General features: G+C 38.1%; 2 protein-coding genes across 7 annotated transcripts; both read left to right on the top strand.

Moving 5' to 3' along the window:
* Positions 1–19264: 19264 nt before the first annotated feature.
* On the top strand, positions 19265–42954 carry EXOC1L (exocyst complex component 1 like). Its single transcript, XM_049886252.1, has 3 exons — positions 19265–19385; positions 32088–32218; positions 42688–42954. Exons 1-3 carry the CDS (start codon positions 19265–19267, stop codon positions 42952–42954), a joined length of 519 nt encoding a protein of 172 aa, XP_049742209.1.
* A 34350-nt stretch (positions 42955–77304) lies between these two features.
* EXOC1 (exocyst complex component 1) lies at positions 77305–141402 on the top strand. Of its 6 annotated transcripts, XM_049886241.1 has the most exons (20): positions 77305–77394; positions 84263–84396; positions 88944–89074; positions 92916–93075; positions 98269–98456; positions 100924–101151; positions 101355–101487; positions 102364–102473; positions 103452–103505; positions 114669–114818; positions 119940–120045; positions 125049–125093; positions 126402–126565; positions 127124–127231; positions 128686–128762; positions 129295–129523; positions 132957–133140; positions 135624–135823; positions 138553–138747; positions 140727–141402. In XM_049886241.1, the coding sequence occupies exons 2-20, from the start codon at positions 84273–84275 to the stop codon at positions 140877–140879; spliced, it is 2739 nt and encodes a 912-aa protein (XP_049742198.1). In that variant the 5' UTR covers positions 77305–77394; positions 84263–84272; the 3' UTR covers positions 140880–141402. The 6 variants fall into 6 exon arrangements, with proteins under 6 accessions (XP_049742198.1, XP_049742200.1, XP_049742199.1 ...); XM_049886243.1 differs by lacking the exon at positions 103452–103505; XM_049886242.1 differs by lacking the exon at positions 125049–125093.
* Positions 141403–144179: the final 2777 nt, after the last annotated feature.

Raw genomic sequence — 144179 nt, 5'->3', positions numbered from 1 at the left:
CTCTTCATTTTCAGCAAGCAAGGTTGTGTCATCTGCATAACACAGGTTGTTAATGAGTCTTCCTCCAATCCTGATGCCCTGTTCTTCTTCACATAGTCCAGCTTCTCGGATTATTTGTCCAGCATACAGATTAAATAGGTGTGGTGAAAGAATACAACCCTGACGCAAACCTTTCTGACTTTAAACCACTCAGTATCCCCTGTCCTGTCCGAACAACGGCCTCTTGATCTATGCAAAGGTTCCTCATGAGCACAATTAAGTGTTCTGGAATTCCCATTCTTCGCAATGTTATCCATAGTTTGTTATGATCCACACAGTCAAATGCCTTTGCATAGTCAATAAAACACAGGTAAACATCCTTCTGGTATTCTCTGCTTTCAGCCAGGATCCATCTGACATCAGCAATGATGTCCCTGGTTCCACGATCTCTTCTGAAACTGCCCTGAATTTCTGGTAGTTCCCTGTCGATATACTGCTGCAGCCATTTTTGAATGATCTTCAGCAAAATTTTGCTTGCGTGTGATATTAATGATATTGTTCTATAATTTCCACATTCAGTTGGATCACCTTTCTTGGGAATGGGCATAAATATGGATCTTTTCCAGTCAGTTCATTTTACATGGATCCGCAATCAACAGCCATGGAAGCAGCAGACAAGAAATCAAAAGACGCATTGCATTGGGCAAATCTGCTGCAAAGGACCTCTTCAAAGTGTTGAAGAGCAAAGATGTCACCTTGAAGACTAAGGTGCTCCTGACCCAAACCATGGTATTTTCAATCACATCATATGCATGTGAAAGCTGGACAATGAATAAGGAAGACCGAAGAAGAGTTGACGCCATTGAATTGTGGTGTTGGCGAAGAATATTGACTATACCACGGACTGCCAAAAGAAAGAACAAATCTGTCTTGGAAGAAGTGCGGCCAGAATGCTCCTTAGAGGCAAGGATGGCGAGACTGTGTCTTACATACTTTGGACATGTCGTCAGGAGGGATCAGTCCCTGGAGAAGGACGTCATGCTTGGCAGAGTAGATGGTCAGCAGAAAAGAGGAAGACCCTCAACGAGGTGGATTGACACAGTGGCTGCAACAATGAGCTCGAGCATAACAATGATTGTAAGGATGGCGCAGGACCGGGCAGTGCTTCGTTCTGTTGTGCATAGGGCCGCTATGAGTCTGAACCCACTCGACGGCGCCTGACAACAATAAACCAATAACAATAATAATAATAAATTTGAGATAAGTTTGTTTAAATCCCTCAATCTTGTAGGTAGCCAAACCATGGAAAGGGTAGGACCTTTGACCAAAATAACCTAAATTAAGGACTTAAATCAACATTCTCTAAATCCAAATTCAGTGTCCTTACCAACACCACACATCATTCCCCATAATAACATCCTCCTCAATGACCTAAAATAAACTTTTTTGGGGAGTCCTGCTTTATGCCTTCTTAAATCACTTCATATTTTATTGAACACCTAATAACACTACAGATTTTTTCCATTTTGCCTAGCATAATTTGTAAATAATGATTTTTTTTCTGGTTCAAAACATATTGGAAATAACATATCTTCCCAAATTTTCTTCTCTGTCTGCATAATTCAGATTGACTGGGATTTTTGATTTCTTCATTGCTCTCTAAATGGTTGGTGAGTCTTTGCTATTGATGAATAAGATACTATCCTTTATCTCTTGTGTGAAGTATTTTGCACTGAGTCCAAAAACCTAGCAATGGTCATCTTCATGGCAGCAAAAAGCATTTCAATTAAACTCAAGTGACCAGTCTGATATGAATTTTAATGTTTACTTTTTTCCATTAGAAATATAGTATAGTATGATTATAAAGAGCAGTTAGATTGAGCCATGATGTATAATTTACCACCCTTCGGATTTAGAATAAAATCCTTATGTTCACAGGGCTTCCAACAATATCCCATTAGTTATCAGTTGAACGTATACTAATGGGCATCTATAAAATAATTTTTAGAGAATTATAAGGACCTGTCATAAGCATATTCTCCAACACTGACAAGATACCTTTTCCCAGAAGAATGTGCTTGATAAGTCATCACTCTCAGGACTCTAAGTAAGATTTATTATGCTTTTAAGATGCCACTCCTTATTGCAATAGAATAGACTACTGTGCATGCATTTCCAATCTTTTCCTATGTGACTGTCTCAACCTGTTTGTGTGCTTCTTGAGGTCAAAGTAGTACAGAGCTACACACATAATATGTTCTTGTTAAATACTTGTAGTAATTAAATGTAATAATTATAAATATTTACAGTGTGAAATGTTTGGATTGCAGTTAAGTTCAATGATGAGGGCCAGGAGCTCTCTCCCCTTTTAAAGCTAGAGTTTTGTTACCTCTCTGATCCTGGAGGAGAGAAGGGACTTAACTGATAGAAAGAAAGGCTCAGGAGAGCTACGGGCAGCGTTGAGCCAGGAGGCTAGTGGCAGAGACAGGAGCATGTGGCTGTGGCTATCTAGCTCTGCAGGGCACCTCGAAAGAACTTAGGCAACGGGGCACCTGGTGTGGGCACTCCTGGGGAGATGAGATAATAGCTGCTAATATTTACTGGGCTCTTCCTGTCTGACAAGCATTACTCCAAATGTTTTACAAAAGTTAACTTACTGAATCTTCATCACAACCCTGTTGTTGTTGTTGTTAGCTGCTGTCGAGTCAACCCCTGACTCATGGTGACCCCATGCACAACAGAATGAAATGCTACCTGGTTCTGTGCCATCCCCCAATCAGTCGCAAATCTGACCATTGCGATTCATAGGGTTTTTATTGGCTAGTTTTCAGAAATAGATTGCCAGGCCTTTCTTCCTATTCCTAGCATAATAGCTTAGTCTGGAAGCTCTGCAGAAGCCTGCTCAGCATCATAGCAGTATGCAAGCTACACTGACAGACAGGTGGTGGCTGTGCTAGAGGTGCATTGGCAAGGAATTGAACCCCGGTCTCCCATATGGAAGGAAAGAATTCTACCACTGCTCTGCATCACAACCCTATTAGGTAGGTAATGTTATTACCCATACTTTATATATAAGGAAATTGACAGGAAACTGAGATAAGGAAGCATGGAGAGATTCAGTAACTTGCCCAAGTTCACTCAGCTAGAAAGAGGCAAAGCTGGGATTTAAATACAGCCAAACTGACTCCAGAATCTAATCTCTTAACCACTGTGATACCGTCTGTCAGACAAGCTGCAGAACCACCACCTTCACCCCAGCCCCATCCCCAGCATATGGAGGGGACAGAACAAAATCTCTGTCTGTGGCAATTAAGCTATTGTCTCTAAGCTTTAAACCCATCCTTCTATATAGGGCTTTGTGATGCTGGGGCTGGGACTCTGCAAACCACATTTTGGCTTTGCCAACTGACCCCTTATCAGGCTTGCCAATAGGGGGCACTGAGGGAGACTTGTAAGACTGGAAGAGAAGGAAGGGGCCTGCTCCTTCCTGTCTTCTTCCTGTGGGCTTCTTGCTTTTCTTTAGCTTCCTGTTCAGTGAGAGTAACCCCAGAAATACCTTTCCACCCTGTCAGGGGAAGCAGGGGAAGTTCCTTTCCATAGCAGCAGCTAAATCCAGCCTGTAGTTTTTCTAGCACTGATAGAACCAGCCTCATCACACCCTCATTAGAGACTCCAGCACCAATCCTCTGAAGGACCTTTCTAGGAGGTCAGAAGCCCAGTCCTTAGGGCCCTCATTTGAACTCAGTAACCTAGCCCAGCTGAACAGCCCCCTCCTCAGATGCCTGAGTTTCATCTCCCTGGGGCCCCTCCTCTGTTTCTACGTTTTAATAATTTCAACCTCTTTCTTTTGTTTCCCCAGTCCAAGCGATGGTGGCTGCTTCCTGAGGTTGCTTCTTCCATGATACAGAGTTCTTTTATCTTTCCAGTTAACAGTTCTTTAAACCTAGTTAACAATTTTTCTTATTAAATTTTTTTTATCAAACAACTGTTGTATCTTCTGTCTTTTGACTGGACCCTACCTAATACACCATCTTATGGTTCATCCTGGCACTCGGATTTGCATCAGAGTTTAATAATTTTATCAATAGCTCATGAGATATTGCCAAGTTTGGGGGTAGGGTAGGTATTGAAATAAACCTACCTAGTAAACATTCTGGGAAAACAAAGAAATTCACATCAACTTGCAGTGTGTTATTCTCAAGAAAATAATGCTAAATTCCTCATATCTGCCAATTCTTCATCACACGCATCAAGAATATTCTAAATCTTCACTTTTTATTAAATCAATATTGGAGACATATCCAAGCATCTGTTGTCAATAAAGGTCATGACACATTTCTAATCTTATGAAAATTGAGAGCATTCCAAATATATATATATATATACATATTACATATAATGGAGAGTAAGATTTTTCTTTTTTTTAAGAGCTTGTGCTGTGAAAGACTTCTCAACAACACCTTTATCTTCCTAGCACAGAGGAATAACTTGGATATGTTAGCTATTATTGTGATGGTGGGTGGTGGAAAATACTCTGGAGTAGGTGGGTGGCAAAGTGTGTTCTAACCTCAGCTATGCCACTTCATTCTAGCATTGACTTCTTTGAGCCTCAGTTTCTATATTTGTCAAATGGTGTTATTAATACTTATTGTACCCATGGAAACCCTGGTAGCATAGTGGTTAAGAGCTATGGCTGCTAACCAAGAGGTCGGCAGTTCGAATCCACCAGGCGCTCCTTGGAAACTCTATGGGACAGTTCTACTCGGTCCTATAGGGTTGCTTCGAGTCGGAATCGACTCTACGGCAGCGGGTTTGGTTTGGTTTATTGTACCTATCTTGCAGGCTTATTGTATTCACTAAATATTTACAGATTATCTATAATCTATAGATTTGATGAACTCACTGATGAGGGTAAAGGACTACAGCCTTCAGTATGGATTACATCTGAACATAAAGAAAATAAAAGTTCTTACAACTGGACCAGTTAACAATATGATGAATGGCAAAGAAATTGAAATTGTCAAGGATTTCATTCTTCTTGGATCAACAATCAATGCCCATGGAAACAGCAGTCAAGAAATCAAACGATATATTGCTTTGGGCAAATCTTCTACAAAAGGCCTCTTTAAGATGTTAAAAAGTAAAGATATCACTTTGATGACTAAGGTGCACCTGACTCAAGTCATGGTCTTTTCCATCACCTCATATGCGTGCAAAAGCTGAACAATAAAAAAGGAATACCAAAGAAAAATCTATACATTCAAATTGTGGCATTGGCAAAGAATACAGAATATTCCATGGAAGACTGTAAGAACAAACAAATCTGTCCTGCAGGAAGAACAGCCAGAACACTCCTTGGAAGCAAGCATGGCAAGACTTCATCTCATTTACTTTGGACATGTCATCAGGAGGAACGAACCACTGGAGGACATCATGCTTATTAAAATAGGGGGTTAGAGGAAGAGGGAGACCCTCAATGAGATGGGTTGACACAGAGGCTGCAACAATGGGCTCAAACATAGCAACAATTGTGAGAATGGTGTAGGACCACACAATGTTTAATTATGTTATACGTTAGGTACCATTAGTCAGAGCCAACTCAAAGTTACCTAACAACATCTATAGGCAAGGACTTGTGATAGATATTTCAGTATATACAAAGAAGCAAAATACAGTCCCTGCCCTTAAGGGGTTTATTATCTAGTATTTATATTTATTCATTCAACAAACAGTTATAGAACACCACCTACCGAGCAGTGTGCCAGGAGCTAAGAATACAAGGATGGCTAAGATACAGTACCATCCCTCAAGGAGCTTAAAATTTAATTGAAAAATAAGACAAGAACACAGATAATAAGAAGAAGGGGCAAACGGTGCAATGAGAGGTTGAGATAAATCAGTTGACGATTAAAGAAACAGAAACCTGCACATAGTTGGAGATCAGGAGAGGATTCCTGAATCTGGTGTTTGAACTGGCTATTATGAATTGAATCATGTCATCCAAAAAGATATGTAGTCCTGACCCCTGTACCTATCTATGAATGTGACCTGTCTGGAAATTGGGGTTCTCTTTTATTATGTTAATTAGGTTACACTGGAGGAGGGTGGGTCTTAAACCTAATCCCACTTGAGTGGTGTCTTATAAAGGAGAGTACAGACACAACAACACACAAGCACACGCACAAACAAGCACACACACGGAGGAGACAGACGCCCTATGACAGTGGAGACAGATGCAGCTACAAGCCCAAGAATGCCAAGGATTGCCAGTAGCTACCAGAGCTAAAAGAGTCAAAGAAGGCTGATCCCCTGAATTTGAACTTCTACCCTTCTGAACTGTGAGAAAATAAATCTCTGTTCTGGCAGCACTAGCAAACTAGACATTGACCATGAACAAAGACCTAAAGAAGGAAAGAAGGAAGTGACCAGAAAAAGTGAGCCTGGTGAAGATGTCACTGAGAGTCTGAATTGTAGTGGAGTAGGTAGAAATTAGAAAAAGGAATGAATGTAAGCAGTGTTAGATGTATGTAGCTTGGAAATCCATGGTGGGGAGGGGTGAGGATTACAATAGTAACTGAAAGCTACTGCTGAAAACAATGTTGGAGAGGCTTCGGGGAGATTGGAACACTTATGCACTGCTGGTGGGAATGCAAAATGGTACAACGACTTTGAAAATAATATGACGCTTCCTTAGAAAGCAAGAAATAGAAATACCATATGATCCAGCATTCCCATTCCTAAGAATACAAACTAGAGAAATAAGAGCCGTCACACGAATAGACATACGCACACCCTTGTTTATTGCAGCATTGTTCACAATAGCAAAAAGATGGTAACAACATAAGTGCCCATAACAAACGAATGGATAAACTATGTTACATACACACAACCGAGTACTACGCAACAATAAAGAACAATGATGAATCTGTGAAGCATCTCACAACTTGGATGAATCCGAAGAGCATTATGCTGAGCGAAATAAGTCAATTACGAAAGGACAAATATTGTATGAGACCACCACTGTAAAAACTCGTGAAAAGGTTTACACACAAAAAGAAACAATCCTTGATGGTTAGGAGGGAGGGAAAGGGTGGGAATGGAAAAACACTAAATAGACAATAGGTAAGTGGTAACTTTAGTGAAGGGTAAGACAGTACACAATACTGGGGAAGCCCCCACAACTAGTACAAGGCAAGGTCATGGAAGCTCCAGAGACTTATACAAACTCCGAGGGACCGAATTACTGGGCTGAGGGCTGTGGGGACCATGGTCTAGGGGAACATCTAGCTCAACTGGCATAACATAGTTTATAAAGAAAATGTTCTACATTCTACTTTGGTGAGTAGCGTCTGAGATCTTAAAACTTTGTGAGCGGCCGTCTAAGACACTCCACTGGTCTCACCCCTTCTGGAGCAAGGGAGAATGAAGAAAACCAAAGATACAAGGGAAAGATTAGTCCAAAGGACTAATGGACCACAACTACCACAGCCTCCACCAGACTGAGTCCAGCACAACCTACATGGTGCCTGACTACTACCACCACCGATTGCTCTGTCAGGGATCATAATAGAGGGTCCCGGACAGAGCTGGAGAAAAATGTAGAACAAAATTCTAACTCACAAAAAAAGACCAGGCTTACTGGCCTGACAGAGACTGGAGAAACCCGGAGAGTGTGGTCCCCAGACAACCTTTTAGCTCAGTAATGATGTTACTCCTGAGGTTTACCCTTCAGCCAAAGATTAGACAGGCCTGTAAAACAAGATGAGACTAAAGGGGCATACCAGCCCAGGGGCAAGACCTAGAAGGCAGGAGGGGACAGGAAAGTTGGTGATTGGGAATGCAAGGTTGAGTAAGGAGAGTGTTGACATGTCATGGGGTTGGTAACCAATACCACAAAACAATATGTGTACTAATTGTTTAATGAGAAGCTAGCTTGTTCTGTAAACCTTAGTCTAAAGTACAATAATAAATAATAAAAGAAATCATTTTGATGAGTTAAATAAAATATACTTTAAGGAAAACAAAAAAGAATTCTCTCTCCATCTTCCTCTTATACCTATTTATTTCTCTGTGCATGATGATTTCATTCTTTTTTCGTTTTAACTGAAAGTAGCCTCCTTGTGATTTGGGAAAATGGCCTCAAGCAGCTCCAATCAACAACCAACCCACTGCCTCCCAGTCAATTCCGACTCATAGCGACCCTGTAGGACAGAGTAGAACTGCCAGATAGAGTTTCCAAGGAGCACCTGGCGGATTCAAACTGCCGACCTCTTGGTTAGCAGCCATAGCACTTAACCACTATGCCACCAGGGCTTCCCAAGCAGCTTCAGCTTACCTTATCCTTACAGCTCTTGGTCCAGTAAGAAGAAAGAAACCATCTTTTTTTCAGAATCCTTATGAAAATTTTCACAAAGGAAATGAATGGCTCCTTATATCATTCAAGGTCTAGTCTGGAGACAGAAACCACACTGTTTACTTGAATGGTGTCTCGGTGTCTTAGTTACCTAGTGCTGCTATAACAGAAATACCACAAGTAGATGGCTTTAACAAAGATAAATTTATTCTGTCACAGCCTATTAGGCTGGAAAGCCAAATTCACGGCGCCAACTTCAGGAAAGGCTTTCTGTCTCTGTCGGCTCTGAGGCATGGTCCTTGTCATCAATCTTCCCCTGTTCTAGAAGGTTCCCCTGGTCTAGAAGCAGGGACCTTGGGTCCAAAGGACATGTTCTGTTTCCTGTGCTGCTTTCTTGGTGATTTGAGGGTCCCCCTGTTTCTCTACTGGACCCCTGATAGCACAGTGGTCAAGCATTCAACTACTAACCAAAAGGTTGGCAGTTCAAATCTACCAGCCACTCCATGGAAACCCTATGGGGCCAGTTCTACTCTGTCCTATAGGGTCATTATGAGACAGAATCTACTCAACAGCAACAGGTTTTGTCTCTCTGCTTACTTCTCTCCTTTATATCTCAAAATAGAGTGACTTTAGACACAACGTAATCTTGTAGATTGAGTTCCACCTCATTAACATAACTGCTGCTAATTCCACCTCATTAATGTCATAGGGATAGGATTTACAACACAGGAAAATCACATCAGATGACAAAATGGCAGACAATCACACAATACTGGGAATCATGGCCTAGTCAAGTTGACACATATTTTTGAAAGACACAATTCAATCCCTGAGAAACAGGGAAATTTTAACATAAGTAGAACAGTAAAAGGTAGTTAACCATTAAAAGTTAACCCTCCTCCCCCCCTTTTTTTAAACTAAAAAGGATTTTAAAAAATAATAATAATAAGGACTTACCCATCCCAAACCCAATGCCGTCGAGTCGAAATAAGGACTTAATGGGTCCTAAAGCAGCAGGTGCAGAAGAGCAGCTACTAACTCTAGGCTAAGGACAAGGAAACAAACAAACAACAACAACAAAAAAAAACCCACTGCCTTTGAGTTGATTCTGATTCATATTGACCCTACAGCACAGAGTAGAACTGCCCACAGGGTTTCCAAGGCTGTAAATCTTTGTGGAAGCAGACTGCCACGTCTTTCTCCCATGGAGCAGCTGGTAGGTTGGTCCTTTAACCACTGTACCACCAGGGCTTCAAGTGAACAATAAGGGAATTAAATGCTCCCTTTCTCCCCGCCAAGGCTAAGATTCAGACATCTTTGAAAAGAGCGTGGCTACCACAGGAATTGGTGGTTCAGTGGTAAAATTCTCACCTTTCATGCAGGAGATCCTGGTTCTATTCCTAGTCAATGTACTTCGTGTGCACACACCACCCACCTGTCAGTAGAGGCTTGCATGTCGCTATGATGCTCAGCAGGTTTCAGCAGATCTTTCAGACTAAGGTGGACCAGGAAGAGGGACCTGGCAATCATCTTCTGAAAACCCTATGGACCACAGTGGAACTAATGATCATGGGCATGGTGGAGGACCCTGGGCAGCATTTTGTTCTACTGTGCATGGGGCTGTCATGAGGCACTCAACAACCACAACAACAGAATTCTGTGAGAGAGTGTTGACAGGCTACAACTGTTATGTAGAAGCAGCCTGCTGTTGCCAGCGGGTATGAGTGAGCTGCAACTGCTTTGAAGTGGCTGTTAATAGGACACATATGTCCTAAGGGTACAGCTGGGGCTCCCCTGTATAAAAAAAAACAGAGGACCAGACCTGGAAGGGAAATGTCTTCTTGCTGCCATTGTCTTGCAGGGTCACTCCGTTGCCCTCTATTGAGGAAGTTTAATAGAATGAGAAATGTTTACTGGGCACAGCTCCAAGATCACAAAGCCAAGCAAAGAAGTATGGGTTTGGCACTAAGATGTAATAAGTTAATAACTGGCACAATTCTGCTTGAGTCATGTGCACAGCCCCGAACCAATCACTGTGGCCAGGGAAAAGAGGACTCTGATTAGCCAAGGCCAGGCTAGGATCCTGTACTCACTTCTGTGGTCAAGGGTAGGGGGAGCAGCTCCACCCCCACCACATGGAATGGCTCCCCCACAGAAAAGATGGTGTCTTCTACCAGAAGAAAGGGGAGGAATGCTAGGCAAAGAAAACAATATTCTCTTTATATCTTGAGCTTAAAATGTCTAGTTCCATTTGGGATTGTCACTACAGAGAAAGAAAAAGTAAGCCCTTTCTTTAAGCCTAGTAAAACTGTATTTGCTCATTTATTTAAAAAAGGTTTATTAAGTGAGGAACTGGTGATGCAGTGGTTAAGTGCTCTGCTGCTAACTAAAAGGCTGGTGATTCGAACTTACCAGTCACTCGGCAGGAGAAAGATGTGGCAGTCTGTTTTCATAAAGGTTATAGTCTTGGAAACCCTATGGGGAAGTTCTACTCTGTCCTATGGAGTTCACTGTGAGTCAGAATCAACTCGACACCGACAGGTTTTTGGGCTTTTTTGGTTTATGGAAGAGTTCATTCCTATCAGTTGTTTTTGGTCCTAGGTCTGACTTAACAAAATACCACAAACTGAGTGGCTTAAAACAACAAAAATTTATTCTCTTACAGCTCTGGAGACTAGAAGTCAGAAATCAAAGTATTATCAGGGTTGTACTCTCTGAAGGCTCTAGGAGAGGAATCTTTCCGTGTTTCTTCTAGCTTCCAGTGGTCCCAGCTTACCTTGGCTTGTGGCGGCATCACTCCAATCTCTGCCTTCTCTTCACACGGTTTTCTTCCCTCTGTCTCTGTGTTTCTTCCCTTTATGAGGACACCATTTCATATTGGATTAGGGCCCACCTGACTCCAATACAACCTAATGTTTACTGATTACATCTGCAAAGACTATTTCCAAATAAGGTCACATCCAGAGGTACTGAGGGTGAACATATATTTGGCGGGGGGGCGGGGGGAACAAATCAAGCCAGAACAGCAGTACTGAACTACTGGCATCTTTATAGACACAGGCAGAATTCAAAGTTCTAAGAATAAAAAGAGAATTGAATAAAATAGTTGAGACAGGAAAATAGTACCTTTAATTACAGATTCAACATCCTAAAAAATATGTCTACCATTTTGTAAAAAAGTTTTTTGGTTTTTTTTTTGCTACTATTCATGGTCAAATTAGACCAAAGCAATACAGCTCAGTGGCTAAGAGCACAAATTATGTAACGAGACTGTTGTTAGTTACCGTTGACATCAATTCCAAATCATGGTGACCCCATATGTGCACACTAGAACTGCTCCATGTGGCTTTCAAGGCTGTGGGCTTTTGGAAGCCGATTTCCAGGTCTGTCTTCCAAGTCTCCTCTGGGGGCACAGTAGTCAGTGCTCAACCATTTATGCCACCCATGGATTCCTCCAGCACCACCTCACTGTGACACTGGGCAAGTAATTACTAACTTGTGCCTAAGATATCATGACCTGTAAAATTTGAATAACACTGATACCTACCTTAAAGGATTAAATAAATTAACATCTGTAAAGCTGTTAAAACAGCACCTGATTCATAGTAAGCCCTATACAATTGTTAGCTGTTATAATGAATCGGTCATTGCTATTTGGATGTCACATAATATGACTCTGTTAATGAATATGAAATCCCCTCCTTTCCAAAATAAGAGAGAATCTTGTATGAAAACATGTAGTTGCTATACGTATTTTAGCACCCTCAAAAGAGGGCATCCTATGGAAATAATTTTATTATTTTAATTACCTTATGACATTGAAGAAGCCTCTTAAGGAACATAGATCACGTATTCCATGGAACTAAACACACACACAGAAACTTTTTATGATATAAAACGAAAGATAGTTATAAAATTATATGAAAAGATTTTAAAACTTTCCTAAAAATAAATTCATGTTTATATTTAGTCATAGAAGAAAAAAATTCTTTTTAAAGGAAAATTGCCTCTGTAAATCTAGTGTTTTAAAATGACACTGGGACATTCTGAGCAAGAGATGTACTCCATCTCCGTCTGAGTCAGAGAAACCCTTTCTTAATGAGGACTCTTGCACTGGTTGCGAGTCACTTTAGCAACAGAATAGAACTGCCCATAGAGTTTCCAAGGAGCGCCTGGTGGATTTGAACTGCTGACCTTTTGGTTAGCAGCCATAACTCTCAGCTGAAGTTGAGATCTCAGCTGAACTCTGGGATAGCAGATATCTCAGGAAGTTCTCATCAGTGAATGCTGGAACATCAGGGAACAGTGATCACAAAAAGAAAACAGCATTTCTTTTCCTTTCAGGGATAGGGCTGTATCTCTAATATTTCTTAAAATAGTTAGAGTATGGAATTCTATGGAGTATCTGTAACATATGGAAGAAGGTACCTCACCGAGTACCTCCATTTAGAATTTGACTTAAGTCATCAAAGTACGCGCATGTGCGTGCACGTGCGCACACACACAGAAATACACACACGCACACACAGAAACACACACACAATGTTCCTAAACTGGAATAACCAAGGAAATGCTTTTATTAAAGAACAAGTATTTCCTAGATTAAGTAAAATTAGGATATGATACAATAATAGAACATTTTGTGTGTATAGAAAATTAAATATTTAGATAATAACATCGTCCTAATTCCTACAAACAAAAATTTTAGAAATATAACCTAGAATTGGCATTTTTCAATCTGGTATATAATCATACAAGGAGTTCTGGTGGTGCAGTGGTTAAGCGCTCAGCTGCTAATAGAAATGTCGGTGGTTCGAACCCAACAGCCACTCTACAGGAAAAAGATGTGGCAGTCTGCATCAGTAAAGATTAAAAAAAAAAAAAAAAACCTTGGAAACCCTATGGGGCAGTTTATTCTGTCCTTTAGGGTCGTTATGAGTCCAAATCAACTAGACAGCAACGAGTTTTTGGTTTTGGCCATATAAACCAAAAAACCAAACCCGTTGCTGTTGAGCCAATTCCAACTCATAGCAACCCTATAAGACAGAGTAGAACTGCTGCACAGGGTTTCCACGGAATGGCTGGTGGATTCAAACTGATGACCTTTCGGTTAGCAGCCGAACTCTTAACCACTGCACCACCAGAGCTCCTTTGGTCGTATAATCATACATAAAAACGTATCAAGTCCAGGACTTTGCTAAAAAGATTTCCTTACAATAACATTTTATTACTAAAAACATTATCAAAGGTAGAAGTGATAAATGTGGGACAGAAATGCATTCTCATTGTCAAGCCTTAGGGAGGCCTACCATGCTTCCATAGGGTACTCAGTTTCCTCAGAGGTAAATCCGGGCCAATGAGATCTACCTCTTATCTTTGTTGAAAGATTAGATGAATAATGTGCCTGGTATTGATTAGTGCTGGCAAACAGTGTTTTCCCTCCTCTACTGGACGGCACTGGGTTTGGTTTTACTGGAGGCCATTCCCTGACTCAGTGACTCAAGGCCATATAAGACCACAACCTTTTGCTTAGGCAAAAGGGCTTTTGGGTGTGGGTCTTAAAAAAGAAAACGAAGTTAGGGCCCAAACTCTATATGCACAGTGTCCACTGCCTCCTCAAGCACCCATAGACCAGCCCTGAGAAGAGCAGAACTTTGGTACAGCAAACTCAAAACTTCCCCCATTGCCATTGAGTCAATTCCAACTCATAGGCAGAGGACCAGATAACTGCCTTAGCCTAGAACTCTGTAAACTCATTGTTTCTGTAATTTGTGAAATAAGTTATGTACAAGTAGGATTCTCACTCACAAATTTCTTAAACATAATTCTATGGCTTCAAAACAATGGAAAATTTTGAAGAATAGGTTGGAAAGTGATTAAAGCAAGACTCAAAAACTTAAAAGGAAAATAGTTTCTTGGTCTCCGAAAAAAATCAGAATAAAATCTATCTAAACTGTTTATAGACTTAGAAATTATAGCTCACTCCTCTAGTTGTAGGCCTTTCAAGACACAGGCTTTAGTTTCTCAATGAATACAAAAGTTAACGTATAAGTCTTACGTGCAAGGTCTTTTCTTCTGAGTAATTTCTCTCCGCGTACACCAGCTGAGCTCTATCTACACAGACATCAGCTTCTCTTCCTTACTCAGGAGAGTGGACTAGGTGTGCCTCATTAGTGAAACAGGAAGTATTAAAATCAAATGCAATTACCTCCAGAAAATAAATTTTGGGAGTTTAAGTTTCTAAATCTTTCTAGAAAAAAAAAATGCCATTTTTTGGAGAGCTTCCTCCTCATCCCTACTGACAACCTATAGCATTCCAGAAAATAAATTTGCAGACCAGAATAATAATATGAGGAAAGAACATTTTAAGAGCTCTATTAAATATCTTTTTTTTTTTTTTTTAATATCTTAATGAAATCCTTCTGGAGCATTGTCATTTTCGTATAACCTATTTTGGTGTCATTAGTTTCCAAAAGTTTAATTCCATATTCCTCTTAACTAACGACGAAATTAGTATCTATAATGATCTATATTTCCACTCTTAATGAATTGTCATTTCCATTTCTTTCCAGACTGAATCCTATTAATTCTTTACCTTAGATAAGGTCTTCATAGGTTGTTCTTGTAGAAATATTTTGAACTTTTTAGAAAAACATTTGCTAGCATTTGACCATAGCTTTTCCCCTATGGCTTTCAATCAAATTGATGCTATAAGGATATTCAAAACAATTGGCAAATATTCTAAGTATGCTTGTTTGATAGCAAACATTTCATTTTTAAACTAAAATATCACTATGTCTGTCAATTCCTGGTGGCGCGATCGTTACAGCAACCGCTAAACAAAAGGTTGATGGTTCCAACCCACTAGCCACTCTCTGGGAGACAGATGTGGCAGTCGCTTCTGTAAAGATTACAGCCTTGGAAACCCTATGGGGCAGTTCTACTCTGTCCTACAGAATTGCTATCAGTTGGATTCCACTCTTTACGTCACTAGGTTTTGTTTTTTAGTATCAGTTCAGGAGCCTCGAATTTAAAAGTTGCCCTAGACCATATTGAAATACATAGCCACTCTTTCCTTAAAGACTTTCAATGAAAGTTGCAGTATTTCCTCCAGAAATGCATTTGAGATTCTCACAACTCAAGACCATGTATTCATAGCAATAAAAAAACAACGGATACTGAAAGAAGATATCTGATTGCTAAGACTAACAACTGGCTACTCTGTCAGTATATATCACTGCTAAGCCAGCTACAGAAACTAAAAACAGTTATTACAAGACTTACTGATTCAGTTATTTTAGTAAATATTTATGAATAAATTAATGAGTGAATAAATGAGCACAAGAATGTCTGTCACTTGCCAGGCATTGACATCATGTATTTTGATGTTTGGCAAGTGGGGAAAACATGGTTCCTGCTCTCATGAAGCCTACAGTCTAGCAAAAGAAGAAAACCATGAAACAAAAAAAATCAGTGAATAGGTATCTAATTACAATTTCAATGACACTATTATTGATCAGCTGCTCTATCATACCAGTCTTTTTTTTTTTTTTTTCTCCATATAAAGATTGAAACTAACATCAAGTGTAAAAGCTGGAAACCGTTTCTTCTAAGAAAGCCTACCTCCAGTGATGTGAGCCCATTTATTCATTCCCTAGGTCGAAGTGGCAAGCAATTGTCATATTGACTCCCTCCTTCTTCTTTCCGGAAACTCTGGTAGCGTAGTGGTTAAGTGCTATGGCTGCTAACCAAAAGGTAGGCAGTTCAAATCCACCAGGAACTCCTTGGAAAACCTATGGGACAGTTCTACTCTGAGTGGACTTGTGAGTCAGAATCGACTTGATGGCAATGGGTTTTGTTTTTTTTGTTTTGTTTTTTCACCTTTCACATCCAATTAGGCACCATGGCTTATTGAGCCTAAAATTCAGATATACTTTGTATTTATCTCCTTTCTCCATTGCCATAGCCAAAAACAGTACCAATTCTCTGGCCCTCTTATTCAAATTATTTTAATAGCCTCCGAGAATCACAGATAGAATAGGAAAATATTAAAGTTGGAAAGGACCCTAGAGATCACTCTTCAGATGAGGAAACTGAGACTTGGAAAGACAAAATGTCTCACCCACAGCCCCACAACTCAGGCTAGCCCGAGTATGTCACTAATTTTTCTTTGGAGCTGCCATGGGAGACACTATTGGTTGTCTGCTCATGGTCATTCCCATCCTCTTCCTTGTTAACAAATCTTCCCTCCCATAAATAAAACCAGTGATCGATGAGTCAATTCCGACTCATGGAGATCCCATGTGTGTCAGAGTAGAACTGTGCTCCATTGGGTTTTCAATGGCTGATTTTTCCCAGAAGTAGAGTTCCAGGCCTTTCTTCTGAGACACCTTGAGTGTACTCAAACCTCCAACTTTTCTGTTAACAGCTGAATGAGTTAACCATTTGCACCACCCAGGGACTTCCCCCACCACCCCTGGTAGGAGCTAAAAATGGCAAATGCTTGTTTTCCTAGGGATGGTCTTGTGACTCAATTTTGGCCACTGAGTATAAAGGAAAGTCTGTTGGCTGGTTCCTGAAAAAGATTTTGCTTCCTGATACAAAGAGAAATAAAGAACCCTACTCCCTAGTTTTCTTCAGTCTTTGGATCTGAACTAGATGAGCCTGAGAAGAAACCGCCAATATCTGAGGACAGTGCATCACAACAATGGAAAGAGTTTGGGATCCTCCTCTATGAGCCCTGAGCTAACCCTGTTACCACCTACCTGCAGACCACTTGCTTATTATGTGAGATTGTTTAAAGTCTTTCCTATCCTATGTACCCCATATGTCATATATTCTGTTACTTGTAGCTGAATGTACTGCTGCTTTGCTTATTTCTTTATTTTTGTCTACCCCACCAAACTCCACGTGGACAAAGACTTGGCCTATTTTTTTCATTGCCATAACCCCAGTTCCTAGAACAGTGCCTGACACATAGTCAGCTCTTGATAAATATTTGTTGAATTAATGCTCGAAAACATTCATTGACTATCAGCTTCTATAGGATAAAGTCCAACGGATTAACCTAGAATTCAAGGCCCCCCATGATCTAGCCCCAATCTCTTTCCAGTCTTGTCTTCTACCTTCACATACCCTACCAAACCAAAACAAACCCATTGCCATTGTCTTAGTCATCTAGTGCTGCTATAACAAAAGTACCACAAGTGCATGACATTAACAAAGAGAAATTTATTTTCTCACAGTCTAGTAGGTTACAAGTCCAAATTCAGGGCGTCAGTTCCAGGGCAACTTTCTCTCTCTGTCGGCTGTGGACGAAGGTCCTTGTCCTCAATCTTCCCCTGGTCAAGGAGCTTCTCAGGCACAGGGACTCTGTGTCCAAAGGACACCAGGAGCGCTCTGCTCCTGGTGCTGCTTTCTCAGTGGTATGAGGCCTCCAACTCTCTGCTTGCTTCTCCTTCCTTTTATCTTCTAAGAGATAAAAGATCATGCAGGCCATAACCCAGAGAAACTTCCTTTATATTGGATAGGGAGGTGACCTGAGTAAGGGTGGTGTTATAATCCCACCCTAATCCTCTTAATATAAAATTAAAATCACAAAATGGAGGACAGCCACACAACACTGGGAATCATGGCCTAACCAAGTTGCTACATACATTTGGGGGGGGACATACTTCAATCCATGACAGCCATGAAGTCAATTCCAATTCACGTCTGCCCTATGTGTTACAGAAGTGCTCCATGGGGTTTTCTCGGCTTCAGTTCTTCAAGAAAACAAATCACTAAGCCTTTCTTCCGTGGTGCCACTGGGTGGATTCAAACCACCAACCTGTAGGCTAATAAAAAAAAAAAAAGGCTAATAGGCGAGTGTAAACTGTCAGGAAAACAAGGCTGTTCCCTGTCCTTCCAAACACTCCTTGTGCTCTATTGATACAGCGATTTGGCCCACGATGTTCCTTCCATGGAATATGTTCCTCCTCTTCCGTCTTTATACTTCTCTCTCATTCTTCAAGCCCCAGCTCATCTTCCATAGCACTTTCTCTGACACCTTCCAGGAGTAAATATCTTTTCTATCCTTTGTTCCCTTTTCTCCTCTGGCACATACCACTTTTAAAAATTTATGATAATTTTTTGGTGCCCTCATCACTACTGGACCATAAGCTCCTTAAGGATAGAAAATTTACCACCCCAAAGAACCCATACAATGCTTTGCCCCTGTAGGTACCTAGTAATTTTTTTTTTTTATGGAGGAATAAATAATATCAAAGTGAGCACATTTAAAAATTCTGTTTTAAAAAGTGGTTTGGACCCAGGAATTGCTGCAGACTCTTATGGAAGCAAAGGTTTGAATGCATGGCAGGAGAGGAAAGGAAGGTAGGGAAAGAGACTTGGGAAGTGTCAGTAGAAAGCACGGATGCTTTTTCTCTTGCGGATGATAGCAAAGTTCTTAATGGAAGATGATCCCAATCAATAGAGCGAGACAGCTGATTTATGTCATGGAATCAAGCTGAAGTCGTGGTCCTTCTCTGCATAATGATGTGAAAGGGAAAAAGGCTACTAGACTGGACTCCACAAGTATACCTGCTGGTGTTCGTAAGTATGTTTTCCCATCCACAAACTGCAGGAGAGCTCCAGAGAGCAGCCTGCTTGAGTCTGGATGCTGAGGAGTGAGAGTGGGGCTAGTGCCGCTGCTGTTATTTTGGCTGCTGCTGCCGCTGCTGCCACTGGGCTGATACCGCAGGAGGGGTCTGAGCACTCTGAGCATGCTCTTGGAAGCCTCAGTTCTGGAGTGGAATGAGAAGTTAAGAGAGAGGGCTGTGAGGTGGGCAGGACTCACCAAGGAGCTGCAAACCCAAACAAGAAATCCAGTCAGCAAAAGGAGAGAAAGAGTGAACTTGAGCCAAGATATCGATCCAAGTGGAACTGAAGGAAATGTCATCGTTGGTAAAGGAGGACTTGGAGAAGAAACTGTTTAAGCCCCTCTCACAGAATCTGTATGAGTTTATCGAAATAGAGTTCTCCGTCCAGGACAGGTATTACCTCTGTGTGTCAGGTAATCTTTCTGTTATTTCAAAGAGCAAGTGACTCAGAAATGGCTTGGATGATAGAGGGAAATTTCTGTGTTTGTTTTTCCATACACTAACAGCACGTGTGTCTTCATGTGATAAAGTTTAACTACCTAAGTTTAAGAATTTCGGTTGTACAGAATGATTTAAAAAAAAAAAAAATGAAAGAAAGAAAAAACATTGTATTAAGAATATTTCAGTTAGTTGTTCAGCCATGAAACTGGGTATGTACTTTCTCTAATGTGATTATCTTGTCTCTAATCTTTTCTTAATTCCCTTTTGTGGTATGCAATTTTATTGTGTAAGAGCTCATTTTAAAAAATTTAACACAAAGCTCTCTGTATATTTTTAATTCATTGGAGAATTGAATTATACAGCTCTCTTTCCATCCAATCTGGACAACTAGGGTTCTCTCATTCCGTGTTAGGAAAGAAACAAGACCTTAGGTTTTCTTCTGAGAGCTCATTTAGACTTCCTGGAGGTTTTGTTTTGGAAAGAGAAATGGTCTTTTAAAAATCCCTACTCTTACAGAAAACCTGGTCACAGAAATAATACTTGCATAGCAGAAATTAGAAATTAACTTCTATGGCCTCAGTGCTGACATCTCTGAAGTAGAAATAATAACACCTACATTTGTGCACAAGGTTTTCTTGTTAGGTCCTCAATAGAAAAAAATATCATAACTTATATTCAAAATAAAGACAATAAGATAGTTATATTTTAAAATATACATAAAATGAAGAATGAGTATATTACATTAAACATATTATGTTTGGAGCTTTAAGGATAAGGGAAAGTCTGCTAAACTCTTCTAACTAAAGATTTTCCCTCATATTTCTAAAAATTCAAGAAAATTGTCCAAAAGTAGGAGTATGCTTCTGATTTAATTATGATTTGCCTAACCTGTGATTTTTCTGCTGAATTTAGATTGCAAGGCTTGGGCCATTACTGAATTTAGCATACAGTGCTTCCCTTCCCCACTCCATGCCTTTCAATACTTTTCAGGGGCCCCTTTTTCAGGCACACAACTAAGCATTTTCAGAAAACAACTTGTTATAATTCCCTTCCCGATAATTGGCTTAGAAGGACTTTCTAAAGGTATAAAGAGGGAATACTATCAGGGAAGTAGAGCATCTTTACAGAATGTGCAAAAAAAAAAAAAAAAAATTAGAATTCTATCATTCCTGATAAGAATAACAACACCCAATAATAAAAGTAGTTCCAGTATTTATTTATTTAATACTTTACCTAGCACATTTTGCTATCTGAATGCAAAGTGTGGGGACTTGGCATACTAGCAATGTAAAAAACTTAATGGGTCCAGAAAAACTAAAGAAGTTAAATTACAGAAGAAGGTCAATAAGAACAATTTAAGTAAGAAAACTGTACTGTATCCAATTTATCAATTCATTATACCTTAAAGTACTTTCATATATTAGAAAACATTCTTATTCTAATGTTAAAGTTTAGTAATTCTCTATTTGTTGGAGATTCTCACTTTACAAATTTAATTTCTCATTGTAATGTGAGTTTGTAAGTATTTTTAAAAACTTATGAAAAAATCATCATAATGATGTTTATAACCAATTCATCAAATATGTTTTAGAGTCACCCTTCAACTTACATAATTAACTTTTTTTTTTATCTGACATTAAAAAAAAAAAAAAAGCATCCTAGAATTAAATTTTTCAAACCGAATGTGATTTATTCTCCTGTACCCCCTGAGTTCAGAGAAAGGTTATCTGCTGTCTTTTTCATAAATGACATGAATCCTTTTAATTAGGATTGGAAAGTCAAGGGCTTGGCTTGGTATTGTTAACATGTGCAAAAGCAGCTTCTTTAGGCTTCAATTTTCTCATCTGAAAAATGACACAGTAAAGCAGGTGATTACTTAAGGGCACTTTCATTAGTAAAATTCTATAATTCTATCACATACAAGCAAGGAGAAAAGATCCTCATAGAAACAGGAAGAGAAAACAATTTTGTGGTATTCGAGATAAACGTGGACATTATGGAGTGATTTCAGTTCGCTAGCTTTCTACAACTCCCTCTATTTTCCAATCATCAATTTGAGAGCACATGCCCTAAATATGTAAAAATAAGGCCCTAAATATAACACCTGTTTATGACAACTACAAATACATTATGACAGAAGCATAATTTAAAATAAGGTAAATGTGACCCTTGACAGTCCTAAATCTTTGACCGTGTTTACTCAGGAAAATTTCATTGATATGACTCAAACAGATCACATCTTAATGGTTGAGGCAGGTAACTCCATGCTCGGAATGTTGACCACCATTGGGAAGGAGAGTTGAATAACTATGGTTTCCTCTATGCCCAGCGATCCAGCAGCTCTAACTTGCTGTAGATTGTTAGGTCCAGAGTAGTCAAAATTCTATCATGCATTTTTCAAATTTAACAAGCAATATTTAAATATGGTCATGCCTTCTATTTATTTGACCAGAATCTGTCTTTTGCAGACTCTCACACCCAGAGGACTGTGATTTACATTAAATCTTCAAGATTCACCTGGTCAATGTAAAAATCAGAGATCATAAACACAATCTCCCTCTCTGTAGTTTGCTAGGTCTCACACTGGGGATTTCCTAGGATTTCACTCTCCTCCCACCTCAGGCTTTGCATGGTAATTTCTCCCTGAAATTAGCTTCCCCTAGCGGTTAAACGCAATGTTTTCTTATAAAGAAGGGAAAGAGTTCTATTATGTGGAGGCCCTAAGAAGTGATAAGTCATTTGTGCAATGATTGGAGTGCAAATGAATTAAAGAAATTCTGGATGACTTGAAAATAAAGGATTAGCCAAAATTGAATGGGAAGTTGTAGAGCATGGTGGAACGGACCTTGGAGTCAGACAAATTTGATATGAATCTGCTTTGCTTTGCTTTGCCTACCTGTTGTTCTTGGGTGCCATCTAGTCAATCTGACCCAGTGACCCCATGTGACAGAGTAGAGCTGCCTCATAGAGTTTTCTAGGCTGTAATCTTTATGGAAGCAGACAGCTAGGTCTTTTTCCTCACAGAGCCACTGGGTAGGTTTGAACAGCCAACCTTTTGGTTAGTAGGCAAGTGCTTAACCCTTGCAGTACAAAAAAAAAAAAAAAAAATTTTTTTTTTTTAACAGCTAAGAAATTTGGGCAAGTTAATCAGCCTCTATGATCTCATTGTTGACATCTCTGAAGTGGCAATTATAACACCTACATTTATGTGTAATGTTCCCCTGTTAAATCCTTACTAGGAAAAAAACAAATATGGTAACTTATATTCCGAAAAAGTAAAAGGTAGAGTTATACTTTTAAAATATACAGTAATATATATTGAATATATGTATAATGAAGAATGAATTTATTATGTTAAATATATTATATATAAACAAAACTCTAAGTATATTCAGACTCAGATTATTTTACATCTTTTGAAAAACATTTTCCATTCATAGATGCTAATTTGAAAATAAATGACGTGCTAGAATTATGAAAACAGCCTATGTAAGTTCTCTACATATTTTATTTTTGATTGTTGAACAGAACTTCTCTGTGAACCAGAGACTCTAACAATTTTGTCAAATTATTTAAAATAATGGTAATCGTGCCAAATGCGAATAAGTTAACTATAAGAAGGAGCCAGCTAAAAGCCATTTAAAAAGCTTCATTTAGAACCACCGTTGCTAAATTTGTGAACTCCTAACGTCTTAATGACAGAGATCATAAGCTAAAGAGTTTTTTCTGAAAGTTTTTATTTCATCAGATAATATATTGTCTGGGAAGAGGTTCCTTTAATCTTTGCCCTCTCTAAATTGAGTACAGATTATCCTACTCACCTATTGTGTTTTGTAAGAAGAAAAACATGAGATGATGCTTTGAGACGTTTCCATACAATTAAAGATGTTATTAATAGCAGTGGAATAGCAACTGCTTAGCTCCGAATATATCTGAGCATAGTGTATATGCACATTCTTTTTTATGTTCTAAATGGTGGATTAACTCAAGGCTGTCTTGATATATAATCATTTAACATATTCACTTTCATAGCCTATAATATTTCCTTGGTAAATATTCATATGACTTGGTTCTGCTACAACGTAGAAATGCTGTGCTCAGAAAGAATACACACTGGGAAGAAATTCTAATGCGACTGCATTTGTCATTCTCTATTTTTAAAAATTAACATCAGATGAAATACAGAATTGATTTACAAAAGGTATATTTTATTAAAAATAAAATACATGTCTCATAAAATTTACTGCAAAACTTAGCTTTAAAGGAAGAGAAAACCCACTTGATTATTTTCACTCAAGCCTCTCTCTCTCGATTTCACACACACGTACACATAAACACACACTCACACACTAGCTAAATACATTTGTGGAATATTCCTAAACATCTCCATGGACGGACTTTAAATAAAATGTTCTGACTCTCCAGATCAGAATAATTGTAGGTGGGGACTACAATATGAAATGATGAAGTGCCCGTTTGGGTCCTTTTGTTAGCTTGCCTTTTTTATGACTTCATTTTTAGTTCTTGAAGAGGGGGCTTGGATTTGGAATTGAACATTATCATTACCTCTAACGTCAGCAACCCACAACATCATCATTAATTAGTTATTCATGAACCAGACATTCCCAGTGACTAATCTACTACTTTGGAGCCCTGGAAGCACAGTTGTTAAGAACTCAGCTGCTAACCAAAAGGGCAGCAGTTCAAATCCACCAGCCACTCCTTGGAAACCCTGTGGGGCTGTTCTGCTCTGTCCTATAGGGTCTCTATGAGTTGGAATCAACTCTACGGCAATGGGTTTAATCTACTATTTTGGACATATAAATGTGGAAATCATGATGATTTGCCAATTTTAAACTCCAAGCCAGATTATTTCTAGAGTGAATGGGAACTTTATAGCAAAGCTCTGATGGGGGGGCGGGGGGAGGTAAACATTTTTCTTTATTAGAATGATATTTTGATAGTGGGATGGAAGGGATAGTTTACGGCATGCCTACTGAGTCCCAGGCACGAGTCTATTTTATCCTGATTCCACTCTTTATCCCTTTTAATCTTCATGGTGACCTGATAAGATAGATAAAACTTCTGTTTTACAGATGAAGAATCCGTGGTTCACAGAAGTAACTAGCCCATGGTCACAGGTAGTAAGGTCTGATTCTAAAATCCAAGTTCTTTGTACTTTGCCACACTCTTTCTAATCAGTAAGAAAAGCCAGAGTTTTTTTAACACAAGAACCAGGCACTATGTTAATAACGTCACATATATCACCTTTTACTGCTTCTTATTGATGACAAAACTGAGGCTTAGAGTGGCTAAATAACTTGACCAAGATCACCAACTAAGTGATAAATCAAGCTTCTAAATGCAGGCCGTCTTGAACCTCTGTGCCCAATCACTGGGTTATGTTGCTCTCAGCAGGTGTACTGAGAATGTGCTAGATGGGAGCTCATGAAACCAAACCTTGCAGAATACTCATTGGATGTCCCTCCTTATTACTTTGGTACTTCTGTTCCCACAAAATTGCTTTCCTTCTTTTCTATTCTATTTTTTATTCCTGTAAGTACATTAATAATTCATGTCCGAATTCACAGCCAATCATTTTCATTTTGAAGACTATAGAATCACTATGAGTTGGAATCGGCTTGACAGCAATGGGTTAGAATAGCCCAAAACTTGATTTTATAAAAATATTTTCAGAAAAAAAATCATTTATAAATAATTTTATTTGATGAAATCGATTATGGTATTCTCAAAGATCCCAAGATATTATCAGTGCAACTGTAATATTTTTATTGAGGCTTCTTATCTTGAATACCTTGTGGTGATTTTCCCCTATTATTTGATTTAAATGATAAGAACAATTACATAACATCAAAATTTTAAAACAACAGTTGTTCATTTTTTAAAGCATTTCTGTTCTACTTGCTAATGAGCTACTGTATTTCCTTTATTCTGCCAAAGTATATTGGTTCAATTGACCCATCTTCTTTCCATTAGCCTGGTGAATAATATTGGCTATGATAATCAAGGCATTTATTCTTTAGAAATTTTATTTAAAAATTAAAAGTGAAAACAAATAATTGGCATGAAGTTAAAAGAAGATTGTAATTCTGAAAACGCTGACTAAAGTATTAAAGCTGGCACAGATGAATTCTAAAATTCCCTGAGTCTGTAGATGTGCTAAAGCATAATTATATAATGGTGCCTCTGATGTTAGTGAAACCAACCCTCTAACATTCTGACTATATAAACACGTGTCTGTTTTAAGACAATGTGATAAGTTTCCTCTTTGCCGCTGCATTAATGTGGATATGGCCATTTAATTTTAGCTGGCAGCAGAACTCAAGCATGGAAATTAGGGATTGGGTTGACTCCAGCCTGACTAGACTTCTTTGGCTCTTGGCTAAGGACAATTCTTGGAGCCTCCTTGGCTCCAAAGTAGACTATCTGGCCAAATTAAGGAGGCTGTACTATCTCTGGAAACCCTGGTGGCGTAGTGGTTTAGTGCTACAGCTGCTAACCAAAGGGTCAGCAGTTTGAATCTGCCAGGTGCTCCTTGGAAACTCTATGGGGCAGTTCTACCCTGGCCTTTAGGGTCACTATGAGTTGGAATCAACTCGACAGCACTGGGTTTGGTTTGGTTTTGTTTGGTACTGTCTCTATGCGACATCATTTTATCAAAAGTTTAGCTTTTAAAGCATATGCTTTTCTTAGTTTGGCGTTAGTGGAACAGTGACCACCAATGTAAGAAAATGTGATGACTGGTGCCAGTACCAGTTGCCATTGAGTTGGCTCCAACTCAGGGCGACCCTAGGAGTGTCGGAGTAGAACTGTGCTCCATAGGGTTTTCAATGGCTGACTTTTCAACTATAGAAGTAGATCACCAGGTCTTGCTTTCCAGACACCTTTAGATGAACTCAAACCATCAACCTTTCAGTTAGCTGAGCACATTAATGGATTTCACCACCCAAGGACTCTTAATGGCTGGTAGATCCTACTTTCTTAATGTGTCTCTTTGCCACACACCTCCCCCACCGCACCTCCCAGCCCATCCTTATGGAATTGTCTAAATTTTTGGACAATTTAAAGCTTAGCTTGTCTGTTCACTTAAAACTCTTCAGTGACCCCTCCCCAGTAGCATTCAGGATAATGTCTGACCTCCATAGCCTAGTATTCCAGGCCCTTCAGGAAGAGTCCCTGCCTCACCTCCTATCATGTGTCCACACTCATCCTTCATGTCAATAATACAGAATGGTTTAATGACTCAAAAGTGTCTAGTATATCATGCCTTTGAATACATGCTGCCCCATAACTCCCTTTACCCTTTCTTCTTTCTGCTGGCTCCTAACAATAACAACAAAAACCCCAAACCCATTGCTGTCGACTCATGATGACACTGGTGCCACCGGGTGCATTCAATCCTCCAACCTTTAGATTAGTAGTTGAAGGCAAACTGTTTGCACCACTCAGAGGCCTAGCTTCTACAATCCTTTGCAATTCAGATTACCTCATTCAGAAAGCTCCCCTGTCCCCTAGTCAGATGAAGATGCCTCTCCTTCATGTTCACAAAGCTGTGATCAAATATTTTCTTTCTGAAGCTCCCACTCACTGTGATCTCAGTGAGAGCAGAAAGGGTGTCTTGGGTATCATTTTTTTCAATGCCTAGTACAGTGCTGATCCATAAAGGACACTCAATACATATATATCAAATTGATGAAATGAATGAGTGGGCTTTATAGTCAATTACCTGATTATCATAATATGTAGATGAGGCTAATATAGTCACTAGCAGACAGTGGGTTTTTGCTTCAAATTACATTTTTATACAGGATCCAGTTACACTTCCATATCTCTTAGGTAGCCAGTGAGATAGTTAGCCACAATAAGAATATAGTGTTTGGGTTCTGAGGTAGAACTTTTGTCTAGGCAAACACAACTGTCTCCTAGAGAAATTAAATCCAAGCTCTTGTCCTCATGAGTAAGTATGACAATCAGCTGTGCCTCCACTTCAACATACCAACTTTATAACCTCTAATCCCTCTTCTGAAGGCAACATCTAGATCAACGGAGATGGACCTTTTTTTTTAAGGATAGAGAAGTGTACATGAGAGAAACCCATCAACTTTTGCACACAATTTTAGAAGGATCACAGACTCTGAGTCCGTTCATTGATCCCAGGTTAAGATCTGCTCCAGGTCCCCTCCAGGACATTCCCCTCAATCATTCCCTCTGTCCCCAAAATATGCAAATTTTCTTCCTCCAAACTCCTGGAATTTTTCATCTAAATCATAGCCTTTAGTCTTTCTCTATTGCATTTTTTACTCCTACCTAATCCAGAAACTGGAGAGCTGGTTGAGCAGTGGTTAAGAGCTCAGTTGCAAACCATCAGGTCGGCAGTTCGAATCCACCAGCAGCTCCTGGGAAACCCTATGGGGCAGCTCTACTCTGTCCTGTAGGGTCACTGTGAGTCAGAATCAACTGAACAGCAATGGATTTGGGTTCATTCCTTTGTTTAACCCAGGAACTGGCACACACCGTACACTCAATATGTATTTGTTATACACATGAAGGAGCCCTCTGCAAGGTATCTTCTGCCGTCTCCGTTCTACTGAAACTGCCCTCAGGCAAAAAAATCAGTATCTTTCCCAAGCTAGGATCAGTGACAGAAAGAAACTCTGTTTTACCCAACAAGGTAACTTCATGAGATATCCCCCAAATTTTTGAGATTCTCTGTCCTCTTGATTTTCAAAACATTGCACAGTTGGGGAAACCCTGGTGGTGTAGTGGTTAAGTGCTACGGCTGCTAACCAAAGGGTCACCAGTTTGAATCTGCCAGGCGCTCCTTGGAAACTCTATGGGGCAGTTCTACTCTGTCCTATAGGGTCGTTATGAGTCAGAATCGACTCGACGGCCCTGGGTTTTGTTTTGTTTTGTTTTGTTTTTTGGTTTTGCACAGTCCGGCTCGTCTCATTTCTGATAGTCCCTTCTTAGTCCTTTTTTTTTTTTTTTTTTAGTTTTTATTGTGCTCTAAGTGAAAATTTACAAATCAAGTCAGCCTCTCATACAAAAACTTATATACACCTTGCTATATACTCCTATTCGTCCTCCCCCTGATTAGACCGTACACTCCTTCTCTCTACCCCTATTTCCGTGTGCATTTAGCCAGCTTCTGTCCCCCTCCACCTCCTTCTCTCTACCCATATTTCCGTGTGCATTTAGCCAGCTTCTGTCCCCCTCGGCCTTCACATCTCCCCTCCAGACAGGAGCTGCCCACATAGTCTCATGTGTCTACTTGATCCAAGAGGCTCACTCCTCACCAGTTTCATTTTCTATCTTACCTTCTTAGTCCTTTTGGCTGGCCATTCTTTCTTCACCACTCTGTCTACCCTCTTGCTCTGCTCTTTTCCCTATCAACTCAGTCTAGGAAATCCACCTGCACACAAAAATCCCAAGTCTGTATCTCCAGTCCTAAACTCTAATCTTCTCTCTCATTCTCTTCTCAGATGGTTTGCAGGTACTGTATGTCAACAACTGAATTCATTATTCTACTCAACCAGCTCAATTTCTGTGCTTTCCCATTCTGGTTAACATTCAGTCTCTCCAGGGCTGTCAATGCCTTGTTTGAAATCTTACTTGGATTTGCCACTTCTATGTCTATTACCCACATCCTATGCCTAGGTCAGGAGTCCCTGGGTGGTACAAATAGTAAACACACTTGGCTGTTTACCAAAATGTTGGAGGTTTGAGTCTGCCCAGAGACACCTTGGAAGAAAGACCTGGTGATCTACTTCCAAAAAATCATCCATTGAAAACCCTGTGGAGCACGGTTCTATTATGACACACATAGGGTCACCACATGCCAGGGGCAGCTCAATGGTAACTGGTGTGCTTAGGTTACAACAGCAACCTCTCAAAACAAACAGAACAAAACACATTAGCACTTACTATAAATCAGGCACTATCTTAAGTCCTTTATAGACTTTATCTATTTTAATCCTTACACTCTGTGAGCTTGTATCACTCTGAAGTCCTTTACAACATTTACTCTCTAGAGAGACTAAATTGAGCTTTAATTCTCTAGAGAGTAAGTGATTTATTCAGACCACTCTATGAGTGGCAGTGTCATGATTTGAATCTGGAACATCCAGTGCCAGAGCACACTAAGCCACACTGCCTCTTCCAGGGTGCCCTAGTTCCTCTTTCCTCCTTCAGTGTATCCTGTGCATCATTACTGCCAGAAAAGTACCAGTTTAGCAGGCCACCATTTTATCAGTCTCTAGCTCAAGAAAGGAAACTTACTGAAAATGTATTATTGCATGAGCTTTCACTAAACAGCTGCCATAGTGCCCTCTTCTTAGATGGGTCAATCTGCTCAGACTTTTTCTTCAGGGACTGAATTCAGCTCTATCATTAACTCTGAGCTCAGCCCTTGATTCAGTATCACCTGAACCTTCAGGTAAGAGCTGCTGTCTTCACTGTACCCAGTTATGGAGCCCTTGCCCACTAATCCAGCTTCCCACTCCTCCTGCCAGAGAAGGAATTCACAGTGGTTTCTTTCAAAATATTTTCACAGCCTTCTCAATCTAGGTAATTCTATTGCCTACCATGTCCTAACACCAACCAATCTATACAATCCATTTTCATTCATTCTACCTGATGAAGTGTAGCTTCTATTGTCTCTTTGTTTCCTCATGCTATCCCTCACCTAGGAATGCCTTCAGTATCAACTCCACCTTTCCAAATTGGACCAATCATAAAGCCCTGTCTCAAATTCTATTTCTTCCATAATTCTTTCCTTAACTATTTCAATAATCCCCTCTCTTTCTGGGACTCCTATTGAACATATAGTCTGCTCCACACCATTTACCTATCACTACAATTTTTTTTTTATGATTATATCTACATAAATAGGAGGGCATGCCAAAGTGGTGTTTTCTAGAACTGAGAGAGAGTTTTTCCCAAAGACAAATTCCAGCCTCTCTCTTAGAAGACAGAACCAACCTGCAGTTCTCAATGGCATTATTCATCTTGAAAAACAATTTAAGATATTTGATCCCCACCTGCTAACCAAAAGGTCGGCAGTTCAAATCCACCAATCACTCCTTGGAAATCCTATGGGGCAATTCTACTCTGTCCTATAAGGTTGCTATGAGTCAGGTTGACTCGACAGTAATGGGTTGGGGCTTTTTTGGGTTGATGCCACCTATTAGTAATATGCTATTTTATGTGACTCATGTGCTTTAGCTTTGTCTCCCTCCCAAAAAATAAATAAATAAACATGAATTTGTAGAGCGCAGAGACCATGTCTCGTACTTGTACCCCTCTGGCGTCTGTAATAGTTCTCTCAGGCAAACAGTGGATACTCAGTAAATGTTCCTTTATTAACACATTGTTGATTTTCAAATTCAGGAGCTCTAAGCTCAAATGTTGATTCTTCTGATGTGTTTATATAAGACCAAAGACAAATGATTTTAAGGTCAGGAAATGATTTCCCTCATTTTGTTCACATAAAACAAGCAGTTATTTTCCCACTACCCCGAAAGTATAATACTAAAGCTTTTTGTGCAAGTGGCACATTGTGAAGACAAGCTTGAGAGGATTAAAAATCTCAAACAATACCACAGAGGTCGACAGTAGCTGTGATGCAAAAGCTCTACATCAAAAGTCTCACAATGACTTTAAAAGGAAGGATTCACAATTACTGTGGTATTTGGTTCGTTACTCTTCAGCACTGTTGCTATTTGAGCAGGACTGTTGGCTTTCCTGACCTCATTTTTTAATATTGTCATAAAGCAAAATTCCAACTTGTTCTGGTAGACACTTAGGCACTGATCACACGCTAACGCTAAACCTCTTACTCCCTGTCCCCAGTCTAACCCAATTCTCCACCACAAAGCTCAGTGTTCTAGCTGACAGTCATTACTGTGGCAATACGTAATCACAATTGAAGCAAAAATTAAAGTTACTGTGTTGACCAAATTTGATGGCTGTCTTAGTCACCTAGTGTTGCTATAACAGGAATACCACAAGTGGATGGCTTTAACAAAGAGAAATTTATTTCTTCACAGTAAAGTAGGCTAAAAGTCCAAATTCAGAGTGTCAGCTCCAGGGGAAGGCTTTCTCTCTCTGTCAGCCTTCCCATCAATCTTCCCCCAGACTAGGAGCTTCTCCTTGAAGGGACCCTGGGTGCAAAGGACTCACTCTGCTCCCAGCCCTGCTTTTTTGGTGGTATGAGGTCCCCATATCTCTCTGCTCACTTCTCTGTTTTGTAACTTAAAAGAGATTGCCTCAAGACACAATCCAATCTCATAGATTGAGTCCTGCCTCACTAACACAACTGCCGCCCATCCTCCCTCATTAACATCATACAGGCAGGATTCACAATGCATAAGAAAATCACACAATACCAGGAATCATGGCCCAGCCAAATTGATACACATATTCTGGAGGGGGGACATAATTCTTCCATGATAGTGGCATACTGTGTGAGGGTTCAGATGCATCAAGATTGAGAATTGGAGTGCAGATATAATGGTCAAGGTCATTATATGAGTGGATTCAAGGCCATTATATGAAAAGGGGAATCATAAATACCGAAGTGTGATCTGATGAATAATTTACTATCTTCTAAGAGTTTATACAAACTAATTGCTGTTTTTTTTTCTTTCATACAGTGACCAAAAATGAAGAAGTAAAAATAATTATGGTGAAACACTACAGAATAGGTTTAGATGAAAAATATGAAGTAACAAAAAAGTGGTCTTTGAATGATCTGCAGATGATTGATGGAAAAGAAGCAGATACTGTAAGTGGTACATTTTGTAAAGAAAATGTGGAACCAGTTTACTGGAGATCTTTATGTTCAATACCTTACTTCATATATTCTTGGCATACACTAAGTGTTAAGGTGATATTATATTGCTCTTAAGTGGTATGGTTTAGTTTACTGATCTAGTGGTATTTTTGTTTCATTTTTATGAGCTTGAATCTGAATTTTGTCTATTAAACTTAAAAGCATCTTTCCCAAGGGCTTCTTAAATTAAAGATAATCCAGCACTCAATCCTGAAACCATTTTTGCAAATATATGATGCTTCCACCACCGCTTCACCCGTCAGCACTAGCTTTGCCATCCTGAGCGATACAGAACCAATATAATCCTCCCACCACATAAAAAAAATTATAGTTACTGCTTTTCCACTATTTGAAGACAATTATAATGTTCCCTTAAGTTTTCTCTTTTCTAGGCTAATTGAACCCATCCCATTCTTTAATTTTCATATGAAAATCAAATAAGATAACACATATGACAGGCCTGTATAAACAGGAAGGGGTTCTTGTATTGTTGTTGTTGGTTTTTTCGAAGACATTGCTTGTACATCCTTCACCGAATTATTTTCTCTACTTTGAAATGCTTCAGCTTTTCGAAAATTAAATATAATATTCTAGAAGTAGTGTGGGTAGTTCATATTTCCTTTGATCTGGATTCTTTAATTCTAGTAAAGACTTAGCCGAAACCCTAAGTCTTCCATGCATGAATTGCCATTTATCCTGACCTGCTATATACTCCACTTACGTAGACTACAACCTAAATAAGCCCCTTGATGTACTAGCTTCTTTATCTGTAGTCGTCTCTCCCCAAAACTTTATACATCTACAATGCTTAACTACTAATTCTTGAGGCTTAGAATGTCCCATCACCCCAACGTAGATGCCATTAATGGGTTTCCCTTTGGGTAGAGTCCTAATCCTGACTCCCCACCTTTCTACATCCAGTATATTGTGGATATAAATTTGTCGTAGCCATAGTACTACCAACTACAATTGTTGGCTTACTCTGTCTCCTCTATGGATGAAAAGCCCCTTAAAAACTGGGACTACGACTTTTCATCTTTTATCAGCTTATTGCCTGAGATAAGCACTCAAGTATCTTGCATGAATATCAAAATTATCTAATGTGAATATTGAAATTTGGCCCCCAAAGTCTTTACTGATATCAATATACGCTATCTGCTATTACATTGCCTTATCACTTAGTAATCCTATTTTAAATTTTTGGTGAGTTTGGCATGTGTTTTTGGTGAATGAATGCCAACTTTCACTGCTTTCATTCCCAAGTATTAACATTTTTCTGACAATATATTCTACCTGACTGTCCAGTACTTAGAAAATGGTTAAATATATTGCAGAATATTATGAAGCCATTGTAAATCACATTTCCAAAAGAATATCTAATAATACAATTGTTTACCATTTAATATATTTTTAAAATCAACCAAATAGAAAACTTTTCTAAAATATTATCTCAATTTTCCATAATTAGTAAATGGAAATCTTATTTTTTAATACAAAAACATTATTTTAAATGGAAATCTGATTTTTTAATACAAAAATTATACAGGCATATGTGTGTGTGTATGTACATATATAGGAAAGAAATACATACTTTAACCACAATTATCCTGCATAATGGGATTGAATTTTTTTAATTATTGTTTTTTTCTTTACGTTTTTCTGTATTTGTGTAAATGATTTTATCAATGTCAAGCTCATTAATCTCAACTTCAGGACTTTATCCTCCCCATCTCTTTTTTGGGCCCATTTTTTTTTTTTCCTTGAGTTCTCAAATATTACTAACAAATTTATTTTCTACAAGTTTGGTCAGTGCCTGAGGATATATTCAGCAGACCTGGAAACTTAAACTCATTGAAACAGCTAGCTATGCTCTCTTTTGTACTTACCTTTTTTGGCGTTTAATTCCATTCTAACATTGTTAGTTCTCCCATTTCCAATACGAAGATCATTCTCTTTGATAGTGAACTAAACACAAAAAAAACACAAAAGGGACGCTAAATGTTTCTATTTTTCTCATCACTTTAGGAACTAAAATATTGAATTGCCCAAACAAAAATGGTGATATACTAAGAGTAGTTCTGGTTAAGAGCTCAGCTGCAGCCAGAAAGATCAGCAGTTAGAATCCACCAGCCGCTTCTTGGAAACCCTATGGGGCAATTCTACTCTCTCCTATAGGGTCACTACAAGTCGGAATCAACCTGATGGCAATGGGGTTTTTTTTGGTATGGGTAAAGTAAAAATATCCTGGCTATTCTGGGAATTTCCACCATTTCTCTCTCTTAAAATTGATTCCTCTAGAGTCAGCATGTATTATATTCTTCTCAACAATAATGATGCAATTTTAAATAGAGCAGTTTAGAGCCAGAAAGCTGTCAAATTAAAATGGAATGGAATTGAAATTGAAATCAATTTATACAGCAGAAATCAAAATGACTGGGGATTAAGAGACTGTTATGATGCAACAGGGAGGAGAGAAGATGATGTAGCAAAAAACAGAGTTGAGCTGATTGTGATCTCATTTGAGCTGACTGTAACCCTGGCTCTGCCAATAACTACACGTGTGACCAGAAAATTATTATCTCGCCTATATACAAGGGATTATGAAATGATTTGTGAGATTCTTTTAAGCTATAAAAATCTATTGGTATAGGAAGGCACATGTGAGTATATGAGTGTGCATGTGTAGGTGTATCTGTAGGCATATGTATATATAAATTTGTGTGTGCTGCATGTATCTTCATATATATATATATATATAATAAACTACATAGGAGGCACAGTTACAGACACTTCCTAGACATAACCAAACACCTCACAGGATTACATTTACTGGGTTTGAAGGCTTGGAACCATAGTCTTGTGGAACAACTCGGTCAATTGGCATAACATAGCTCATAACAATAATGTTCTGCGCCTTAGTTTGGTGAGTGGCATCTGGAGTCTTAAAAGCTTGCAAGTGGCCATCTAAATACAACTGTTGATCTCTATTCATCTGAAACAAAAGAGAATAAAGGAAACTAGACTGAAAAAACTAGTCCACAGGACTAATAGCCCATGTGAACTGTGACTTCACCTAGCCTGAGACCAGAAGAACTAGAAGGTGCCTGGCTACCACTACTGACCATTCTGACCAGGGGCACAACAGAAAATCCCAGGTAGAAGGGGAGAAAAATGTAGAACAGAACTCAAATTCCTAAAAAAAGGCCATACTTACTGGCCGGACAAAGACTAGAGGAAGCCCTGAGACTATTGGCCTAAAATAGCCTTTGAATTTGGAACCGAAGCCACTGCTAGCGGTTACTGCTCTGCCAGATTATAGATTGGCGTATAAAGTAATACTGTGCTTCCTTAAATAATCAACTATGTGAAACAAAATGTCGACATTTACCCTAAAACAAAGATGAGAAGCTAAGGAGGGGCAGGCAAGCTGGATTAATGGAAACAGAACAGAGTGGAAACAATGAGAATGTTGACACATTGTGAAAAATGTAACCAATGTCATGGAACAAGTTGTATAAATTGTTAAATGGGGACCTAATTTGCTATGTAAACTTTCACTTAAAACACAGAAATAAATAAATATATATTTGTAAAGTCTGTTGGAAGAAAGGAAGGGAGGGAGTGAGGAGGGGCAGAGAACAGGAAAGGGAGGGGGGAGGGACTCTAGATGCTTGCATGCTCAGACTGCAATTATTAAGCTAGAGGGAAAGACTAATCCTTTCCAAGTATCTCAAAGCCATGAAGGGTATTTTCTAAATTATGAGGAGCAAATACTTGGGAGAGAAAACTACGTAAGGACCATGATCAGTATCTGATGATAGAATAAGTGTGATTTCCTTTTACTGACATTCTCTGCAGAATTGTCTTTCAAGCTACAATATGCTAGCTAGGAAAAATTTGCAAACTGTGACTAGGGAGCGTTTCATTTAAAATCACATTACCCTAAACAAAACATGGTATATGCATACAATGAAATATTATTCAACTATAAAAAATAAATGCAGTACTGATGCATGGCACAACATGGGTGAACCCAGAAAATATGCTAAGTGAAAGAATTCAGACACAATAGGCTATATATTGTATGAAATGTCCAGGACAGGCAAATTCATAAAGACAAAAAGTAGATTAGTTGTAACCTAGCACTGGGGGAATAGGAGGGGTATAGTTTAGGGTGCAGATTTCTTTTTGATGTAATGAAAATGTTCAAAAATTGACTGTTGTGATGGTTGCACAACTCTGATTATATGAAAAAACTGAATGGTACACTTTAAACTTGTGAATTATATCTCAATAAAGATGTTACATTCAATTGATATTCAGTTCCTGGAGCTTTGTTTTTTGCCAATGCCTTCAGTCCACCTTGGATTTTTCCCTTCAGTACCACCGGTTCCTGATCATATGTTATTTCCTGAAATGGTTGAATGTTGACCAATCCTTTTTGGTGTAGTGACTCCATGTATTCCTTTCATCTTCTTTTGATGCTTCCTGCATTGTTTAATATTTTCCCTGTAGAATCCTTCAGTATTGCAACTAAAGGCTTGAATTTTTTCTTCAGTTCTTTCAGCTTGAGAAATGCTGAGTTTGCTCTTCCCTTTTGGTTTTCTACCTCCAGGTCTCTGCACAGGTCATCATAATATTTTACCTTGTCTTCTAGAGCCACCTTTTGAAATCTTCCGTTCAGCTCTTTTACTTCATCATTTTTTCCTTTTACTTTAGCTACTTGACATTCAAGAGCAAGTTTCAGAGCCTCTTCTGACATCCATTTAGGTCTTTTCTTTCTCTCCTGTCTTTTTAATGACCTCTTGCTTTCTTCACGTATGATGTTCTTGATGTCATTCCACAACACATCTGGTCTTCAGTCATTAGTGTTCAATGCGTCAAATCTATTCTTGAGGCAGTCTCTAAATTCAGGTGGGATATGCTCAAGGTTGTACTTTGGCTCTCATGGACTTGTTCTAATTTTCTTCAGTTTCAACTTGAACTTGCATATGAGCAATTGATGATCTGTTCCACAGTTGGCCCCTGGGCTTGTTCTGACTGATGATGTTGAGCTTTTCTATCATCTCTTTCCACAGATGCAGTCAATTCAATTCCTGTGTATTCCATCTGGCAAGATCTATGTGTATAGTTGGCATTTATGTTGGTGAAAAAAAGATATTTGCAGTGAAGAAGGCTTTCGTCTTGCAAAATTCAATCACACAATCTCCAGCATAGTTTCTATCACCAAAGCCATATTTTCCAACTATTGATCCTTCTTCTTTGTTTCCAAATTTCACATTCCAACTACCAGTAACTATTGGTGAATCCTGATTGCATGTTTGATCAATTTCAGACTGCAGAAGTTGGTAAAAGTGTTCAGTTTCTTCATCTTTTGGCCTTAGTGATTGGTGCATGAATTTGAGTAATAGTGATATTAACTGGACTTCCTTGTAGGTACATGGATGTTATCCTATTACTGACAGCATTGTACTTCAGGATAGATCTTGAAACGTTCTTTTTGACGATGAATGCAACTCCATTCCTCTTCAAGTTATCATTCCCCGGATAGTAGACCATATAACTGTCCAATTCAAAATGACCAATACCAGTCCATTTCAGCTCACTAATGCCTAGGATATCAGTCTTTATGTGTTCCATTTTATTTTTGATGATTTCTGATTTTCCTAAATTCACACTTTGTACATACCAGATTTCGATTATTAATGAATGTTTGCAGCTGTTTCTTCTCATTTTGAGTCATGCCACAGCAACAAATGAAGGTCCCGAAAGCTTGACTCCATCCACGTCATTAAAGTTGACTGTAATTTGAGGAAGCAGCTCCTCCCCAGTCTTATTTTGAGTGCCTTCCAACCTGAGGGGCTCATCTTCTGGCACTATATCAGACAATGTTCTGGTGTTATTTATAAGGTTTTCACTGGCTAATGCTTTTTATAAGTAGACTGCCAGTTCTTCTTCCTAGTCTGTCTTAGTCTGGACACTCAGCTGAAACCCCTCTGACATGGGTCACCCTGCTGGTATTTGAATACCGGTGGCAAGGAATACACAGAGTTACTATACCAAAAAGAATTGGTTGATGTTCAACCATTTCAGGAGGTACCATGTGAGCAGGAACTGATGGTACTGAAGGAAGAAGTCCAAGCTGCGCTGAAGGCATTGGTGTAAAACAAGGCTCCAGGGAACTGACGAAATACCAATTGAGATGTTGAACAAACAGATGCAGCACTGGAAGTACTCACTCATCTAAGCCAAGAACTTTGGAAGACAGCAACCCAGCCGACTGACTGAAAGAGATTCATATTTATGCCTATTCCCAAGAAAGGAGGTCCCACCAAATGTGGAAATTATCAAACAATATCATTAATATCATATATAAGTAAAAGTTCGCTGAAGATCATTCAAAAGGGGCTGCAGCAATGTATCAACAGGGAACTGCCAGAAATTCAAGCCAGATTTAGAAGAGGACGTGGAACCAGGGATATCATTGCTGAAGTCAGAGGGATTCTGGCTGAAAGTAGAGAATACCAGAAAGATGTTTACCTGTGTTTTATTGACTATGCTAAGGCATTCGACTGTGTGGATCATAACAAACTATAGATAATATTGCTAAGAATAGGAATTCCAGGACACTTAATTGTGCTCATGAGGAATATGTACATGGATTAAGAGGCAGTTGTTTCAACAGAACAAGGAGATACTCTATGGTTTAAAGTCAGGAAAGGTGTGTGTCAGGGTTGTATCCTTTCACCATACCTATTCAATCTGTATGCTGAGCAAATAATCCAAGAAGCTGGATTTTTTGAAGAAGAACAGGCATCAGGATTGGAGGAAGACTCATTAACAACCTGCATTGTGCATTCTTGCTGAAAGTGAAGAAGACTTGAAGCACTTACTGATGAAGATCAAAGACCACAGCCTTCAGTGTAGATTACACTTCAACATAAAGAAAACAAAAATCTGCAGGATGGGCCAATAAGCGACATCATGATAAACGGAGAAGAGGTTGAAGTTGTCAAGGGTTTCATTTTACTTGGATCTACAATCAACACCCAGGGAAACAGCAGTCAAGAAATCAAAAGACAAATTGCACCTGGCAAATCAACTTCAAAAGACCTCTTTAAAGTGTTGAAATGCAAGGATATCACCGTGAGGACTAAGGTGCACCTGAACCAAGCCATGGTATTTTTAACCTCCTCATATGCATGCGAAAGCTGAACGATGAATAAGAAAGACCAAAGAAGAATTGATAGTTTTGAATTGTGGTGTTGGTGAAGAATATTGAATACATCATGGACTGCCAAAAGAATGAATAAACCTGTCTTAGAAGAAGTACAACCAGAATGCTCCTTAGAAGCAAGGATGGCGAGACTATGTCTTACATACTTTAGACTTGTTATCAGGAGGGATCAGTCCCTGGAGAAGAACATCATGCTTGGTAGAGTAGAGGGTCAGTGAAAAAGAGGAAGACTCTCAATGAGGTCAATTGACACAGTGGCTGCAACAATGGGTTCAAGCATAGCACAATTGTGAGGGTGGTCCAGGACCGGGCAGTGTTTCATTCTGTAGTGCATAGGGTCACTCTGAGTCAGAAACGACTTGACAGCACCTAACAACAGCAGCAAAGATGTTACAAAAGAAAGCAGGAGGAAGAGAAAAATCACATCACCGTTGCGCACTTTTTTAAAAACATTGTTTTTTTCATTTTTTATTTTTTAATATTATAAAGCAAGGTGGTTTTAACACCAGAATCAGAATCTTCAAGTACAGATTTAAGAAACAGAAATACCATTTATTAAGTTCCAAACATTTCGGAGATAGCATATGATTTCCTTCTTCAGGAAGAAGTCCAAGCTGCATGGAAGGGATAGTAAAAAACAAGGTTCCGGGAACTGACAGAATACCAAGTGAGACGTTTCAACAAATGCATGCAACGCTAGAAGTGCTAACTCATCTACGGCAAGAAATTTGAAAGATAGCTGCCTGGCCAGTCAAGGAAGAGATTCACATTTGTGCCCATTCCAAAGAAAGGTAATCCAACAGAATGCAGTAATTATCAAACAACATCATTAATATCACATACGAGTAAAATTTTGTTGAAGATCATTCAAACAGGGTTGCAGCAGTACTTTGACAGTGAACTGCCAGAAGTTCAAGCCAGGTTCAGAAGAGGACTGGAACCAGGGATATCATTGCTGACGTCAGATGGATCCTGGCGGAAAGCAGAGGATACCAGAAAGATGTTTACTTGTGTTTTATTGACTATGAAAAGGCATTAGACTGTGTTGGTCATAACAAATTATGGATAACATTGTGAAGAATGGGAATTTCAGAATAGTTAGTTGTGCTCGTAAGGAACCTATACAAAGACCAAGAGGCAGTCATTCTAACAGAAAAAGGAGATACTACATGGTTGAAAGTCAGGAAAGGTATGTGTCAGGGTTATATCTTGCTTGCTGAAAGTGAAGAGGACTTGAAGCACTTGCTGATGAAGACCAATGACCACAACCTTCGGTATGAATTTTACCTCAACATAAAGAAAACAAAAATCTTCACAACTGGACCAATAAGCAGCATCATGATAAATGGAGAAAAGATTGAAGTTGTCAAGGATTGCATTTTACTTGGATCCACAATCAACAACCATGTAAACAGCAGCCAAGAAATCAAATGACGTATTGCATAGGGCAAATCTGCTGCAAAAGACCTAGTTAAAGTGTTAAAAAGCAAAGATGTCACTTTGGGGACTAAGGTACACCTGGCCCAAGCCATGGTATTTTCAATGGCCTCATATGTATGCCAGAGCTGGACAACGAATAAGGAAGAACGAAGAAGAATTGATGCCTTTTAATTATGGTGTTGGCAAAGAATATTGAATATACCATGGACTGCCAGAAGAACAAACAAACCTGTCTTGGAAGAAGTACAGCTGGAATGCTCCTTAGAAGAAAGGATGGCAAGACTTCATCTCACATACTTTGGACATGTTATCAGGAGGAACCAGTCCCTGGACAAGGACATCATGCTTGGTAAATCAGAGTGTCAGCAAAAAAGAGGAAGACATGCAACAAGATGGATTGACACAGTGGCTGCAACAATGGGCTCAAGCATAGCAATGATTGTGAGGATGGTGCAGGACCAGGCAGCGTTTTGTTCTGTTGTACATAGGGTCGATGGGAGTCAGAACTGACTCGATGACACCTAATGAAGACAACAAGAAGCTCTATACTAGGCAGTTTATATGGCTAGGTTCAGGTAAACTTCACAACAACTGTATCTAGTATGAGGAGAAAAATGAGGGCAGATCAGACAAGTCCTTTGCCCATGATTACATGAGAGAGTCAAAATGGTTGCTTAAGTTCAAACCTCATATCCTTTGTCCTGCCTCCTGCAAAAATTTTCCTATTTAAAAATAAATCACAAATACTTAGATTGTTTGTATATATTATTTACACAATACATGCTAACAAATTATTAATACCCTTGTTTGATTTGTTCCTTCTCTGTCTCTTTGTCATTTAGGGGACTTTTTACCTCCACTTCTCCTTCAGATCAATTCAGTACACATTTGTGGAGAACTTAGTAGTTGCCATGGACAAACACTAGAGATGCAAAGATAAATAATGCAAAATCTCTGCCTTCAAGGAGAGTTAGGAGTTAGGCAGAGAGTGAATGTGAAAGCATTTTATAAACTGAAAAGACTCTTTATGAATAAATGTAAGGCATGATTGTTACTGGTATTAATAGCACTAGCAGTTACTATTATTTGAACAGGTAGGAACTTGATCAGGCTTGATGTCCATTTTTTCTTAAAACATCTCCACTAGAAGTGTAGCAAGAGCCTAGAGCAATCCACTAAGAGGCAGCCTTCCGTCATTTGTCAGTTCCAGTCAAATGATTTAATGGTCCTTGCTATTACCTTCAAAGGCAATTCCTTATTATTAACTTCAAAGTCAGCAAGTTGATGATCTATAGTACACCAGAGGCTAATGAGCCATCTTGCATTTCCCCTGTGTATGTTCGGAATGACACAGGAAGCCAACTTCCTACTAAAGAAAGGAAGAACCTTTTCTCCCTTCCAGAAGCCTGTAACTGGGTTTATTCTCTTCTTCCATCCCTACTCATCCTCTCAAATCACTACATGGGAAAGACTTGAAAACTGCACATTCCAAGACATATTTTATTTGAACAGCTGAAAAAACACAAATGCTCCAAAAATCATCTTTCTTATTGCTGATATTTTTTAGAGGCAATTATATTTGAAGCAGGTAGCTTCAGAAAGCTCTTTTGTAGACTTTAGGAATCATGGTTGATACTGATACTTTTACAATCAATAACTATATTTGAGAGAATGTGGGTGAATCCAGGAAATCTAGCTACTTCACTGGCTACAAACTAAATTGTGTCTCTTTTTTCCTTTCCAGGATAATCCGTTTTTTGATCTGCACTTCAAGAAAGTGTACAGTTTGGAAGCCTATAGCTGTGCTTCTAAATATGCCTTTGCTCGAACTGTAAATAAGCTGAATCATACATATCTCAAGAAGGACTTACAGATCGTGAACTTTGATTCTACTTATATTAATGATGATTCCATTTGGGCCTCCAACAACAAGGATTGCTTGGTCCTTATGAGAATATGCTTTTATGCTTTCAATCTTGTGTGCTTGTCCCTGTGTCCCCTGCCCCTTTGAAAATCTCTTCATCAGTACTGTATGACAATGGTTCCCAAAGTATATATTGAGAGTTGCGATTTTGTTTTTTTCCCTTCATCAATGACTATTATTTATATGAAAATAAAATGATGCTTTGTGAATTGCAGTGATCAGTGTTTGAATGCAATCATTCAGCATTTAAAACTTTTTTTGCCTAAGTGTTCCTTGGTAACTTTGAAAGGAGTTGAATGGTTTTGACTATATTAGCATTTTACTAAAGAGTACCAAAAAGTATTTTAAGTCTACTAGAAGAAAACATGGATGATTTTTTTTTTAATTGTGCTTCAGGTGAAAGTTTACAGCTCAGTTAATTTCTCATACAAAAATTTATACATATATTGTTATGCGATACTAGTTGCCATCTCTATAATGTGACAGCACACTCCCCCTTTCCACCCTGGGTTTTCCATATCTGTGCAATCAGCTCCTGTCCCTTCCTGCCTTCTCATTCTTCCTCTGGACAGGAGCCACCCATTTGGTCTTGTGTATCTGCTTGAACTAAGAAACACACTCTTCATGAGTATTATACTATGTTTTAAATTTCGGTCTAATCTCTGTCTGAAGCGTTGACTTCAGGAATGGTTTTAGTTCCAGGTTAACAGAGCATCTGGGGACTATGGCTTCAGGGGTTTCTCCAGTCTCAGACCATTAAGTCTGGTCTTTTTACGTGAATTTGAGTTCTTCTTCACACTTTTCTCTCTCTCCGTCAGGGACTCTCTGTTATGTTCCCTGTCAGGGCAGTCATTGGTGGTAACCACGCACTATCAAGTTCTTCTGGTCTCAGGCTGATGGAGTCTCTGGTTTATGTGGCCCTTTTATCCATTGGGCTGGGTGAATTCTTTATAAACTAAAAGTGGGGAAAGCTTTCCTACCTATGACTCAAAATCCAAAAACCATAAAAGAAAAAAATTAATTTGGCTCATAAAAATAAAAAGTCTTTGCATAAAAAAAACGAACAGTAAATGACAAACTGGAAAAATAATCATAACTTATATGACAAAGTGCCAGTATACTTCATATATAGAGTGCTCCTGAAATTAAGAAAAATTGCTGAAAAATTGGTGAAATGTATGAACAGAGAGTACATAGAAAAAGAAATGCAAATGACACTAAGATGATCAGTGTAACCCATAATAAGTGAAATGGAAATTAAATCTATAGTGTGATCCTGTTTCTCACCTATCAGATTGGTGAAAATCCAAAATTTGATAATATTCCATTAGTTAGGCAATGGGAAAACAGGTCCTGGCATTCATTGCTATTAGAATGCAAAATCGTGTAAATCCTATGGGCACTATCTCAGAAAGCGATATATACATTTACCCTTTGACCCAGCAATCTCACTTCTAGACTTCCATCTCAAAGATAAATTAGCAAAGATATGGGATGACACATCCATTGTGGCATTATTTACGAGAGTAAAATATTAAAACAGCTCAAATATCCATCACTAGAGGAATAATTGAATAAAATATGGTGCATACATACAGCCATCCAGCAGTAAAATGAAATGAGATCCAATAAGATACTATTGCATACCTCTTAGAATGGCTAAGTTATTTTTAATGGACAGTACCAACTGCTGGCAAGAAAACAACAACTGCACTTCCCATACCACTTTGGAAAAGAGTTTGGCAGTCTCTTAGAAAGTTAAATGCACACTTGGAATATAAACCAGCACCTCCCTCCTAGGTATTTACCCAAGATAAAAGAAAACACAAAGGCCTATATATGAATGTTTAGATTATCTTTATTCATAAACAGTCAAAACTGGAAACAACCCAAACATCCACAAATAGATAAATTAGTCATGAAATATCCTTACAATGGGATGCTACCCAGCAAACAAATGACTGATAAATACAGTGATGTAGCTGAATCTCAAAAGCATTAGGCTAAGAGAAGACAGAAACAAAAGGGCACATACTGCACGATTCCATTTATATGATATTCTGGAAAAGGCCAATTTTTATCAGCAATTTTGAACAAAAATCAGATTAGTGGTTGCCAGAGACTGGGCACATGGGGAGGAAACTGGCCATGAGAGGTCATGGGGAAAACTTCTTAGAGTGATGAAAATATTCTGTATCTTAATTATGGTGTTGATTACACCACCATGTACACTTGCCATAATCTACCAAACTATATACTTAAAAAGAGTGAATCTTGCTGCATATAAATTAAGTCTCAATAAACATCAGTATAACAAGAATAAGACAAAAATTCGGAAAATCTCTATGGTGTGCTCTACAGAATAAATGATTAAGTAAGAAAAGCCAAGTGCACAACAATATTAAAACACACTACGTTTTGTATAAGAAGGAGGAGAAATGTGTTTTCTCATATTTTCAAAAAGAATATAATAAAAAGACAAACCAAAATTAAATGGCTGTCTGTGTGAGAAGGGAAAGAAAAGCTTGGTGAGAATAGGAATAGAAGTGAGATTTCTGTGAATGTTATTTGTTTTTAGAGTTTTAACTCTGGTATCCTGTAATACAAGGAGCCCTGAAGGTAAGTAGGTCAAACTTTTGCATGATAACCGAAAGGTCAGCAGCTTAAACCCTCCAGCCACTCCGCAGGAGAAAGATGTGGCAGTCGGCTTCCATAAAGATTTACAGCCTTGGAAACCCTATAGGGCAGTTCTACTCTGTCCTGGAGGGTCTGTATGAGTCAGAGTTGACTTGATGGCAACAAGTTATCACATAAATAGTTATAAATAATGAATAATTAAAAACGAAACTAAATAAAAGGGGGGAATTTCCCTAAAAATTGAAAATGAAACAAATGACCAATTGTATACCAAGTTAGTGGCATAACTGTTACCAAAGGAGGGCTCTTGTCCTGTCCTATTAGCCAATCGAAATAAGACTGACGCCACACCACCAGTTGCAAGGGAAACAGAAAGTCGGGATTTATTGTCTGCACAGACAAGGAGCAATGTGGGGTCTAGTGACCATAAGGCCACGTGCTCACTGTTTAGGGGCTGGGGAGCTTTTTGTTTCCAGTAGTGTCAGGGGTTGGGTTTGGTACCCGGAACTCTCTGCCCTTAGCCTCCCCTGCCCATACTTGGAGGTCCAGATAGTAAATCATCTTCCATCGGATGTGCGTGCTGGGGGACCCCTCGCTTCTAAAATGGAATCGGGTGAAATCATGGGTTGGGAAATAGCGTTCTTTCTGGTGACAGCCAGGTCCGGGGTGGGTTGAAGGAAGTGATCTCTTCAATCTGCGCATGCTTCAAGGTGTAGCTTGGCTAGTCTGGCGGATGGAGCCACTACCTGTTGCGACTTCCTAAAAAATGTTGCTCAAAACAAGCTTGCGGTTAGCAAGACAAAGAAGGGGGGGAGGGGTGTCGATTGGGGTTTTCATAACCACACAGAGAAAAGAATTACTTCAACTGACTTTAAAACATAGGATGCTGACTATTTTCTCAGTGAGATATGTCATCTAAGGCAAAAGGAACTAGAAACAAATTTAAAATAATATTCAAAATATTATTGTTAGTAGTAATATTGGTTGAGTTATTTTGAAACTATTGCAGGAATATTGTAAGATAAAACGTGTCATCGTGTATAAGTCATTAGTAGTCAAGATAAAGCATAAGACAGACAGCATACAAGTACAAAATCAAAAAAGTTAAAACCCTGTAACACTAAATTTGAACTGAAGATATTAGTATAGACTCATTATAAACTCCTCTTATAAAAAATAAGCATTCGTTTCCTAGATTTGTCCACTGAGACATTGAAGCAAAGATATCTAGGAGCAACGAGCATTCTTACAGTGCAGATGTGGCCTCTAAATACTATTTTCCACTGAAAGAAATGAGAATTGCTTGAAGAAATTGTTGATTCCAAGTCTGGGACAGAAAATGTTCAAGATGAACATAGGATATCTTGATGCTTCAGGAAGTAAGGAAGCTATCAAAGTCTACCGTGGTGGGTCAAAAAAAAAACACAGGAGCCAATTTGAAGTAGCTTCCTCTGGCCTCCAAAAAAGAGGGGACCATTTGTGCATCACAAAGAAAAACAACTATAATAGATGAAATGTAACAAATATATATAAGTTCATGAATCTCATAATTATACTAAAAAAAATCTAATTTGTCACCATTGGAGGAGCCCTAAGGGTTTAATGGTTAGGAGCTCGGCTGCTAACCAAAAGGTCAGCAGTTTGGATCCACTAGCTGCTCCTGGGAAACCCTATGGGGCAGTTCTCTCTCCTACAAGGTTGCTATGAGTAGGAATCACCTTGACGGCAATGAATTTGTTTCTGTTTTGTTTTTTTATCACTATTAGAACATTTAAAAATTGGCAAATAGAGAATCAAGCATGTATCTTTCCTTTTCTGTATAAGCTGTATTTCAGGTAACAGATGAGGAAAGTTTTAAAGAAGAGTTCCAACTAATAAACCCAGGAGGAATGATCCCAACCCAGTGCTGTCGAGGAGTGATAGAACTAGTAAATTCTCATTTTGCAATCTCTGATGAAATGATGGATGTAGGCAACAATTATCAATGAATGCTGAAACTACTAGGTGAAAAATCATGGGAACTTGATGATGTAGAGACCAGACTGACACCACCTGAATTCAATGATCAATCTTGGCACCATTAGAAGTGATGCCTTAAGTATTCACGTCATGCACTAAGAAGTACCACCAATGAAAGATTCTTACCTAAAAACTGAACCTGAAGGTAAAAGCTACTGGTCTACCTGCTGGTTTTTTCAGGAAATATGGAAAATGAAGCAATAAGTTAACAAGCTAATGAATGAAAATAATAAAGGAATAAGCTACATGACTCCCTGAAGAAACAATTAGCCAAATACCCAAACAACAAAACCCAGTGCCATCGAGATAGCCAAATACAGAGTATGTGAAATTCAACAGGACCAGTGACTCAGTTTTTCTAACAAATCAATGACATAAAAAAGAGGGAATAAGCACTGTTTAGGATAAAAGAGAATTAAGAAATAATAACAACCAAATACTACACGTGGACCTTGTTTAAAACCTGATTTGAACATAATGAATACTAAAAGACAGTTTTTAGACAGTCAAGGAAATGTGAATTTGGAGGATATTAGATGATAATGTTTAGGAATGACTTAATTAAGTGTGACAATGGCACATGGGTATGGTTTTTTTGTTTTGTTTTTCAAGTTCTTGTAAGTTATGTAAGATAGTTATATACTGAGACATTTACTGGTGAGATGGCATGAAGACTAGGGTTTGTTTTAAATTCTCCACAAAGAAAAAAGGGTGCAATAAAAATAAAATTGGCAAAATATCAATCATCATTGAAGACTTGGTGATGAATCCACAGGAGATTATTGTATTAGTCTCTCTGCTTTTGTGTATGTTTGAAATCTTTCATAATAAAGAGTTTTAAAATACCTAGTTCTATCATTATAAAACAAAATGAAGGTTGAAGGTCATTTTGAAGTACCATTCTCATGTGAGAGGAGCCAGAGCTCCTTGAGAAGGGTTGGGGGAGGAAAAATACTAGATGACCCCAGAACATGTTGTGGTGACAGAAGATAAGGAAGTGCTCAAAAAAAGGAAGAAAGAAAGAAAAACAAACAAAAACACAGGCATATCAAAAGGACACAGGAGGCAACCTGAATAGTTCCAGTTCTCAATCGCCAGGGCTGGAACAATTTGAGCAACAAAATAAATATACCTTCTCTTCACTCTCTGGCAATGGGATTGATTCACTTATCGACTATCTTCTTACCCGACATTTTGCACTTACAACGATAGTAAATCTACTGACTATTTTGCACATTAACGACGTAGGTCTGGCAGTAATGAACACTGAGATGTGAGGCGAGAGTAATGCTGGCTGTGATGATTAAGGTTATGTGTCAGCTTGGCTGGGCCATGATTCCCAGTGGTTTGGCAGTTATGTAATGATGTACTCAGGATGATTTTGTGATCTGATGTGGTCATCCTCCATTTTTGCATAACAGTTCCACACAATGACCTGGTCTTTGGAACCTAACCATGTCAATAAGTGAGGAGAGGGTATAATGAACAAAGTAAATATCCCTGATAGCCACTGATAGAAATAAAATGGGAAAGAAGGAACAACTTTTCCTTACAGTAGAATTCCAAATAATAAATGTAGAGAGAATGAGGGAAACTAATAAATGCAGAAAAAACTAAGGAAAATAGAAAATGCTACAGTAACAACTGCTTCAGGCAAGATCAACAAAAAAAATACTAAAATTAATGGGTGAAAGTTTAAGGAGAAACAAGATACTTGCATAGTCTCAAAATCTCTCTCTAAAAATATTTGTTGACTTTTATAAATGGAAAAATAGTGACTTTACAGTGGCAGGCATCTGGTAGACACCACCATATCCAAGGGATCAAGATTAACATCACCAGTAATAGGACATAACAATGCCACATGCTCCCAGATACCGTGATCTGAGAAGGGCACATCGCCTCTGTAGTATTCTTCCCCAAAATCCATAACTTTAGAGTAACTGTGGGGAAGCATTAGACAAACAATAACAGAGGGATATTCTACAAGTACCATGCTTCAAAAGTGTCAGTGTCATGAAAGACAGTGTGGCACAAAGAACTAATTTTGGCTTATTGTCTCTGGTTTCTGAAAACAGCCTGAGCAATTAAGGTGTTCTTTGCTTTCTAAAATAGCCAGGTAAGTAGGGGCTATACATGCCTCATGCCTGGCAAACTAACTTCAGGTAAGGAGGGGCATGATGCAGTCAATCATGCATATTCTTTGAGTCATGCATATTCATTGAGGTCCCAGTTACTAGGGGACCCTCTTTTTGGAGGTTTCTTTCTTTGGAGGCTTCTCTCTTTGGAGGCTTCTAGGATTAATGAGAACATCCACACACAGGAGAGGGAGCAGTAAGTTAATGGAAACCTCCTGCCAGGACCTCTCCCAGATCTTGCCTTATGCTTCTCTTTGCTTTTATCCTTTCTGATAAATCATAAATGGGTAACTGTAAGTATAGGTAATATAGGAGCCCTGGTGGCACAGTGGTCAAAGCACTCAACTGCTAACTGAAAGGTCAGTGGTTTGAAACCACCTGCAGCTCTGTGGGAGAAAGATGTGACGGTCTGCTTCAGTAAAGACTTAGAGCCTTGGAAACCCTATGGGGTAGTATGAGTTGGAGTTGACTCAACCTCAGTGGGTTTTAAGTATAGGTAATAAATTTCTGTGAGTTCTATGAGTCATTCTAGCTAATTATCGAACACACTGGGGGCAGTGAGAATTACCAGAGAGGCTAGTTGTCTTAGGCTAGGTTCTCTAGAGAAACAAAACAAATAAAGTGTATAAATATATAGAGATTTATATCAAGGAAACGACTCACACAATTGTAGAGACTGGAACGTTCCAAGTCCATGGATCACGATAGAGGCTTCTCTCGGTTCACATAGCCACAGGTGCTGGCAAACCCAAGATCTGCAGGTCAGAGAGCAGGCCTCCTGCTCACTGGCTATGAAGATGGACAGATTCCAAGATCGGCAGCTAAGCTGATAGCTCATGTCCCAAGAACTGAACAGAAGACAGCTGCAGGATCCAGAGCAAGCAAAAAGCCAGAATGTCTGAGAATATTCTGATGCAGGCCATACCCCCAAGGAAACTCCGTTACAGCTGATTGACTACTCACAGTAGATTCTATCTTCGGAGGGATCACCTATAAACAGTAAGAATCATGGCCCAGCGAAGTTGACACACAATCTTAACCATCACACTAAACCAAAAAAAAAAAAAAAAAAACCCAAACCCACCGCCATCTAGTAGATTCCGACTCATAGCAACCCTATAGGACAGAGTAGAACTGCTCCATACAGTTTCCAAAGAGTACCTGATGGATTCAAACTGCCGGCCTTTTGGTTAGCAGCCATAGCACTTAACCACTATGCCACCATCACACTAGTGCTTGCCTATTTGGCAGGGGCTTGGAAGGACAGAGTCCTAACTTGTGTTCGGGTCAGAGAGAAAGAGAGTGCCGTGGGAATAGCTGGTGTTAGAATGATGAAGTGGAAAAGTGGGGTATGAGTTAACTTTACATTTTTGGCCCTGTGGTGAATTTTATTTATGTACAAAGGAAGACCAAGAACTGTCACAGATTGGAACAGGCTAAGGAGACACGACAACTAATTGCAATGTGGGATCCTAGATGGAATCCTGAAACAGAAAATGGACATTGGTGGCAAATCTGGTTAAATCTGAATAAGGTCTGAAATTTAGTTAGTGATATTACACCAAGGTTAAGTTCTTAGTTTTGACAGTTGTACTAGGTTAGCATCGGGGGAAGCTGAGCAAGGAGTGTGTGGGAGCTCTCTGTACTGTTTTTGCAATTTAATAAAAAATTATTAAAAAATAAACTTATTCAAGTAGATTTCCTATGAGGTAGCTAAAAGATAGAGAAGGCCACGTTTGCCTCAAAATGTGAAAAAGATAGGAGTTAATTGAGTCTCACCCCCGAAACCAAGATGTGTAGTTGTGTTGAAAATTTTTGCTGTTGTTGAGAATTGGCAAGAGCAACAAATAATAACACATTTTTCTCAAAGTAGCCAGTACAAATGATGATATGCCAGAAGAATCTTACATACCATATGCCAAGCCTTGCATTACCCTCTCCAATAAAAACCTATCCATTTGCTCATGTGTCTAGTTCTTGGGTAAAAACTTTAGACTGTGGTTAACAAAAATGAACACTTTATATATTGGAGTGACTTTATTGTTAGGTGCCTTGAGTCGGTTCCAACTCATAGCGACCCTATGTACCACAGAATGAAACACTGCCCGGTCCTGTGCCATGGTCACAATCGTTGTTATGCTTGAGCCCATTGATGCAGCCACTGTGTCCGTCCATCTTGTTGAGGGTCTTTCTCTTTTCCACTGACCCTGTACTTTACCAAGCATCATGTCCTTCTCCAGGGACTGATCCCTCCTGACAACACGCCCAAAGTATATAAGACACAGTCTCGACATCCTTGCTTCTAAGGAGCGTTCTGGTTGTACTTCTTCCAAGACAGATTTGTTCATTCTTTTGGCAGTTATGGTATAGTCAATATTCTTCTCCAATACCACAATTCAAAGGCATTAATTCTTCTTCAGTCGTCCTTATTCATTGTCCAGCTTTCACACGCAGATGATGTGATTGAAAATACCATGGCTTAGGTCAGGTGTACCTTAGTCTTCAAGGTGATATCTTTGCTTTTCAACACTTCAAAGAGATCCTTTGCAGCAGATTTGCCCAATACAACGTCTTTTGATTTCTTGACTGCTGCTGCCATGGGTGTTGTTTGTGGATCCAAGTAAAATGAAATCTTTGACAACCTCAATCTTATCTCCATTTATCATGATGTTGCCTACTGGTTCTGATCTGAGGATTTTTGTTTTCTTTATGTTGAGGTACAATCCATACTGAAGGCTGTAGACTTTGATCTTCATCAGTAAGTCATTCAAGCCCTCTTCACTTACAGCAATAAAGCTTGTGTCATCTGCGTAACACCGCAGGTTGTTAATGATTCTCCCTCCAATCCTGATGCCCCATTCTTCTTAATGTATTGGAGTGATATCTCTACAGAAAAAAGTAGAGTATCTTACTCATCTTTGGAATACACACAACAGACACTCAAGATATATGCGTTTAATTTTTTTTTTTTTTTTGGCATGCATTCTTATAAAGGAAATCTGACTTTTTAGATACTTGTTGAAAACCTGGTCACATTAGCATTATTTTCTCTGCTCTCCTTTTGCCTTCCTCTCCGTTTTCCTCCCCTCTTCCCACTCTTTTTAAGTTTAATTCTTCTGTAAGCCAAAATGTCTTTACTTCTTTTTAATAGTCAGTTGCCATAGAGTCAATTCTGGCTCATGACGACTCCATGTGTGTGAGTAGAACTGTGCTCCACAGAGTTTTCAGGAGCTGATTTTTTTGGAAGTAGAGTACCAGGTACTTCTTCCAGGGTTCCTCTGGATGGACTCAAACTGCCAACCCTTTGGTTAGCAGCCGAGCCTGTTAACCCTTTACACCACCCAGGGACTCCCTTATTTCTCTTTACTCTTTCCTTTTTTTTCTCTTCAACTTTTCCCTTATCCCCTGCAATGGTTTGAAATACCTAGGGCCTAGGAGGCAACACTGGCAGAATCAGCCACATACACATTCAGAGTATACACTACACAAGAGCATCACATCTAAAGGAGAATCATTACTGTCATAGACACCAACTGACTTAGATGAGAATGTACAGAAGATCACAATTCCAGGCCACCTGATTGAGTTCTGGGGCAGTGGGGGAGAACTTCCTCTTTAATGAGCCCTCACCTGCACTCATGGAAAGCACCTATGAACATACTCCAGCAATTGTCTGTACCCTCTCTTGACCACATCCTGAGCATCCTCTTGTATCAGCTAGCCATTTTCACAATAATGCCATGTAACAAACAACCACAAAATCTGATTGGCTTAAAAACAATAAGCTTTTAGTTTTTGCCCAAGCGTGTGTAGATTGACTGGGATATGACCGATCTAGGCTGGGCTCAGCTGGGCTGGACTCCAAGCTGCAGCAGGTAGAATCTAGATTTACTCCACATCACATTTCCTCCTTAGACCAATGATTACTCAAGACTTGTTCTTCTCATGGTCGAAGACAGGAACATAAAAGGGCAAATCCAACTATGCAATCACATTTCAAGCTTCTGTTTACAACATGTCCACTAACAATCCATTGGTCAATGCAAGTCACTAGGCCAAACCCAAAGTCAAAGAGTAGGAAAGTATGAGGTTGTGACAAAAATGTAGACATATATTCAGGCAGCTAACAGACACATGAGGAAACACTCGATACTGCTAGCCATTAGAGAAATGCAAATCAAAACTACAATGAGATAACCATCTGACCCCAATATTACTGACAAGAATCAAAAAAACAGAAAATGAATGTTGGAGAGGCTGCAGGGAGATTGGAACTCTTATGCACTGCTGGTGGGAATGTAAAAGGTATAGCCATTTTGAAAAATGATATGGCACTTCCTTAAAAATCTGGAAATAGAAATACCATATAATCCAGCAATCTTACTGCTAGGTATATATCCTGGAGAACCGTCACAGAAATAGACATATGCACACCTATATTCATTGCAGCATTGTTCACAATAGCAAAAAGGTGGAAACAACCTAAGTGCCCATCAACAGATGAATTGATAAACAATGGTAAATACACATAATGGAATACTACCCAATAATAAAGAACAACGATGAATCTGTGAAGTATCTCACAACATGGATGAATCTGGAGGGCTTTATGCTGAAATAAGTCAATCGTGAAAGGACAAATATTATATGAGACCACTATTATAAAAACTCATGAAAAGGCTTACACACAAAAAGAAACAATCTTTGATGGTTATGAAGGAGGGGAAGGTTGGGGAGGGAAAAATACTAAATAGACAGTAGATAAGTGGACACTTTGGTGAAGGGTAAGACAGTATACAATACTGGAACAGCCAGCACAGCTTGTCCAAGGCAAGGTCATGGAAGCTCATAGACACATCCAAACTCCCTGAAGGACTGAATTACTGGGCTGAGGGCTGTGGGGACCATGTTCTTGGGGGACATCTAACTCAACCGGCATAACATAGTTAATAAAGACAATGTTCTACATCTTACTTTGGTGAGTAGCATCTGAGGTCTTAAAAGGTTGTGAGCAGCCATCTAAGATACTCCACTGGTCTCACCCTTTCGGGAGCAAGGGAAAATGAAGGAAACACAAAGGAAAGATTAGTCCAAAGGACTAATGGACCAAAACTACCACAGCTTCCACCAGACTAAGCCCAGCACAACTAGACTGTGCCTAGCTACCACCACTGATTTCTCTGACAAGGATCACAATAGAGGGTCTCAGACAGAGCTGGAGAAAAACGTAAAAAAAAAAAAATTCTAACTCACAAAAAAAGACCAGACTTACTGGCCTGACAGAGACTGAAGAAACCCCAACAGTACGGCCCCCGGACTTCCCTTCAACTCAGTACTGAAGTCACTTCTGAGGTTCACCCTTCAGCCAAAGATTAGACAGCCCCATAAAACAAAATGAGACTAAATGGGCACGCCAACCCAGGGGCAAGGAGGAGAAAGCAGGAGGTGACAGGAAAGCTGATAATGGGGAACCCAAGGTTTAGAAGAGGAGAGTGTTGACACTGCAAGGGGTTGACAACCAATGTCACAGAACAATATGTGTATTAATTGTTTAATAAGAAACTAATTTGCTCTGTAAACCTTCATCTAAACCACAACGAAAAAATGTGTATGTATAATATGAATTCAGGGGAATAGTGTTGTTAGCTGCTGTTGAGTTGGCCCCTGACTCTTGGTGACCCCAAGCACAATGGAACAAAATGCTGTCCAGTCCTGCACCACCCTCATGATAGTTCATAGATCAGTCCATTGTGATCCATAGGGTTTTCACTGGCTGATTTTCAGAAATAAATCACCAAGACTTTCTTCCTAGTCTTTCTTAGTCTGGAAGCTCTGCTGAAACATGTTCAGCATCGTAGTAAACATGCAAGCCTCCGCTGACAGACAGGTGGTGTCTGCACCTGAGGTACATTGGTGGAGAATTGACCCTGGATCTGCCAAACGGAAGGCAAGAATTCTACCACTAAATCTCTCATGTTGCTTCTTTTGCTTACTTGCCACTCTCCGAAGCCTGAGTTGTACCTAATTTTGTGTCTTCACCTGGTTGTGCATTGAGAGAATGGCTGGCAGCACAGAACACATTCTGCCTGCCTGGGCTCTGGAGAACTCCCACAGGCACAGTTATTCAGGTTGTGCTGTAATGTACTATTCAAAATTTTATTTTTTTACTTTTAAAAAATGAAAGGATATGCTTCATTCAAATTCATACCAACATATTGCATGGGCAAGTGAGTGGTAGTTCCAAAAAAAAAAAAAGGGTGGATATATCCAATGGTCCTCAGTTTTTATTTCAAGGTCTTTGAAGACGTGGCTATAGCCAGTTCATCTTTGGGTTCCTCATGACACATAGTATGGTTTCCCGCCCCAATAAGTTTTATAAATACTTGAGTTGCTTGAGATAAGTGAGACTTTATTTGGAAGACCAGGTTTTTTTTTTTTTTTTTGTAACAAAAACACTTAAAATTTAAGGTATATCTTTGATTGATATTTACCACTCATCCCATTTGCAAAATACATACCTTTTTTTTTTTTTTTTAATCCTTAAACAAGTAGCAAGTAAGCCCATGATTCTGCAAGTACATTGGCTGAATTTTTTTATTTTAAAAACTATTACCCTTAAAGGTTGGTTGTGGGAAAACCTTGAAGACTTTCAGTTCTTGAGTAAGTGGAGCCAAGTCCTGATAAGGGAGAACTGATGGACACTTTGGTCACTTGTTTCCACAGTTTCTGAGAGCAGTTTGTTCACTATTTAAGACCAGCCTTTTTTTCCTTGTTGGGGAGTTTGAGCCAGGAAATTATGAAGTAACATAATTGTTTCACAGATGCTACAGGGTGCTTAAAAAGACAAATATTTATCTTATGCGATATTTTAACACCATCTAATTTTCTACCAAAATATATTTCTTTTAAGAAAATATTTCTAAAAATAATAAAGAAATGATCTGTGTTTTCAAAGTTTTTTCCACTCTTAAATAACTAGGTAGTATAAACACTGTAAGTTGTCCTGTAAATTAACCCTGTAGAAATACTAACCCAAGAAAAAATACTTCTAAGTCGCTACCAAAGCAGGATTAAAATAGTTTCATTTATGTTTCACTGTCAAAGAAACATAAAGTGAATTTTCTAGATATCTGTTGCTTTCAGAGATGAACCTTTTATTTTAATCATGCTGATGGACATTTGTTCCAGGTGCCAAGAAAACCTATGGAGCAGTTCTACTCTATAACATACAGGGTCACCTTGAGTCAGAATTGACTCCGTGGCAACGGGTTTGGCTTTGGTTTACACTAACGTACCAAATAAAACCTAACTTTTTATTGACAACTAGTTCCGAATATCAGTTATTTTAATGGTTGTATTACGACCATTTCAGAGCAGAAGACTTAATGCTAACGCTGATACAGCAGTTCTTCAGAGAAACAGAGCCAACTATACATATATATATAACATGTATATATATAAAGAGATTTATTTTAAGGAATTAGATCTCACGATGGTGTGGGCTGGTAAGCCTGAAATCTATAGGCAAGCCTACAGGCTAGAAACTCAGCAGGAGTTGACATTGCTGTATTGAGGAAGAATTTTTTCTTCTCCAGGAAACCTGTTTTTGCTCTTAAGGTCTTCCAACTGATTGGATGAGGCCCACGCTCATTATTGAGGGTAATCTCCTTTACTTAAAGTCAATTAATTTTAGATGCTAACTACATCTATAAAATAACCTTCAGAGCAACGCTTAGCTTTGTGTTTGACTAAATAAATGGCCTACTCAAGTTGAGACATGAAACTAATCATCATAACCACTTTTACTCAATTTCTCCTAACAATTGTGTTTTCCTATTTCATAATTTGGCTCTCCCTTTTTTGTTCACTGCCAACTTTAAATATATTTCCTGGAAGACTGAAAGCTCTATAGAAAAATGAATTACAAGCTTTTTACAACAGTACCAGATTTTATATAAAATTCTAAGGCAACAACAGTCTTAGGGACTCATTGTAACTGCTCGAGGATCTTCCCATGCCTCTCCTATGAATCCTTTGTCCTCAAGCACCTTCATTAATGGTAAAAATGAATTACAGACACTTGTTAGCTGCTGCTGAATGGCCTCTGACTGATGACTACCCATGCACAATGGAATACAACACTCCTTGGTCCTGTACCATCCTCATGATCAGTTTCGGATCAGACTATGTAATCCACAGGGTTTTCATTGGTTGATTTTTGGTAGTAGATCTCCAGAACTCTACCACTGAACCACCAATGCACTGTAAGTTTATATACTACCTGCCACTGTTTATAACAACGATAGCCTTATCTTTGTACAGTTTAAGTGCTACTTACCAAAAAGTTACGGACTGTTGTTCAAACACATATGTAAAATATATCTTTCCATTAAATTTTACACATACAAAGGGTAAACAATTTAATAACTCGTTGGGATAAAGGAAAAGTATAATTTTAGAGCAGTTGGAGCATTCATCATTAAATCTGATTTTTATTTAAAAAGAATAAGGTCAAGTCTGAGTTCATTTATATTTTTCTTGGTTTGCTTACACTTCTAGGGTGCAAGTTGAGACTTGCCAGTGGCAGTCGCTCTGGCATTCCGCAAGTGCAAAGAGGGAAAAAAGCTGTGTCTTGTGGTTGGCCCAGGCTTATTAAGGAGGTCATCCTGAGACTCACTGACCTCCACTTAAAGCCAAAACATTCATTTAATATCCATGGTGGCCAGTTCCCAGGAGGGATTCAGAATTACTTGAGAGATGATCTCTGCACACCTGAAAGAATCTCCCACGGTGGGTATAGGAGCTCAACACTGCATTATGGCTGCTTCCTCTGCCTGGAACATTCCTCCCCTGGGTCCTCCAGTGGCTGGCTCTAGTTCATCATTTAGGTCACGCCCCAAATGTCAGCTGCTCAGTGAGTTGCTCCTCTCCCTTCCCACCGCTTTGCTCCATTTTATTTTCTTCACAGCACTTATCACAGGTTGAAAACATTTATTTATTCATTTGTTTACTGATTTATATTTTGTCTCCTTCCACCCTAGAAGTAAGCATCATAAAAATAGGAACTTTGTTTTGTTCGCTGCTGCATGCTATATCTTCTAGTACCTAGAAGAGTCCCCAATATATAGCAGATAGGTTCTCCGTCCGTTTTTGTTGAATAAATGAATATGAATAATGTGGAGAACTTTCCTGTAGAAAAAGAGCGAGAAGGACAGGGAAAAGGAGGAAAAGACAGCACGTTCCTATACAAAAAAAAAAAATATATATATATATGCAAATTCACCAGAATTAAGAGGAAGAGTAGAAGTCATAGCCCCACAGCCCTTCCAGAATAGGGGCCCTGCCCTGTTAAAAAGTAGATAGAAATCTGAGGTTACAACCTCAAGTAGGCAAGAAATGGGACTTTCTTTATTTCTTTAGTTTCTGTATTTGATTTCCTTTTTGGCTTCTATTCTCCTGGGTGGTAGACTCTTACTTAATATCAGCTAATTCAGGGTATCCCTCTCCTTTCCCTGAGAAAGCTATTGAGGGCCAATATAGTGATATGAAACAGCAGAAAAGGCATCTGATCCTTAATGTTCTCTCCTATCCTTGATGCTGTCACCAATCTCATCGGTATCAGCTGAGGCCCCTGTTCCTCTCTGGCCCAGAATCATCTGTCCATGCAGGTTACTGCTATGTTCTACTTGCTCTGGCCACCAAACCAATTGCCATCAAGTCAATCTCAACTTATGGTAAACCCATGTGTGTCAGAGTAGAACTGTGCTCCTTAGGGTTTTCAATGGCTTCTTTGTTGGAAGTAGATCACCAGGTCTTTCTTCCAAGGCACCTTGGGTAGACTCAAGCTTCCAACCTTTTGGTTAGTAGCTGAATACGTTAATCATTTGCACCACCCAGGGACTCCCTGCTCTGGCCACAAGCCCTTTGGAACCTGGGGCTTTCTGAGCCACATCCATAGAGGTCTCAGGAGATGGGGAAGTTCTTTACTGTGACTCCATCACCCGGAGCATGCAGGAACTCAGGAGAGACTGCCCTAAACCGATTTGCCTGAAGTTATTTGGCCATTTCCTCCCTGTTCTTCCAGCCCATGGAGAATGTGCGGAACTCTGTGGTCCTGAGATCTTTCAGAGCTCTAATTACGGGCTGTTGTAGTTCAAACAGTTAAGCATTCAACTGCTAAGGGATGGTTGATGGTTCAAACCTACCCAGTGGCTTCAAGGGAGAAAGACCTGGCAATCTGCTTCCAGCCAAGAAAACCATATGTGGCAGTTCTACTCTGTCATATGGGATCAGGATGAGACAAAATAAACTCAATGACACCCAACTACAGGCCAGGGGCTAGGACCCAAGATCCCTCATCTGCTTACTCTTAGACCCACCTAGACACAAGGGCAAGGCGGAATGGGGGCACCTTCTCAAGGACCCTCCATCATCAAAGATCTTCTCTAGTCTCAGGAGCAGGAAAACCTGAATGTTCCAGAATGATTTTCTTTGCCTTAAGTATTCTAGAGCCCTACCTCTTGATTCTCAAAAGTGGCCATCTGCTATAACAACCCTTCCCCAATCTAAAGGGCAACTGCAGGCCTAGTTTGAATGGTGGAAGGTTCCAAGTGTAAAAAAATGAATTGCTGGAATGAAAAACATTGGTGAATATATCAAAATATGCATTTACTAATTAAATATTAATACCCAAGATGAGAGAATCAATTCTCCACAAAAACAAGAGTCCAGGGAAGAACATGCTCTGATGGTTGAGAGACAGAGAGAGGCTAACTTCTATTGTAATTTTACCCAACAATATGTGTATTGAATAAAGCAGACAGCTGCATTAAAAAAAAAAGGTTTGAGATGCAATGTGATTCTGCAAGCCTACCTATGCTTCCCTCATATTTGTACATATGTACATCTCGTGCTACTTTTCCATGTTGTTCAAAATATGCATAAATATCTATGCAATATTTATTTTAATATTAACTTAATTAATATCGATGCAAGCAACTGTCATCTTCCCTTAGTGGCTAGAGATCCCTGACTTTCCCCTGAAAAGCTACAAAGAAATATAAAGTATTATGCAGGCATATTTACTCTGTTTCTAACAATACCTTAAATAAACACCAATTGCTTTATGTGTGTGACAGTAGAGGCTCTTTTTCCTGCTGTGACTAATTAAAGCCATTTATAAATAAAGAATCTGGGAAGTGGAGCACTGTGAGTCTCATTGTTCCCCCCAAAATGACTTGGTGTTCTTTGTGTGGATACTTACGGTGTCACTTCTCTGAAAAGACGGTCTTCCTTCCTCAAAGAGGAATGTGCATAATTGAATCATAAAAAAACATTGCTACGTGCCACCACCTCAAGTTGCTGTGGAGTCGATTCCAACTCATGGCAACCCCATGTACGTCCGGGTAGAATTGTGCTCTATAGGGTTTTCACTGGCTGATTTTTGGACATGGATCACCAGGTCTTTCTTCCTAGTCACTGTTAGTCTAGAAGCTCTGCTGAAACCTGTTCAGCATCACAGCAACATGCAAGCCTCCACTGACAGACAGGTGGCGACTACACATGAGGTGCATTAGCCAGAGTTGAACCACGGTCTCCCACATGGAAGGCAAGAATTCTACCATTGAATCACCAATGCCTCACAAAGACCCCTTAGCCCCATAAACCAAAAACCCACTGCCGTTGAGTCAATTCCGACTCATAGCGACCCTATAGGACAGAGTAGAACTGCCCTATAGAATTTCCAAGGAGCGCCTGGTAGATTCGAACCGCCGACCTTTTGGTTAGCAGCCATAGCACTTAACCACTACGCCACTAGGGTTTCCCTTAGCCCCGTATTCAAATTAAAATCAATTAGATTTAAATTAAGGTCCACTGTGGCCCCTAGTAAAAATGGGCCATGTGAAAGCCCACTAAAGATACGGGTTTTCTCACTAAAAGACTTCCATAAAGTCAGCTGAGCTACCGCCCATCATCACTTCATCAGGCAGAGCCCTGGAGGCAGCGGGACACTCTGTCCTTCCTCCCTCAGGGCTTTCAAGCTGAGGGAAGGGGTATCTCCTCCTCCAAAAGGTGCTAAAATAGGGCAGGTTACTCTGAGTGCTCTGTGAAGATCATGAAGTCACCGCCACCTTCATGCCTCTGCCTCACCGATGCACAGTAAGGAAAGCAATTTCTCTGAGGAAAGGATTAACTTCCGTAATTCTGCCACTATTGTAAAGTCATCCATATTCACTAGTGTTGGCCATTCAGAAGAGGCTCTTTTCACTTGGAGTTTGCTAATAATGGAAAAATTACTTTATGCTATCTAAATATATGAGGTTATCTTAGGCATAATTTATGTTAATATATGCCTACTTCCTTGCTATGAAACGGAAGCAGGACCTAAAGGGCGGGAAACTGAGTGACTGTTGCACGTTTTTCAAAAACACAATCTACCTAATTTGATCTTCTAAACCAATCTGGTGACATAGTGGTTAAGAACTCAGCTGCTAACCAAAAAGTCAGCAGTTCAAATAAAAAAGCTGCTCCTTGGAAATCCTATGGGGCAGTTCTACTCTGTCCTATAGGGTCACTATGAGTGGGAACTGACTAGATGGCACCTAACAACAACAACAACAACAAACCAACCTGCATGTAATAATAACCAAAACAGTTGCCATTCGGTCAATTCTGACTCATGGAGGCCCCATTTGTGCAGAGTAGAACTGCTCCACAGGGTTTTCAAGGCTGTGACCTTTCAGAAGCAGATCACCAGGCCTTTCTTTCAAGGCGCCTCTGGATAGATTAATTATCATTTATTGAGTGCTTACTCTGTGCCAAGCAATGTGCGCAAGTGCTTTACAAGAAATATCTCAGCTAATCTGCAGGAGTCCCAAAAGATAGGGATTGTTATTTTTAATTTACAGATAAGGAGGAAACTGAGATTCAGACGGTTAAGCAACTTGCCCTGTAGTCACTGAGTTACTAAAGGGTATCTTTTTTAGAGACATTATCTAAACCCAGATCTGTGTGACTCCAATGACTGTGCACTTTCTGCTGTTATATGTTGCTTGTAAACACAAAACATTAACGTAGTTTGTCTGTTATGCAGAGGATTGTGGTGACATAAAAAGACATCCATTGAAAGAACACTATGTGCCTATCATGCATCCTTGAGCTGAGTAGTTAATTAATCTGGGCCTCAGTTTTCTAACATGTAAAATGGGGGTAATAATGCCTACCTCATAGGCTTGTTATGAGGATTAAATTAGTTAATAATGTAAAGTGCTTAAAAAGATGGAAACGACCTAGATGCCCATCAGCAATGAATTGATAAGCAAACTATGGTACATACACGCAATGGAGTACTACACAATGATAAAGAACAGTGATGAATCTGTGAAACATCTCACAACATGGATAAATTTGGAGAGCGTTATGCCGAGTGAAATAAGTCAATCACAAAAGGACAAATATTGCATGAGACCACTATTATAAACACTCATGAAAAGGTTTACACACAAAAAGAAACAACCTTTGATGGTTAGGAAGGAGGGGAGGAGTGGGAATGGAAAAACACTAAAAAGACAATAGATAAGTAGTAGCTTTGGTGAGGATAAAACAGTACACAATATTGGAAAAGCCAGCACAACTTGTCCAAGACAAGGTCATGGAAGCTCCACAGACACATCCAAACTCCTTGAGGGACCAAATTACTGGACTGAGGGCTGTGGAGACCATGGCCTAGGGTAACATCTAATTCAATGGGCATAACATAGTTTAGAAAGAAAATATTCTACATTCTACTGTGGTAAGTAGTGTCTGGGTCTTAAACTCTTGTTAGCGGCCATCTAACATACTCCACTGGTCTCACCCTTTCGGGAGCAAGGAATAATGAAGAAAACCAAAGACACAAGGGAAAAATTAGTCCAAAGAACTAACGGACCACAACTACCACAGCCTGCACCAGACTGAGTCCAGTACAACTAGATGGTGCCCCACTACCACCACTGACTGCTCTGACAGAGATCACAGTAGAGGGTCCCAGGCAGAGCTGGAGAAAAATATAGAACAAAATTCTAACTCATAAAAAAAGACCAAGTTCACTGGCCTGACAGAGACTGAAGAAACCCTGAGAGTATGGCCCCTGGGTGCCTTTTTAGCTCAGTACTGAAGACACTCCTGAGGTTCATCACTCTTAAGCCAAAAATTAGACAGGCCCATAAAACAAAATGAGACTAAAGGGGCACACCAGCCCAGGGGCAAGGACTAGAAGGCAGGAGGGGACAGGATAGCTGGTAATAGGGAACCCAACGTCAAGAAGGAGGGTGTTGGCATGTCATGGGATTGGTAACTAACGTCACAAAACAGTATGTGTACTGATTATTCAATAAGAAGCTAGTTCTGTAAAACTTCATCTGAAGTACAATAAAAAAATTAAGTGTTTAAACAGTGTATGGCACACGATAAGTGCTATATAAGTGTTACCTGCTACCCTAGTGATGCAATGGTTAAGCGCTTGGCTTCTAACCAAAAGGTTGGCAATTCAAACCCACCAGCTGCTCCAAGGGACAAAAGACCCGGCAATCTGCTCCTGTAAAGATGACAGCCTAGAAACCCTATGGGACAGTTCTACTCTGTCATATAGGGTCACTATGAGTTGGAATAGACTCGACAGCACACAACAACAATGACATGTGTTCTAGGAACTAAAGATAAATCTCTGGGGAAAAAAAAAGATAAAAATCCCACCCTCATAAAACTTCCAGAGGAAGAAAGAGAGTAAGTAAATAAACAAGCAAACAACATATATAGTATATCCAAACGTAATAAGAGCCATGACAAAAAACAAAGTAAAATAAAGAATGCCAGGAGGAGGGGCATTCATCAGGGAAGACCTCATTGAGGTAATATTTGAGCAAAGATCTGAAGGGCGTGCAGTGGTTAGCCATGTAGATACTTGATGAAAAATCATTTCAGTCATTGGGAACAGCAAGCACAAAGGTCCTGGGGCACTTCCCTGACATTTTCAAGGAACATCAAGAAGGCCAAAGTAACTTAGTAGAGTGCTCAGTGGGGAACAGTAGATGAAACCCTGTAAGGTGGAAGGGGCAGATTGTGTAGGGTCTTGTAAGGATTTAGACTATTACTCCGAGCTATTGGAGGGTTCTGAGCACAGGGCAAAATAATTTGTCTCATATTTTTAAAAGGGTCACTTTGGGAGCTGTGTTAAGAATAGACTGTTCATCAAAAACTTAAACATAGAATACCATTAAAAAAAAAATCCCATTGCCATCAAGTCAATTCCAACTTATAGCAACCCTATGATCCAGCAATTTCAGTCTTAGGTATACGCCCCAAAGACTTGAAAGCAGGGGCTCGAACAGAGATACCTTGTATACCAATGTTCATTGCAATTACTCACAATAGCCAAAAAATGGAAATAACCCAAGTGTCCATCGATACATGAATAGATAAACAAAATGTGGTATACACACACGCAATAGAAAATTTCTCAGCTATAAAGAGAAATTAAGTTCTGATATATGCTATGACATGGATGAACCTTGAAAACATTATGCTAAGTGACAGCTACCTGGTCAACCGACTGGAAGAGACCCATATTTATGCCTATTCCCAAGAAAGGTAAAACCGAAAGTACATCGACAGGTAACTGACAGAAATTCAAGCAGGATTCAGAAAAGGACATGAAACCAAGAATATCATTGCTGATATCAGATGGATCCTGGCTGAAAGCAGAGAATAACAGAAAGATGTTTATCTGTGTTTTATTGACTATGCAAAGGCATTCCACTGTGTGGATCATAACAAATTATGGATAACATTGGGAAGAATGGGGGTTCCAGAACACTTAATTGTGTTATGAGGAATCTGTACATAGACCAAGAGGCAGTCATTCAAACAGAAGGGTGGTTTAATATCAGGAAAGGCATGCGTCAGGGTTGTATCATTTTACCATACCTATTCAATCTGTATGCTGAGCAAATAATCCAAGAAGTTGGACTATATAAAGAAGAACAGGGCATCAAAATTGGAGGAAGGTTCATTAACAACCTGCATTATGCAGATGATACAACCTTGCTTGCTGAGAGTGAAGAGGACTTGAAACACTCACTGATAAAGATCAAAGAGCACAGCCTTCAGTATGGATTGTACCTCAACATAAAGAAAACAAAAATCCTCACAACTGGACCAATGAGCAACATCATGATAAACGGAGATAAGTTTGCAGTTGTCAAGGATTTCACTTTCCTTGGATCCACAATGAACAGCCATGGAAGCAGCAGTCAAGAAATCAAAAGGTGCATTGCATTGAGCAAATCAGCTGCAAGGGACTTCTTTGAAGTGTTGAAAAGCAAAGATGTCTCCTAGAGGATTTAGGTGCATCTGACCCAAGCCATGGTGTTTTCGATCACCTCACATGCATGTGAAAGCTGGACGATGAATAAGGAAGCCTGAAGAAGAATTGATGCCTTTGAACTGTGGTGTTGGTGAAGAATATTGAATATACCATGGACTGCCCAAAAAAACGAACAAATCTGTCTTGAAAAAAGTACAACCAGAATGCTCCTTAGAAGCAAGGATGGCGAGACTACATCTCACATACTTTGGACATGTTGTCAGGAGGAATCAGTCCCTGGAGAAGGACATCATGCTTGGTAAAACAGAGGGCAGCAAAAAAGGGGAAGACCCTCAACTAGATGGATTCACACAGTGGCTGCAACAATGGACTCAAGCATAGCAATGATTGCGAAGACAGTGCAGGACAGGGCAGTGGTTTGTTCTGCTGTGCATAGGGTCGCTATAAGTCGGAATTGACTCAACGGCACCTAACAAGTGACATTAGTGAGACCCAAAATGACAAATATTACATGATCGCACTTACATGAAATACCTAGAATAGGCAAATGCATATTGTGATGGTTGATTTTATGTATCATCTGGGCTAGGCTATGATTCCCAGTAGTTTTGCCAAACACTAGACTAGTTGCTATTCCATGATGTAATTGAATGCAATATAATACAATCACCCTCCATCATGTAATCTAACGCAATGTGATCAATCAGTTGAAAGAAGGGTTCCTTAGGGTGTGGTCTGCCTTCAGACTCTAAGTAGGTATTTTGGTAGATCTTTTTCTCTCTCTCTCTCTCTCTGGCCAGTTCTACACTCTTCCCATCACCCGACCTACAGATCTTGGGACACAACCCTGCAGAAGTCTCCAGCTTGCCACCTGACCTACAGGTTTTGGACTTGCAAATCCCTTCCCACCCCCCAATCCCACGAGTTAGCAGGAGTCTCCAGATTGCTTCCAGACTTACAAATTCTGAAACTTCCACCATCACAATTTCACAAGCCAATACCTTCAATGTTGTCTCTTTTTCTCTCTCTTTCTCTTCGTGTGTGTGTGTGTGTGTGTGTGTGTATCTCACTGGTTCTGTTTCTCTCGTGAACACTAACAAAGACACACAGAAACAAAAATTTATTCTTGGTTACCCGGGGCTGGGGAAAGAGGAGATTGGGGAGTTACTGCTTAAGTGATACTGAATTTCTTTTTGGGTTGATAAAAAAAGATTTGGAAATAGTGATGATGGTTGCAGAGCATGGTGAATGCAATTAATGTCACTGAACAGTATACTCAAAATGGTTAAAGTGGCAAAAATTTTTGTTTTATATATATGTATATGAATATATATATATGACCACAATAAAACTTGGGAAAAAAAAAGAATAGACTAGACAGGGATTGGGGGAAAAATGAAGAGTAGCAGGAGCCTTATGCAACAATTCAGAAAAGGGATGATGTCGGCATTAATTCAGGATAGGGTGCAATGAGAAGTGGCCAGATTCTGGATACAACTTGAAGGTAAAACCAAGAGAATTTCTCAAAATATTGGATGTGGACTGTGAAAGAAACAGAAGAGTCAGGACTGACCTGAGCAATTGGGAAAATGGGGGAAGAGTAGTGTTTGGACATCTTTGTCATGTTATTTTATTATTATTATTCTAAGTGCTGCCACAATGACCAATTCTGTGCAGGTATTGACCTTCTTTTCTCAGGGCCAATATAACAGCACCTTGCCTCTCTTGCTCCCTGCCCATAGCATGGGATACCTGTAGAAACCAGCTCTACACACACGTGCAACTAGAAGTATGTAGTGCGATCTTGACCAATAGTAGACAGGAGCCAATGAATAAATGCTTTCCTCTTTCTTCCCTCCAGAGCAGAGTTATGAGACATGTTCCATAAGGCTTAGCAGAAGGTCTCATAGGATCAATCAAGCAATCATCCCCGCACACCTAAAATACCCATTGCCATCAAGTCAATTTACACTCATGGCGATCTCATGTGTTATAGAGTAGAACTGCTCCATAGGGTTTTCTTAGCTGTAATCTTTACAGAAACAAATTGCCATGGCTTTCTTCCACAGTGATGCTGGGTGGGTTTGAACAACCAACCTTAAGGTTAGGAGTCAAGCAAAAACCATTTGTGCCACCCAGGGGCCTGGCATAGCAAGGATGAACTTAATAATGCATCCTCGTATTGGCTTTTCCTTCTGTTTTATTACCCTGAATACCAATCTTATTCCCTGAAATAATATTCCCAAATAAACTACCAGCACATAAGCCTTTGTCTTGGGCTCTGCGCTTAGGGGACTCCAGGCACCAGAAGTGGCTCTGGAAACAAATCCTCAGTATAGGATTTTGGAGCCTGATTCTAGGACACAGACAACAGTACAATGAGGCAACCTGCTGCTGATAAGGAGCCCTGATGGAACAGTGGTTAAGAGCTTGTCTGCTAACCAAAAAGTCAGCAGTTTGAATCCAGCAGCCACTCCTTGGAAATCCTATGGGCCACCTGTTCTACTCTGTCCTAGAGGGTCATTACCAGTTGGAATCGACTAGACAGCAACAGGTTAACGGGCTACTGATAAGTGGTTGGTGGTAAATTGTAAGTGGTGGTAACACTTCGAAAGCAGTAGCAACACAATTACTAAGACTCTCACCTACCCAAACCAAATCAAAGCAAACCCATCGCCGTCAAGTCAATTCTGACTAATAATGATCTTATAGGACAGAGTAGAACTGCCCCATAGGATTTCCAAGGAGCAGCAGGTGCATTCAAACAGCTGACCTTTTGCTTTGCAGCTACAGCTCTTAACCACTGTACAACCAGGGCTCCACTCTCACCTACAGTGGGTTGAAATGAGGTGCATACAGAAGTTTAAGCATTGGATTATGTGATGGCTACTGTACTTGAACATTATGGAAGCCATGAGAATTGTAACAAGGGCTGACTTTAACTGCTTTAGAGATCTTAGTAAAAGAAAATGACAGGCTCAGTTCAGCCAACTATCAAGAAAGCCAGAGAACTTCTAGGAAAGTGAAGCCGCTGAGCAGACTGTGGTAAATATCAACCGTAGCATCTAATTGTTAGGGTGGCAGAGTTGCAAAGGAGTTCTAATGCACAGCCTTGAAAATTCACCATGTCAAAGCCAGGGTTCTAATAAGAAAATAATGGAACTTGGTGATCTAGAATGGGGACATTTGTGTGGACATTCCTTATAATCTTAAATCCCTAGATTTTTTTTCATCCTCTGCACCAACAGTTTCCTTCCTCTTGATAAAGGATAGCAGCCTCCCCTTGTCCGGAAATGCTGCAAAGAATATATGTGAGGCAATTGCCCCACGTTATGCCATATGTTCCTCAATAGTCACCCCTTCATCACCCTCTATTGCCTCTAGCCCATAACAAAGGTCAGATCTGAACCCAACCTATGTGGGGAATTACACTCCCTGCTCTAGGAAGAACTGTTGTTGTTAGGTGCCATCAAGTCAGCTCTGACTCATAGTGACCTTGTGTATAACAGAACAAAATGCTGCCTGTTTATGGATAGGGAGAACAAGATCAGGGGTTTTCAACATCAGTACTGATAGTTTGTGCTGAATAATTCTTTGTTGCATGAGGGTATCCTGTGCATTTTGGGTTGTTAAGCATCATTCCTAGCATCTAGATGCCAACTAGATGCCGGTACTACCCTTCTAGTTATGACAAATAATAATGTCTCCAGACATTCTACTGATGTCCCCTTGGGGTCAAAATTGCTCAGTTGAGAAACACTGAATTAGATCAACTCAAAAGGAATTGCAGAACTGAGTCACATGTACCACCATGAACCAGGGGAATATGTGGAGGAGTGAGTATTTAGAGGGTTGGGCCAGAAGAATCAGATTATTGGGCTAGTTAACATTGCAAAGAACGGGAATGCCACAACGCTTAATTGAGCTCATGAGGAACCTGTACATAGACCAACAGCCAGTCATTCAAACAGAACAAGAGGATATTGAGGGGTTTAAAATCTGGAAAGTTGTGTTTCAGGGTTGTATCCTTTTACCATACTTAATCTAGATGTCGAGTGAATAATCAGAGAAATTAGATTATATGAAAAAGAATGCAGCATTGGGATTGGAGGAAAACTCATTAGCAACCTGCAATATGCAGATGACACACCTTGCTTGCTGAAAGCAAAGAGGACTTGAAGTACTTACTGATGAAGATCAAAGACTATAGCCTTCGGTATGGATTACACCTCAACATAAAAAAATCCTGACAACTTGACCAATAAGCAACATCATGATAAATGCAGAAAATATTGAAGTTGTCAAGGATTTCATTTTACTTAGAGCTACAATTAATGCTCATGGAAGCAGCAGTCATGAAATCTGCTGCAAAAGAACTCTTTAAAGTGTTAAAAAGCAAAGGTGTCACTTTGAGGACTAATGCATACCTGGCGCAAGCCATGGTATTTTCAATCATCTCATATGCGATTGAAAGCTAGGCAATGAATGAGGAAGACCAAAGAAGAACTGATGCCTTTGAATTATGGTGTTGATGAAGAGTATTGAATATACCACAGACTGACAGAAGAATGAACCAATCAATCTTAGAAGAAGTACATCTAGAATGCATCTTACAAGCAAGGATGGCGAGACTTTGTCTCACATACTTTGGACATGTTATCAGAGGGACCAGTCCCTGGAGAAGGACATCATATTTGATAAAGTAGAGAGTCAGTGAAAAAGAAGAAGACCTTCAATGAGATAGATTGACACAGTGGCTGCAACAATTGACTCAAACATAGCAACGATTCTGAGGATGGCACAGGTCCAAACACTGTTTCGTTCTGTTGTACATAGGGTCACTATAAGTAGGAATTAACTCAACAGCACCTAACAACAACAACATAGGGCAGAACTTATGAAATGGGCCTATTTACCTGTGATTCTGGATTTAATGCTTTGGTGAGGGCACCTGAAGTCAGTCCTAATACACAGCCTTGATGACTCCTTAAAGCTTGGATATGATGATAAGGCTTAATAAATGGGGTTAAGATGCTAGAACTACTTCAGCTGAGTATTGAGAAAGGGATCCGGAGGCTCAAGGAATGTTAGAATGTTAGAATAAATTTATTATGTGAAACTGAAGAACCCACCACTAGAATATATTCCCAGAAGTAAGGCAGTTAAAATTATTGTGGGACTGAAGTACACACCACTTGGAAATGTTTCAGCTATTGATCTGAGGATTATACTCTTCTCAATCCATGACAATAAAGAATAAAAAGCAGTTGACTTATACATGAAAAGATGAACAGTACACATTCACTGCATTCCCCCCCCCACCGAAAACCCAATGGCATTGAGTCGATTTCAACTCATAGCAACTATATAGGACATAGTAGAACTGCCCCATAGAGTTTACAAGGAGCAGCTGGTGGGTCTGAACTGCCGACCTTTTGGTTGTTCTTTGTCACAACAGAGTCCACAGGGACCTTAATTGTTTTGACATTTCCTCAGAATATCATGGTAGGCTATTCCACTGATGATGTCATACTAACTGGACCCAGTGAGCAGAAAATGGCAAATACTCTAGATGCCAAAGGGTGGGAAATAAACGTCATGAAGATTCAGGGTCTGCACATCAATGGAACTCTTAGGGGGCATCCTCTTTAAGGTAATGGACATAGTACATACTATGTACCTAGTACCTACTACCACTAAGAAAGAGGCACAGAACTTAGTGGGCCTCTTTGGGTTTTGGCAGTAGCATATATCATGCCTGGGAATATTGCTCTCACCTGTGTAACAGGTACCAGTTTTGAGTGTGGCCTAGAGAAAGAGAGTGCTCTACAGTAGAACCAGGCTGTGGTGCAAGTTGCTGTAGTGTTCAGACCATTTGTCCCAATAGATCTGATGGTGCTAAAGAAATCTGTGGTGGATAAAAGTGTTTGTAAAATCCTTGGAAAGCCACAGTAAGGGTGTTTTAGCACAGATCCCTAGTGTTCCACAAGGCCAGGCCTTCTGAGGCAGAGAACTATTCTCCATTAGGAAGACCAGAGCTATCTATCTATCATGAGCTAGATATGATCAGATCCACAAGTCATAAGTCCATGGGCCCAGCAGTGATCTCTTGAAGTAGGGAAATGGTATAGCATGGAGCCTAAGCATGTTCAGAAAACACAAGTAAATGACATAAATGGGTGGCTCAGACTCACACGGCACTTATTTCTATAGCATGGGCATCCCTTCCTCAACTAACTCCTATGGCTCCTTGGGAGTTCCTTATAACCATCTATTAGAGAATGGGAAAAAAAATTAAGCCATGTTGACAACAGGTTGGCACATTACGTTGGTTGGTAGCTAAAACTGGACTGCTGCCACACTATAGCCCCACTCAGGCCCAGCTCTAAAGAACAATAATGAAGGATAATCTTCCCAGTTGGTACAACTGAAAGCAGTGCATTTCGTTGTTCATTTTATGTAGAGGGTGAGGTGGTCTGAGGTAAAAATATTTACCGACTCCTGGGTTTGCCTTTCTTGACTGCAGTGCATCTGCCAACATTCACAATTACAGGAATTATAGCATTCCTGATCAACATTATCTCACTGTTGATATTGTTGTATCAAGTTCATTCCAACCCATGTTGACACCAAGTGTGCAGAGTAGGACTGTGCTCTCTGGGTTTCCAAGGCTGTGATATTTTGGAAGCAGATGACCAGGCCTGTCTCTGAGCGTCTGGGTAGGTTCAAACTGCCAGCCTTTCAGCTAATAGGATAGCACTTAGCCATTTGTACCACATAGGAACTTATTTTATCTCAACTAAGGAACCCATTTTCAGGGAAAAATAAAAAAGTATGACAATATATACATGATCATGGAATCCATAGAAACTGCCATATCCCTCATCACCCAGAAGTATCCAGCCTTATAAAATGGTGGGATGGTCTGTTACTGGCTTAGCTAATGTGCCTGCCTGCTTAGGACAACACCCTGTAGAAATGGAGTGTTGTCTTACAGGATGTGGTAAATGTACTGAACCAGCCAATAAAGAGTGCCCTCAACAGCTAGAAGACATGGCTCCAGAAACCCAGAGGTGGAAGCAGAATTGGCCCATCTTACCATCACCGTCAAGTGACCCACTCATAGAATTTGTTTCCGGCCTCTCAAATTTGGGCTTTACTAAATCAGAATAACTGGTTCCTCAGGGATAGTATAGGGAATGCTTCTACCATGATACACAATATGGATTTCCCTGAACTTGAAATTCTCACTAACACATGGTTACTTTGGGCTTTTTTTGGTGGTAAACTAGCTAGCAAAGAAAGGAATTACTATAATGATGGGAGTAATCAACTGAGATCAGCAAAAGGAGCCTAGGATTTTTGCTACACAGTAACAGTAGACAGTACCGTATCTGGTATCCAAGAAATTCACTGGGGCTTATCTTGGTGTTTTGTACTCAAGGATAAGTTGAAGGCAACTGCAGCAACCATGGCCCAACCAGAGTAAGGAAAATAAAGATAAAGGTCTGGATTACCTCACCAGGGAAGCAACCTAGATTAGTTGATATGCTGGCCAAGGGTGAGGGGAAGTTAGGATGGATAGAGGAGGAGAGAGTTAAAAAATGTACATCTGCCCTTGGCATCAGCATAGCAGCAGGGACTGAAGCCTGTATTAACTCTCTTGTATTAAGTCCTTGCAGGAATCGTGGCTGGCCACCACTCTGAAGTAGCCTCTGTGAGAGAATAGACTTAATGGAGGGCACAAGCAGATCTGAATGGTGTAAGAAATGGCCTGAAATGGACACCCTCTGTGCACTACTTCAAATCTCTTCAGTCTCTTATTTCAACCACTGCTCCAGCTACCTGTTCTGAGCAAGGTTTGATGAGCTTTCAGCAAGTGTAACGTGACAGCACCTCTCCTCTCGCTTCCTGCCCTAGGACTTCTCTGATGTGGAAGCCAGTGTGACATTCACAATTGTGCATTTTGGAAGTGTGGTGTAGTTGATGACCAGGAGCATTATCCTTTGATAAAGGAGTACCAGAGCCAACAGGTAAAACCTTCTTCTATTTTTTCCCCCATTTGGACAGTTCAGAGACTCATTTCACAAGACTTCATAGAAGGTCATACAGGATCAAGAAAACATTCCAACATGCTGTTAGCCAACTCAATAACACATCCTTATGTTGACTTTACTCATTCTTGTTTCACGTACCCTCCTCCTTCCCTCATTCGTGCTCTCTGGGTTCATACCCCCAAATAAACTACTAACACATAAGTTCTTGTTTTGGCCTCTACTTTTGGAGGAAGAGGAGATACAAGGCTTTCATTTTTGTACACATTAAGTGTCAGATTTTATTAGTCCAAAAAAACAAACTCATTGCTGTCAAGTCAATTCCAACTCATGGTGACCCCATGTGTTACACAAGAGAACTGTTCCACAGGGTCTTCTTGGCTGTAATCTTTACAGAAGCAGATCACCAGGCCTTTCTTCTCAGGTGCAACCCTTAGGTTAGCAGCTGATTGCAAGCCACTTGTACCACCCAGGTATGCAGTGAGCCTGAGGCACTTACTGGATATCTAAATGGAAATGTCAGGGGGGCAGTTGGATATACAAATCCGGAATTCAGGAAAGAAGTTCAGACTACATAAATAAATGTGAAATACAATTCATTTCCCTGCTTTGAGAGGGCTGTAACCATACAGGTAAACAAAAGATAGAAAATAGAACGAAGTAACACATGCAATTGTCACATAAAGAGTGTCCACAGTAAGTGTTTGGAGATTGACTAAGCAGGGACAGAGGCGTTTTTATACAGAAAGGACTCGATAGAGATCACACTCTTGAAACGGAAGTCATTCCATGAAAGTGAAAAGATTCCAAGCAGCATTGATTAGACCATATTATTTTCAATAACAAACGGATCTCTACAATTTCTGTGGTTTTTCCCACCAAATAGTATCTTCGGATAAATAATGAAAGACATTTTGCACAGCTGATTTGTCACTTTCTCAGTGAATCCGTCCCTGGCAGAATGAATTACTACCTCTTTTGCATATCTACAATGTTATGAATTGAATCGTGTCCCCCAAAATTGTGTTATAAACCCTAATTCCAGAACACTTAATTGTGCTCATGAGCAACCTGTACATAGACCAAGAGGCAGTCATTCCAACAGAACAAGGGGATAGAGTGTGGTTTAAAGCCAGGAAAACTGTGTATCAGGGTTGTATCCTTTCACCATACTATTTAATCTGTATGCTGGGCAAATAATCTGAGAAACTGGACTATATGAAGAACTTGGCATCAGGATTGGAGGAAGACTCATTAACAACCTGCAATATGCAGATGACACAACCTTGTTTGCTGAAAGTGAGGAAAACTGAAGCACTTACTGGTGAAGATCAAAGACCACAGCCTTCAGCATGGATTACACCTCAACATAAAACAAAAATTTTCACAACTGAACCAATAAGCAACATCAAGATAAATGCAGAAAAGATTGAAGCTGGCAAGGATTTCATTTTACTTGGATCCACAATCAATGCCCATGGAAGCAGCAGTCAAGAAATCAAACAATGCATTGCATTGGGCAAATCTGCTGTAAAAGATTTCTTTAAAGTGCTATAAAGCAAAGATGTCACTTTGAGGACTAAGGTGCACCTGACCCAAGCCATGGTATTTTCAATTGCCTCATGTGGAAGACGGGAGAAAAATTGATGCCTTTGAATTATGGCATTAGTGAAGAATACTGAATATACCATGAACTGCCAGAAGAATGAACAAAATCTGTCTTAGAAGTACAGCCAGAATGCTCCTTAGAAAGGAGGATGGCAAGCCTTCTTCTCGTGTACTTTGGACATGTTATCAGGAGGGTCTAGTCCCTTGAGAAAGACATCATATTTGGTAAAGCAGAAGGTCTGCAAAAAAACAGGAAGACCTTCAATGAGATGGATTGACACAGTGGCTGCAACAATGGTCTCAAACATAGCAAAGATTGGAGGGTGTCACAGAACTGGGCACTGTTTCCTCCTGTTGTGCATGGGGTCGCTAGGCATTGGAACCAGCTCAAAATCACCTAACAGCAAGAAACTAAGACACACGGTATTTCATCTCTTTTTTCTTCCTTTGTTGTTGGGTTTATCTCACTAGGGTACAATTTATGCATCTATTTGATAGGGTCACTATAAGTCAGAATCGAATCAACGGCAACGGGTTTTTAAGGGTTTTTCTCCAATGATAGTATGACCCCCTTGTGGGTGGGATCCCTATCTTTGTGTCTCTAGCACCTAACACAGTGCCGAAGATTGATTATTAAATAAACGAACACATGCATGAATGGATTTCTACAGCAACTTGCAACGACATGCTCCTTTGAACTTCCAGCACACTTATCTGACCTGTACCTCTCTTCAGTCACTTATTTTGTATCCTCTTTTTTATATTTATTTATATCTACATCTTGTCTGTCCTACCATACTCTGAACTCCTTCAGGGCAGGATTCATGTCCGAATCACCTCTGTACCTGGTATCAACCTGTCTGGTTTAAAACAGGTGCCAGGGATATGGAATCAATGAATCATTTGCCTTCCCACCAGCAACACTGGCAACACCCGTGCTTCTCAAATGTAAATGTGCGTAGGAGTCATCCCCTTAAGATGAAGATTCCGATTCAGTACATTTGAAGTGGGCCAAAGAGGCTGCTTTTTCTAAAAAGTTCCCAAATGGTACCCATGCAGCAGGTCCGCGGACCGTACTTTGAGTAGCAAAGTCATCGAAGCAATGATTCTCGCCCTTAAAGGTGTATTTAGAATAATCTGGGAGCTATCGAAAGTGCTAGTATCTGGGTCGCATCTCCAGAGTTTTAACTCATTTAAACTCTCCACGCTTTTAAGTAGCCAGGAACAAGACTTAAGCATCACAAACGCAAAAAATAAAACACTTCAGCTGATACCCTCTTAAACGAATTGCTGAAACATCTGAGTAAATAATTCTTCTCAAAAGTAATACATCGGGCGGCACCAAAGCCTGCCGTTTCAAGTCAGCGCGCGGTAGCGGCCGGGTCCCTGACCCTCCTTGGCGCAACTCCTCCGGCGAAGCCCCGCCCCGCCGCGCCCTGCCCCGCCGCGCCCCACCCCACCGGTGGCGCCACGCCCCTGCGTCTATTGGCCACTCCCTTTTTCCCTCCGTTTTTTCCTCCTCTACAGGGTTGACTTCCGGCTCGGAGCTTTGTCACGTGCCCGGATATGGGAAGTGGTAGGGAAACGGCTGCTTCCCGTTCACCGCTTAATTGAGGGGAGCTTTCCAGTACTGGTCGCCGCCTTGCCGCGTGCTGTCTCGGTCTTGGAGGGCCCGCCTCGGCGCAGCCGGGCTCGGTACTGTCCTGCGGTAAGCCTTCGGTCGCGGCTGCCCCGTAGTCCCGGCGGCAGGCAGACGATCGGGCGGGCGCCAGGGCCTGAGGCGGCACCTCTTTCCCACTGCTGGTTCGGCGACCGGGGTCAGGGCACAGCTCCCTCCGACGACAGTCCCTCCTTCTTTTCCCGGCGTCGCTGTGTAGGGCGCAAAGTCTGGGCCGAGCTTCCCCCACTTGGCCTGGGGTCTGGGAGAAAGTGGAGCAGAGAAGGCAATCTTCACACATCCGTTTCCGGCTCCGCCTTTGGGGACCAGATTTCATTTTTATCCTTGATTGTTCGAGCTTTGGAGTGGACGGGAAAGGAGGGTGTGGCAGTGTCTCCCCGCTCTCTCTTTTTTTTTTTCTCCCTAAGTCTATATTTTCTTCTAAGTTTCTTAAGTACATTCCTGTCTTGGTATGCCGTTCTCTTCACTGCATGACGGCACTCCACGCGCTAAAGTGTGTCGACAGCATGCGGGGCTCCACCCACATGGACGCTCACTGACAAGCTGTCACCACAAGCCCACCACAGAGTGGAATGGTCCAACTGAATTTAAGGAAACAAGAACGAAAACACAGAGTATGCAGTGGCTGGCTGCCTCTGGAACATAGTCAGACACAGGTTCTTAGAGCTGGAAAATAATTTTAGAGAACCTGTAATGATTTATTTACTGCCTTCCAGAAAGTATTGTAAAGTGGAGAGTAGGTTACTTAGCTCTTAGAATGTAAATGCCACGAAGACAGGGGCGTCTTCGTGTCTTCATGAACGTGTTTATCACGTTCAATAGAGAGATACCTGGCCCTTCATAGGCATCAGTATTTGCTGACCGAATGAGGGGCCCCACAGTGCTTTTCATTTATGTCTAACATCTTTATGAGGTATACCCAATCCTCTCTTGTTTTACCATTTACCATGCATTGAGTCCTTGCTTTTGGCCAAAGAGGGATCATGTGGTAAATGTTGGCCACTATTAGTCATTCATTTGACCAGTTTTTACTAATCAATTTAGATGGCTCAAGAGGTGTTTGTCGAGTACCTACTATGAATTCAAAACACTTTGATAGAGTGTGTGTTTGTCTCCCTCTCTCTCCCCCTCCTTTTTTTTATTTTTTCTTTAAAAGAGTTCTCCAGATCCAGGAGCGTATGATGTCATGAACCAATTAGACAGCCAGTGCTTGGTTGTTTATTAAGTGCAACTGAAATTGAGAGTAGAGATCAATTTGTACTTAAGATCCTTACTGAGTCAACATCATAAAAACCCTGAAGTGTAATTACATTCCCTGTATGGAAAAGCACCTAAGTGAAGATTTAAAGCCTGAAACTTGGAGTAGGAGGTTCGGATATAGAAGCATTAGGAAAATCTTGAATGAGGGCATGGTGTGATGAAGCTGTGTTTTAACATTATCTGCTTATTGGAGTTTTGGGGGGTTATGGAAGTTTGCAAAGAGATGGCCTGATGCTATAGTATTTAAATATCATGGATGATGTGAGTCTGGTTTAGTGTGGTGAGAATGGGAACAGAAAGGAAGGCATGAATTATGTGTGTCGGGGGGGGGAGGTAACAAAATGTGGTGACAGATGTTGAGAGTGGAGGAGAGGAATCAAATAGGGCAGATTTTAAACCTGGGCATTTGCGTACAGGTGTGAGAGTTGGAAAGAGGGAACTTTTTGGAAGCCGTAGTTGTTAAATTATTTAGTGCTATCATTTTAGTTGATTTAAGTATTTCTTAAATGCTTACTAAGTGCCCTTTGCCAAGTTCTAGGAATACAGAGACGAATATGACATGATCCTTACCTATAAAGAGCTACTTTTAATGGAGAAGAGAAGAGAATGTAGCTAGCTGGAAAATACAGTTGGTAAGTGCTGTGCTAGTGTAGTAGAGAGTTAGGGAAGTAGAAGAGGAATTTTTTTGGGGTGGTGGTGGTGGTAATAGTCTAGCATGATCTTAAGAGGGGAGTTAGAATTTCCTAAGGAGAAAAGAAAAAGATATTGCATGAGCATAAGCCCAGATATAGAAAAGTAAACTGGCCAGTGTTCGACGTGGTGTAGGGTGGAGTAGAGCTTGTGAGCAAGTGTTTAGGCCCTGGAACATATTAAGGGATTAGTAATGGGCATTTTGTAATAGGCGAAAAAGAGGTTAGGATGGGTGAAGATGTAGAAAGATGGAGACAAAAGCAATTGGGGAGAATTATACTTCATGGCCTCTATATTATCTGCAAGTCAGTGATACAGTCATCTGTGGAGAGTGAGGGGGCCCACACCATTTGGGGTCTAAATCAGAAATAGTAAAGATTTGTGACAACAGTGATGGCAGATGGGAAAAGGAAGCATTAAAGGAAGTGTAAGTGTTAAAGAATTGCCGAGCAGCATTGAAAGTCCAGGTTTGGATGAATTTCGATATTTAAAATGCAGTCAGTGAGCACAGATATGTGGCTTTCTTAAGTGGCCTATATTGTTGTTGTTAGGTGCCATTGAGTCGATTCCAACTCACGGCAACCCTGTGTACAACAGAATGAAACCCTGCCAGGTCCTGTGCTATCCTGACTGTTGTTGCTATGCTTGTGCCCATTGTTGCAACCACTGTGTCAGTCCATCTTGTTGAGGGTCTTCCTCTTTTTCACTGACCCCCTACTTTACCAAGCATGATGCCCTTCTCCAGTGACTGATCTGTCCTGATAACATGTCTGAAGTATGTGAGATGTGGTCTCGCCATCCTTACTTCTAAGGAGCATTCTGGTTGTACTTCTTCCAAGACAGATTTGTTTGTTCTTTTGGCAGCCCATGGTGTATTCAGTATTCTTCGCCAACAGCACAATTCAAAGGTGCCAGTTTTTCTTCGGTCTTCCTTATTCATTGTCCAGCATTATGCGTATGAAGCAATTGAAAACACCATGGCTTGGGTCAGGCATACCTTAGTCCTAAAGGTGACATCTTTGCTCTTCAACGCTTTAAAGAAACCTGTTGCAGACAATTTGCCCAATGCAATGTGTCTTTTGATTTCTTGACTGCTGCTTTCATAGGTGTTGATTGTGGATTCAAGTGAAATGAAATCCTTGACAACTTCAATCCTTTCTCCGTTCATTATGGTGTTGCTTATTGGGCCAATTGTGAGGATTTTTGTTTTCTTTATGTTCAGGTGTAATCCATACTAAAGGCTGTGGTCTTTCATCTTCAGTAAGTGCTTCAAGTCCTCTTCACTTTCAGCAAGCAAGGTTGTGTCAATCTGCATATCAGTTGTTAGTGAGTTTTCCTCCAACGCTGATGCCCCGTTCTTCTTCATATAGTCCAGCTTCTTGGATTATTTGCCCAGCATACAGATTGAATAGGTATGGTGAAAGGATACAACTCTGATGCACACCTTTCCTGACTTTAAACCATGTAGTATCCCCTTGTTCTCTTGATCCATGTACAGATTCCTCATGAGCACAATTAAGTGTTCTGAAATTCCCATTCTTTGCAATGTTATGCATAATTTGTTATGATCCACATGGTTGAATGCCTTAGCATAGTCAATAAAACACAGGTAAACATCTTTATGGTGTTCTCTGCTTTCATCCAGGATCCATCTGACATCAACAGTGATATCCCTGGTTCCATGTCCTCTTTTGAATCCACCTCGAATTTCTGGCAGTTCCCTGTTGATATACTGCTGCAGCTGCTTTTGAATGATCTTCAGCAAAACTTTGCTTGCATGTGATACTAATGATACTGTTTGATAATATCAGTGACCTATGGTAACCCAATAAAAGTAGAGAAAAAATATGGTTTACGGAGATGGGTTAACTAGGGCGAACTGGTCAACAGAGTAGGATAATTGAAGGGGATAGTGTGGGTGTAGGAAATGACCACTGCCTCCAGGCTAGGTGGGAAAAGAAATTAAGCTAGAAGGGGCTAGACAGACTAAGAGAACAGGGAGGAAGGGGAAGTTAAAAGAGGTCGAAATAGGTTAAAGAGGGATGGAAGAGGAAGAATGAGTGATTTTTGTGAGGAGCGATTTTTGTAATAAGCGCAGAGATAAACATTTCACAGATTGAGTAAAATATAGCAAAGATGTTACAAAAGTATCAAATGTGTTATAAAAATTCATTGTAAGTCATTTTTAAAAAACTCACGATTCATTTTCCAGTAGAAACATTGTTACATTGTTATATGTTGAAATTAGTTTCCTAGGCAAGCTCACTTATGAAATACTGCACATTGGCATTGAAAAATAATTATATGTACACATATACAGATATATACCACAAAAGTAAAATTAAAGAGTTTTTTTTTTTTTTATGTTGGTGTTTGAAAAAAGCTTTTGAGTTGGAGGAGAAAAAAAGATTAAAAAAAATTTTCTAACAGCTTTATTGAGACGTAATTCACATATCATAAAATTTACCGTTTTAAAAAAGTATACAATTCATTGATTTTTTTAGTCTATTCACAAGGTTGTACAACTATCTATAATTCGAGGACATTCTTATAACCCCCAAAAGGAATCTGATATATTAGCAGCCACTCCCCCTCCCCTCCTTTTCCAGTCCCCTGGCAAGCACTAATTTATTTTCTGTCCTAATGGATTTACCTATTCTGGACATTTCATGTAAATGGAATCGTACAGTGCCTGGTCTTTGTGACTGGCTTTTTTCAATTAGTCTAATGTTTTCAGGATTCATCCATGTCGTAGCATGTGTCAGTACTTCATTTCTTTGTTTATGGCTGAATAATATTCCATTATATGGACATCACAGGAGAAAGATGTGACAGTCTACTTCTGTAAAGATTTACAGCTTTGGAAACCCTATTGGGCAGTTCTACTCTGTCATATAGAGTCGCTGTAAGTAGGAACCGACTCGATGGGTATGAGTATATGGATATATCACATTTTGTTTATCTCTTCATCAGCTGATGGACATTTGGGTTGCTTTCACCTTTGGACTGTTGTGAATGATGGTTCTATGGACATTCATGTACAAATTTTTGTATGAACATATATTTTTAACTCTCTTGGGTATATACCTAGGAATGGAATTGCTAGGTCATATAGTAAATCTGTGTTTAACTTTTTGAGGGATCATCAAACTGTTTTCCAAAGTGGTTTCATCATTTTACAATCCCACCAGCAGTGTATGAGCATTCCAGTTTCTCCACATCCTCAATAACACATATTATTGTCTGTCCGTATCTTAGCCATCCTGGTAGATGTGAAGTGGTGTCTCATTTTGGTTTTGATTTGCATTTCCCTAATGACCAATGAATAGAGGTCCCTGAGTGACACAAACGGTTTGTACTCAACTGCTAACCTAAAGCTTTGCAGTTTGAACCCAGTCAGTGGTACTGCAGAAGAAAAGCCTTGCAATCAGCTTTCATTAAGGTTACCAGCAAGAAAACCTATAGAGCAGTGCTACTCTGTAACACGTGGAGTTGCCATGAGACAGAATCAGAATCAGCTAGTGTCAGATTAGTCACTGGGAATGACTAATGATGTTGAACATTTTTTCATGTGCTTTTTGGCCATTTGTGCATCTTCTTTGGAGAAATCTCCATTCAAATCCTTTGCTTGTTTTTTAACTGGTTTATTTGTTTTTTTATTGTTGGGCTGTATATAGGGTAGCTATAAGTTGGAATTGACTCAGCGACAAGGATTTTTAAGAGTTCTTTATCCCTTTCATTACTACATGTTTTCTTATTTTTTTTTTTTTTTGACGGCGTATGTTTTCAGTATTGGAATGCATGCTTACTAATTGAGTGTGTTTAAATTTTTGGTTAGTAATGTGGATTTTGAGAAATATCTGGTAATACAAGCCACCAGTAAGATGAGTGGCACTCTGATGCCACCAATCTGTGATATACTAATGAGAACTAGATAAGTAATTTATTGCAGGTGCCTTTCCATTAGGTTTGGAGCCCTGGTGGCACTGTGGTTAAGTGGTTGGCTGCTAACCAAAGGTCAGCAGTTTGAACCCATCATCATCTCCTTGGAAACCCTATGGGAGCAATTCTTCTCTGTCCTGTAGGATAGCTATGAGTCGGAATCAATGGCAGTGGGCTTGGGATTCCATTAGGTTACATGGCGAACCTCTAGTTTTCCAAGTATGACACAGAAAAACCAAAACAGACCCATCAGGGTTCCCTAGCGGGAAAGCCATAATTATGCTCGCAAGCCTTATCTCACAGAAATAAAGGGAAAAAAGGCAAAAGTTTACAAAACTAACACATTCAGGAAGCATCACCTAATGGAATGCTCAACAGGCAGAACAGTGAGGCTCCGACTCTGTTCTGCTGAGCTTCATGCATTTCAAAAGGGACTCATCTACAGTCTGGATTAATTCCTTACTTCCGAGGTCCTGGGAGCCATGCCAGCGCAGTGGTTAAGAGCTACTGCTGCAAACCAAAAGGTCAGCAGTTTGAATCCATCAGGCGCTCCTTGGAAACCCTACGGGGCAGTTCTCCTCAGTCCTCTAGAGTCGCTATGAGTCAAAATCAACTTAACAGCAATAGGTTTGGAGTTTTTGTTGTGTCTGAGGTCCAGAGGCATAAAAAGTGACTAGCATACCATTTATGCCAATGGTAATGAAAAGGTTAAATAGGATTCTTGTTTTTAAAGATTGAGCATGGGTTTAAAATTTTTTTAATCTTTTTTTCGTATTATAGTACTCATTAAGCACTTCAGATTTTGAAGTTTGGTAACACTGGTTCTTCTGTAAACTTATTTTTAAACTTACAGCTTTTGATTTTTATGATGCAGCCCTGTTAATGTATTAAACATTTTCCCTAAGCTTGTTATTCATAAATAAGATCATTTTAATCATAAATGGAAGATGTAAAGTAGCACGATTTTCAGAATGAGCTTAATATTTATACCCTGAATTTTTTTCAGCTGAGAAAAGATGACAGCAATCAAGCACGCGTTACAAAGAGACATTTTTACACCAAACGATGAACGCCTGCTGAGCATTGTGAATGTCTGCAAAGCAGGAAAAAAGAAAAAGAACTGTTTTTTGTGTGCCACAGGTGGGTATTTAGTAAGAACGAGTATTTGCTTAGCATTCTTTTGTTACTTAGGGAACTTTCTTATTTTAAATGTTCTCGTCTCTATAATTGGAAAATTTGGGGAGGGGGGTCAACAAATTCATTTTTTAAATTGTTCTTTTAAAATACTGAGTAGATAAAAAAAGAATTTCCGTAATATACAGCAGTATATCAACAGGGAACTGCCAGAAATTCAGGCTAGTTTCAGAAGAGGACGTGGAACCAGGGATATCATTGCTGATGTCAGATGGATCCTGGCTGAAAGCAGAGAATAACAGAAGGATGTTTACCTGTGTTTTATTGACTATGCAAAGGCATTCGACTGTGGATCATACCAAACTATGGATAACACTGAGAAGAATGGGAATTCCCGAACAATTAATTGTGCTCGTGAGGAACCTTTACATAGATCAAGAGGCAGTTGTTCGGACAGAACAAGAGGATACTGATTGGTTTAAAGTCAGGAAAGGTGTGCGTCAGGGCTGTGTTCTTTCACCATATCTATTTAATCTGTATGCTGAACAAATAATACGAGAAGCTGGACTCTATGAAGAAGAACGGGGCATCAGGATTGGAGGAAGACTCATTAACAACCTGCGTTATGCAGATGACACAACCTTGCTTGCTGAAAGTGAAGAGGACTTGAAGCCCTTACTAATGAAGATCAAAGACCACAGCCTTCAGTATGGATTACACCTCAACATAAAGAAAACTAAAATCCTCACAGCTGGACCGATGAGCAACATCATGATAAACAGAGAAAAGATTGAAGTTGTCAAGGATTTAATTTTACTTGGATCCACAATCAACAGCCATGGAAGCAGCAGTCAAGAAATCAAAAGACACATTGCATTGGGCAAATCTGCTGCAAAGGACCTCTTCAAAGTGTTGAAGAGCAAAGATGTCACCCTGAAGACTAAGGTGCACCTGATCCAAGCCATGGTATTTTCAATCACATCATATGCATGTGAAAGCTGGACAGTGAATAAGGAAGACCGAAGAAAAGTTGATGCCTTTGAATTGTGTTGGCGAAGAATATTGACTATACCATGGACTGCCAAAAGAACGGACAAATCTGTCTTGGAAGAAGTGCAGCCAGAATGCTCCTTAGAGGCAAGGATGGCGAGACTGTGTCTTACATACTTAGGACATGTCGTCAGGAGGGATGAGTCCCTGGAGAAGGACATCATGCTTGGCAGAGTACAGGGTCAGCGGAAAAGAGGAAGACCGTCAACAAGGTGGATTGACACAGTGGCTGCAACAATGAGCTCAAGCATAACAACGATTGTAAGGGTGGCGCAGGACCAGGCAGTGTTTCGTTCTGTTGTGCATAGTGTCACTATGAGTCAGAACCGACTGGTCGGCACCTAACAACAATAACATGTAAGGTATAAAGGCTAACCATACCTCAGACACTTTTGTACCTACCACCAAGTGTAAGAAGATTACTGTTACCTTTGAAGTCTCCTCTGTGCCCTTCCGTGATTCCCTTCCCTTCCCTCATCCGTTGAGATAGCTAGTATCCTGAATTTTGGTTCACTGTTTTCTTGGTTTTTTTAATCATCTTACCCTGTGTGTAATCACAAACAATATGTTGTTCAGTTTTGCATGTTTTTGAAGTTTACATAAATTGAATCATAATGCATTTATATATTTGTGACTTTTTCCGCTCAATGTTATGTTTGTCTTCATGAGTTTTATCCATGTTTTTTCATATACCCATAATCCTTCTTCTTTTCACTGCTGTGTAGTATTCCACTCTATGAGCGTTCACAGTTTACTTACCATTCTACTAGTGATGAACGTTAGGTTTGCTTCCAGTTTTTGCTATTTCAGACATCACTTCTGTGAACCATGTTTGTCCTTCTCTCCTGATAAACACAGGCAAGGGTATGTACCTCGATGGGGAGTTGCTAGGTGTCTTAGTTTCTTAGTGCTGCTGTAACAGCAATACCACAAGTGAATGGCGTCAACAAACAGAAGTTTATTTTCTCATGGTTTAGGAGGCTAGAATCCCCTCCGTTTGTGCTTCCTGGCTTCTGTGCCCACGTTGCTCTTTTTTTATCAAAAGTGACTGGCTTAAGACGTACCCTATGCTGCTTATTCTCATTAACAAAGAAAACCCTTTTCCCAAATGGGATTATATCCACATATATAGGGGTTAGGATTTATAACATTTATTTTTGGGGGGGACACACTTTAGTCCGTAACACTGGGTCATGAGTACGTGAATGTCCAACTTTACCATAACACCAAATAGTTTTCCAAAGCTGATGTACTAACAGTAGATGTGTTTTGGGTTCTCTACATCCCGGTCAGCACTTGGTTGTTGCCAATCTGGTGGGAGTGAAATGGTACCTTATTACGGTTTTAAGTTGCATTCCCCTGATTAATCACGAGATTGAGCACCTTTTCATGAGTTTGTCAGCCTTTTGGTTTCCTCGTGTATAAAATTTGCCTGTTCAAGTCTTCTGCTCGTTTTTCTATTGTTTTGGTTGTCCTTTTACTGATTGATTCAAGCTCTTCATATAATACGTGTGTTAATCCTTTGTGGATTATATACATCCCAATTTGTAGACTGCTTTTTTATGGTGTATTCTTTATCTTGGTTTTTTTTTTTTTTTTCCCTTGGCTTTTTATTCTTTATCTAATTTTTGAATGAGCTTGTCAGTTCCAGATTTTGTTGAGATTTTGATTGGTATTGTTTTGACTCTGTAGATCAATTTGGAGAAAATGTACATTTTTATGATATTGAGTCCTAGCCACAAACATGGTACAGTTCTCCATGTATCTATGTTTTTAATGCTTTTCAATAAGCTTTATAGTCTTCTCTAATGGCTTTGCACATAGGTTGTTAGATTTAGTCCTAGGTATTTATTTATTCCTAGGTTTTTAGAGATTATTGTAAATAAAAACTTATTGGTATTAATATGTTTTTAATCACGTATTGCTTGGAAATAGAAATGCCGTTCGTTCTTAATCCTGGTTTGTGTTATCTGTCGGTCTTGCTAAACATTCTTAATTCTAATAATTTATCTATAGGCTCTTTTGAAGTAGTGATATTTTTCTTCTTTAAAACCTTCATACCTGTTTATTTTTCTTGCTTTACTGTGCTATTTAGGGCCACCAATCAATGTTGATCTCAAAGGGGATGGTTTTACCTTTAAGTATGGTATTTACTGTAGGTTTTTTGTAGCCATCCTTTACAGTGTTAAGGAAGTTTCTTCCTATTCATATCTTCTCATACTTTTTTGTTGCTATTTTTTAAATCACAAATACATATTGAATTTTATCAAATGCTTTTTCATCTCTTGAGATTATCATATAATTTTTCTCCCTCAATTTGTTAGTGTGGTGAATAATCAACTATACTTGGTTTTTCTAATAATAAATTATTTTCTAGAATAAACCCAATTCACTTGTGATGTACCATACCTACGGTATGCTAGCAATTATACTATTCTATTTTATGTACTGCTTAAAAACAAAAACAAAAAAACTGTGACATTGCATCGATAAGACTTATCCTGATTTCACAGATTTTAAAATGTGAAAAAAAAGAGTACATTTTAGGATTTGTGAAATAAAGTATCATCTTTTATTTATACCCTTGGATTAAGTTTGTCAATCCAAACTTAAGATATTTGTATCCATGTTTATTAGGGGCATTGGCCTGTAATTTTCCTTTTTCAAACTACCTTTGGCTTTAGAATAAAACTGTAAAATAAACTGGAGAGTGTTCCCTGATTTTATGTGCTTTGGAATAGTTGTGCAAGTTTGGAATTATTCATGCCCGGACAGCTTGCAAAAGACACCGGTAAAACTGTCTGGGATGTGTATGCTTATTTGGGGAGTGGGAGAATGGAGATTTTTAGCTACTGAAATAGTTTCTGTGATGGTTATGAACTTTCTGTATTTTCTATCCTTGAGTCAATTTTGGCGAGTTAAATTTTTTTGTGTGTGAGGGTAAGGGGCATTTCACCACTTCTATCTAAGTTTTCAAACGTATTAGCATCTACTTCAATCCATCCTCGATTCTGCTGCCAGAGTACTTTTTAGAAACGAAATGAGAGCATGTCATTTCCGTAATTAAAATCTTTTAAGGGTTCCCCCATAGCTGTTAGAGAAAGGCCATTTATTATCTGAACTCCATCTTTTTTTTAACTTCATTTCCATCCACGTAATTGCAGGTACTGTCCATATTACTATTCCCTGAAATGATGTTATGCTCTTTAAAGCCTCTCTGGCTTGACACGTGTCAATCACTCTTTTAGAGCTCTCTTTATGTACCTCATCTACTTCCTTTAAAACTTGTCTGAAGCTTTAATTGTCTAGGAATCTTCCTCTGACCTTCTACTCTGATTTATATGCTTTCATTAGCATTCTGTTCATTGCTCGGTCATACCGTTTGTTATGAAATATTATTTCTATTTTAGTATCATGTGCCAGGCACCTGACAGCTGTCTTTGTAATGAATGGGTGAGTGAGTGAATAGTCTTTCTAATGAAAATGTGTCTTTCACTCAACAGTGACAACCGAACGCCCTGTGCAGGTGAAGGTGGTTAAAGTCAAGAAATCTGATAAAGGAGATTTCTACAAAAGGCAGATTGCTTGGGCCCTTCGAGACCTTGCTGTTGTAGATGCCAAAGATGCTATTAAAGTATGTTTGTCTTAGTTCTTGAGTTGTGTTCAGAAAGTGTCTTTCATTTTATACATAGGTTTATGTATTCCAAGATGATCTAAGCTTGTTTTTATGATCTCTGACCCACAAACTCTAACCAAGAATTAGTCTAACGTGTACTGTTCAACCTTCCATGCTTTGTATACCCTCCCCAAGCTACAAAAAATAAGTATGTGTTTATGTTTGTTTGTGTTTGCTTGTTTTAAGCTATAGTTAATGTTTGTGCACAAGCTGTGTAAACTAGAGCAATATAACCTTGACTGTATACATTTAAATACATTTCTGTTTTTAGGTCAGGTATACTTAAACCATTGTAGATTTTAAAGTGGTGTGTTGTGTGAGTTTTTTTTTTTTTAATCTTCATTATATTGGTAAAATCTGGTTCCAAATCATATGATATAACCGAAGTGAGTCTTCTTAGTTCTCATGAATTAATGTCCAAGCACCAGCTGAGGTGATCTAGCTGGCTTTTCAAGCCCATGACTTTGAAGTGTGGCTCAAGTTGGAAGCAGTAGTGGCATGTAGTTGTGTGCTGTGAAATCGATTCAGACTCGTAGCGACGTATATCACAGAGTAGAACTGCCCCATAGGGTTTCCAAGGCTGTAATCTTTACAGGAGCAGAATGGCAGGTCTTTCTCCCAGTAGCAGGTTACACACCTTAATTTTAAAGTAAATGTACCTTATACCCACATAAAACACACACAAACCTTAAAGAATTTTAAAAACGTGATGGTCACATTAAAGAACCACTACATTCCTGACATTTCAAGGCTTTTCCCAGCAGTAATTTTTTCAAAGAAATCAAGTAGAGCTCCTGTGGTTGGATTAGATGCTTCCTCTGCGTCATCTTCTTTAACCTGTTCCTCATCCTGTTTGGCAATCCAAAGGCACCTCCAGAGCTCTAGGGAATAGTTTGCAACGTGTCTACTTGTACTGTGGATGAGGTCGCTTCAGTTCTATTAGACTACAAACTAAACCAGTTAGTAATTCCATCCAACTTGTACTATTGATGAGGGTAATAACAAGGCTTACATTAATGTAATTATTGGTGTGCTTTGATTTGACTGTCTAAGTCTTATATATTTATTCAGAAGGCACAAAACCAAAAACCAAACCCACTGCCGTCAATTCTGATGCGTAGCGACCCTGTAGGACAGAGTAGAACTGCCCGATAGAGTTTCCAAGGAGCACCTGGCGGATTCGAACTGCCGACCTCTTGGTTAGCAGCCGTAGCACTTAACCACTACACCGCCAGGGTTTCCTCGGAAGGCACATAAACCTCTGAGGAACTAAAAGCTGGAAAAAGTGACAGGCAGTTGTATCAGGTGCAGAAAGAAATGAAGCAAAAAACAGTTTTAAGAGAACCATGTTTATCTGTAGAATTCAGATTTCTTCCAAATGCAGAGAATGCCTTTCATTTAAGAAATTCAGGCAGACTGGAGCCTTTGCTTTATCCCTAAGAAGCACCCAATTTTTCAGGAAATGTGGAAGGAGCCCTAGTGGTGCAGTGGTTAAAGCAATCAAGTGCTAACCAAGAGGTCAGTGGTTTAAACCGTCAGTGTCTCGGCAGGAGAAAGATGTGGCAGTCTGCTTCTAGAGATTTACAGCCTTGGAAACCCTGTAGGGTTGCTATGAGTCAGGATTGACAGCATTGGATTTGGTTTTGGGTTTTGGGGAGTATTTTGTTGAAAGAGAATTAGAATGGAATTTTTTAAAACACTTTAATGTATTACCATGGGGAGGAGTCATAAGTAGGAACTTTTTTGCCAGGTTTCTGTTTAATGGAAAATACTTAAAGGGCTTTTCAGAAATGTACCTTTATTAAAAAGCCTTTGTCCTATGAACAGTTTTGCACTTCATAACCCTGTTGACTTGCATAATTCACTGACATTGCTGAATGCTTATCTGAATGTTTTCTCACAGCTGATGCCTCATTGCTGACTTGCTTAATGGATTTTATTTTCATTTTATGTAAGCACCTTGGTGTGTGTACTCTATATATGGATATAAAATATGAAATTTTTATACATAGCCTAACATTAGCCATTTAGTATCACACATTGATTTGTGTGGATGTTGCCACTGGAGCACTCAGCTTCTTTTATGGCATTATGGGAATTATTCCCAGGGAAGAGGTCATTTCCCATCAAGTTTCATATCAGTTGCCAATACAATTAGTTTTTTTTTTTTTTGTATAACTAATGACACAATTACTTTTTCATTGTAAATACATGTTTTTAATTTTTTGACACTTCAATTCTATTAATTAAACTACAAATTAAACTAATTAGTAAGTCCATACTATGTATGATTGTTTTACCACAGGACAAGAAGCCCTGATCCCTAAAATATCCCAACTCTTTACAGTAAAAAGTCTTCTATAATGTCCCTCACCTCTAAGGTCTTTGTTTACTTTGTTCCCCTAAATAACACTTTAAATGAATTGACTATATTATTGCCCTTCTGGAAACCCTGGTGGTGTAGTGGTTAAGAGCTATGGCTGCTAACCAAAGGGTTGGCAGTTCGAATCCGCCAGGTGCTGCTTGGAAACTCTATGGGTTAGTTCTACGCTGTCCTGTAGGGTTACTATGAGTTGGAATTGACTCAGCGGCACTGGGTTTGGGTTTTGGGTTATTGCCCTTCTACCCTATAAAGAGGAGCCCTGGTGGTACAGTGGTTAAAGAGGTCAGCTGCTAACCGAAAGGTTAGCAGTTTGAATCTACCAGCTGCTCTTTGGAAACCATAAGGGGCAGTTTTACTCTGTACTATATGGTTGCTATGAGTCGGAATTGACTCAACAGCAGTGGATTTGACCCTATAAAGCATTAAGAAAATTGATGAAACTTTTGAGCCTATTTTTTAATTCATTGGATGTGAAGAAAAGTGTACATCTGTATGTTTTCATTTTTTATGTAGTACTCAAGTAGTTTTATATTCAAGGGAAAAATACTACCCTGGCGTGAAATTATTGCTGAAATGTAACCTAAGAGATGTGACTTAAGAGATACGTAGAGAGCATAGTGTAATTCTCTAAGACCTGTTGAGCTTCTTTGTCATTGGAAAGAACTTTAAGGCCCACCAGCATTTTTGGCTTTTGAAACACCTTTAATCATGCTACATTTTTGGTTAAGCATGTGGCTCCTAACCAGAAAGGTCAGCAGTTCAAATCCATCAAGCTACTCCTTGGAAACCCTATAGAGCAGCTCTGCTCTGTCCTGTAGGGTCACTATGAGTTGGAATCGATTCAACGGCAGTGGGGTTTTATTTTCAAAATAGAAAACAGTTAGAAGTAATCCTTGCTTTTTACCGCATTTGTTCTTGCAAACCACACCAAGATGTACATTGTCCTTTTTCTTGTATAATTAGGAGGTATATTCCTTATCAAGGAGTTAGTATCAAATCACAGTTAGGAATAGTAGCATATTACCAAAGAAAGGATGTAGCTTTAAAACTCCATAGCCAATTTAAACAAAAATTAGGTGCAAGTTCAATTAAAGATCATCTTATTACAGACCAGAAAGCTGAGACCCAAAGGCATTTTGTACTTTGACTCCTAGATGTAAGAGGCATAAGAAGACTTTACCAAAGCAGTATGTTATGGTTTTTCATTTGTTAGTTTTGGCTGGTAAACAAAGTTTTTGTTGTAAATTGAATTCCCGGAGTCATTCTCTTCAAGTCACTTTGCAGATTTTTAATGGTGATTTTTTTTTTTTCAAGAACAGCTTGAACTTCTTTTTGTCTTATTGAAATATAGATTTTACATTAATAATGAAAAAGAATATGATCACAAACAATTTCTTTTGTATGTTTTTATTATAGGAAAATCCTGAATTTGATTTACATTTTGAAAAAATATATAAATGGGTTGCCAGCAGCACTGCTGAGAAGAATGCATTTATTTCATGCATTTGGAAGTTGAATCAGCGGTATCTCCGGAAGAAAATTGATTTTGTCAATGTTAGTTCACAGCTCTTGGAAGGTAAAGTTAGTAAAAGCATATATGTAAATCAAGTGTATCTTTAAACGAATAGGTAGTTGGATATTATTAAATTAAAACACTGATATTACATCATAAAGGAATTTTAAAATAACTTATTATTGCAGAGATGATGCTTGTTCATTATAGAAAATTGATAGTTAAATAAATAAAAATTACTTATAAATCTGTTCCCCAGAGATAACCACTATTAACATTTTGTTAAATATTCTTTTATTCTTTTTTATGCGTATTTAGTTTTTTAAGACATATACATTCTGTTTTCTACCATACTTTTTCATATAATGTATCATGAGCATTTTTCATGTTCTTAAATACTTACCCCAACATTATTTTTAATGGCGCCATAATATTCCATTGTATGAATGTATGTTAATTTACTTAATTAATCATTTATTTTTTATTTTCTAACTTTTGTTTATTTTAAACAGCTCTAGGATGAATATCCTTACAGCTGTATTTCTATACAGAATGTAGGTGTGGTTAAGAACATGATTCTGGAGTCAGACTGCCTGGGTTCAAATCCTGGCTTTGCTGTTTACTTACCTGTGTGACCTTTGGTTGGTGACTTAATCTCTGTATGTTGGTTTCCCTTATCTCAGAAATAGAAATGACTATGGTATTTACCTCACAAGGTTGTTGTGAGGATTAGACTACTTCATGTATGAAAACACTTAAGAGCAGTGCCAGGTGTATAGTAAGTACTCGATAAATTATTAGCTACTATTATTATTTTTATTATTATTATTATTTTATTATTATTGTCAGTATAAAAATCCTTAAACCTAAAGTTAATTAGGATATTTTCATCAATATATCACCAAGAATGTTACTCATTATGGATTATTGGTTGTTGCAAGACAAAAACACATTTGTTAATTACTAAATGATGACATTTTATTCTTTTAAAGTATCTTTGCATAAAGATATACACAATATAAAATAATGGTTCTGTATGCTTTATGGATGCACATTTGTGTTGTATTCATTATCTCAGAGAAAGCAGTTGAAATAAAAGCAAGTATACAGGTAATAAACAGAGAGCTTTTATAAGTTTTGCTTCTGTTATTAAGAAAACTTACATATATCCCAAATTATGTATCATAGAGAAAACTTATATTTGTCCTAAGCTGCATATTAAAATTTAAAATTTAGAAGGTTTCTATTAATTCGAACCACCTGGAATTGCCAGTATTCCACCATTTGACCTATAAAACTGGCAGTTTAAATCATTCAAGTTATTTATTTAGTCACATGCCTCTGTCCCTTCCCTATCTTGTTTTACCCATTTCTTTTCTGTTTGACTGTACACCTTTCTCTCCTTGAATGTAGTATTCTTTCACAACATGTGTTGCAATACAACCTCCAAAAGCCAGAACCTGTATAAGGCAAAAATCTGTCAAAGAAGGAAAACTCAAATATTTTCCACTAAAACGAGCTATAGAGAAGTGGTAAGACTGCACTCTGTCAAAGGGGAAAATTTGTGAGACTCAGAAAAAGAACACAGTCCCATGGAGTTGCAGCTCTCATAGGCTTCGTTGTAATGTGTGATCTATTCTGGTTTGGGCCTTGATACTTGGAACTGGCAGAGGCAAGCCACATTTGTCAGGCCCTGTGCTGCTCACTTCCATGGGACTGGTCTTGTGTCAGAGCCCCCTTGGTTGCGGTCTCACCAGCATTAGTTCCTGGGGTCTTGGCAGTGGTGTTGAGGAGATGACTTCCAAGAAATTTTATGGTAGTCTTTCATGCCTTGAAGAGTGGTTTAGTTTAAGTAGCTTTTATTTCTGTTTCAGGGTTGAACATTATAATAACGATTCACAAACTTCTGTTTTCAAATATTACTTATTTCTAGATGTTATTTATTGCCTGAGGTATGTTTTAAACCAATATATTTCACTAGGTCAACAGTATTGGAAAATACGTATCCCACCTGGATTCACTTCATTAAGAAATACTGCCAAAATCAATGAGAAGAAAATTGCTGTTTTGAGAATGAGGTGTCTAGCTTTAAAGAATAAATAACCATTTACTTTCTCAGGGCCTAAAACAAAAGTGTGGACATTTTCATGTTTATAAGCATTATAACCCTGATTGAGACCAATTTTAAGAATACCAAGAAAATTCTTAAGGTTCACACTTTCTGTAGATCAGTTACCATTGGTTTTGTATAGTGCAGTTCAGGGAATAGCTTTATTATGTCTACAAACTTGTTTTAATGGACCTTGAAATCATGGCAATTAATTCCTGTTTTTAAAAAATAAATACATCTGTAAGCTTTGGACAATGCCAGAAAACAAATTATCACCACCTCCGTTTAAGAGATAATTATTCAAATAGATAAGACTCTTCTTAATTGTGAATAGTAGCAGTAACAGCGTTGGTAGTTTTTAATGGTGGCAGTTGGATTTTTATGGTAAATAATTACGGCTTCTCTTCTTTGAAAGAGAACTTTGTTAGCAGCTGAAGTAGAGTGAAGTTTCTCTTTTTTCCCTTTTTTTAATTTTTTATTTTACTTACAGCCGGAGTTAAAAAATAACCTTTGACTTGGATACTTAAAAGCCAGCCTGAACTGATATTGTCTCAATCTTGTCATTTCTAACAGTGTTTTGTAACTAACCCATCATCAGGGAGTAGCTGGCTAAAGCTTTTAGGCCTTGACTTGACTAAATGCATGAGTCATAACTGACCTAAAAATATTTTCCAGGAGATCATCTGTTTCCCAGTTTTCTCTTCCAAGGATAAGCCAGGTTTGATTTCTTAAAAGGCTAAGAGAAGATAGCAAGATAAATAAAAATTTAGTTATTATCAGAAAATGGAGCTCTGGTGACGCAGTATTTGAAGCACTTGGCTGCTAACCAAAAGGTCAGTGGTTCGAACCCACCAGATGCTCTGTGAGAGAAAGATGTGGCATTCTGCTCCTGTAAAGATTTACAGCCTTGGAAACCACGTGGAGCAGTTCTACTCTGTCCTGTAGGGTACTGTGAGTTAAAATTGACTCGATGACAGTAGATACCAGAACATGAGTAAGAAAAATGAACCCTGGAAATTTAGCTTCTTATTGATCTTTCCACTTTGTAGTTGATTTTGATGTTGTCTTTTAAACCTTAATTTTAGCATGAAGTTCAAATGTGGTATAGATAGTATTTAAAAAAAAAAAAAAACCTGTACACTTTTCTACCCAGCTAATATTCTTTGCTTACTTCCTCTGCTTTTTTCATACCTTTTTACTCTCCAGAACTGCCTAAAGTTACAGAAGGTGCGTAACACCTTTTCTTCTTATTCTATTCAGTTTATTCTTATTACTTGCCATTGTTATGTACTGTTGGTTGCATATTTTGTGAAATTATGTACAGGGACAAGTTTATTGCTACAAAATCCATAGTGTAATAAAATTAATGATGGTATTCATTATTGGCTTCCAAAGGACTGTTTCACTGGGGAGAAAATAATTCTGAAGCAGTTATTATTATGATCATTTGAAATATTTATTATAAAGAGCAGTACAGAATGATTTGGGCAGTTCTTGCCCTCTAGTGGCTAATAAGCCATCACATATGACAGTTTAACATTTCCACAGTGAACTAAAAATGGACTTATTCAAATGATAAGGAGGTCTATGATACCTCTCAACAGAACTCTGTATTCCATGATCTTCAATTGCCTGTAGCAAGAGTTTTAGTCCCTCTGTTTTTCTTTCTTGGAAGTTATCTAAATAGTCTGATTTATTATCATTCTTAAGAGTGGATTCTTTATGTTACTTTGAATTAGATATTTTTTGTTCTAAGACAAATGAACATGTCAGGTATTAAAGCCATGCTGAATGTAAATACTCATTTTTATACAAAATAATATTAAAAGCATCCAGATTTAAATCAAGTGTCCTATTAAGTCTGTGAAAGTCTGTTTATTTAGAGTGCTAACGTAATCTTTTAGGGCTTAAAAATTACCTCTTTCATTTTACCTCTCCTAACCTCACGTTAGGACTTAACCACTTTGCCACCAGAGTTTCCAACCTTACGGTGGAAATCCTGGTGGCATAGTGGTTAAGTGCTACAGTTGCTGACCAAAAGGTCAGCAGTTCAAGTCCGCCAGGCGCTCCTTGAAAACTATACGGGGGAGTTCTACTCTGTCCTATAGGGTCGCTATGAGTTGGAATCGACTCGATGGCAGTGGGTAACCTTAAGGTGGAGGAGCCCTGGTGGCACAGTGTTTGAAGCCATCAACTGCTGACCAAAAGGTCAGCAGTTCTAAACCACCAGTGGCTTTGCAGGAGAAAGATGTGGCAGTCCACTTCTGTAGATATTTACAGCCACAGAAACTCTCTGGGGTCACTATGAGTTGGAATCTACTCGATGGCAATGGGTTTTGGGTTAACCTTAAAGTTGAATATTTGGCTTTATACAAAATGCCCATGTGCTAAGTATATTCTCTAAAAAAGTTGAACAAAACATTTATCCAGAAAGCATTTCGGATTTGACTTCTTGGTCTCTTGTTAAGAAACATGAAGACCATTTAAATTTTTATAATTCTAAACAGTCCATATTGTTGCCCCTCTTGCTGTGGAGTTACTGAGAAAGCTTCTGTAGTTTATCTGTAAAAATTTTGTCAATGCATGTGAGATTTTCGTAGACAAAGAAATATTTTCAGTGCCCAAAATAAATTGTGACTTGTAGATGCATCTTTTTCTTTCAATTAAAAGTTGTTTTAAAAATGATAATAAAGATGAAAAGAGCAAAAAGAAAAACATTTCCTGAAAGGAAAGGAAAGCAAATTGTTTCCATGTGTCCTGAATACATAATCATGTTTCCTCGAAAGAGCAACAGAGACCTCAGGTAGGGAATGAAAAGCTAGGGCATCTCCACATGTTTTGCTTTTGTTTTTTAGCTTAATTGTATTTTGGGGAATTGTGACTAAAGCCTGTTTTAACACTTACAAATCATTGAAATGGACTGCATGCTTTTTATGTGTTATAAATTTTTAATGCTTCATTTCATTAACACGTAGTTTTTTAGGTTTTTTGAAAATATATTTTGAATCATCGTTTCCTATTTTTCAGCCCCTAAATGTGACCTGTGCTTATAGCTGCTCTTACCTAGCTATAAGTACCATGATGTAATTAGTCGTTCGTACTTTTTGACTAGTCCGTTTTGAATTTTTACCTTTACCTTCTTTAAGAATCTGTTCCAAGTGGAGAAAATCAGAGTGTGACAGGAGGTGATGAAGAAGCGGTCGATGAATACCAAGAGTTAAATGCAAGAGAAGAGCAGGATATTGAAATAATGATGGAAGGCTGTGAATATGCAATCTCTAATGCTGAGGCCTTTGCAGAAAAGTTGTCCAGAGAGCTGCAGGTGCTGGACGGGGTAAGACTTCCTTGTCCTTTATAAGTGAGCAGTGTGTAGTTGATTGAGAAGACTGGCGATGTTCATATTTACTGCCTCAGCACTTAAGCAGTTATAGTGTGATGACTGCTGTGTTTATCTGTAAGCACATTACTAGCTGCCATCATTCTTTCCTGTCGTCTTCAAAAGACAGGACCATTCCCATTAGGCCAGTGGAGGCAACTGAGCTTTTGGATTTTGGGAGATTCTTAATGTGAAGTGATTCAAGTAAAAAGGGACTAACCAGAAACCAGCTTGTGGTATGATTCCCCCAGCCTCTAGAATACCTTAGAATAGTTCAGTGCAAAAGAATAAAATTTTTTATGACTTGAAGGGGAAAAAAAGTACAAATTAGAAACAAGGAAATTAGGCTGAAAGAAGTGACTAAATAACCAAAAGGAGCAGAATAATTATGGTAGAAACATGAGCTGTCATTAGTTGCCAGTGAGTCAGCTCTGACTCATGGCGACCCCATGTGTTCCAGAATAGAAGTGTGCTGCACAGGGGTTTAAGGCTGTGACCTTTCAGAAGCAGATCGCCAACCTTTAGGCTGGTAGTTAAGCATTTAACTGTTTGCACCACCCAGGCTCTTTAGAAACAGGAGAGCCAGGGCAAAAGGATGCTTGATTTCTCTGCTAAAATGTCTGGGGATAATCCCCAAATCAAACCCACTACCGTCAAGTCAATTCTGACCCATAGCGACCCTATAGGACAGAGTAGGACTGCCCTACAAGATTTCCAAGGCTATAATCTTTACTGAAGCAGAATGGTACATCTTCTCCCATGAGGTTGCTGATAGATGTGAACCACTGACCTTTCAGTTAGCAGCCGAGCACTGGACCATTGTGCCACCAGGGCTCTTTATGTTTTAGAATACCTGGAAAAAAACCAAACCAACTCAGAGCTACCCTGTGGGAAAGAGTAGAACTGCCCCCATAGGGTTTTCAAGGAGCGGCTAGTGGATTTGAACTGCTGACCTTTTGGTTAGTGGCCAAGCTCTTAACCACTGCGCCACCAGGGCTCCAAATCCTATTACTGTCAAGTCGATTCCAACTCATAGATACCCTGTGTGACAGAGTAGAACTGCCTCCAAAGGGTTTTCAAGGAGCGGCTGATGGATTCGAACTGCCGACCTTTTGGTTAACAGCCAGGTTCTTAACCACTGTGATCCTCTTAATTTATGTGCACAGTTTCTGAGTCTATAATCAAAATGCACATCTTTAGAAAGGAAAGAGTTAAAAAGCACCGCTTATGTGAGGCTAATCTAAAACAAGATCCTTTGTTGTTTTGTTTTTAAAGATAAGCATTTAAGAAAATCACTTTAAAGACTTAAAGATTTTTGGCAGTTTATATCTGAAAAGTACAGAAATTACAAGATCTAACTCAGGCCCAAATAGATTATATAAATTGTCCAAGCTTACAAGTTTGCAAAACTCACTGGAAGCAAAGTCTAGAAGAAACCTCCGTATGTTAAAATTGAAATGTCCTGGACAAGTTCAGGCCTCTTGCTCTGCCACTTAAGAGATGTCAGTGGATCTGTGCTTCAGTGACTCTTAGAGTTGGGTTACATGTACAGTTGAGTTATTGTGAAAAGCATAGGAAATCATGTGTGAAATCACAGCGTCAACTGTACAGTGATATTCTTTGAATTCCTTGTCTAGGTTTTTTCATCATACCATGTTACTGCTGTCTTAATGTGGCTTAGTGATTTATATTTTGTTTTCTAATTGATATTGTATACATGCTCCAAGCCATCAAAGTGCTTTGCAATTTACTTTTGAGTTTTTCAGCTCTTACATTTTCAGGAATTCAGAATCAGTAGTTGGAATCATTTAGAAAACAGTGGTAAGGGATGGTGGTTTGTTACTGCTTCGCAGAAGAAAGACATAGTTATAATGAAAGAGAAAAGAAGGAAGATGATAGAAGGAGCTGTCTTTGGCCCATATGCTCTTCCTTATCCTATTAGTACTAATCATATTACACGTATAAATTAATTCCATGTGTCCTTCCAAGACTGGTATACCACTGCTACCCTCTTGGCTAAGCCCTGTTACATAGGTAATTACGCTTTTATTTAGTGTTTCACATAAATATGCATAGAAGATTTTTGTAACTAGTAGAATTAGAAGAAATGTTAGAGATGTTATAGTGTAATGCCTCTCAATTTATACAAATGGGAATATACCACTACTGATGATACATTCTGGGCCAGAACCCTACTTCAACAGTCTATAAAAATACTATAAAATAGGGAGACTTGATCCCTAACCTTGATACAGAGGCAGATTTTACTCTCATGACATACTATAGAATGTAAATAAAAAGCGATACATTAAGGTAGATATATATCAAGCTTTGTTACCCTGCTTTCAAGAAGATTTAGCAACATTTCATCTTTAAACTTCTTTTATACATTCAGTAAGTGTTATTTTTGCTTTTAACTTTGTAGGCGAACATCCAGTCAATTATGGCCTCTGAAAAACAAGTGAACATCCTGATGAAGTTGCTGGATGAGGCTCTAAAGGAGGTGGATCAGATTGAATTGAAACTGAGCAGTTATGAGGAAATGCTCCAAAGTGTAAAAGAACAAATGGATCAGATCTCTGAAAGCAACCACCTAATTCATCTTAGTAACACCAATAATGTAAAACTCCTATCTGAGATAGAGTTCCTTGTGGTAAGTATGATTACAAATTACCAACAAAACAAACAAAAAAAACTAGTGACAATGTATCAAACCCATTTATAAGCATTTTCTATTTTCGTTGTGAGTTCAGGATTTAAAATAATTCCAAGGACCTGATGATAGGATTGAATAACATCTTACCTATAAATTTTCCAAAATTACATGTGTAAATGGCATATTTACGTATGTTTCAGAACCACATGGACTTGGCCAAAGGTCACATAAAGGCCCTTCAGGAAGGAGATCTTGCTTCTTCCAGAGGCATTGAGGCCTGCACCAATGCTGCGGACGCCCTTCTGCAGTGCATGAATGTAGCTCTGCGACCAGGTAGACTCACTGGTGATGATGAATTCTGACCGAGAATCTAAGACTGAGCCTCTAACTCCGTATAAAGATCTTAACGAGAAGTATATGAGCCCATGGTTTAGTTCTATTAACTACTCAAACAAGTTTCACTTATTTCGAAACATATTTCTGTTGGTGCTAAGAGTTTCTTTTTTTTTTTTCATTTCATTCCCTTTTGATTGACTTTCAATGATTCTGATCAACACCATGAATTTTATTTAGTACTGTCCAAAGAGCCTAGCACAAGATAGATAGTAACCTTTGATTAGACCAGACAGGTTTTGCTAGATCAAAAAAACAAAAAACTAAAGCAGTTGCTGTCGAGTTGGTTCAGATTCATGGAAACCTGATGTGTTACAGAGTAGAACTGCTCCGTAGGGTTTTCTTGGCTGTAATCCTTACAGAAGCTGTCCACCAGGGCTTTCTTCCACAGAGCCGCTGGGCGCGTTCAAACCGCTAACCTTCAGGTTAGACGACTGCAAACCGCATACGCTACCCAGGGGCCTCTTTGCTAAACCAGTGGTTCCAAAACTTGAGCAGGTATCAGAATCACCTGGATCATTTGTTAAAATAGAGTGCCAGGCCTCACCCCTAGATTCAGAAAGTCTGGGCTTAGACCGTACGATCCATGTTTCTAACAATTTCTAGGCGATGTTGGTGCTGGACCACGCTTTGAAAACTGCTGTGCTAGATAATTTTTTCTCCTGTTTACCTTTCTTTTAGAAAGCAAATGTATAAATCAGTGAAACAATGGGTTCTTTAAAGCTTAAACCAGGAGTACCTTTGTAAATGTGTGCATTAAACATCAAGGGAAGTATTTTAACCCATTAAACCAGTGAAATGTTGTTCTTATTCCAGGCCATGACATGCTTCTGGCAGTCAAACAGCAGCAGCAGCGTTTTAGTGATTTGAGAGAGCATTTTGCCCGGAGACTGGCCAGTCACCTCAACAATGTTTTTGTTCAACAGGTAGTTTTATTGTTAAAACTGGCATATCCCTTTAGCTTACTTGTGTTATTATCTTAAACTTTAAATTCCAAAAAAACATTTAAAGTATTTCATTGGGGTCATGATATATTCTGTCACACATTTATTTGATTTGAAGATTTTGAAATATGTGTACATTTGGTCATAGGTGAATTTTGGGCCTCAGCTGCCACCTTTACTAGATAATCTGGTTTGTTTCAGCTCAAGCTCTTTGATTCCAGAAATCAGATAAATAACTGTGCTGATTTATTGCATATGCCATTTTGTCGTGTGGCATCAAACCTATCCTGACTCATAGAGACCCTGTAGGACAGAGTAGGACTGCCCCATAGGGTTTCCTAGGCTGTAGCAGATTGCAAAGTCTTTCTCCCGCAGAACTGCTGAGTGGGTTCAAATTGCTGACCTTTCAGTTAGCAAGCAAGTGCTTACCCGTTGTGCTACCAGAGCTCTTTTAGATGTTCTTATTTATATAAGTGGGCCCAAACTTGCTACAGGTTTACAGATGGACTTGTTTACTTTTTAATATCTTGAGGTAAGAACCAGGACTTGATTCAGTGTTTTGAATGTTTCGTAGTTTCTGTGTACTTAGATAGCATACAAGTGAGAAAAATTACTATATTCCAATGGTAAATTTCAGATGGTTTAATTTTCATAGAGACCCTTTATATTTTTATATAGAAAGGAATGTTAGAAGTAAGGTCATGGCAGTAATAATATTAAGAGTACTTTAGAGGGGTTTGAGAAGAAGGCATTTTAATATCTGCTATAGTAAATTAGGCTTCTTATGTTTTCCCCTCTTTTTTTTTTGTTTTGTTAGGGTTATTGGGTGAAAACATATTTAGGAAAAATCTGGTGGGGAAAATCATCAAGAGATGTTGTGTGAAACGTTGGATTCTTATTTTGTTTTCACTTTGCAGTTTCCTAAAACATTTGTATTTACTATATTTTATTTCCGATTAGTTTACTCAGGCCCTCCTTCAACTCTGTAACAGGTCCTACTTTCTTTCGGTTCTTGTGAGTACATCAAATTTGGCTCGAGCATCTCTGATTTTTTTTTTCCCAATAAAATTTACTAAACTTAACAGCAACAGAATCTTTACAGATTATAACTTATCTTGCTGATTTAAACTACTCGTTAACCATATTTGTAGCAGTTTTTAATGTCCCAGAGCAAAGAGTTTATTTTGGCATAAAAAGGGCATTTAATCTCATTCTGCTTGCCTTTCTTCCTGTCGTTCTATTATTTACTCATTTACTCTTTCATTTATTTAATAAATGTTCTCCAGGTGATAGAGATGCATACCAGACATTGACTTCGGATAATGAGAGGCAGTCTCTGCCCTCAAGCAGCTCATAGTCTGGGGAGGAGAGATAGACAGATATTCTCAGGAAGGAAAATGTTATGATAGTGGTGTTGGGGAGCATAAAAGAAGACCTCCTAACTAAGCATGGGAGTTGGGGGAGATCACGGAAGAGTCTCTCAATATTTCACTTGACCTGAAAAATATCAAGAAAAAAGTAAACTCAGAAGTCATATAGAAAATACTAATTCATATTTTTCTTTAATTATTTCAATGGCAATGATTTCTACACTATTAGTGTTTTAAAATTACACTATCGACTGTGATGTTACCCACATTTGTAGATGGTATTGAAAATACTAGGTAGTACAGTAGTCCTTTCTGCACTCTTAATTGTTTGTTGTAACATGCAATGATTTATGATTTTGCTTTTTTGCCTTGTAAACTAATGGCTTCATTCAAAATTAATGCTCCCTGTTTCTGAAAGTCTAATATATATTGTTATATATGAGTGATGCATGTTAAAAACCAGAATGTTGCAACAACCTGGGATGTGCTGAAGAAAGTGGAGGAGGATTCCCGAGTACAGGCAAGAGATTTGCTGTGTGCTAAATTACAGTTCATCAGGTTATCTTACCTAGTAAAAGAGTCAGGAGACATGGGTGTTTCTCTTTCTGGCCATGGAACAAACTAGCTGGGAAAATCTGATTAACATATTATGGTACATCTCATGTCAATCACCACATTTTCATTGTATGCCTATTATGCACTTGTTCTCTTCCACATGGAAGAATAAGAAATAGTTCCTTCTTTCAGGATGCTCGTAAGGAGGAGTTAAGACTGATGTACTTAGAGCTCTATAACAATATTTATAATCAATTGCTGGTTGTAGAGCTATGAGTTATAACTACAGAGGTTTAATCAAAAGCAAGTTTATTAGGGGGACATGGGGGATTCGTTCTCTAAACAGTAGTTACTTTTTATTTAAGGTAATGGAAAAGGTAACACTGTATGTGGCAGACTTGTGCACAGCTTAATTAAGGTAACTGATGCCCCTAGGTTATACACACACACATAAAAACACACATAAAAGATGTTTTGGTAAATGCTATGTTATATATAGTTTTACAACAGCAACATCCAAAATATGCATGTATGTTTTTTTTTTTTATAGGTGGGTATGCATATATAACGTGTGTATGTATGTATGTATGTGTGTATATATATGAACTTATATATGTATATATATATACAGACACAATAAAACAGATAAGGGCCACAGAATCTGATACTTTTTAGCCATAACCAGTCACCTTATGGGATTAGCTTTCTTGGTTTGAATACAGAGTCATAGTCTTGTGGGACACCTCAGTGAATTGGCACAATATAATTCATAAAGTTTATGTTCTACGTCCTAGTCTGGTGAGTAGCGTCTGGGGTTTTAAAAGCTTGTTAGTGGCCATCTAAGATACAACTATTGGTCCCTACTCATCTGGAGCAAGAGAGAAAGAAGGAAACCAAAAATTCGTAATGAACCGTGGCCTCCTGTAGCCCAAGAACAGAAGAACTAGATGATACCTGGCTACTACTACCATACATTCTGATCAGGACCGCAGTAGATGGATCCTAATAGAAATGGAGAAAAATGTGGAACGGAACTTCACGTTCTCAAAATTTGACTCACTGGACTCACTGAGACAGGGGAAGCCCCCGAGACTATTACCTTTGAGCCAAAACTTTCCCCTAAATTCACCATATAGGTGAATAGCAGGTTTGCTCATGAAGTAATGAATATCATCTTTAAATACTGCACTCTTTTAAAAAAATTAAGACGAGTTGGTCAAGAGATACTCAAAAGCATAGATGAGATGGTTGTGGGTATGTGAGACTAGGTAAATGAAACAGAACAACTAGAATGGAAATATGAGAATGTTGATACCATGTGAAGAATGTAACTAATGTAACCAAACAGTGTGTAGAAATTTTTGAATGACCACTAGGTTATTTTTTGCTATGTACATTTCCACCAAAAATATAATACTTTTTTTTTTAAAGCCAGTTTACTTAGGCTTTAAGTAACCACATATGACTTTATGAATAACATAGGACTTGAACAGAGTTCATGCAATACAGATTATAGTAATGTATAAAAAAAAAAGTATAGATATTGCAAAATTTATAAATATTGTATAGACGAATCCAGTGGAAATAACCTATTGATCACAAGATAACAGTAACTTAAGAGCCTTAGTCCCAGTCTTCTTTAAACACATCAATTAAAATTCAAAGATAAGATTTGGAGACTGTCTTAGTTATCTAGTGCTGCTATAACATATACCACAAGTGGGTGGCTTTAACAAACAAATTTGTGTTCTCACAGTTTATAGGATGGAAGTCCAAATTCAGGGCACCAGATCAAGGGGAGGGCTTTCTCATTCTGTCTTTGTTACATTAATGAGGCAGGATTAGTTTAGGGCAAATCTTGAATCAATCTCTTTTGAGATATAAAAGAGTTTGAACAAGCAAGCAGAGCACAGATAGGGAAAGAGAGATGCCAAGCCACATGAAGATTGCCCAGGAGCAGAAGGTGAAGAGACAAGGACCTTTCACCAGAGCCAGTGGAGAGGGAAATCCTTCCCCTAGGGCCGGCACTCTGAATTCAGACTTCTGGCCTCCTAAACTATGAGAAAATAGATTTCTGTTTGTTAAAGCCATCCACTTGTGGTATTTCTGTTATAGCAGCACTAGGTAACTAAGACATCATCTTTGCATTTAGAAACCACTAATCTGGAGCATGCTGTCTATAACGCAGCTATCATATTAATACTTAGACATATCTATATTCTAATGAAACTTGAAATGCATTTTTATTTAATACCTATAATATGAGAGTAATATTTTTAAAGTTGTCTAGATTCTTTTTGGTTCTTTTAGATCTTCTTACATACTCAGCTTCCATTGAAATTATAGACTCTGTTCTGTAATTTTTATATTGACTAGGAATTTATACTCGGCTAGGTGAATCAAGCCAGTTACACTAATTAGGATTCTGATAATTGAAAGCAGGCAGTCAAATTAAGGCTAATGAAATTGAGCAATATTTGCATTAAAAATGTCCTTCAGAAAACTTCTTGGGTTGTTTTTGGGAAGATTTGTTTTAAAAAGATAACTGCTCTCTGCTTTTTTTTTGCTTTAGTTCTACAGAGATCTCATGATTCTGAACCTTTGCCTTTGACAACGTGATGAGACCAATTATGCTAATTCAGCTAAAAACTGAAGTGAGGGTTTTTTGCTGTATGCTTAAGTTTGAAAATTTTTCTTCTCTCAACATATATTTACAGAAAACATCAGCATATAGTAAAATAAAACCACCAATATTCAATTCATGTCACAAAAACTGTTTCCTTAAGCATACCTCACGCTTTTCTAAATATACGTTATTAATCTCTGGTTAAAAGCTTAGAAAGAATTATGATTATTTAAGATAAATTTTTGTCATGTTTGTTGAAACTTTGCTCAGATTTTCTTCTTTCTTTAAGAAGATAAAAATAGACATGTCATAACATACAAGGAAAGAGTTCCCAAATCTTAGAAATCTAATTGACATTTGCCATGAATTTGTCATTTGTGTTAGAAAATCAGTATACTAAAGTGGTTAAGAGTGCCAATGCTTGGACTAAACTGCTTTCGTTGAAAATCCTAACCTGACACTTCCTAGCAGGGTGACCTTGGGTGAGCTAATTAACCTCTCTGTGCACCTTAGTTGCCTTAAAATACCTACCACATAGGGTTGTTAGGAGCATTAATTTTTTTACGTATGTTTAGCTCTTACAGCAGTGCTTGGTTGTAGTATTCAATGTTAGTTTTATTATAAATTATAGTGACTTATGCACTAGTAAAATTTTTTAATACTAAGATTTTGCAAAATGTATTTCAGGTTAATTGGAAAAAATGTAAACACCTAATATATTATTTTTAAATTGTTAATAGTTTCCCTGTTTTTAAAATGCGGGGGAATATATTTTGCAAGGTTATTATGAAGATTAGAATTTATGTCTATAAAGCATCTAGCACGGTAGTGGCATTCAGTAAACTGTTACTGTTCTTAATTTATTATTTATAATAAAAATTTTAATATTTTAATTTTTTAAATACATAAAGAATAAAATGTTATATGCACATTACTAGGTGTTACAAAATTATATTGTTGATTGAATTAAACAATTTCAATGTTTAATCATCCTATTTTCTATATTTATTTGGAAGCATTTTTTCTAAAAGTAAACCCTTTTTGTTCACACTAATAACATTTAATCTGTCTTAATAGTAATGATTTGAAGGTAATGGTATTTTTCATATTAAAAAAAACCAGTTGGCATTGAGTCAGTTCTGTCAGAGTGGAGCTGTGTGTCAGAGTAGAACTGTGTTCCATAGTGTTTTTAATGGCTAATTGTTCAGAAGTAGATCTCCAGGTCTTTCTTTTGGGCCACCTCTGGGTGGACTAAGCTCTTCAGCCTTTCAGTCAGCAGCCAAGGGTGTTAACCATTTTGCACCACAGAGGGTTCTCCATATTAGAGTTGAGTTTCTCAAATGATGAGGAATTTAAGGTGTTGTTTGCAAAAGAAAGCTTTGAACAGTAATATATGTGGAAAAAACTTTGTAAATTTAAAATACTCTACAAATATTAATAATTAAAACTACTCTTTCATTTTCAGGAGAAGGATATAATGATTAAAGAGCTTTCCTGCCAATAAAGTCAATAATATAGGTTAATGTGTAATAGCCTCAGTGAACAGTTGTAGAAGAACACAAAATTATTTTAAGTCTTGAATCATTGAGAAAAATTAATGAGGAAGATTATTTTGGATAACAAAGATATCTGATATTGTTATTAATAAAGACAGAATATTTGGAAAACATGTATAAGCCCTAATAAGCCTGTCAGATGTTCTTCTTTTTTAATCAGTACAACTAATTAAGATATACAATTTGAAGACATTATTAAACCATATATCTGTGTATGCCTAGTTTCTAGTATCTGTGGTTGTATAGAATACCAACTATCTTTCTGTATGGAAATTAAAACACATTTCTATAATGCCAGTGTAATGACCTTTGTGAACTATAAGTAGAGTTTAGACAATAGACCAGGGGTAATACCTATGTATTTTATCTACTGTTATTAATTTTGTTCATATTTGTTGGTAGCCTTTACTTCATGAAGCAGGTGCAGATCCCAGGCATTCCAAATATACAGAATTGTTCAATTTTTTGAACATGGTAGCTCTTGGCCCTTGACGGTTCTGTTGGAAGACATGATTGTTTTATATTCGCTTGGGAGGTTCACACACCCTTACCCAAAATTCTTTAGAGTCAGCTGTGTTTTTAGGATTTTTGAAATTTTGGAAAAGTAATATAGTGCATTTGTTGTTAGATTCTGTCAAGTTGGTTCCGACTCATAGCAGCCCTGTGTGCAACAGAACAAAGCACTGCCCGGTCTTGCACCATCCTCACAATGAGCCTGTTGTTGCAGCCACTGTGTCAGTCCATCTCGCTCAGGGTCTTCCTCTTTTTTGGTTACCCTCTACTTTACCAAGCATGATATCCTTCTCCAGGGACTGGTCCCTCCTGATAAAATGTCCAAAGCACTTAAAACGAAGTCTCCCCACCCTTCTTTTCTAAGGAGCACATTCTGGCTGTACTTCTTCCGAGACAGATTTGTTTGTCCTTCTAGCAGTCCATCCAATACTCAGTATTCTTTGCCAACACCATAATTCAAATGCATCAATTCCTCTTCGGTCTATTGTATTCATTGTCTAGCTTTCACATATATATGAGGTGATTGAAAATACCATGGCTTGGGTCAGGCATACCTTAGTCCTCAAAGTGACATCTTCGCTTTTTTAACACTCTAGGTCTTTTGGAGCACATTTACCCAGTGCAGTGCATCATTTGATTTCTTGACTGCCCCTTCATCAGGCGTTGATTGCGGATCCACGTAAAATTAAATCTTTGACAACTTCAGTATTTTCTCCGTTTATCATGATGTGGCTTATTGGTCCTGTTCTGAGGGTTTTGTTTTCTTTATGTTGAGGTGTAATCCACACTGAAGGCGGTAGTCTCTGGTAAATGCTTCAGGTCCTCTTCACTTAAGCAGGTAAGGCTGTGTCATCTGCATATTGCCCGTTATTAATGAGTCATCCTCCAATCCTGATGCCCCATTCTTCTTCATATAGTCCAGCTTCTTGGATTATTTGCTCAGCGTACAGATTGAATAAGTATGGTGAAAGGATACAACTCTGACACACACTTTTCCTCGTTTTGAACTACACATTTTCCCCTTGTTCTGTTGGAACAACTGCCTCTTGGTCTATGTACAGGTTCCTCATGAGGACAGTTAAGTGTCTGGAAATCCCATTATTCACAATATTATCCATAATTTGTTATGAGCCACACAGTTGAATGCCTTTGCATAGTCAATAAAACACAGGTAAACATCTTTCTGGTATTCTCTGCTTTCAGCCAGGATCCATCTGGCATCAGCAGTGATATCCCTCTTTCTACATCCTCTTCTGAATCCTCCTTGAATTTCTGACAGTTGCCTGTCGATGTATTGCTGCAGCTGTTTTTGAATTATCTTCAGCTAAATTTTACTTGCTTGTGATCTTAATGATACTGTGTTCAATGATTTCCTCATTCTGTGGCATCTCCTTTCTTTGAAATGGGCACAAATGCGTATCTCTTCCAGTCAGTTGGCCAGATAGCTATCTTCCAAATTTCTTGATATACAGCAGTGAGCGCTTCCAGTGTTACATCTGTTTGTTGAATCATGTCAGTTGGTATCCCGTCAATCTTGGAGCCTTGTTTTTCACCAGTGCCTTTGGTGCAGCTTGGACTTCTTCCTTCAGTACCATCAGCTCTCGATCATATGCTACCGCCTGAAATGGTTGAATGTCAACCAGTTCTTTTTGGTACAGTGACTGCGTATTCCTCTGTATCTTGTCTTGATGCTTCCTGCGTCATTCAATATTTTTCCCGTAAAGTCCTTCAGTGTATTTCATTATAAATTTACTTTGTCTTCTGGAGCCATCCTTTGAAATCTTCTATTCAGCTGTTTTACTTCATTCTTTTGCTTTAGCTACTCTACGTTCAAGAGCAAGTTTCAGAGTTTCTTGTGACAATTCATTTTGGTCTTTTCTTTCTTTGCTGTCTTTTTAATGATCTTCTGCATTTTTCATATATGAAGTCCTTGATGTCATCCCAAAACTCATCTGGTCTTTGGTCATTTGTGTTTAGTGCATTTAAATGTATTCTTGAGATAGTCTCCAAATTCAGGTGAGGTACACTCAAGGTTGTGTTTTGGCTCTTGTGGTCTTGTTTTTTCTTCAGCTTTAACTTGAACTTGCATGTGAGCAATTGATGGTGTGTTTCACAGTGGGCCCCTGGCCTTGTTCTGATTGATGATATCAAACTTCTCCATCATCTCTTTCCACAGATGTAGTCACTTTGATTCCTGTGTTTTCTATCTGGCCGGGACCATGTGTATGGTCACCATTTCTGTTTTTAAAAAAAGTGTTTCCAATGAATTGGTCATAAAAAAAAAAAAAATAGGCCTTGCAAAAATTCTATCGTGCAATCTCTGGCATCGTTTCTATCACCAAGGCCATATTTTCCACCTCCTGATCCTTCTTTGTTTCCAGCTTTCACATTCCAATCACTAGTAATTATCAGTGCATCTCGATTGCATGTCTGATTAATTTCAGACTGCAGAAGTTGATAAAAATCTTCAGTTTATCTTTGATATTAGCAGTTGCTGCATAAATTTGAATAATAGTCGTATTAACTGGTCTTGTAGACATATGGATCTTATCCTATCACTGACAGCATTGTACTTCAGGATAGATCTTGAAATGTTCTTTTTGACACTGAGCGTGATGCTTTTCCTCCTCAATTTGTCATTCCCGGCACGGTAGACCATGTGATTGTCTCATTCAAAATGCCCAGTGCCAGTCCATTTTAGCTCATTAATGCCTGGGTTTTCAATCTTCAAGCGTTCCATTTCATTTTTGACAACTTCCAATTTTACTAGATTCATACTTCATACATTCCACATTCCAATTACTAATGGATGTTTGTAGCTCTTCTCATTTTGAGTCATGCCATATCAGCAATTGAAGTTCCCAAAAGCTTTACTCCATTCACATCATTAAGGTCAACTTTGGGCAGGCAGCTCTTCTCCAGTCGTGTTTTCAGTGCCTTCCAACCTGAGAGGCTCATTTTCCATTACTCTATCAGACAGTGTTCTGCTGCTATTTATAAGGTTTTCACTGCTCATTTTTTTCAGAAGTAGATTGCCAGGTCCTTCTTCACAATCTGTCTTAGTCTGGAAGCTCAGCTGAAACCTGTCTGCCATGCGTGACCCTGCTGGCATTTGAATTACCAGTGGCATAGTTTCCAGCAATCCAGCAACACACACGCCCCCACAGTAAGACAAACTGACAGATGAGTGGAGGATAGTGTTTTTACTATACAGTCTATCACTGGGTTACAAATGTGTAACGTACATAGAGCCTGTAGTTACGAGCCAATCCCCGTAAAGCCTATTATATTTCAAATTCAAGGTACATACAGTGGTTCATCATAACAGGTGTTGCTTTGCGACACACATCAAAACATTATTACTGTATTACTATGTTAAAGATGTTTTAGCATATCTGGAAATGTTTCTTTAACGTCTTTTATCATGGAAAGATACACTATGTTCTGTATAGTAATATAAACATTTGACTAACTGACAAACCTTACCTAACAGCTTCGATTTAATTTGACTTAAAGACAAATTTAAGAATAGAACTCACTCTTAATCCCGGGACTGCCTTTTTTTTTTAACCAGTATCTAGTAGTACATAACACACCCCAGCAGAGTCTGGGGCAGGACCCCACAATCAAACATGTTAATGTTTCTGCAGCAAAAAAAAAAAAAGGAATAATTACCCTAAACAATTCAGTTCAGATTTTACTATCAAAATAGCTTCAGCATCAGACTTAGAAACTGAGTTTTCAGAACTTGCTGGGTTTTAGAATTGCAGATAAGGAATTGTGAACCTATGCATAACATACGCTGTATATAGCATCTATAATGTGAACTTTGTTGCCATTATATTCTGATTCTTGTTATGTTGAAAAGGTCCTGTTTTGTGAGTACTTCTTTACGATGTCTGACCCAGTTTCCCAAGTTAATCTAAGTATATGTCAGCAAGATGAACCTTAGAAGTATATTGGTTGTTCTAAACAGTTTTACATGTAATTTCTGTACAATAGGTCCTATTTTTTAAAATAATTTTTATTGTGCTTTAAGTGAAAGTTTACAAATCAAGTCAGTCTCTCACATATAAACTTATATACACCTTACTACATACTCCCACTTACTCTCCCCCTAATGAGTCAGCCCTCTCCGTCCTCCCAGTCTCTCCTTTCGTGACCGTTTTTGCCATTTCCTAAACCCCTCTACCCTCCCATCTCCCCTCTAGACAGGAGGTGCCAACATAGTCTCAAGTGTCCACCTGATAAAAGTAGCTCACTCCTCATCAGCATCTCTCTCCAACCCACTGTCCAGTCCAATCCATGTCTGATGAGTTGTCTTTGGGAATGGTTCCTGTCCTGGGCCAACAGAAGGCTTGGGGACCATGACCACCGGGATTCTACTAGTCTTAGTCAGACCATTAAGTCTGGTCTTTTTATGAGAATTTGGGGTCTGCATCCCACTGTTCTCCTGCTCCCTCAGGGGTTCTCTGTTGTGCTCCCTGTCAGGGCAGTCATCGGTTGTGGCCGGGCACCATCTAGTTCTTCTGGTCTCAGGATGATGTAAGTCTCTAGTTCATGTGGCCCTTTCTATCTCTTGGGCTCATAATTAGCTTGTGACCTTGGTGTTCTTCATTCTCCTTTGATCCAGGTGGGTTGAGACTCGTTGATGCATCTTAGATGGCTGCTTGTTAGCATTTAAGAGTAGGTCCTATTTTTATTTCCATTTTAAATTAAGGCGTTAATCTCACAAGAAGAAAATTCTCCAGCATACTGATTGGAAAACTTTGATGAAGAAGGGACTCAAATAATGATGGAGGCTTTAGTACTGTGTGTGTTTTTATACCTTATGTTTCTAACCTAACTCTAAAAATACTTTTCAATTACTAGGAAACTCCTTATTCCCCTAGATCAGGGATTTTTCTTTATGGATACTATATATTTAAAAAAATTATTTTTTTTACTGTATAACTACTACGTTCTTATTTTGCATATACAGTAAAGCATATAAATTAGATGAAAGAAATTCCTTTTAAATGCGATTTTAGTTTTTTCATTAAAATCACATTATTATTAGGGATTATCTTGAAAAATCTTGAATATAGTTATCTATGATTCTTCCTCTCTAAAAGTCTACATGTTATGTATTTTATCTGTTGAAAATGTTATAGACTTTAATGGGAATACCTTAATGTAGAAATTCTGTTATGAATGACTTCCCTGTTTTGTGTTTCTTAATACAGATTGTATTATAAAGTTTATTTGCTTAGTGATTTTACAGTGATATGGTATGCTAGAGACATGCTCAATTAAAACATTTGTTCTTAACCCGATTTGAAGATAGAATGAGTAGTTGGTTTATCCAAGTGCCATTCTTACCTGTTTGTGGTTATTTTCTGATGGTGGTGTTCAGTTGATGTTCAGAGGATGGTAAAAGAAGACAAGTAAGTACTTGGTTTTTAATTTTATGTGCTCTGTTGGTTTCGCTTGGACACATATGGTTGTTGTTTAGAATTTTCAATTATAACAATGTTTCTTTGTACTGTCAGTGATACTTAGTATTTACTCATTCTAGGGCCATGATCAGAGTTCAACTCTTGCCCAACACTCTGTTGAACTGACTTTACCTAATCATCATCCATTTCATCGAGACTTGCTCCGATATGCCAAGCTAATGGAATGGTTGAAGAGTACAGATTATGGAAAATATGAGGGACTAACAAAGGTATGGAGTTGACAGGAATTGCTCACTGAGTATATACAGCATAGTCTTTGAATCAAGAGGTCATGTATTCAGTTCCCCAAGTGACATTTGAAATATTGTAGTACGTTCTTTGCAAAAGCAGAACATAATTTCTGAGTGCTCATTAACCTGTGATAACATTTCTTTTAGTTGCTGGGATAAAGAAGAGCTAAATTTTGAACTTCTGTATAAAATGTATTAGTTAAATGCTGTAATTATTCCTGAGTTTCTTTAATATGCAGTGTGCAAACAGGAAACTGTAGAGACTATGAAGATGTGCGAGTGAAGTATTTGTCTTCTAAGAATTTACAGTGTGTTCTGTTAAACACATATTAAGTGCTTCCTTATTAAGCAAGCATTCCACTATTCCAGGCCTCTATCTCTGATAAGCTTTAAGTCTAGCTGGGAAGAACAGTCATAAATAAAACAATCAGCAATAAATTAAGTGCTAAACTGGAAAAGTTTAAGTACAGTATATGACAGTTTACAGAATGGAGAAATCACTGTTCTGAAGCCATCAGGGAAAACTCTATAGAAGATAATGAACTTGAATTGGGTTTTAAATAATGAATGGTATTAGATAAGCCAGAAATAAGAGGGTGATTATTGCACGGGTGGGGAGTAAGATGTACAAATAAGGGCAGGAAAAGTATGCTATTTTCTTAGGACAATGAGGAAGCAAGCCTGACCAGAGCATAAATTTCATATTCTTCAGCACTGAAAAATGATGAAAAAGATGAGCCATGAGACCTAACAGCATCTTTTAAGCAGGGGAAAAGACTAGATAGGGTAAATTAATTAAGAACCTGGTGTAATAATTCAGATGAAATGAAGTCTTGAACCAAGAACATGTAGTAGGAATAGAGAGAGAACGTAAATCGAAACAGAGCCTCCAGATGCAGGAAGAGCAAGGTGATGCCAAGAATGCTAACATTCCTTGCCTTCTTAGAGTGCACGTTCTGGTGGAGAAGGCAGACAGGATAGTTAATTATGCAGAGTATCAGAAGGTACTGAGTGCTATAGAGAACACAGAAGCAAAGGAGGGGAATGCGAGGACTGGAGAAAGGTTGCATTTTCAAATGAGGGTGGTCAGAGAAGGTGTCAAAAGAAGGTGGCTTCTGAGCACAGATTTAAAAGATAAAGGAGAGTAAGCAGTGTGGGTTTTGGGGAGAAAGCATTCCAGGCATGGCACAGTGCCCTAAGGCAAGGGTGAGCCCAGTGTGTTTGAGGAGCAGTGATGAGCCCAGCATGGCAGGAGCACAGTGAACTGGGATCAGTTGCTTAGAAGGGCAGATCAGAAGGGCTAGGGCAGGGTAGAGCAGATTGGGAAGGGCCATAGACCGTTGTAAGCATTTGGCTTTTACAGCGAATGAGATGGGGAGGCCATTGGAGGGCTTTGAGCAGTAGAGTGACATGATCTGACTTAGATTTAATAAATGACCATTGTAGTAGGACGCACTAAGGTACAGTGCCCTACTGGCACTTGTGCTGGGACCTTTACTATAGGAATTGGCCATGTCACTTTTTTTTTTTTTAAGTGGAGCTAAGGATTGCCTCCTATCTAACTCAAATATATAAGTAGCTAATAGTATTCTGGATATTCCTGGCTGAAGAAGCACTTTAATTAAAATTCTGAAGTGTATGAGGAAACATTTAAAAGCTTTTATTTGTAAGTTGTTATGAATTTGGAGTTTAAGAATAAAAATCCAAGTAATGAATAAGCTGTTTTAATAATTAGTATGAATTTAATTATATGGGCAATATGACCCTAAAAGATGTTCTTGAATTTGAAAGACCAATATATTTGTCTCTGTAGAGTAAGACTATTAGAATTGTTGATGTAAAGGCTCTTCTCCTACACCCATATGCTTGTGACCAAGAATTTCCTAACCGGGAATTTAATAACAAAATCTTCCCGTTTTTTGGCTAGTTTTGCCACTATTTTGCCACTTTTATTCAAAGAGAAACACTCTTTTTCAGAGTGTTTTATAAATGTAGATTACCCTCGCAAGGATTACTTTTATACGTGAACCCATTTTATCTTTATTCTTAATGAAATAATTATTACAACAACTTTCAGGCATCTTAGGTACATGTTTCAGGTGAAAGCAAAAGGTTAGGTAGGAATTTATGAGAAGGGCGGTGGTAAGAAAAATACAGATTCTGCATTGCTAACAATGTAGTGATATCAATGTATTTGCCAATAGGATATTCTTATATATCCCAGTCTCCCTGGATTTTCTCTTCGAAGTGTCTTTGCCTGTTTAAAGTAAAATCTCATTCCCTCTTCTTCTAAACTGCCATCATAGGAAAAAGAGGACGTAAACTCTAGCAAAATTAATGTTATTAAAAATAATATTAAATCACAAGTATTAATATAAAAACTATAATAAAAATGCTTTCAAAACGAATGTTCATCTCCTGAGATGTTTATATACATAGTATCTGGCTAGTCATTTTAGATAAGATTCTTTTGTTCCTCAGAATTAGTCTTTTAAGTGTTACGCAACTCTACTGTTGTATTATATTTTGTTTTGTTTTGTTTTCATTCAACAGAATTCTGATTTGGAGATATCTTAAGGAAAAACATTTACATTACTGGAATTCTTTGCCTTTTGAAGTTTAGGAGGATTAATGTTTTGAATAATTAAACATAAATTTTATCTCCTTAAGAGTTTTGTGCCAACAAGTGCTTTGTCCCCTAGTGAATATTCAAATAAGTAATCAATAAGCTTTTTGCCTAATTGTGTTCTCAGTGAGTATATTGCCCTATCTTTATATATAATGCAGTATTCATGGATGTAATTTCAAGTGAAGAAATAAGACTATAGCCAACCTGGAGATGATTTATAGAGTCATTCTGTGCTCAGAGTATATTTTTGGTGGATAATATTAATGATCTTTTCTGTGAAATTGACATTTCCCAGGAATGTTACTTGATCCTGTGGTTTGAACTTTTGACAGACTGTGTATTTTATACCTCGTAATCTAATTTGGTTCTTAAAGTGTTGTCAGAAGCAGGAACTTTATTTTAAAATTTTCTTAAAGAAGAAAACAAAGAAAGAAGGAAACAAACCAGTGTTTCTTTAGTAAGAAATAATAATTAAATCCAGGGAGCTATTTGCATCTTGGTTGGATGTATACAGCTTACAGTTTTGGGCAGGAATAGGAATAGCCATCCTTCTCCACTTTCCAAATTCTTTACGGATAAAAATCAGTAGCCACAGCTCCAGCTGTACTTAGGCTGAATCTAAGCAGAGCCCTAATTTGGGGTATGCATAATTAGGGCCTATGGAAAATAGGGATGCCTTGGTCCTGTAGCTCAACTACTGGGAGAGTCTCCTCCCCAGGACTGTGACAGGTACATGCAAGATATCCTCCTCCCCGAGCCCTTACCTGTGGCTCTTGGTTATGCAGGTAGGGCAGTTAATAATAGAGATGAGCCATCCATGCTTGGGTGGAAAATGAACCTTCCTCTTCTAATAACCTCCTGGGGTTGATGGTCAAACTTGAAGATTACTCCGACATCTTTCAACCTTAGTTCTGCGTTTGTAGAATTTGCCTTACTGTATAAAAAAATGTAAAACATGGAGGTATATGTAAGAATGTACAGTCAGCACGAAAGGAAATTTAAAAAACAGTTCCCAGAATACTTAAACTCATGGTAGTTAAAATTTAAGTTAGGTCCTGTGTAACATCTACCTGTGGCCTTTCCTATCAGTGAATTCTGTTGAGTGCTTGGGGAAAAAAGGTATCCAGTCATTTGAGTACCATTGAAAAAGGAGACAGCTCAATGAAATAAGAATTAATTTTAGGGTATATTTTCATTTATATTTGCTTTTAAAGTTATCCAAAGGTCACAGGAAAGAATTGCCCCTTTAACTTTTCTTGCAGAGACTATGTGGGGAAATGTATATTTCCCACTAATTGAGAAAGAGAGGATCTGTATTATGCTTGGTACAAATAACTATAAGGATAGATCTATATAATATCTAGGAAAATCAGTGATGAACTGTGAGTCAGTACTCAAATATTTACATTATATGTACCTTTTGAAAAGGGTAACTGATATTTAAAGGAAGATAAACCTGTTCTAAAAATGTGGATATATTAATTAGAAATAATAAAGGAAATTGAAACTCAGATTCCATGATATATATGAAAGAATAGCCAGGTACAATTTATTTAAATTTAGTTAGACTTCGTCTGTAGCATTTAACTTAGGACTTAGAAAAATGAATGGTCTCGCACTATTGAGGAGCCTTCCTGGTGGTATAAAAGATTTTTGTGTCACGATAACCAGATGACAAATATATGTGTTTGTATGCCAAAGAACAGATGTTTTCATTTAAGCTAGAATGAATCAAATTTGTTTCAAGAAAATGAATTATTTATGAAAATAGTAAGGTATACTAATTAAATTCTTATTGGAAATAACCTATTTTGGGGTAATACCCTGTGCTGACAAGGGCTCAGTGAAACTGAATGTGCCCCTTCGTTGCCACTGACACTGTGTATTAGCATGGCCGTTTGTAAAGCAGAACGGCAGCATGGAGGAAGACTCACAAAGATTCCCGTACTCCTCGGCCCTAGAGTTTCACTCTTAAGAAATTTTCCAAGGAAATAATTCAGTAGAGACAAAAAGCTTATTGTAGCATTGTGTACCATAGCAAAACATTGAAAACACTTAAGTGTCCTGTCTTAGGGGTTTAGTTCACTAAATTGTAGTATATCAAACAAAATACTGTGCAGTCATTAAATTGTAGAGACTGAAGAAATGTCTGTAGTGTGTATGTGAAAGGAGCGCCAACTCAGATAGCCTGGACAGTGTGATTGCAACAATATTAAAATTATGTGAAAGATAATATGATAAACTGAAAGTACAATTGAGATTGTTTGCTCTTATATTTTTGTAAATTATTAATGTTACGATGCCTATTTAATTTTTTTTAAGACAGAAAATATCCTGCTTTTTATATCCTATGAAATGCATCAGTGTTTTAGATCACAAAATTTAAAACAAGCATGAAGGATTTGGGGGGTTTGAAAAATGGAAATTGTTTTATTTGTTTTATTAATAAGAAGTACATGTTTTATTTTAAGAATTACATGGATTATTTATCACGACTGTATGAGAGAGAAATCAAAGATTTTTTTGAAGTTGCAAAGATCAAGATGACAGGCACAACTAAAGAAAGCAAGAAGTTTGGTAAGCCTAGGCACCTCAGTTCATTGTCTTCTTTTTATATAAAAATGGTTTTATTAATGAAAGTAGGTCTAACTACATTGGTTTGATTTTTAGGTGCTTCACAGAACAAATGTTATGTATATCTGCAAAGGTGTTTTTTACCAGTTAAAATTCTACAGTCTGTGACTCTGACAGTTACTCAGTTGTGTATTCACACTATAATTAAAATATATATTTGTGGGACCATCAGTAGACCAGAAAATGAAGTGCAGCTGGTAGAGAAAATATTAGACTAAGAGACATGCTGAGAGTTCAGTTTCTGACTCCCTACAAGATCTTTTCTAACAATTTGGGGGCAAGTCACTGGTCTCTTAAGTCATTGCAGGGAAATAAGTGATTCCTGACTTCTCCTTACTTTTCACTGGCTGTTTTGAATCACAAAAAAGAAAACTTAAGTGTTTTCTCCCCTGCTAAGGGGCTATAAAAATGTCACCAAAATTTCTTCTCTGAATGTCTTATTTTTCCAAAGAGAAATCTTAAAGCATGTTTTTTGTTGCTTGTAAATATGTTAAATAGACACACACAAAAAAAATGTCATTTGAAAGTCTAGCCAGTGAAAGTATCGCGTCGTGAGGACAGTGATTTGCCGAGGCCACATTCTGCTCTTGCATGCACCTATCCCTGGAGTTCCTTTGGATGGAGTTCTGTGCCTATTGAAGTCAAACCTGGCCTTAAACGGCTATGATGTGTACTCCTCAGTGTGTCTGCATATCTCCCCTTTAGAATAATGAGTTTAGCATTTGCTCGTTGAAAAGAGCCTGTGCCCTAAGTAACTTCGATAATCAGGAAACAGGATTGAAAATTGATAGCACATGTTTCCTTTTTTTTTTCTTTAGGATGAAGAAGGCTGTCTTTAGTACAAAATTATTTTGTAATTCACAGTTTTTTAAAAATGCAACCCTAATATATTGATTCTGCTTGTCCAGACATTTGGAATGGTTTGAATCTGGGTTCAAATGTGCTACACTTTGGTAAAGATGCTGATTAAGAATCTTGGGACAGTAGGCTGTTGGAAACAGAAATGCTAACTCATCCTAAAGGTTAATTGTTCTTAAACAGCGGTGTGTTTATATCCTCGTTAGTGTTTTCACTGTGGATATGTTATGCTTTTTTTGAGTAAACAGCATATTATTAATGCAGTTACATGTTTAATGTTTTCATTAAGTATATTTGTCATCACTTGTTGGTAAACCATTTTATTTTGGGAAAACTCTTCTTCAATATATGAAAAGTGGAAGTAAAAGGGAAATTTTTCTAGAATTATCTCCTGAGCAAGTCATAAATTCCAGTAGCATAATAGTTTACCAAGCCTAAGATGCGTATTAAGATAAATGACATAATAAAAATATCATTTAAGTCGAGTGTAATAATGTCTTAATGATATTGTTGCATTAACCTGTCAGGCACATAATTTTTTTGTTTTCTTATCTCTTGAGAAGTTTTAAAATTACCTTGTTAAAAAAATATTTTTAATTACCATAATATAGGTTTTAGAAGGTAGTTTTATAGTTTTAAAACAGTTAAAATTATATCTTTTATATATCTGTTAAATAATGTGGTAAGGAATAGGAGAGTGATAATTGATGGGACCAGAAAATTACAGTTTCAATTATTTTGATAGGATCAGCTGTAAGAAAAGAAAAACTAAACAATAAACAGAATTCAGAGTATTAAAAAAAAAAATTGATTCATCTTAAAGATCTGACTCTATTAGGTAGGATTTTAAAGATAAATATAAATGATTTGAGAAGTTCTGAATAAGGCAGAATGTACTTTTTTTGAAGTTTCTTTTCAATGATTAAAATTAAGTGAATTTTTAATAGTTAAAATAAAAACTTGAAATTTTTGGAAGGATAACTTATCAATGAATTAAAATTGATTATAAATAAAATTTGTTTTTTAGATGCCCTGGGAATTCTGGGTCATAGATGCTGATGAGAATAGAAAGTCAGTTTGAATGTATTTGTGTAGTCAGAGAAATTCAGGGGAATGTTCCTTGTTTTGAACCACTCTTGACTAAAGTCTTTAACATCTACTTAAAAAAAAAAAAAAAAAGACTCATAGTGACCCTATAGGACAGAGTAGAACTGTCCAGCACGGTTTCCAAGACTGTAAATCTTTACGGAAGCAGACTGCCACATCTTTCTCCCATGTAGTGGCTGGTAGGCTCAAACTGCCAAACTTTTGGTTAGCAGTGAGTACTTAGCCACTGTGTCACCAGGGTTCCTATAACATCTATTTAGATCAAATAATCAAAGTAAATTAAAGCTGCCTGGTAATAATATTTTCTTTGTGACAAGTTCTTTATGTAGGTCATTATTTTTTGATTAATATATCTACTTTGATATCCTGAGTTGTAGGGTTTTTCTGTCAGTATTGATACTTTATTTATTTATTTATTTATTTTTCTTTCTTTGTATTCTACAAATGTACTTAATGAAATGGCAGGTAAAAGAAATTTAATAATTATTTTTAAAATCATGTTTTTTTTTTTCCTACAGCTAAATAGAACATATATATGATTTTAGTCCATTTGTTGATTTTAAAATACACTTATATGATTACCCCCTCTCCTATTTAGTATTTCAAAATCTTAAAAATGGTGGGTCAAAATAATTTTTTCATTCTTTGTTTCTCTACTAAATTAAGAAATCTCACTGATTCCAAAGGAAGTCTTGAATATGTAACTGAACCCAGGGCTAGCTGGAAGATTCATTTAGTTACCTACTCTGCAATAAGCACAGTGACCAAAGACCCTATTCTCACGAAGCTTATATTCTAGTGGGGATTATTTAAAGATATTTAAAACTTTATGTTGAGTATTGTTTTGTTACTCATTGCTGGTAAGTTATATGACCTGTTTGTATGAGCCCCACCAGTACCATCACATGCATATGAGGCGATTAAAAATATCATAGCTTGGGTCAGGCACACCTTAGTCCTCAAAGTGACATCTTTGTTTTTTAACACTTCAAAGAGATCTTTTGCAGCAGATTTGCCCAATGCATTATGTCCTCTGATTTCTTAACTGCGGCTTCCATGGGCGTTGATTGTGGATCCAAGTAAATGAAATCTTTGATGGCTTCAATATTTTCCCCATTTATCATGATGTTGCTTATTGGTCCAGTTGTGAGGATTTTTGTTTTCTTTATGTCGAGGTTGAATTGATGCGTTTGAATTATGGTGTTCATGAAGAATATTGAATGTATCATGAACTACCAGAAGTGCAAACAGATCTATCTTGGAAGAAGTACAGCCAGAGTGCTTCTTAGAAGCAAGGATGGCAAGACTTCGTCTCATGTGCTTTGGACATGTGTCAGGAGGTACCATTCCCTAGAGAAGGACATATCATGCTTGGCAAAGTAGAGGATCAGCAAAAAAGAGGAAGACCCTTAATGAGCTGGATTGACACAGTGGCTGCAACAGAGGGCTCAAAGATAGCAACGATTGTGAGGATGGTGCAGGACTAGGCAGAGATTAATTGTGCATAGGATCGCTGAGTCAGAATCGACTCCATGGCACCTAACAACTTCAACAACACTAGTACGATAGGGAGCCCAGGTGGTGCAGTGGTTAAGCGCTCAGCTGCTAACTGAAAGATTGGGGGTTTGAACCCACCAGCCACTCCATGGGCGAAAGATGTGGCAGCCTGCTTCTGTGAAGATTACAACCTTGGAAACCCTATGGGGGTGGTTGTACTCTGTCCTACAGGGTCGCTATGAGTTGAAATTGACTCAACAGCATTGAGTGTTTTTTTTTTTTTTTTTTTTAACTAGTATCATATACTTTATTGGCTATTAAATAAACTATGTGAAGTATTACACTTTGCTCTGGAACTGGAGAACATACAACAGTGACACCTTAAGGCCAACTGAAGGTACTGTTCAGATGGCTAGCTGGTAGCACCAGCATGATCTCTGTCACTACAACTAATGTTGAGCTTTATTGTTTCATGTTCCCTTGAGCTTCAGGTGGCCAAGGATGGGAGGATATACATGTCTCTGGTGTGACAAGTTAGTAGCTTATGCTTTGACTTTTGCCTTTAAATGTGCTTTTGTATTGTAGGAATAGTGTTAGTTGACACATTGTTCTCAGTTTTAAAAAATATTTTTAGGTTATAGTTACAGTGTTCTTTAATACTCTGCTTCATTCTGTGATTTTCTTCTTACCTTTCACATTAATTCATAATTAAGTCTAGAATGTTTCACAAGGTGATCTCTAAAATTGATCTGATAAATATATTGAGAGAAGTTTTAGAATAAGAGAAATGCCAGATGACCCTAAAAGAACTCAAATTATTTTACCTTTATTATACCCATTCCCTTAGTTTTACCCTGCTATTCGCCCATCTTCTGATGATTGGTGTAATGATAGATGCCTTTCATCCTGGGTGTTTACAAAGCTAATTTCTAAGTAATTCAGCTTGATATTTAATTTTTAAATGGCTTTAAAGCCCTGTTCACATAATTGTTTATCTGATATAGTATGAAATCATTTAGTACAGTGGAGATTCATTTCTGGAGCATTCAGGGAATATGAGACCATTGATGCATTTACTGTCTAAATGTACGACTTCATTCTAATGAATTTCTACTGTATTAAATTTATTTACTTGAACTGTATTTTCTCAAAAAACCAAAACTTCCAAATAAGTGTACTACTTTCATAAACATTAAAAAAAAAAATTTTTAAATGTGTGAGGGGTCATGGTTACAAGTATAGACATTTTAGCTGAATATTTAAGTAAAAACAATACATTAAAAGACTAGTAAACTTTTTTCTCATGATTTCTTGAACAGTTGCTGGCCATCTAAACGTGTTCACACCACTCATTACTCAATGCTCATAGTTCTTTGCATGTGTCTTTTAAACTAGAGCTTAACTTCCTCTTGTGCATGGTTTGTGCAAAATGCAGTTTATTAACTTGTCTTTGTCTTTGATGCTTGCAACCTAATCCATCACAGCTACACTGCCTCGAAAAGAAAGTGCTGTCAAACAGGAAACAGAGAGTGAGTATGCTTAGTGTATTAGTAGGTATTCTCAATCCATGTTTGTTTGTTAAATGTGTAGAAATTAGTTCTTTGTCTTAAAAAAAAGTTGACACCAAAAATATTGATTGCTTTGAGTTTCCAGGTATTGGTGAAAGAAAACCAACATGATGGTAGTGGCATGGCTGTATCCAAGAAATATGTCCTAGAGTTAAAATAGTTAAATTATATGTCAGGTGGGAGAATGTCGTGTCAGAAATGTATGAAAAGGCTTAACCGTTATACTTCTATTTTCAGGCTGTGTTTAAAAACTCTTTAAAATTTTGTATAGATGTGGTCAGATTTTACACACTGAAGCCAAAGTTTGCCTTTTATTCTTCTGTTATGTCATCATAATATATGTCCTTTCTGACCATCAACAAATAATACAGGTTAACTGAGAAACATTCAAGAAGATTAAAAAATATTTTATTGATTATTTGTATTTAATTCTGAATAAAAGCATCACATCTTCTTATAAAAATTGAATCCTTTAATCCCTTGATGTATGTAGGATATGCTAGCCATCTTTTTTCCATTTTTCCTCATGGCTATGATAGATTTTTTTTTTATGATAGATTATACCCAAATACAGATGTCCCAGACTGATATGGTTGGTGATGTATGTATTTACATTTTAGTTGTACCTTAAAGAGGTTTCCAGGGTATTTTTTCTCTTTTTTTTAGTTTGTAAAGAACTGTTAGGTAAGTAGTTCACTTATAAAGACAGAATCTCTGGCTTCAGGAATGTATTAATTTGAACCGTATGTAATTGACTTTTTGATAGGACAAGAATGATCAGTTATTGTCAGTTTCATATGGCTCAACCTAGTATATTGATTTAATGTGGAGACAAGTAATATTGGGATATGGAAGTTTTTCTTCGGAAATATAACAAAGTCGTGTTAGTTTGTGTACTAATGGGTCACTGACCTTCATCCGTATTCATGTCTTTTGAATGAAAAAGAAACCCGGGTCTACTTCAGTCTCAAGGTATCACCAGGCAACTTTATCTTTATAACTGAGTGGGCTGCAAGGACTGTCTGATCTTTAAGGTCCCTTTCAGTCCTATTCTATGTATCTTTGCAATTTTCAGTTCTGTTCACAGTATGCTCAGGAATAGGACACAAATGTTAATGAAAGATAAGGACACTCTTTAACATGTCCCACCTGGTAAATAACATTACATAAAGCCCTGGAAGACCAAAACAATGGAAGATAGCTCCTAATCTGTGCTATGACTCTTTTATTCATGGAGGTCACAACTTTCAAAGTTTTCTTACATCTTAGGTCTTCATGGAAGTTCTGGGAAATTAACTGGATCTACTTCTAGTCTAAATAAACTCAGTGTTCAGAGTTCAGGGAATCGCAGATCTCAATCCTCTTCCTTGTTGGACATGGGAAACATGTCCGCCTCTGACCTTGATGTTGCCGACAGAACCAAATTTGATAAGGTAAAGTAAAAGAACAAATAAATACTTAAACATTAATACTAGTTTTCTAATAGCAGTTTGTTACTACTTAAAATGTGTTCAAAGATGTGGGCTCTGTTGGCTCTCTTAAACATTAACTTTCTAGTTCTGAATCTGAAAAAGAATACTAGTAAAATGGCAACTAAAATGTGAATTACCAATTAAGTAACAAAATATTTACTAAAGTTTATTTGTTGCCATTCATAAAGTGCCTGCATCTAAAATGTAAGTTCTTTGAGCATTTACAAAGAGGAAATAACAGATTTTGTGAAGCTAATTCTTCTTTGCATTGCCTAAAATAAGTTTAAAAAGCTTATCTTTGTAGTCCTCTTTCCAGATTTAAAGTGAATAACAGTGAGTTTTATTTTAGGTATGTTCATGGCCTTGTTCTACCTCATTAATACCTCATTTCCTTGCCAATTAGCCAGTGTTAGAAGAGTTTGTAATTCTATTGAGATTGAAAAGTGAATAAAATGTAGAATGTCATTTTAAGCATTTAGCGCAGTTCTTTCATTATAGGATCATTTTGGTTTTCTTTAGATATTTGAACAGGTACTGAGTGAACTGGAGCCGCTGTGTCTGGCAGAACAGGACTTCATAAGTAAATTTTTCAAACTGCAGCAACATCAGAGTATGCCTGGAACTATGGTATGTTTCACATTTATTTTTGCCAGTATTATAATTGGAAACCCTGGTGGCGTAGTGGTTAAGTGCTGGCAGTTCAAATCCGCCATGCGGTCCTTGGAAACTCTATGGGCAGTTCTACTCTGTCCTATAGGGTCGCTATGAGTCAGAATTGACTCGACGGCAGTGGGTTTAGTGGGTTTTTTAGTATTATGATTAATATATATGGTCACAATTTCAATATCCGAACAGAAAAAGAAGGAGTTTACAATATAAGGATTTTTAAAAGGGTTTTTGTCATACCACAAGAGAATGAAAGCAATCATAGTTGGAGTTTGGGGTTCTAATTTAATATTCTAGAATGTTTTAAGCCTAAACTTTTTTTTTAGTGGGGGGAAGGGAGTTAAGAAATAATACATTAAAAAACTAGTAAAGTTTTTTCTCTCATATGATTACTCATGTAAGTAGCTGACCAACTAAACATGTTTATACCTCTTATTTCATAATATTCACGGTTCATTGCATGCATCTTTTAAACCAGAGCTTAACTTCCTCTTGTGCATGATTTGTGCAGAAAATCGCTATTTAAATAACAATTTTCACACTTTAGTAGTTACCAAGAAACATTATAATCAAAAAAAAATGATGTTTAAGTGTATACCCCATGGTCTAGCAAAAAACCGGAATCTAGTGAAACTCAGAAGGTGTGAACCTTTGTTCTGGCTTTTTCACTATCTAGTTATGGGACTTTTAGGCCAATTATTTAATTCCCAGGTTTTCTCATCTGAAAAATGGATGGAATAATACCTGTTCCTTATGCCTCCCAGCTAGCATAAGAGAGTAAATTAAGAGATTTGCCAGAATATTCTGAAAAACTTAAAAGCATAATACAAATAGAGTGATTTTTAAATTAAGATCATCTCAAAAAATTATGCCTCAGGGAACAAACATTTAAGTCATAAAGCAAACGAGAAATTAATTGAAATTGCAAATAATTGGAGTTTGTTGTTACGGTTGTAGAATTTGTTTACTTATTGGCCTCTAAGAATTTTTTAGAGCATTTTTTTTTTTTAATCCTGAAGTTCTGTTAGAATGATTGATGAGATTTCCTTCATTTTTTATTCTCTCCCGAAAGTTGATACTAGATATTTTCTATATTTTGCTGAGCTGCCCACCCCTTCCTGCCCCACCTGAGCCTCCTGTTCCTTTATGTGTCTCCCTCCCTCCTGTCTCCTTCCTCTCACCTGCACACATACACAACTTCTCACTCCACAGTAATTCTTGGCTAGCATTTAAGAACAAAACATTTCATGAACATTCTTAAAGAACATAATTATATAGCTTCATCAGTAATACTACCTTTAAAAATCATTGTTTTTCATAATGTATTCTCTCCTAGGAATTTTAAGACTGAGCAGGCTTTTGCTTTATAAACTAGTCAAACTGTTGGTCTTTTATTACCTGAATAATTTTTACAGACTGAAGCAGAAGACCTGGACGGAGGATCATTTTCACGGCAATATAATTCTGGCACACCACTGCCTGTTTCCTCTGAGTATGTGTTGGTTATTATCTACTGTTTACTATGGGGGAAATAATTTAAGTTGGACATGGAGGGGTGCTGCTCATTTAGGGGTCTGGATGACTTTCTAACCTGACAGCACTCAGAGCACCAAGGCACACATCCATGGTCTTATTAAACATTTTACTTACAGTGTTAAGATAAGGAGATAAAATGGTCTTTGGCTTTTCTTTGCTTCAGGAATCACAAAAAATGCAATCAGTTGTGATGTTTGCTGGTAGACAGTAGCCTTTGAATTGCAGTGTGTTTCTCAGAAATCAGAACGCACATCTCAGGACCCAGCTTTACAAATGCTATAAAGTTATTTTGAATGACAAAACTGAATTTCAAAAAAAAATGCTTATATTGAGAACTGTTGTTGAGTGATTAGTTCATCATATTTGGAATTTTTTAGTTTGAAATCTAAAATGTTAGTCATTTTGTGTGTACCAAGTGGATTAAAATTAAAGATGAATTCACCTGAAGCTTATAATAACCTTCTATATTTTATATGATTTCTGAACAGGAAAGATATGATCCGCCAAATGATGATTAAAATATTTCGTTGCATTGAGCCAGAACTAAACAACCTAATTGCATTAGGAGACAAAATTGATAGCTTTAACTCCCTTTATATGCTGGTCAAAATGAGTCATCATGTATGGACTGCACAAAACGTGGACCCTGCTTCCTTTCTAAGTACTACATTGGGAAATGTTTTGGTGACTGTCAAAAGGAACTTTGACAAATGCATTGTAAGTTTTTAAAAATAACTTAGAATTCGAATTAATATTTAAAAAAAAAAAATAGGTAAATGTATTAAATTAAGAGATCTCCAGCTATCTTTTGGGAGACCTGCTCTTCATGTCCCCTTAAAACAGTGAAGCAGGGTGTTGGCTGCAAGATCACTGAGCAGAGCTAGTTTCCCTTCTACACTGTGAATCGGCAGATTCTGGGATAGGTGGCTTGGCAGAGGAGCTGCTTAGAGATCCACTGGGTCGTTTACCCACACTTTGGTTTACTGATCAGTGACCAGTGATTTAATGAAACAACTGAAACTATCACTTGGATTTATTGTAGTTATTCTTTTAATATATTCCAATAAAAAAATTAATAATTGGATTATTTTAATTATTTTGGCAATTTCAGTTAATTATTTAACTAATAACTTTGATAATTGTATTGCTTTATTTTAAGACTCAATTGTTCTTAAAAGAGCTTCCAACAATCATTTTCCCTGATCTAATAGAAAAAGAAGTCACTAACAATTCGTTATTGTCTGTTAGCTTTTGGTAAGGTCTGTAGGCATAAGTTGAGCTGGGCCAGGTCCTAAGAAAATGTTTCATTTTATCTGTTACTTAGTATGTAAAAGAGAATATGTATCTTTTGAATGTTTCTGCTCTTAGAAGTGAAAACATAATGAAATCACTAAAATCTCTAGATAACCTCTACGTTGTATTCAGCTCTTACGTATCCATAGGGTAATGGGAGGTAAAAAATTAAGAGCAATTAAAATCCATGTAATTCTTTATACTTTTTGAAAAATAGTATTTATTGGGTTTTTGAATGTGTAAAAGCAATCTGTGTCCATTGTAGAAACTTAATGTCACCTTAATAGGTTTGTTAGTCCTCCTTCCCTACGGAAGTATTTTACGTGGTATTTGAAATACTGTGAAAATTTGATCATTTCAAGTTTTTTCCTGTTTTCCCCTCACTTCTTCAGAGGTGGTAGTCACCTAGAAGATGTAACTGCAGGCAAATAGCCAAAAGGAAAGGAAGAGCTACCAAAGGCTAAGATAATGAGTCCAATGTGACATAGATGGAACTACACATTTCTAGAATATAAAGGCCTAATTGATTTTACCGGTAAAATAAAACTTTGTATAATACCTCTCCGCCCAGTAGGACACCATTGTTAAAAGCAAAGGATATGGTGTCAGGTAGATGTAGACATGGGCTCAAATGAAGCGCTTAGCACATTGCCTGGCACAGAATAATGGCTTAATAACTGATAGCTAGTAATGGTGGTGGTGGTAATAATAGTAGTAATTAATATAGTTCATTAAAGAATGTTAATCTAGGAAAAGGAATAAATTCACATTTTCTCCTAAATTGCATATATTTCTAAAGGACTTAACCTGTAGCCACTAAAGAGAAGGATGATTCCTTCTGCCACCAATCATCCCTCTCTGTCTCTTACTTTAACCCAGGTCTTCTCACAGTGTCTACTAGATCGTATGTGCTCAGTAAGTGTTAAATGTTTTAGTGTTTAGGACAAGAGCGGGGCCTGGGGCATGAGAAAGTTCAAAAGTTAATGGGTTAGCTGACAGAGACTGGAGAAACCCCAAAAGTATGGCTCCCAGACACCCTTTTAACTCAGTACTGAAGTTACTCCTGAGGTTCACCGTTCAGGTCTGTAGGGCCAACAATAACACGTGAGGAACGTGCTTCATAGTTCAGTCACATATATGATACTAATGGGCACAACCAGCCCAAAAGCAAAGACGAGAAGGCAGGAAGGGACAGGAAAACTGGGCAAATGGAAACAGGGAACTGGGGTAGAGAAGAGGAGACTGTTGACACATCTGGGGTTGGCAACCAGTGTCAAAAAACAATTTGTGTATTAACTGCTTAATGAGAAACTAATTTGCTCTATAAACTTTCACCTAAAGCACAATAAAAAAAAAAAGTATGGGTCTGTGTAGTGAGCAAAAAGCATGAATGTCACATTGTTACAGAAAATGGAACAGATAGCATTTGAATTTAGCAGTTTCATCTGGTGTCTAAGCTCAGCATTATCTATTCGGTAAAGAACCGAGTGAAGAAAGCTAATCATACCTGAACTAGAGCTCAGGTTCAAAATTAACATACACGTTAAATGCTACCAAGCTCGACCCTCCGGTCTAGTACATTCCTTACCTGTGTGGAGTTTGCTTTTCAAGATTCCTCATACTGTAGTGACATAGATTTGCACCCTTAAGCTTTTGAAAATGGTATGATTTGGTTAAAGCACATGGACAGAGCATGGTAGCATCTAGGTTGTGTCTTAAATAGTCTTAACTATACTCCTGTGTCCTTCTGGTGATAGTACTACAAGTGGGCTACTAGCTGGAAACCCTGGTGGCGTAGTGGTTAAGAGCTACAGCTGCTAATCAAAGGGTCAGCAGTTTGAATCCACCAGGCGCTCCTTGAAAACTCTATGGGGCAGTTCTACTCTGTCCTGTAGGGTCGCTATGAGTAGGAATTGACTCGACGGCACTGGATTTTTTGGTCAATTAAGAGAATTTTGGATGTCTCTGTCACAGAATGATTTCATTGATGACTCTTTTCTTAAATGAATACATTCTTTCTACCCCACCAATGACAGAGCCAGAGAAGGCAACTGTCATTTAGAACATTTCCTATTAATGTTGAATTATATTCAGATTATAATCTGTATCCTGTGCGTTTAAATGCCACACAGAACTCTAGACCCCCTTAGTACACAAAACCACAATTGATTCATAACTGAGTGGATCTTTTTGAACTTAGATGTCTAGATTCTGTCTATATAAGCATCCCTTTTGTACTTTGCCACCATTATGTACAAGCACTTTGATGTGAACTAATTCTTGACTAATAAACATACAGAAAACCATATATAAATGCAAATTCATAATAGAAATACTGACCCTCCCTTCCCCCTCCGAAACAAACAAAAAAACAATTTGTCTATCCAAACAAATTTTAGACTGATGAAAATAGAAAATGTCTATGGTTCTCAAACTTGGCCACATAGTCACTAACTAGAAATAACCTGGAGAGATCCTGTGTGTTCTCTGGTTTGCTCTGACCTGAAATGGGTAGTCGCCTTGGACTTTTCTTTGATGAGTGATAGAAAGGTTTATTAGTTGTTTTTACTTTGAACAGAGATTTGAGGCTTATAAGCCTTGATTGCATTTTGTTTTACATAGTTTGGGCTTTTTCTTTGATTTTTTGATTCTTAGATGAAACATTTTTATGTATTTTTAAGTCTATAAAAGTAGTTTTTCTTAATTATCCCTGTTGTGATTCGTCTTCAATTAGTAAGCGTCCAAAATGTTCTAGGTTCTGAATTATGTCCTGCCCCTATGATATATGCAGTTATTATAACATGTAGCTTCTAAGTTGCTTAGCTGTCTCTCTCCCTTGCTTTTTGCCTAACTTTAGAGTAACCAAATAAGGCAGATGGAAGAAGTAAAGATCTCAAAGAAGAGTAAAGTAGGAATTCTTCCATTCGTTGCTGAATTTGAGGAATTTGCTGGACTTGCAGAATCAATCTTTAAAAATGCTGAGCGCCGTGGAGATCTAGATAAAGCGTACACCAAACTTATCAGAGGAGTGTTTGTCAATGGTATGCTTTTGTTGTATACTAAGGAATTTTTTGGGTTGATTGTTTTCATTATTTCTGGTCACTTGGAAACTGGGGATAGAGATGTTTGTTAATTCTATATTCTACAGTCTTTGTTTTTTAGGTTTTCTGAAATTAAATTAAACTTGGAAAATAAGTAGTAAATGCAACCTTTTCATAATCATAAAGAACCACTTTTAAGTCTTAGCACTATGTAAAATTGAAAGTCATATTATTAATACAAAAAAATGGACCTCCCAGATTACATTTGCGTTTAACAAGAGACTTCTGGGCACAATGTGCAGTGGTGTCTGTGTAACTCTAAGCAAATCAGCTCACCTTTTCAGCCCTCAGTTTTCATATCTGTTACATGAGGGCATAAATTAGATGGCTTCTTTAGTCTTTTTTAGACTTTATTTAGATTTTAAAATACTTTTTTTTTTTTTTTTTTGTCATTCACTCTCTTCCTATGTCATATCCCACTATTTAGTTACAGAAACAGTTTGGACATGTCCTTTAATTTGAAATAAGCAACCTGATTGCACATATTCAGAAATTTTAAAAGCTAAACAATTGACAGTGAGTGGAATTGTCTCACTGTAACATACTTTCAGTCGAAGCAAGTCTAGGGAAAAGATAGATAAATGTCATAATTGATTATGTGCTTGACTTTTTTTATTCAAAGTAGCTTTACTTTATCTGATTGTACAGTAATATATGCTCACTAAAAAAAAAAAATAACCAAACCCATTGCTGTCCAGTTGATTATGACTCATAGCGACCCTGTAGGACAGAGGATTTGAACTGCCGACCTTTTGGTTAAGCAGCCAAGCCTTAACTACTGCACCACCAGGGCTCCATATGCTCACAAAATCAGAAAATAGGTTTTAAAAAATCAAGAAAAAAATTAAGATCACCTATAATCTCATTGTACAGAGATAACATTTTTATCCTTCCATACTTCTCAATATATGCCCCTCTCCCTCTCACATTGTGATTAATACATTGATAGAAAAATATACAGCATGTGTGTGTGTTTGTGTTCTTTAATATAAAAATTTTATCATACCTTATATATGGTTTTGGAACATGCTGGGCTGTATAATCCTAGTGTCTTCCCTTGTCAATAAATGCAGATAATCATAGTTATTTTTAATGATTTATAGTATTCCATGTATCATTTTTTTAATGTATCATTATTTATTTACCAAATCTGCTATCAATACACATTTAATTTGTTTCTAGTTTCCTGTATATGTCTTTGCCTACTTGTCTGATAATTTCCTTAGGGAAAATTACTAAAAATGGAATTACTGGGTCAAAGGATTTGTGTGTTTCTCAAGGCTTTTGCCAGATTGCCATTCAGAAAGGTTATACCGGTTTAGTGCCAAGAGCAGTCAGTAAAGGTTTCCATCCCACACACACCAATGCTAGATATTCCTGGGTATTATCAATGTTTTTATTCTTTGTCATCCTAATAGGCTATATAGTATATCATCATTTTGAAACATTTACATTTCATTGGTTACTGGAGTGAACATTTTATTGACCAGTTGTATTTCCTCTTTTGCTAATTTCCATTCATATCCTTTGCCCATTTCTCCCCTACTGATGTGTTGATCTTTATCTCTGAGTTTTTTTTATATAAAAAGGTTGTTGACCCTTTATCACTAGTGTTCCACAAAGATATGTTTCCAGTTTGCCTTTAATTTTGTTTATGGTGTCTTTCTGTATAAGAGTTTTCAAAATTTATGTCGGATTTACCCACCTTTCCTTTTATGGCTTTTTCTAAGTTTTAGGCCATGCTTAGAAAGGCCACACTATCACAAAATAACTTTTTAAATTATCTGTAATTTCTTTAGTAGTTACGATTTTATTCGCTTATTTATTTGTTTGGCGTCCCTGGGTGGTACAAAGAGTTAACGTGCTTGGCTGCTAATGGAAAAATTGGAGGTTTGAGTCCACCCAGAGGTGTCTTAGAAGAAAGGCCTGACAGTCAACTTCCCAGAAAATCAGCCATTGAAACCCTGTGGAGCACAGTTCTGTTCTGACACACGTGGTGTTGCCATGAGCCAGAATGGACTCCGTGGCAACTGAGGGTTGTTGTTGTTGTTGTTCATTACATTTTAAATTCTTAAGCAATTTAGAATTTGGTTTGCTAAAAGACATAAAATAAGAATCTCAGTTTAGTGTATTCAGGAGGGCCAGCTAGTTGTCCTAATATATTTGAATAATACATCAATTCCCCCACTGATTTGAAATGCCACCTTTATCACATAATACATTTCCATATATATATGAGGCTATTCTTTATTAGGCTTAGGTGAATGTGAAGAATTCTCCAGTATAGTATATTTTATTAATGTCCAGAAATATGCTTAATTCTTAAACTTACAAATGGAAAAAAAAAATCTATCATATAAATAATTTATACCTAAATGTAGCCATATCAGAGATGTTACATTTTTTTCCTGTTTTTATTTTAGTGGAGAAAGTAGCAAATGAAAGCCAGAAAACCCCCAGGGATGTTGTTATGATGGAAAACTTTCACCATATTTTTGCAACTCTTTCTCGTTTGAAAATCTCATGTCTAGAAGCTGAAAAAAAAGAAGCCAAACAAAAATACACAGACCACCTTCAGTCTTATGTCATTTACTCTTTAGGACAGCCACTTGAAAAACTGAACGTAAGTATATTTTCAATGAGTTTGTTTTTCCTGGTTCAAAATACATCTGTTTACATATGAATAACACTGCAGACGTTTATCTTAAATCTGCTCATATATTGGTACAGGGGGATATGGGAGAAGGGATTCAGCTATTGAAGCTGCTAGTGTGCCAGACGCTGCTAGATTCTTTATATACATTATTTCTTTTAATTCCTATAAACAATGGTGGGAGGAAAGATGGTGTTCCCATGTTATAAATGAAGAAACAGAAAGTAAATAAACTTGCTTGAAGTTATAGTAGCTTGTAAATAGCAAAACTGGGATATGAACCTAAATTAGGCTTTTTTAAAATTATATCAGACCCGAAAAAAAAAAATTTTTTTTTTCTTACCTATTTCTTATATCGTGAGTGGTCAACCTTTATCTGTAGGCCAGGTAAAGTTTTCAAAAATGTTGTCAAGAGGAAACCAAAAATTGCTTTGTTTGTTGCCATTTCCTCTTTTTTTTCCCCCGGAGAGTCATTTCCTGGGGCAAGTCTGATAATTAAAATTAAGAAAGGGCGACTTCAGAGAACTTAACATAACGAAAGCGTAAAGGGACCGTTCTAACTTTGCCCAAAATATGGCTAGTCATCTTTCTTAAATTTTTAACTTGAAATTAGAGTCAAATAAAGAATATGTATCTGTTATCAACAGTTCAAAGAAATAATTAAAAGACAGCCAGTCAAATGTAGAACCAATTCTTATTCCTTTGATAAGATAAATGGCCTGCCTCAAACCTAAAGCCTATATGGTACTTGACTATAACATGAGAAGTATTTCCTCGTAAATCAAAAACATTATTAGATCCTTTATTATCTAACATTCTTACAGAAGCTCTGATGAGTGTAATAAGACATGAAACATAAATAAGAGCTACAGAAAGAAGAGTCAAGATTATCATTACCTGTATATATGTTGAAATTATTGTTCTCCAGTAAAGTGGCAGGATTCAAAATAAATATGTAAAAGCCAGTCTCCTGTGTGTCAGTAATGACCAGTTAGAAGCTTATGTAAAAACAAAAGCACCAGGAACTAACCTACTGAAAAAATAATAATTTAATGAAAAATAAATAATAATTGGTAAGAAAATTCTACAGAAAATTAATGAGAAGGAATTGGGCTTAGCCAAGCCCAAGCCCCTTGCCATCAAGTCAATTCCAACTCATAGCAACCCTATAGGACAGAGTAGAACTGCCCCGTAGGGTTTCCAGGGAGCAGCTGGTGGGTTCGAACTGCCGACCTTTTGGTTAGCAGCTGAGCTCACGACCACTGTTACCACCAGGGCTCCAGGAATTGGGCTTAGCAGTGTTAAATTCTATTGTATAGTATGCAGGTATAGGCATATCAATCAATAAAGCTGTTCTAAGTAATTTTCAAAGAGATGCCACTGTATACGTAAGAATTTAATACAGGATAAAGAAACCTTCACAAATTAGTAGCAAATGGCTGGGTTAACACGGTAAGTGGTTTTAGAAAAATTGCTTGGGGAAAAGGAGGGTAGAAAATTAAAGGACTGCATATTAAAGATGAAAAACATTAAAAAGCTAGAAGAAAATGAGTTAATAGGTGATCTCTAAAAGGGATATTGTTATTGTTAGTTGCTGTCGAGTCGATGCTAACTCATGGCGACCCCATGCATGTAGCGTAGAACTACTCCAGGTGGTTTTCAAGACTGTGACCTCCCGGAAGCAGATTGCCGGGCCTTACTTTGGAGGCACCTCTGAGTGGGATTGAACTGCCAACCTTTCAGTTAGTAGTTCAGTGGTTAACCATTGTGAGACCCAGGGCCCCCCAAGGGTCAGAAGCATATAAATCTTGAAAGCAATAGAAAGTAAAGGGATGTTTTATTTACATAAAAATTTTAACTTCTCCATATTAAGAAAAATATACCTAAAAAACAACTTGAGTATTTGTAACAATACAACAATCAGTATATTTAATATAAAAGATCTCTTTAATCCTTAAAATCAGTAAGAAAAGCACAAAGACCCCAATGTATATAAATGGGCAAGGATTCTGAATCACTACTAAATCTATGAAAACATGTTAACTTCATTTATAATCAAAGAATTGTGAAATAAAACAAACTTTTTTCACTTGTCAAAATGGCAAGGGTTGTTTGCTGATGATGGTATGGGTAAGGTAGCGTTCTCATACACCACTGATAGAATTATAAGTCCATGACACTTTCCTGGGAAGCAATATGTATATGTGAAGGATCTTCAGAATACTTGAAGTTATTTATACTCCTCAACTGAGTAATTATAGTCCTAGAAATTTTGCTAGAATGTAATCACAATGTGGGTCAATACTTAACGTCCAAAAGGTGTTTATGATTACTGTACTTAAAAATGTAAAAGTATTAAATATTCTATACTATACTCACAGGGTGGGATATTTTGTAGTAATTTAAATTTATACTTAGGAAAAAATACATTAAATGGAAAAATGCAGGATACAAAATTACAGTCTCATCTGTGTACTCATACATCAAAAGACTAGAGAAACTCTAAAATGTTAACAGTGGTTATCTCTGAGTGGTGTGATAATAAGTGATTGTTATTCTCTTCTTTATATTTTCATACATACATTGCCCAGTTTTTATACAGTGAATATGTGCTATTTTATAACCAGATTTTTTTTTTTTTTAATTTAAGTGGTTGTAAGAGCCGTTTTTAGCCATTATTTCTTTTCATTTCCTTGAAGCATTTCTTTGAAGGTGTTGAAGCTCGTGTAGCGCAAGGTATAAGAGAAGAGGAAGTAAGCTACCAACTTGCATTTAACAAACAAGAACTTCGTAAAGTTATTAAAGAGTATCCTGGAAAGGAAGTGAAAAAAGGTCTAGATAACCTCTACAAGAAGGTTGATAAACATTTGTGTGAAGAGGAGAACTTACTTCAGGTATGCTTAGTTCTTTTTCATTATATGAAGTATTATACAGCCATTAAAATTAAAATTTAGGAAAACCTTGAAGACCCTTGCGTATATTTTCTCCAAAATATTCTCCTAGAAATGCCACAGGTTTTCTAACTTGAGTGTAGGAGAGAAGTTCCATAAATTACAGAGTAGAGTCATGAATTGTAAGGAAGAAAGAAATAATATTTCCATAAGTTTACATGGCTGTTTTCTGCTCCTCTTGTATTCTCATTGTGGTGAGATTTTTGGTGTTTGGTCGTCCAGATTTTAGGGAGAGTAAACAGTACATAGTACAGTACGTATTGTAGAGTGGTTCTGAGCATGGGAGTCGCTGTTAGGATGGCTTCATAATCTAGACGGAGAAACCGGCATGGCTTTGGGACAGTTACTTCATCTCCTTGAGGCCCAATCTCCTTATTTGAAAAGTGGAAATAATACCTCTCTCATACAGTGGGCACTGCTGTTATTGTTACTGCAGTTTTATAGATGAGAAGACCAAAGCTCAGAGAAGTTAAGTAGTATGACCAAGATCCCATTGCTAACTAGTGGTGGAGCCAGATTTAAACTTCCAGTTGAGCCATCATTCTTTATAAACTATACTGACAGGCCCAGAAATGAGTGAGAGTAATTCTGATATCATGAAAGGCTTCATGAAGGATACTGCTTTTGTGTTAGCCTCAGAAAATCAGGTAGTATTTTAACAGTTAAAGTAGAGAGGATAGTGTTCTAGGTGGAAGAAATAGCATGAGCTAAAAGATGAAAAGCAAAAAGTGTTAATATTGTTTAGGAACTAATGATAAGTCTAAGATGACAGGAATTTAGGATTTATGAAATGTAGCAAGAAAAAAACCTGAAAGAATACATTTCCTCAGCTGTTTGATAGGGATGATGATCTTAGTACCCACCCTGACCAGGCTGTCATTAAGCACTTTGCACTGTGTGGATGTAGAATAAGCTTCAAGAAATATAATCTAGTAACTATTACGTTAATGAGTCTGTCACATTTTCTCAATGTTCTTATTATTGTGGTGTTGTGTGTTGTGGAGTCGATTCTGACTCATAGTGACCTATATTGACAGAGTAGAACTGCCTCGTAGGGTTTCCTAGGCTATAATCTTTATGGGAGGAGATGACCAGGTCTTTTCTCCCTCAGAGCTGCTGGTGTGTTCTAACTACCAGTCTTTTAGTTAGCAGTGAAGCACTTAACCATTTGCACCACCAGGCTTCTTTCTGTCTAGATACCAAAAAAAAAAGCCAAACCCATTGCCATTAAATCAATTCTGACTCATAGTGACCCTGTAGGACGGAGTAGAACTACCCCATAGGGTTTCCAAGGAGCGGCTGGTGGATTCGAACTGCTGACCTTTTGTTTAGCAGCCATAGTTCCTAACCACTGCACTACCAGACAGTTGTCTGTATATTAGTCTCCACTGCTGGGTTATAAATTCCTTGATTGCAGATGCTGGGTCTGACACTCACCTTGGTGTCCTCCACAGCAACATTTTGCATAATCAATTTTAGATAAAGAAATTTTTTAACTTTTATCTGAAATATAAGCATTAAATGTTGCATTTCGTTTAATCACTAGTTGCATATGTAATTGTGAAATAACAGGTTAAATGTGGGGGCAGATATAATAATAGCTAAAACTTAGTAAGCACTCACTTGTGTCAAATGCTGTTCTAAGCACTTATCATACATTCACTCATTTAGTCCTTACAAGAACCTTATGAGGGTGTCATTATTACTCCAGTTCACACATAAAGAACTTGAGACAGAGCAGTGATGAACATACTCGAGATCACAAATCCTGAAAGTGGAAGGAGCTAGGATTCTGACTCCAGAATGCATATTCTTAACCGCTATACTATGGCAAATTCTTAGACTATGTCTTGACATTATTTCTGTGTACTTGATAGTGTATTATTTCTATTCATAGTTGAATGGCTTTTTTTTTCTTTAAGGTGGTGTGGCACTCCATGCAGGATGAATTTATACGCCAATACAAGCACTTTGAAGGCTTGATAGCTCGATGTTATCCTGGGTCTGGTGTTACAATGGAATTTACCATTCAGGACATTTTGGATTATTGCTCCAGCATTGCACAGTCCCACTAAACCTTATGAAAGAAGAATTGATAAACTAATAAAGCACTCTGAGTACACAAGACACTATTCAAAAATATCAAGCTACTGCTTTGAGAGCCCAGACTTAAAATTTTATGTATTAAATGTCAAGTAAATGGGTAATACCATACTATAAATAATTAAGTACAAACCTGTATGGCAGCTATATTTGGCCAATAGGTTGTACACTAACTGAAAACATTTATCTCATCATAAAATGCTGTTAGCGTTTTTTTTTTTTCTGACTGAACAGGAACATTTCCTTTTTTAACCTAGCTCCTTGTGTGTTTGAGAGTTGTTACCCTATGTGTAAAACACTGGGAGTTCTTACAGCTTTCACTAACTAACTACTACTATTACGAATCATGTAACTACTAAAATATTGTACAGAGTTGTTTTTTCCCCTCTGCCTAGTATGTATATGGATAAGGAAGCTCATGTGATGACCAGTTGTAAACTTGGATTTTGAGGATTATGTGACTGTGTAGCAATGCCAATAAAGAAATTTTTAAAACAGTTACACTTGCTGCTCATATTACTCTTTGGTCTCTTATGAGCTACCTTCTGTAGAAAAGCAAATTCTTGCAAATGAGTATACAAAAATTAATTACATGTCCATACACCAGAAAACACTTAAAATGCAATAATAAAAAAAGGTGCCATTTATAACAACATCAAATATATTTAATATTTAGTAAAAAATTTTAACAAAATAAGGGTAAGACATTCATGGAGAAAATTTTAAAACTATCGAAAGATAGTAAAGAAGGCCTAAAAATTTTAAAACTATCGAAAGATAGTAAAGAAGGCCTAAATAAATGGAGGAGTCCCTGGGCGATGCAAACAGTTAACATGTATGGCCGATACCTGAAAGATTGAAAGTTTGACTCCACCCCAGAGGCACCTCAGAAGAAAGGCCTGACAATCTACTTCCAAAACGTCAGCCATTGAAAACCCTCTTGAGCACGGTTTTACTCTGACAGACATGGAGCTACTATGAGTCAGAGTCAACTCAATAGCAACTGGTCGTTAAGTGGAGGAGTATCTAATGTTCCCAGATAACACAACGTGGTAGAAATGTCAATTCCCAAACTGAAAGATTCAATGCAAGTCCAGTGAAAACAAAACTTTCTGTTTTGTTTCTGTGGAAGTTGACAAACTGATTTAAAAAATGTATCTGAAGGAACAAAATGCTAATAACCAAGACACTCCTGGAGAACAAGGTGGAAGGGGTTGCCTCATGAAGAATTAAAAATAATAAAGCAGAACCCAGATATAAATCCATCCACCTATAGTCAGCTGATCTTTGACAAAGGCCCCAAGTCCATTAAATGGGGGAAAGACAATCTCTTTAACAAATTGTGCTGGCAAAAATGGATGTCTATCTGTGAAAAAAAAAAAAAAAAAGGAACAGGACCCATACCTCACACCACACAGGAAAACTAAAATGGATTAAAGACCTAAATATAAAACCTGAAGATCATGGAAGAAAAAATAGGGCCAACATTAAAAAAAAACATTAAGGGTCCTAATATATGGCATAAATAGGATACAAACCATAACTAACAATGCACAAACACCAGAAGATAAACTAGATAACTAGGATCTCCTAAAAATGAAAAAAAGTGCTCATCAAAGGACTTCACAAAAAGAGTAAAAAGAAAACTTACAGACTGGGAAAAATTGTTTGGCTACAACATATCCAACAAAGGTCTAATCTCTAATCTGTAGAATACTTCAACACCTTAATAACAAAAAGACAAATAATCCAATTTAAAAATGAGCAAAGGATATGAACAGACATTTGCCCAAAGAAAACATTCAGGCAGCTAACAGACACATGAGGAAACGCTTGTGATCACTAGCTATTAGAGAAATCCAAATCAAAACTACAATGAAAGCCATCTCACTGGACAATACTCGCACTAATAAAAAAAATGTTGGCGAGGTTGCAGGCAGATTGGAACACTTCACTGCTGGTGGGAATGTAAAATGTTACAACCACTATGGAAAATAAAATGGTACTTCCTTAAAAACCTAGAAATAGAAATACCATATGATCCAGCAATCCTACTCCTTGGACTATGTCAGCTAGAAATAAGAGCTGTCACACGAAAAGACACATGCATACCCATGTTCATCAGCATTGTTCACATTAGCAAAAAATGGAAACAACATAAGTGCCTTTCAACAGATAAATTGATAAATTATGGTACATACACACAATGGAATACTATGCAACGATAAAGAATGATGAATCTGTGAAACATCTCACAACGTGGATGAATCTGGGTAGCATTATGCTGCACGAAATAAGTCAATCACAAAAGGACAAATATTGTATGAGACCACTGTTATAAAAACCCAAGAAAAGGTTTACACACAGAAAAAAAAAAAAAAATCTTTGATGGTCACAAGGCAGGGATGGGGAGGGGAAATCACTAGATAGTAGACAAATTAACTGGTGGAGGGAAAGACAACACACAACATAGGAGAAGTCAGTACAATGTGATCAAGGCAAAGTCATAAAAGCTTCATAGATGTATCCAAACACCCTGAGGGACCAAGTTGTTGGGCTGAGGTCTCTGGGCACATCTAGGTCAATTGGCATAACTTAGTTCATAAAGAAAATTTTCTACATATAACTCTGGCAAGTAACATCCGGGGTCCTAAAAACTTTTTGAGCGGCTATCTAAGATACATCTACTGGTTCTATCCTGTCCAGAGCAAAGTAGAATGAACAAAACCAAAGATACAAGTGAAATGTTAGCCCAAAGGACTAATGGACCATGGATACCACAGCCTAGAACAACTAGACAGTGCCCAGCTGCCACCACCAACTGCTCTGTCAGGGATCAAAATAGAGGGTACTGGACAGAGCAGGAGAAAAATATAGAACCTAAGTTCAAATTCAGTAAAAAAAGACCAGACTTACTGGTCTGACCAAGACTGGAGGAATCCTGAGACTATAGCCCCCAGACATCCTTGTAACTCAGAAGTGAAGTCACTCCCAAAGTTCACCCTTCAGCCAAAGATTTCACAGGTCTATAAAACAAAAACATGTGAGGAACATGCTTTTAGTAAATGTAAATGAACCAAATGGGCAACATCTGCTGTTATGGACTAAATTGTTAACCCCCAAAAGGTGTTTCAACTTGACTAGGCCATGAGTCCCAGTAGTGTGTGATTGTTCACCTTTTTGTCATCTGATGTGATTTTCCTATGGATTGTAAATCCTATCTCTGTGATGTTAATGAGGCAGGATTAGAAGCAGTTATGTTAATGAGGCAG

Source organism: Elephas maximus, chromosome 5 (assembly GCF_024166365.1).
Source record: "Elephas maximus indicus isolate mEleMax1 chromosome 5, mEleMax1 primary haplotype, whole genome shotgun sequence".
Lineage (NCBI taxonomy): Eukaryota > Metazoa > Chordata > Mammalia > Proboscidea > Elephantidae > Elephas > Elephas maximus.
Note: the sequence above shows the minus strand (reverse complement) of the source record. Positions and strands in the feature narration are given on the sequence as shown.

Coding starts and splice junctions, on each gene's coding strand:
- EXOC1L (XM_049886252.1), top strand. CDS start 19,265: ATGTCATCGTTGGTAAAGGAGGACTTGGAGAAGAAACTGTTTAAGCCC. Junction 19,386..32,087: donor GTATTACCTCTGTGTGTCAG/GTAATCTTTCTG, acceptor TCTTTCATACAG/TGACCAAAAATGAAGAAGTA. Junction 32,219..42,687: donor ATGGAAAAGAAGCAGATACT/GTAAGTGGTACA, acceptor TTTCCTTTCCAG/GATAATCCGTTTTTTGATCT.
- EXOC1 (XM_049886241.1), top strand. CDS start 84,273: ATGACAGCAATCAAGCACGCGTTACAAAGAGACATTTTTACACCAAAC. Junction 89,075..92,915: donor ATGCCAAAGATGCTATTAAA/GTATGTTTGTCT, acceptor TTTTTATTATAG/GAAAATCCTGAATTTGATTT. Junction 138,748..140,726: donor AAGAGGAGAACTTACTTCAG/GTATGCTTAGTT, acceptor TTTTTCTTTAAG/GTGGTGTGGCACTCCATGCA.